Source organism: Chenopodium quinoa, unplaced genomic scaffold (genome assembly GCF_001683475.1).
Source record: "Chenopodium quinoa cultivar QQ74 unplaced genomic scaffold, ASM168347v1, whole genome shotgun sequence".
NCBI lineage: Eukaryota > Viridiplantae > Streptophyta > Magnoliopsida > Caryophyllales > Amaranthaceae > Chenopodium > Chenopodium quinoa.
The window spans coordinates 2547427-2690824 of record NW_018742987.1 but is presented as its reverse complement, the minus strand read 5'-3'; the positions used below and the strand labels follow the sequence as shown (position 1 = coordinate 2690824).

Genomic DNA, 143398 nt, shown 5'->3' with positions numbered 1-143398 from the left:
GAGAAATCAAGCTATTCTATTCTATTCTTTCTAATTTGTCAAAATTGCACACGTATCAGCATTCCAATGCTGGAAAGGAAAAGAGAAGCAAACAGGTTACGAATTGGCTCCACCTGCAATATACGATTTAAGAAACAAATACTGCTCAAAAAGGCTTCATGTACAAATATAGCTCAGAAGCAAACAATAAGTAACATAAATAGAAAATTATTTGAGCAGACAATTATTACAGAAGTTTCTACAATAGTGACTCTGACATTTTATCTGTTTTCAAAATTGACAACAGCAGAATTGAATACAAGCATTTTTTCTTTGTAATGTACTCCAACATAGGCAAGCTTATAAATGAACTACATCCGAATAAATGAATAATGGTTCATATAAAGAAGCATACCTGGTCCAAAGTGTGCTGTGCAAAGTTCGTTGTAGATATCATGACTGATTTGGGTATTTTATACACGTGTCACTAGAAGGGGCGCCCAAGTGGACCTTCCAGATGGTGACACTTGTCGCGCAGATATCGCCCCCTGGGAATGGCGGCCTTCAAGGCCCAAATCCCAAGGGGCCCGTAAAAAAACGGCGTGCCCTAATCCCTAGGTCATCAAACCCTAGGAAGGGCACACATCCCAAGGACCCTATAAATAGGGACATTCCCCTATTTATTGGGGCACGTTTTAATCATTACTGATCTGTCACTCTCAAGAAATAGACAACACCTGAGCTCGGAATCCGAGCAGATAACTTACTTTCCGTCCGTTTTACTCCGATTCCGTACTAACTTAATCTTCGGAGGCGAACCTCCGACCACTCGGAGTTCCGTTTGTTTTGCAGGTACAAGCGTCCTTGCTGAGACCAGTCTTTGAGTTGTAACTCCCAATGGACATAAAAACACCCGAAACATTTGGCGCCGTCTTTGGGGAGAGTACCTCTAAGATGGCTTCACAAGAATTACTTGTGTCGCCTCTAGAGACCAATCGCCCTCCAGAGACCAATCGGACTCTGGAGGACATAGTGGTCTAGACGAACCATGATTCTGGTGACGATAGAGACATCGAAACCTATACGGCCCGTGACGGGTCTCTCATCTCGAGGTGCATCCACCATTGAGACAAGCGGGAGCGCAATTCTAACCAGGCGGGTTCTAGCAGGCCCCCTGGACAATCAATTACGCCCTCAGGGCAGTCGGCTGATACAGCCCAGGTGGGTGGAACAGCCCCGGTCACCCGAGATGAACTCATGAAATTCATGAGCAGCTTCAAGGGTGAAATCAAAAGTTTGATCACCAAGCGGTCGACTACTCCAAGAAAGGAGCAGTCGGCCAAGAAACCAGCTCAGTCTGGAAAGCAGAAGTCGGTCAGGGACCATCAGCCGACTCCTCACCCCGCTTCAAAAGAGAAGGCTCGATCCCAGATCGACCCCTCAAGACTTCGTTTCCCAGAAACAATGACAAGAAAACCCATCATACACATACAGCCGGATGGTAGCAAGAAGACCTTTTCTGATGCTCGACATTACATCGAGCTAAAGAAAACCCAGCTACAGTCAAAGTCGGCATCCACGTCGACGTATCATGATAGTTTTCAGAATACCTTTGTGAGGCATTCGCAATCTGTACATGGGACCCCGTCTAGTGGCCCCCTCATCCAGAAGGGACCCCATGCAATCAACTCGGATCAGTACATGGCACAACCACCGTACCGATCGCCTGCTTTACCCTATATCCAGCTTGCCTTCTTCGGGGGACAAGCGACATATAATTATCAGCCTATGAACTGGCAGCTCCAGCTACAAAACCTTGGGGACCAGCCCTCGGCTTTATCCAGGGAAATAGCCGAGGCTGAACAGCCGGCCAAGGTTAAAAATGTGTTGGTTGGAACCTATGATGGGACCTCCAACCCTGAAGACCACCTTCTGACATACACCCACCTCATGTACTTGCAGGGGTTGGATGATGTCGCATGGTGTCATTGTTTCCCAGCTACCCTGAAAGGCATAACCTAACAGTGGTTTGGCAATTTTCCGGCTGGTTGTATTAATAGCTTCAAGACGCTTGCGTTTCTTGTTTGCTTCTAACTTCTCTATGAACATCCCTGGAAAGAAAACGAGCCTTGATTTAGACAATGTGCAGCAGGGAGATAGAGAAGGATTGAGTTTCTAAGTTAGGCGGTTCAATCTAGTGAGAATCCAAATCCATGGACTGTCTGATGAGGTCGCCTATACAAACTTTTTTAAAGGTATGAAGGACGGGTCAACTTTCAAGTATGAACTCGTCCGCAAGCAAATTTTCACCTTCCAAGGAGCTCTACGGGAGGCGGAAGCCCATATATAGGCGACCAAACTCTGCTCTTCCAACAAGCAGTCGGACTCAAATAAGTCTGACCGACAGAAGGAGAGTCGGCCTGCTCAGCCGTCTCCAAAGCCTGAAGTGTAACACCCTAGAAATTCCTTTCCTTTAAATACCTATCTTACTCTTTAAAATACGATTTAGGAATATCTAAGACATTACCGCCACCGTGAAAACGGCTAAGGCAATTATCAAAGATACACAGCGGAAGACTTAAAATCAAAGACCGTTCAAACAAGTCAACTTAAAAGTCAACCAAATGAAAGTAAAGTTTAAAACCAAAACAAACGAAGTCAAATAAAATTAAACTACAACTTGGAACCATCAAAGGCCTTTATTCAAAACCGGTCCAAAACCAACCCTTTGCGTTAGTCCATACAAAATATATCATAAATAAATAAAGCATAAAACACATCGTAAACTAATGGAAACTAGCATGATTCACTTTCCACTCATGCCCCGTCATGAATATGCTTCAATACCTGAAAAGTTTATCTCTACTTGTCCCCACTACTCTCCATTAAAAAGGGGTCATCATAGGGCCAAGATAAAGACATGGCCAAAACACACAAACACACACAATCAGCAAAGCTGAGTACATAAGCGTAACTAAACACACTAACATGCTTTCACCTATCAACATACACTTACCTCAATGCACCTGTGAACAAGCACACACAACATTCAATAAGACTCTTAAACTAGCCACTAAATAATTTATTTAGCGTTGATTACGCATCGAATGGGTTTCCAACTCTACCTCCCCCAAATAAATAGAGGTTAACTGACACGGGAGCTAACCATGCCAGCGACAAAACCACTCAAAGGTGGCGGAATTCCAGCGCATAATAATAATATAAAGGAATGTACAACGTCCTGTACTCCGTTAGAAGTTATGATTAAATATAAAGTCACATAACTCCCCCCATATGTTCACACTCAAGGTATATATGTTCCAAGAGTTTTGGTGTGTAATCTCTTTCAATTTACGTTATTTACATATTATTGGACTTGGTGATGACTCTCAAAGCATAATAAATCAATCAATAATAATTATTCAATCAGCCAAACATACCAATTTAATTCTTGAATAATTAGTGACCACATAATATTTAATGTTCAACCCTTTTTAAATCTACCTCAGTGTCAAAGACACCTTAAACGCATAAAGCGCCACAAATCCTATCCCTCGGTGTTAAAAACACCTTAAGTGCACAAGGCACCAACATACAATTTATTCCTCGTGTACATAGACACTTATATAGCTCCTTTCCGATGCTTAAAGCATCAATAAAAATTATATGAACCATAACAAAAATCCTTCTCAATATTCTAAACCAAATTAAACATATAGTTTAATTAAACATGCATTCTAACATGCCATAAATAAAAGTGTAGTCCATATAATCATGCAAAAAATATAATTTTCCAATCCATAAACCATCACAAATAATTCATGCTTCACAATTCAATCATCAACACCAATAATTCACAATTCCATAATAAACCTTAGCATGATACTACTTGTAATTGATTGAAAACAAGCCTGGCATGATACTACATCACCAAAATATGCTAAGTACGCGAACGTACCTTGAGTACGATCTTAAAATCGCCACGACTAATATAAAGTGCTTATTTCGAAGTCTCCTACACATTAAAATCATAATAGAGTATTAAAATCCACTCTAAACAAATTTCCAGCAATATATACTATTATAAAACCCCTCATAATTTAATTAAAATAAGTTGAAATTATATTTAAAACTTCATACTTAAGTCTCAATTAATGGGTAACTAAAATTCCTTCAAGAAACTTAATATTAAGTGCTCTACATAAAATTCCAACACTTTATTGTAATTAAAACTTGCTATAATTAAGCCTTAAAACACTTGAATCAAAGATCTAAACCAATATACATCATAATCCTTCAATAATTCATAAATCAAGAACCTAGGGTTTCAAAAATTGGGGCTTTTTAATAAAAAAACCAAATCTGAAAATTAATTAACATAATTATTATAATCAAACATCAAAATTAAATCCCAAAACTCATAAATTACAATTAGATTAAAGCATAGATTAAATTAGAGCAAGAAAGATTGGATTTTTAAAGTTTTTTTTTTCGAAGGAGGTGGCTGCCGACAGCAGAGGGCGCCACTGCCGGCTGCTGCCAGCGTTGGTGGTCGCCGCTGCTGCTGGCTGGGTGGCTGGTGATCGGCGGGTGGTGGTTGCCGGCGGCGGTGGTGGTCCGAAACAAAACAGGGAAGGGGAAGAAGGAAAAAAAGAAAGAAGAAAATAAGGAGAAAAGGGAGAGAAGTTTACCTTAAGTTTTCTCCACTCCGGGCAAAGTTGATTTTCCTCATAAGAGGGATATTTATACCCCTTCTCTACAACCCTTTTTCCCCTAAACTTTCCTCTTTTAATTTTCCTAATCCCTTTCCTAATAAAATTTGCTAAAACCATACTTTCTTAAAATAAAACCCCAACTTTTATAAAATAAAACAAAATAAATAAACTTTCCTTTTATAAAAAAATTTCCAACGTATATGGAATAAGTAGTTAAAATACCATAATTAAAATATTAAATTTATTTAAATACCTTTATAAAATACATATTTTAAATAAAATACGTATAAAAATAAGGGGTATTACATGAAGAGAGCAAAAAGAAAAAACAGATATGGGCAGTTGATAACTCCGATCAGCCGGCCCAGAAGAAGAAGAAAGAGTGGAAGTCGTACGTTCCAAAGTACGAGTTCCACAAGGGAAGCTACTCTATCCTCATGGAGATAAAGGAAAAGCTGACTCTCGAGAAGCCGACTCCTATGAAAGGTTCCGCTGAAAATCGGAACAAAAACAAGCACTGCCATTACCATGAGGATGTCGGCCATGACACCAACGACTGTTTCAGCCTCAAGCGGACGCTTGACCGTCTGGCCGACAAAGGGGCGCTGAAGTCCTATGTGACTTCCAAGGCGAATCCGGGGCAGTCTAGAAAAAAGACTCCCCAACCGACTGGTAGTTCCGAGACCAATGAGGATCCGGTCTACACAATAGCCGGAGGATTTGCCGGAGGTGGCCCGACCATTCGGGGCACCAAAGACCATCTGAGAAAGATGGTCAATTCTATTGAAGAGGGACATGCGGTAAGCACATCCGCCTTCCCCGAAGTCATCATCACCGAAAAGGACCGAGGCAAAGTCCGTCGGCCGCATGATGATCCTGTGGTCATTGATGCAAAGTGGCCAACCAATTGGTTGGTCGAATACTTATCGACACAGGAAGCTCCTCAGACCTCATCAGCCTCAAATGTCTATCCAACCTGAAATACAAGCCGGATAGCATGATGAAGGTCTCCCATACCCTTGTTGGGTTTGGGGGAGGACTTGTGCACCCAGTCGGACGGATTGACTTACCCGTTCGCCTGGGAGAGAAAGAAAGCGGTCGGCACATGACCATCCGTTTTCTAGTGGTTGAAGAGTTAACCGCCTACAATCTCATTCTTGGCCGACCCACTCTTAACGAGTGCAAGGCCATCATCATCTCCGCTCTCATGCTAGTCAAGTATGAGAAAGATGATGGAATTGTTGGTTCCCTAAACGGGGACAAGAAGACGGCCCGAGAGTGCTATCTCTCGGACGTAAAGCCCGCGGCAACTGCAGCCGGCCTGGGCAAAGAACCAATTGACCTTGATACAATCAAGGATGAACTTCCGGCCCCACCAGCCGCCAAGAAAAGAAAGATTGATCAGCTAGTGGTGGACAAAAAAGAAAAGCAATAACAATCACTGACCGGGAAACAATCAGACGACCTCCGTCCCCAGCCTACTGGAGAGCACATTGATATCCCTCTGGACGACGGTCGACCAGAGCGGACTGTTAAGGTGGGGACGGTTGCTTTTGCTAAGTTGGGGGCAAGCTTGCTCCAATTACTTAAAGAATTCAAAGACATTTTTGCCTTTGAAGTGGAAGAGATGACAGGCATCAGCCCGGATCTGCTGTCCAAAAACTCCCCGTGGATCCTAAAAAGAAGCCCATTCGACAAAAGAAAAGAAACCATGGCGAGGAAAGAAGTCAGGCGGCAGCCGCCGAGGTTAAAAAGTTGTTAGACGTTGGGTTCATTCGGCCATGTAACTTCCCTGATTGGGTTGCAAACGTTATGCTAGTAAAGAAGCCGAATGGTACCTGGCGCATGTGTGTTGACTACACTGACTTAAACATAGCATGTCCAAAGGATAATTATCCACTTCCAAAGATCGACAGTCAGGTCGATTCTACAGCCGGACATGCCCTGATGAGTTTTATGGATGCCTACTCAAGCTTTCATCAGATTCCCCTATGGAAAAAGGATCAAGAAAAGACGGCATTCGTCACTGATCAAGGTTTATTCTGTTATAACGAGATGGCGTTTGGCTTGAAGAACAATGCGCCTGCTACTTTCCAACGAATGATTAATACGTTCTTCATTAATCAGATTGGGAAGAACGTAGAGGCGTATATTGATGACATGATAGTCAAATCCAAGCAGCAGGCGGATCACCTTGCTGATCTCTGAGAAACATTCGCCACACTCAGGCGGCATAAAGTCATGCTCAATCCAAAAAAGTGTGTCTTTGGTGTTAAGTCTGGGAAGTTTCTCGGATTCCTGATTCACCAACGGGGGATAGAGGCAAACCCTAAAAAAATAAAGGCGGTAATCGACATGCATTCGCCTCGCACTGTCAAAGAAGTTCAAAAGCTAACAGGTTGCCTGGCAACTCTGGGAAGATTCCTCAGTCGGTCGGGCGACAAGTGTCTCGATTTCTTCCATGCGATCAGGAAGACAGGAAGAAGACTAACTTTGAATGGGGGGATGATGCTGAGGCGGCCTTCCAAAAGTTAAAAGCACATATGCACTCTCTGCCAAGGCTGGTTAGCCCTCTGCCTAAAGAGATGCTCTACATGTATCTAGCCGTTTCAGATCATTCCCTCAGCACTGTTCTCTTAGCTGAAAGAGACGGCATCCAGCTCCCGGTATATTTCATCAGCCATGTAGCCCATGTTCTTAGAAACGCAGAGCTTCGGTACCCCGTGGTTGAAAAATTTGGCCTCGCCCTTTACATGGCTGTCAAGAAGTTAAAACCTTACTTCTTGGCGCATGCGGTAGTGGTCTATACAGACCAACCGATCAAGTGGCCACTTACAACCCTAGAGTCTTCTGGACGAATGCTCAAATGGGCGATTGAAATGCAAGGATTGGAAATCACTTACGAACTGACAGGCTAAAGTCGTATCACTCAATTAAAAGTAATTCATAAAACCACTAAATAAATATAGATAGGGAAGTAGGGTCGAATCCACAGGGAAACAAGTATTTCTATTCCTAATTAATTAATATAATCTAAATTATTAAAGTAACCAAAATATTATATCGAAGGAAAAACTATACTACGAAGAGTAAAAGCAGGGAAGAGTAAGAATAAAGAAAGTCAATGAATAAAGACCTAGGGCATAGGTTCACCAATAAATAATACTTCAGTGTAAAACGTAACAATCAACAATTAACATTGCATAAATAACATAGATCTAACAGGCTCTCGCAATTTACTAGATCTAAGTTCCTATTGAAAATAGCCTTTAATATCAAATTAACATCTGCTCGATTCATCAATTCAATATCGCTATACTTTTACAAGCAAATCACATCTGCTCGATTCATAATTCGGTTGTAAAGCGTTAAAACAATTCAATAAGAAAATATCATGCAATATCAATAATCAATAATAGCCAATCATCAATGCATCAATTAACCAGATCATAAAAGGCTTTCGCTACGTATTACAATCACAGAATTAATCTATCGGAATTAAATCTCATCTCTCGAATCTCGACTTAACCATTTATAAATTAACCTGCCTATTGAAACTAAGCCTAAATATTAATTCTCATATCTCGAATCTCGAATCAATATTGCTAAACTCATACAAATAAAATCTTGCCGCATAGCATTAAATCAATCAATAGGAAATTAATCAAGCATTGACAATCAACAATAATAAATTACCCATTCATATAATTTATGGATCCCTATAACCCTAGAAAGAGAACTACTCACACATAATTAAATCAAAATTAAACAAAGCAATTAAACAAGTCATAGTGAAAGAAAGAAAATAAATAACTGAGATTAAAGGAGAAGAAATCGTTACCAAAGTTAAAGGAAACAAGAGATGGAATTAAACCAAGAGTTGTAGAGAGAGAAAATAATACTAAGGGTTTAAGAGGAGAGAGAAAGAGAAAAGTTAGAGAGAGAGAAATGCTAAACACACTTAACAAAAGCGTATAAATACTAAGCTAGAAACATGCGCCCGATCGGGCATGGCACCGCCCGATCGGGCCCGCCTTTTTTCTCGGGGACTAGATCGGGCGAAGGAATGTTGCGATATTAGTTCTGCCCTGCCCGGTCGGGCGCGCCTTCGGGCGATGACCCTTGCACCGAGCGGTGACACTTTGGGCGACTTGGACTTCTTGTTTGGGCTCGTAACTTCGGCCCAAACTAAATATCCTCCTTGGGGCTTTAATCACTCGGTCCAATGCCTCGTCTTCACATAAGTCGAGCCCTTAATCACCGGTTTGATGACTCTAACCGATCTTGGGCTACGAAAGATGGTCGTGCTCCTCCAATGCTCGTAGTCACTCCATAAAAACCAGGAAAAATGCTCCAAAAGTGCATTCCCTACAAAAGTCAACCAAAACTACGCAAACACTAGAAAACACCAATTAGTAATAAAAGTGGCTCTAAAGAGCCTAAAGCACTACTAATTATGACTAAGGGACGGAGGTAAAACACTATATAAAATAGACATATCACGAACCAAGGAAAGCAATAAAGGGGAAAGCATTCTCCGACTTTATTGTCGAAATGACAAGGCCGGCTGCGCCGGAAAACACTGATCAGGTTTGGAAAGTGTATGTGGATGGGAGCTCCACCACAAACGGCTGCGGTGCAGGGATTATCTGTCAATCTCCTGAAGGAGATAAGTACGAGTATGCACTGCGGTTCAAGTTCCAGGTCTCAAATAATGAGGCCGAATATGAAGCCCTGCTAGGCATCCGGTATTGCAAGGCGGCTGGGGCAACAAAAATTGACGCTTGCTCAGATTCACAGTTGGTCGTGCACCAATACAATGGCGACTATGAGGCCACTCATCCGGCCATGATTAAGTTCTTGTAGGTGGTCAAAGATGAAGCTGGGACACTTGAAGAATTTCACTTAAGTCAAGTGCCCAGGTCTTCCAACAATCAGGCGGATGCTCTATCCAAGCTGGCGTCATTCGCCTCCTATGAAACGCCTCGATCAGTCTTCTGGGAAGTTATGGAAAAGAGAAGTATTACTGAAGAAAATCCCATTGGAGTACTAGGCCGAAGCTCCACCTGGATAGACAGCATCCGGGCGTATCTTACAAACGGCACCCTCCATGATTCACCCAAGTGGCGGCTGTGCTGAAAAAAGCGAGCGGCAAGCTTCGAGATAAGACAAAGGATAGCTCTTCAAGGCAGGTTTTCTGAAACCCCTATTGAAGTGTGTTACCCCGTAAAAGGGGAAAGAAGTTCCACTACTAAAATTCGGCTAAATTGCAACCGTTTTTCTACGACCGTTTAAAAAACGGTCGCAAAATATGAAATTTGCGACCGTTTTTTATGCGGTCGCAATATTACAACTGCTTTGACAACGGTCGCAAATTTGTGACCGTTTTACGGCCGTTTTTAGCCTTTTAGACGGTCGCTAGGATGTTTGAACAATTAAATTATTTTCTGAATTAAAATTAATCGTTTGCGACCGTCAAAGACAGTCGTAATATTCATAATTTACGACCGTCAAAGAGACGGTCGTAAATGTCATAATCTGTGATCGTCAAAGACGATCGTAAATGTCATAATCTGTGACCATCACAGAGAAGGTCGTAAATGTCATAATCTGCGACCGTCAAAGACGGTCGCAAAAAGCTTTTTTTTTTATAAAAGAAATTCGGGTATAAAATGTCACCCATCTTGTTTTGGGTAAAATTACCCTTGCCACGTGGGCCAATCAATGGGCGACACGTGTCATACCCTCATTGGTCCCAATGGGGCCAATCATCACTGGACACGTGTCACCCCAAACCTTGGGAGAAAAATGACGGCCTTCAGGCCCAATTCCTGAGGCATCCGCAATGCGGCGCAGCCCATTAATGATTAGGGTAATGACCTAATCATTGGTGCGCTTTCCAATGACCCTATAAATAGGGAGATTTACCCCAACTTGGGGGCATCAAAAAATTATCCACAAATTATTCACAAATCACCTACTTTCTCGAAATCAGAGAAAACTCCTGATCTTCTCGGAATCCGAGACGATCTCACCTTAATTTCCGCACCTTTTTCCTTCCTGTTCAAGTACTAACTTGATCGTCGGAGGCGGAGCTCCACCCATCCGGAGTCTTCGTGGTTTTGCAGGTACAGGCGCGCATTCGAATCATACCTTGTGTTGTAACTCTCCCGAGGGACTAGAAAAACCCCAAAACATTTGGCGCCGTCTGTGGGGAGAGTACCTCAAGGATGGTTCAAGAGTCTGTACCACCTCCTAATCCTAATGATCTTCAACTGGTTATACATTCGGTAAACTCTGACGATCCTCAGACAATGGTCTACACCGATCATGAGGATGATGACCAGGTTCAGACGTATGTAACCAAAGATGGGTCACTTGTTTCACGATACATCCGTTCTAGGGAACAACTAGAACGGCGCGCAGATCAGGCGGGTCCTAGCAGGCCCCCTGAGCAGCCGGAAGGGGAAACCCAGACGGCCAGAGGATCAGCTCCCGTCACCAAAGACGAACTCATGAAATTCATGACTAGTTTCAAGGGTGAGATCAAGTACTTGATCAAAAAAAAACAAGGGTCAGTCGGCAAGAAAGACTCCTCAAGCTGAGAGGAGAAAGCCGGTCAAGGACAAGCAGCCGGTGCTTTTGATTGGTCAAAGATTCTTCTCCCAGAGAAGGGTCCCAGGAAACCCATCCGGCAGCAGCAGCCGGGTGGTAGTAAGAAGTCCATCCCCGACGCTCAGGAAATTATCGAGCGCCGGAAGAGCCATCAGCTGTCTGAGTCGGCGTCTACTTTGACCTTCCCAGACAACTTCCGGAATACATCTGCAAGGAATGATAAATCCTTGCATGAGAGCTACACAGGCGATAATACCGTCCTGTGTGGACCTCAGATGATAGGGAATGCCCCGTATGTACCCCCTATGGTATATGGGAAGTATTCTCCTCATTTCATGCAGCATGCCCTCTTCGGGAGTCAGGCGGCATACAACGTCCCTCCGTCGGACTGGCAGCTCCGTCTGCTCAAACTTGGTGAACATACTTCTGCGTTCACCAAGGAGATAACCAAGGCGGCACAACCGTCTAAGGTTAAGAATGTGTTGGTTGGTGCTTATGATGGTACCACCAACCCGGAGGATCACCTCATGGCTTACACCAACCTTATGCACATGCAGGGGTTGGAGGACGCCATGTGGTGTCGGTGCTTCCCGGCTACATTGAAGGGCATAGCCCAACAATGGTTTGGCAACTTGCCGGCTGGGTGCATTGACAGCTTCAGGAAGCTTGCCTTCCTGTTTGCCTCCAACTTCTCGATGAACATCCCTGCCAAAAAGACAATCTTAGACTTGAGCACCATCCGGCAGGGAGATAGAGAAGGGTTGCTCTCCTACGTCAGGCGGTTCAACCTGGTTAGAATTCAAATCCAGGGGCTGACTGACGAGGTCGCCTACACAGACTTCTTCAAGGGTCTGAAGGATGGGTCAAATTTCAAGTTCGACCTTGTCCGAAAGAGGGTGTTCACCCTTCAAGCGGCGTTGATGGAGGCAGAGAGCTTTATTCAAGCTACCGACCTCTGCTCGTCCAACCATCAGTCGGACTCAAAGAAGTCTAACAAGAAAGAGAGTCGGTCTTCTCAGCCGGCTAAAATATCTAGCGAGAGCAGTAAAAGAAAGGAAGTTTGGGCGGTTGAAGAATCTGACCAACCGTCCCAAAAGAAAAAGAAGGAATTCAAACCGTATGCCTCACGGTACAAATTCAACAAGGACTGTAGCACCATCTTTAAAGAGGTGAAGGACCGGCTGACCTTTGAGAAGCCGAATCCAATGAAAAAGTTTCGTCCAGTCCCGAAACAAGAACAAATTCTGCCATTTCCACAAGGAAGTGGGCCACGACACCAACGACTGTTATAGTCTCAAGCGGTCGTTGGACCGTCTAGCTGACAAAGGCTTGCTCAAGTCCTATGTCTCGAAGTCCAAAGCGGCTTCTAAGACGAATCCGGGACAGTCCTCTAAGACTGCCCAGCCGGCTAGTAGTTCGGAAACCGACAAGGATCCGGTCTACACCATAGCAGGCGGATTCGCATGCGGTGGCCCGACCATTCGGGGCACCAAGGGTCATCTCAAGAAGATGATCCACTCGGTTGATGATGAACAGGCATCCTCAAGCGGGGTATTCCCGAATTTCCTCATCACTGAGAAAGATCGGGGCAAGGTCCGCCGACCGCATGACGACCCAGTCGTCATCGAAAGCAAAGTGGCCAATCAGCTAGTTGGTCGCATTTTGATAGACACCGGTTGCTCTTCTGATCTCATCAGCTACAAGTGCCTATGTAGGCGGTCTCTCATCCTCTGGTTGGTTTTGGAGGGGGAGTCGTCCACCCAGTCGGTCAAATTGATTTACCCATCCGGCTGGGGCAGAAGGGCCAAGGGCGTCATATGGTCGTCCGGTTCTTGGTGGTTAAAGAGCTGACCGCCTATAACATAATTCTTGGCCGACCCACTCTAAACGAGTGCAAGGCCGTCATCATCCCGGCTCTAATGCTTTTGAAGTATGAAAGGGATGATGGCTCTGTTGGTTCTCTTTACGGAGATCAGAAGACGGCGAGGGAGTGTTACCTCTCGGACGTCAAACCGACTGTTGCTGCAGCCGGTCCTCCGAAGGAGCTAATAAACCTTGATGATGTCAAGGACCCTGACTCACCCCCACCAGCAGCCGGAAAGAAAAGAAAAGTTGATCAGCTGGTGGAGGTGAAGAAGGAGAAGAAATAGCAATCACTGACCGGGGAACGGTCGGATGATCTTCGTCCCCAGCCGGCTGGAGAGCACATTGATATTCCTCTGGATGATACCCATCTGGAGCGAACTGTTAGGGTGGGGACGACTGCTCTCAAAGAGTTGGGTGCAAATTTGCGCCTCCTGCTGAAAGAATTCAAAGACATTTTTACCTTTGAAGTGGAAGAGATGCTTGGCATCAGCCCGGATCTTGCTGTCCACAAACTCGCCGTAAATCCTAAAAAGAAGCCCATCCGGCAAAAGAAAAGAAATCACGGTGAGGAAAGAAGTCAGGCGGCAGCTTCCGAGGTTAAAAAGCTGTTAGACGCTGGGTTTATTCGCCATGTAACTTCCCGGATTGGGTTGCGAATGTTGTTCTTGTAAAGAAGCCGAATGGTACCTGGCGCATGTGTGTTGATTACACTGACTTGAACAAGGCATGTCCAAAGGACAATTACCCGCTTCCAAAGATCGACAGTCTGGTCGACTCTACAGCCGGTCATGCCTTGATGAGTTTCATGGACGCCTACTCAGGTTTCCATCAGATTCCCCTGTGGAAAAAAGATCAAGAGAAGACGGCCTTCGTCACTGATCAGGGGTTATTCTGTTATACGGTGATGCCGTTTGGTTTGAAGAATGCGCCTGCTACATTCCAACGGATGATTAATACAGTCTTCATTAATCAGATAGGAAGGAATATAGAGGCGTACATTGATGACATGATAGTCAAATCCAAGCTACAGGCGGATCACCTTGCTGATTGACAGGGTAAAGTCGTATCCCCTAATCAAAATAATTCCTAAGTCCTCTAACTAAAGTAGATAGGGAAGTAGGGTCGATCTCCACAGGGAAACAAGTCTTTTTAATTCTAATTAATTAATATAATCTAAATTATCTAAGTAACCAATATTTTAAATATGATTTCTATACTACGAAGGATGAGTTTAGGGAGAAAGAATCAATAATAAGGAAACCTAGGGTCACAGGTTCACCAATAATTAATATTCCGGGATAGAACGAAGTAATTAATAATTAACAATGCATAGATAACATGATTCACAGGCTCTCGCAATTTATTAACCAACATAGATCTAACAGGCTCTCGCAATTTATCAGACCTAAGTTCCTATTAAAAATAGCCTTTAATATTAAATCAACATCTGCTCGATTCATCAATTCAATATTGCTAAACATTCACAATCAAATTACATCTGCTCGATTCATAATCTAATTGCAAAGAATTAAAACAATTCAATAGGAAATTATCATGCAATATCAACAATCAATAATAACAAACTATCCCTTCATATTAATTATGGATCCCCATAAACCCTAGAATTAAACTACTCACTAATCATCATGACTAATCCAATCAAATAAACAATTAAAAACATAAACAAGAAAATATTTAAAATAGCTGAAATTAAATAGGGAAGAAATTGTACCAAAACAAATCTGGAATTAATGAAGGAATTAAGAACAAGAGTTTAGAGAAGATTCTAGAGAGAGAAAAATACTAAGTAGAGAGAGAAAGTCTAAGAGAAAGAAGTAATTAATTAACCGTACAAAACGAATATATATCTCTCCTAAAACACGAATTAAACAAAGCCTAATCAGATTCTAACAAAACACGCGCCCGATTGGGCGAAGGGGGCGCCCGATCGGGCCCGCCTTTTTTTCCTATGCCCATCTTTCAGTGCTGCGCCCGATCGAGCCTACGCTCACCCGATCGAGCGCGCCTCTCCTTGGCAGCTGACATGTGCGCAACTCGCCCGATCGAGCGTATGCTTGCCCGATCGGGCCCGACTTCATCTTGGAGGTTTGGACTTCGATTTGGGCTAGATTTCTCGGCCCAATCCATATTTCCTCTCGGGTCTTGAATACTTGGTCCAATTGCCTCGGGCTCCAAAAATGGTCGTGTTCCTCCAATGCTCGTAGTCGCTTCATAAAAATCCCGGGAAAATGCTCCAAAGGTGTAATTCCCTGCAAAACTTAACCAAAACTACGAAAACACTAGAAAACACATATTAGTAATAAAAGTGGCCCTAAAGGGCCAAAAACATTACTAATTATGACCAAGGGACGAAGGTAAAATACTATATAAATTAGACATATCAAACTCCCCCAAGCCAAACCTTTGCTTGTCCCTAAGCAAAGAGCTCATCAATGAACATATAAAACATACTTCACCCCAATCAACAAATCAAAAGCCAACGATTCAAGGTAAAATTAAACAAACATGCTTCAACGTCAATCAATCTTATTCATCTAATCACCCTTCCTCCCCAACAATTGTCAAGTAGAGCAAGCCACAAGAGCATATAGAATTCAAGACTAGTGCTCACACACTCGACTCTCATTTATGTGGCGAGTAAAGAATGTACTCGATCGCTCTCCACCCAATCCCTTTAATGTGAACAATGCCCTCCCAACTCACACTCTCGTGTGTATAAAAACATTGAACGCTCAATTCTACTAGTCGACTCGAAATATGCCAAGTCATAACTTGCATTGAAAAACAACACTTTCACATTTACATAACTTCTATGCACAAGGTCGGAAGGTCTTTTAAGCTTGTAATGTAAGGCTAGGGTAAAGGTTGGGTAAATTTGGGATCATGTGAGAGAAAAGCTATGCATTAAGGGAGCCAAATCCTAATAAACCCATGATCAAAAGTAATGATCATACACATCTCCAACACAACCAACTCCAAACAACAATCCACCAAATATACTCCAAACAACAAAACAATCCCAACACTTATAAATTCACTCATAAAAAATATGATAATGTAGAACAAGAGTGAATAACAAACTTTGAACTCAAAACTTGAAATATTTACATTGAAACTCAACTTTTTTTTCTTTTCTTTTGATTAACCTTCACTTAGAACATTTGAACATCAAACATTTTTTTTCTTTTTTTTTTCTTAGAAGTTCACTTTTTTTTTCATATTTCTCTTTTTTTTTTCTTGAACTTCTTTTTTCATCACACTTTTTTTTTCAAATATATACAACTTTCAAACTCATAAAAACAAAAATATGATCAAGAACAAATTACTTCTCAAAACCCACCCAAATTGTGCAAATAAAGTGCACACCACAAACTCCCTCACCTCACTCACTAATAGCTCCCTAAGCCAAGCTTGGGACTAGTAACCAATGGGGCAATTAAGGCTTGTAATGTGACTATAAACAATAAAAGGGCACAAGCAACAACATGGGTGACAAGAAGGGAACAAATGTATCTAAATATCTCTGAAGGCTACCTAAGGAATGAACGCCTTCGTCCTCCTCATGTGCATATTATAAAGTCATGAAACACTACTCATAGTTGCAAATCAATACTCAAATTCATTGACATACCAGGAATTATGGAACTATCACACATTTCCTAACCAAATCAACTAGTCAAGCACTATATTCACAAGTAGTTGGACAAAATTGACGCAAGTTAAGGAACCCAGACAATTAGACTTCAAATCATGACCAACAAATCCACAATATTCATCATCAAATACCAAGAATCAAAACAATTTTCTCAGGTATGGGGGCACAGGGAAGCATGATTTACAATTCATTGGAACGTATTTTTTATTTTTATTTTTTTTTCAATTTTTTTGTATTTTTCATATATAAGAAAGCAATAAAAAACTACACTAGGAAAGCAAATAAAAAACTAAACTAGGAAGGCAAATAAAGGGAGAGAAAGAAGAGAATTTCAAAGGTGAAAGAACACCCCCCAAGCCAAATCAAGCAATGCCCTCATTGACTTGGGAGAGTAGCCTACTCCTCATCCTCATCCATCCTAGAGTACCCCCCACCGTGGCTAGAGCCGGCCCCTCCATGGCTAGAGTCACCACCACCATACCCCGAACCACCGGCATAGTAGTAAGGGTCTACATTCCCACCCATACCCCCATATCCGTGGACCGAAGAGTAGTCCACATAAGTACCATAAGCACCGGGTGAGAATACCCGCCTTGGGGGTATTGGAACCAATCGGGAGGAAGGGAATCGGGAGGAATAGCCCCCCGACGGGCGTAATCATCATACATGGGGTAAAGGCCCCTCCCTAGGTTCCTCTCAATAAGACCTACCCGACCATCTAGGGTGCTTAACCTAGAATCTAGGTTTTGCATCATGCCCTCGACCCTCCCTTGCCCCGTCTCAATGCGATCTAGTTGGCTCCTAAAAGCCGAAAAGTCATAAGGGGCATTTGGGTCAACATTGTAATCGACCGAGGAAGTAGGCATTGTAGGCATGCCGTAGGTGAAAGGTGGGGGTGGTGTGAGGTGGGGTGAGTGGTGAATAGGGGATTGGTGAGGTTGTGGTGAGGGGTGAGGTGGTTGAACCTCACCTTGACCATCTAACTCGAAGGTATAAGAGGGCTTCCCCTCTCAAATTTGGTCAAGGCGGGGTTGGGTAAGGTAAAGGCTTGGTCCCTCCTACCCGATTGTCGGTGGACAGCCCACCAAGTATCACTCCCCACCGGTTGTACCCAATTCAAGCTCCCAAAATAAGGTAGGTCCATTAGGTTCGATCCCACAACTTTTCTATGGCCATCGGGGTTCCAACCTAAATGCTTCCTAGCTATATGGGTCACTAACCCCCCTAAGTAAATAGGCGCTCTAGACCTACTAGCTTCGGCCGCATTGGCCGCCCTTTGGAAATGGTTGGCTATCCTATGGGGTATATTTAATTTTTCAGCATTAGGAATTATATAGGAAGCCAACAATTCCAATTCATCCCTCCGTACATTTGCCGGTTCATGCCTCCCAAAAATAGTGAGGCCGGCAAATCTTTGCCAAAGTTTGGGGACGGGATGTTGAATCCACGTCCCTTTGGCATGTTGGAGGTTCACCAAATCCTCCCCTGTTAACCTCTTGTAGACCACAGCGGTGTGGTCTTGAGAGGGTTCAATAGGCTTGTCCGATTTCAAGTCAAACAATTTACCAAATTCTTTTAAAGTTAATCTCACATTATTGTTTAACAACCGAAATTGGACATGAGTGATAAGTGCATTCATTTTGATAACATTAAAACTTGATATAAATTCCAATGTTAAATAATCATAAGTGTCGTGGCACATTTGAAAAAAACCACTCATGCCTATGCCCTTAAACAATTTTTCAACATATTTGTCAAGACCTAACCTAGCTAAAGTAGGATGATGTATGAAATGGGTAGAAATTACCTGATGATCGATGAGGTTGATCATCCAAACCTGTTGCTCTTCCGAAACGATTAGAACTTCCTCCCATCCCGGAATTTGAAGGTCCGGGTTGATTGTTGGTTGTGCCGCACTAGAGCTCTCACCCCTTTGATTTCTTGAACGCTTGGAGGCCATTGTCTTTGAAAATAGTAGAAAATTTGAGGTTTCTCTCTCTTAGGGTTTGAGAAAAATGGAGGGAAAATTGGGAAAAATTAGTATAGAGTGTAGAGGAAGGTGAGGGGAGATGAAATATGTAAAAAATTTTGATTTTGGATGGAGGAATTGGAGGGGATCTTAGATTGAAGTGAAAGTTTAAGGTTTGAAAATGGAGGTTTTAGAGAGAGAAAGTGAAAGAAGAAGAAGAAATAAGGAGGAAATGAGGAAAGAAAGAAGAGAAAAGAAAATAAAGGGGGGTCGGCCTGATGACGCGCCCGATCGGGCGAAGGTGCGATTCTCCAAAACTCAAGTTGCGCGCCCGATCGGGCGAGCTCCGCCCGATCGGGCGCGAACGCGAACGATTTTTCGCCCTTTTTCTCGCCCGATCGGGCGAGCTTCGCCCTACATTTCTTTTTCTTTTACTCGATTTTCCAAAAATTTTGCCCGATCGGGCGAAAATAACCCCTGAATCCACTAAGCTTGCGCGCCCGATCGGGTTGTTTCGCCCGGTCGGGCGAAATTTGCTTCGATTTTTAACTCACTTACGCGCCCGATCGGGCGATATTGGCCCTGAATTCTGACTCACTTGCGCGCCCGATCGGGCCCGAGAGAGCCTTTTTTCCTCCGATTCCGTTTCTTCTTCAAAATTTCTCTAAGTCTTTATACCCTGTCGAATTCATACCTGTACAACAACACTTAAAACCGGTGAAATATCACTCTCCTTGCCTCTCTAAAAAAAATACAAAAATAAAAATAAAATAAGGAAAAATAAGGAAAAGGAAAACTAGCCTATAAAGCATGAAATACGGGTTGCCTCCCGCAAAGCGCTGGTTTATCTAGGTCCCGCACGACCTTCTCACCACCTTGAAACTCATGTTGGAAGTGGAGTTAGGAGAGTCTCCTCCACATCTCTAGTGGTAGCGCCTTCATGATACACTTTCGACCTTTGACCATTCACCTTGAATTCTTCACCTTTGTCATTCACCAACTCTACCGAACCAAATTTGTTTACCTTTGTGACAGTGAAGGGACCGGACCATCTAGGCTTCAACTTTCCTGGGAAAATCTTCAATCTAGAATTAAAGAGAAGAACCTTATCGCCCGGTGCAAACTCTCTTGGTAGGATCCTCTTGTCGTGCCACTTCTTGGTCTTCTCCTTGTAGATCCGCGCATTATCATATGCCAAAAATCTAAACTCATCCAACTCATTGAGTTGAAGAAGTCTCTTCTTACCCGCGGCCTTGGAATCCATGTTAAGTTCTTTGATCGCCCAAAAAGCTTTGTACTCCAATTCTACGGGAAGATGACATGCCTTACCATAAACCAATCTATAAGGTGAAGTACCAATCGGTGTTTTAAATGCAGTCCGGTATGCCCAAAGTGTGTCATCAAGCTTCATGCTCCAATCTTTTCTTGACTTGGCTACTACCTTTTCTAGGATCGCCTTGATTTCCCTATTAGAGACCTCAACTTGACCACTAGTTTGAGGGTGGTAACTAAGCCCTGTTCAGTGATATACGCCATACTTCTTGAGGAGGTTATCCAATTGTCTTTCATGGAAGTGGGTACCCCCATCACTGATAATAGCTCGTGGAACACCAAACCTAGGAAATATGATCTTCTTGAAGAGCTTAATGACTACCTTGGAATCATTTGTTGGTGAAGCTATGGCTTCAACCCACTTGGACACATAATCGACGGCTACAAGTATGTAACAACTCCCATTGGAAGATGGGAACGGCCCCATATAGTTGATACCCCAAACATAGAATATTTCAACTTCTAGAATGCCAGTTTGGGGCATCTCATGCCTCCGCGAAATGTTGCCAGTCCTCTGGCAAGAGTCACAAGCCTGCACAAAAGTGTTAGCATCTTTAAACATAGTAGGACAAAAGAAGCCTGACTCATTAATCTTGGCCACCGTTTTAGTGGGGCCATGGTGTCCACCATAGGGTGAAGTATGACAACTGGTAAGGACGCCATGAACCTCCCATTCGGGAACACATTCCATCTGCACACTCACGAAACAAAAAAGGGTCATCCCAAAAATAATGTTTAACATCAAAGAGGAATTTCTTTTTCTGTTGGTAGGACAAGTCAGGAGGTAGAGTACCACCCACTATATAATTAGCAAAATCGGTGTACCAAGGGTGATGCTCTACAACTGCATACAGGTTATCATCAGGGAAAGAATCATCTATAGGTAAAGAATCCTTACCCTCATCATACCTGATATGTGACAAGTGGTCTGCCACTACGTTCTCTGCTCCCTTTTTATCTTTTATTTCAATGTTGAAATCTTGGAGCAAGAGAACCCAACGGAGTAGCCTTGACTTTGATTCTGCCTTGGCTATCAAGTATTTCAATGCTGCATGATCAGTAAAAATAATAACTTTAGAACCAACTAGATATGATCTAAATTTTTCTAAAGCATAAATAACAGCAAGAAACTCCTTTTCTGTGGTGGCATAGTTGACTTGGGCTTCATCTAAGGTTTTGCTAACATAATAAATAGCATGCAAAACCTTATCCTTCCTCTGTCCGAGCACGGCTCCTAGTTCAAAGTCACTTGCATCACACATGATCTCGAAAGGGAGGTTCCAATCGGGAGCACATATGATGGGTGCCGATATCAAAGCCTGCTTAATCCTGTGAAAAGCCTCAAGACACTCATCAGTAAAAATAAATGGGGCATCCTTGAGCAAAAGTTGTGTCAGTGGTTTAGCAATTTTAGAAAAATCTTTGATAAAGCGGCGATAAAACCCCGCATGACCCAAGAAGCTTCTAACTCCCTTAACATTGACTGGGGGAGGTAATTGCTCAATCACTGATATTTTAGCTTTGTTTACTTGTATGCCCTTATCAGATATAATATGACCAAGGACTACTCCCTCTATCACCATAAAGTGACATTTCTCCCAATTGAGTACTAAGTTGCACTCCTCACATCTTTTCAAAATTTTAGCGAGATTAATTAAGCCTGAATCGAATGAGGAACCATATACGCTAAAATCATCCATAAAGACCTCCATAATAGACTCTATGAAATCATAAAAAATGCTCATTATGCAACGTTGAAAGGTAGCAGGTGCATTACATAAACCAAAGGGCATTCTACGATATGCAAAAATGCCATAAGGGCATGTAAAGGTGGTCTTTTCCTGATCTTCAGGGTGAATCGGAATTTAGAAAAATCCCTAATACCCGTCCAAATAGCAAAAGAATTTGTGATTAGCTAACCTCTCTAGCATTTGATCAATAAAGGGGAGGGGGAAGTGATCCTTTTTAGTGGCGATATTTAGTCTACGATAGTCTATGCACATACGCCACCCTGTTACAGTTCTAGTGGGAATTAATTCATTTTTATCATTAGTTATCACAGTCATCCCACCCTTCTTCGGTACTACCTGCACAGGACTTACCCACTTGGAGTCAGAAATAGGATAGATGATACCTGCATCAAGTAATTTCATCACCTCTTTCTTGACTACTTCCTGCATGTTTGGATTTAATCTTCTTTGGGGTTGAATGCAGGGCTTGAAATTTTCCTCTAGATGAATCCTGTGCATGCAAAAATCAAGGCTAATACCCTTGAGATCATCAATACTGTACCCTATAGCCTTCTTATGGGTTTTGAGGACCCCTAGAAGTTGGGAAGATTGTAGGTCAGTGAGTGCAGTACTAATGATCACGGGGTGTAGTTCCTGCTCATCTAGAAAAACATATTTTAAATGAGAAGGGAGAGGTTTTAGCTCAGGTTTCTTGACCTCTGCAGGTTTTGATTCCTGAACTAAATTTACTACCTTCATTGTCTCCTTGGGGCTTAACTCTTCTAAGGAAAGAGCCTTTTCAACATCCTGTATCTCATTACCCCAAATGCTTGCATTGTCGCTAGATAAATTCCCGCAGAGAACTTCCTCTAAGGGATCCTTCGCAAGAACCTGTGGCAAGCTATCAACACAAATATCGTCCATTATATCAATTGTATCAATATAACAACAATTTTCCTCTAACATAGGCCCTTTCAAAACCTTCCCTAAATTAAAGGTAACATTATCGTCACCTACAGAAAGGGTTAGTTTACCATTTTTCACATGTGTGTTGATTGGGTTGCGAATGTTGTTCTTGTAAAGAAGCCGAATGGTACCTGGCGCATGTGTGTTGATTACACTGACTTGAACAAGGCATGTCCAAAGGACAATTACCCGCTTCCAAAGATCGACAGTCTGGTCGACTCTACAGCCGGTCATGCCTTGATGAGTTTCATGGACGCCTACTCAGGTTTCCATCAGATTCCCCTGTGGAAAAAAGATCAAGAGAAGACGGCCTTCGTCACTGATCAGGGGTTATTCTGTTATACGGTGATGCCGTTTGGTTTGAAGAATGCGCCTGCTACATTCCAACGGATGATTAATACAGTCTTCATTAATCAGATAGGAAGGAATATAGAGGCGTACATTGATGACATGATAGTCAAATCCAAGCTACAGGCGGATCACCTTGCTGATTGACAGGGTAAAGTCGTATCCCCTAATCAAAATAATTCCTAAGTCCTCTAACTAAAGTAGATAGGGAAGTAGGGTCGATCTCCACAGGGAAACAAGTCTTTTTAATTCTAATTAATTAATATAATCTAAATTATCTAAGTAACCAATATTTTAAATATGATTTCTATACTACGAAGGATGAGTTTAGGGAGAAAGAATCAATAATAAGGAAACCTAGGGTCACAGGTTCACCAATAATTAATATTCCGGGATAGAACGAAGTAATTAATAATTAACAATGCATAGATAACATGATTCACAGGCTCTCGCAATTTATTAACCAACATAGATCTAACAGGCTCTCGCAATTTATCAGACCTAAGTTCCTATTAAAAATAGCCTTTAATATTAAATCAACATCTGCTCGATTCATCAATTCAATATTGCTAAACATTCACAATCAAATTACATCTGCTCGATTCATAATCTAATTGCAAAGAATTAAAACAATTCAATAGGAAATTATCATGCAATATCAACAATCAATAATAACAAACTATCCCTTCATATTAATTATGGATCCCCATAAACCCTAGAATTAAACTACTCACTAATCATCATGACTAATCCAATCAAATAAACAATTAAAAACATAAACAAGAAAATATTTAAAATAGCTGAAATTAAATAGGGAAGAAATTGTACCAAAACAAATCTGGAATTAATGAAGGAATTAAGAACAAGAGTTTAGAGAAGATTCTAGAGAGAGAAAAATACTAAGTAGAGAGAGAAAGTCTAAGAGAAAGAAGTAATTAATTAACCGTACAAAACGAATATATATCTCTCCTAAAACACGAATTAAACAAAGCCTAATCAGATTCTAACAAAACACGCGCCCGATTGGGCGAAGGGGGCGCCCGATCGGGCCCGCCTTTTTTCCTATGCCCATCTTTCAGTGCTGCGCCCGATCGAGCCTACGCTCACCCGATCGAGCGCGCCTCTCCTTGGCAGCTGACATGTGCGCAACTCGCCCGATCGGGCGTATGCTTGCCCGATCGGGCCCGGCTTCATCTTGGAGGTTTGGACTTCGATTTGGGCTAGATTTCTCGGCCCAATCCATATTTCCTCTCGGGTCTTGAATACTTGGTCCAATTGCCTCGGGCTCCAAAAATGGTCGTGTTCCTCCAATGCTCGTAGTCGCTTCATAAAAATCCCGGGAAAATGCTCCAAAGGTGTAATTCCCTGCAAAACTTAACCAAAACTACGAAAACACTAGAAAACACATATTAGTAATAAAAGTGGCCCTAAAGGGCCAAAAACATTACTAATTATGACCAAGGGACGAAGGTAAAATACTATATAAATTAGACATATCAAACTCCCCCAAGCCAAACCTTTGCTTGTCCCTAAGCAAAGAGCTCATCAATGAACATATAAAACATACTTCACCCCAATCAACAAATCAAAAGCCAACGATTCAAGGTAAAATTAAACAAACATGCTTCAACGTCAATCAATCTTATTCATCTAATCACCCTTCCTCCCCAACAATTGTCAAGTAGAGCAAGCCACAAGAGCATATAGAATTCAAGACTAGTGCTCACACACTCGACTCTCATTTATGTGGCGAGTAAAGAATGTACTCGATCGCTCTCCACCCAATCCCTTTAATGTGAACAATGCCCTCCCAACTCACACTCTCGTGTGTATAAAAACATTGAACGCTCAATTCTACTAGTCGACTCGAAATATGCCAAGTCATAACTTGCATTGAAAAACAACACTTTCACATTTACATAACTTCTATGCACAAGGTCGGAAGGTCTTTTAAGCTTGTAATGTAAGGCTAGGGTAAAGGTTGGGTAAATTTGGGATCATGTGAGAGAAAAGCTATGCATTAAGGGAGCCAAATCCTAATAAACCCATGATCAAAAGTAATGATCATACACATCTCCAACACAACCAACTCCAAACAACAATCCACCAAATATACTCCATTAACAACAAAACAATCCCAACACTTATAAATTCACTCATAAAAAATATGATAATGTAGAACAAGAGTGAATAACAAACTTTGAACTCAAAACTTGAAATATTTACATTGAAACTCAACTTTTTTTTCTTTTCTTTTGATTAACCTTCACTTAGAACATTTGAACATCAAACATTTTTTTTCTTTTTTTTTTTCTTAGAAGTTCACTTTTTTTTCATATTTCTCTTTTTTTTTTCTTGAACTTCTTTTTTCATCACACTTTTTTTTTCAAATATATACAACTTTCAAACTCATAAAAACAAAAATATGATCAAGAACAAATTACTTCTCAAAACCCACCCAAATTGTGCAAATAAAGTGCACACCACAAACTCCCTCACCTCACTCACTAATAGCTCCCCTAAGCCAAGCTTGGGACTAGTAACCAATGGGGCAATTAAGGCTTGTAATGTGACTATAAACAATAAAAGGGCACAAGCAACAACATGGGTGACAAGAAGGGAACAAATGTATCTAAATATCTCTGAAGGCTACCTAAGGAATGAACGCCTTCGTCCTCCTCATGTGCATATTATAAAGTCATGAAACACTACTCATAGTTGCAAATCAATACTCAAATTCATTGACATACCAGGAATTATGGAACTATCACACATTTCCTAACCAAATCAACTAGTCAAGCACTATATTCACAAGTAGTTGGACAAAATTGACGCAAGTTAAGGAACCCAGACAATTAGACTTCAAATCATGACCAACAAATCCACAATATTCATCATCAAATACCAAGAATCAAAACAATTTTCTCAGGTATGGGGGCACAGGGAAGCATGATTTACAATTCATTGGAACGTATTTTTTATTTTTATTTTTTTTTCAATTTTTTTGTATTTTTCATATATAAGAAAGCAATAAAAAACTACACTAGGAAAGCAAATAAAAAACTAAACTAGGAAGGCAAATAAAGGGAGAGAAAGAAGAGAATTTCAAAGGTGAAAGAACACCCCCCAAGCCAAATCAAGCAATGCCCTCATTGACTTGGGAGAGTAGCCTACTCCTCATCCTCATCCATCCTAGAGTACCCCCCACCGTGGCTAGAGCCGGCCCCTCCATGGCTAGAGTCACCACCACCATACCCCGAACCACCGGCAGCTGACATGTGCGCAACTCGCCCGATCGAGCGTATGCTTGCCCGATCGGGCCCGGCTTCATCTTGGAGGTTTGGACTTCGATTTGGGCTAGATTTCTCGGCCCAATCCATATTTCCTCTCGGGTCTTGAATACTTGGTCCAATTGCCTCGGGCTCCAAAAATGGTCGTGTTCCTCCAATGCTCGTAGTCGCTTCATAAAAATCCCGGGAAAATGCTCCAAAGGTGTAATTCCCTACAAAACTTAACCAAAACTACGAAAACACTAGAAAACACATATTAGTAATAAAAGTGGCCCTAAAGGGCCAAAAACATTACTAATTATGACCAAGGGACGGGGGTAAAATACTAAATAAATTAGACATATCACTGATCTCCGAGATACCTTCACCACACTCAGGCGGCATAAGGTCATGTTAAATCCTAAAAAATGCGTCTTTGGTGTTGAGTCTGGGAAGTTTCTCGGATTCTTGATTGATCAAAGGGGGATAGAGGCTAACCCTGAGAAGATACAGGCGGTAATTGACATGAGGTCACCCCGCTCTGTCAAGGAAGCCCAGAGACTTACCGGTTGCTTGGCTGCGCTTGGGAGATTCCTCAGCCGGTCAGGTGACAAGTGTCTATACTTCTTCCAAGCAATCCGGAAGAAGACTAGATTTGAATGGGGGGATGATGCTGAGGCGGCCTTTCAGAAATTGAAAGACCATTTGCACTCTTTGCCACGGCTGGTTAGCCCTCTGCCAAAGGAGACGCTTTACATGTATTTAGCCGTCTTAGATCATGCCCTAAGTGTCGTTCTCCTTGCTGAGAGAGACGGTGTTCAGCTCCCGGTATATTTCATTAGCCATGTTCTCAGAAATGCTGAACTCCAATACCCCATGGTTGAAAAATTTGGTCTCGCCCTTTACATGGTTGTTAAGAAGTTGAAACCATACTTCTTGGCACATCCGGTGGTGATCTACACAGATCAACCACTCAAGCGGCCAATGACAACCTTGGAGTCATTCGGTAGAATGCTCAAATGGGCTATTGAAATGCGAAGTCTTGAAATCGCCTACGAACCAAGGAAGGCGGTGAAGGGTCAGGCGTTTGCCGACTTCATTGTAAAAATGACAAGGCTGGATTCTCCGGATAACCTTGATCAGGTTTGGAGGGTGCATGTAGACGGGAGCTCTACTATGAACGGCTGTGGTGCAGGCATTATCTGTCAATCCCCGAAAGGTTATAAATATGAATATGCACTACGTTTCAAGTTCCAGGCCTCAAATAATGAGGCGGAATATGAGGCCCTGCTAGCCGGTATCCGTATGTGTAAGGCGGCAGGGGCAACTAAAATTGACGCTTGCTCGGATTCTCAGTTGGTGGTTAGCCAATACCATGGTGAGTATGAAGCCACCCATCCGGCTATGATCAAATATTTGCAGGCGGTCAAAACCGAGGCTGGGACACTTAAGGAATTTCATCTGAGTCAAGTGCCCAGGTCGGAGAACAATCAGGCGGACGCATGTCAAAGTTGGCATCCTCCGCCTCCTGTGATACGCCTCGGTCAGTCTTGTGGGAAGTTATGGAAAAAAGAAGCATATCTGACGAAGATCCCATTGAAGTGCTTGACCGAAGCTCTACCTGGATGGATCCCATCTGGGCATATTTGGCAGACGGTGCGCTTTCTGATTCACCACAGGAGGCGACCGTACTGAAGAAACGTGCTGCAAGCTTTGAGATAAGAAATGGAGAGCTCTTTAAGGCAGGGTTTCTCAGACCTCTATTGAAGTGTGTTACCCCAGAAAAGGGAAAAGAAATTCTCGAAGACTTGCACGCGGGGTACTGCGCCTCTCACTCAGGCGGCAGATCATTGGCCGTCAGAGCCAGGCGGCATTACTTCTGGCCCACTCTTGAGTCAGATGCTATGGAATTTGTGAAAAAATGTGACAAGTGCTAGAGGTTTGGCAAGCTAATCCATCGCCCGGCTACTGACCTGACGGCTATCCACAGCCCAGTCCCGTTTGCTAAATGGGGCATGGACATTTTATGTCCTTATACGCCTGCACCAGGCGGGAAACGCTACATCTTGGTGGCTGTGGATTATTTCACCAAGTGGGTGGAGGCAGAGGCGGTTAAAGGCATCAAGACAAAGGATGTCATCTCCTTCATCTGGAAGAACATCATCACCCGGTTTGGGGTACCTATGTCTATGGTGTTTGATAACGGCCCTCAGTTTGAGACGCCTCAGCTTAAGACTTGGTTGGGAGACCAAGGGGTCACACATTGTTTTGCATCAGTCAGCCGACCCCAAGCAAACGGCCAAGTTGAAGCCTTCAACAAACTCATCTTAGACAGTATAAAAAAGAAAATTGAAAGAGCCGGTGGTTTATGGGCTGAGGAATTAATCCATGTCCTATGGGCCATCCGGACAACTGAAAAAGTGGCAACCGGTGAAACTCCATTTCTCATGGTATACGGTGCTGAAGCCGTCTTGCCCATCGAGCATTACGAACCAACACTAAGAGTCATGCTTTACGATGAAAAGGCAAACTGGGAGGCCATGCGGCTTGCATTGGACTCACTCCCGGAGCGCAGGGGCAATGCCGCCTTGCGTCATGAGATTTACCGTCTACGTATGACTCGTGCCTACAACAAGAGAGTGCACAGACGTCCCATGAAAGTTGGGGACTTTGTGTTACGAAAAATGGAGGCAACCGGTAGGGCCAATGAGCAGGGAAAGTTGACTCCAAATTGGGAAGGCCCCTACCGGATCTATGATGTAGTAAGAAACGACACCTACCGCTTGGAAACCCCGGACGGCAGGCGGCTGCCTAAAACTTGGAATGTAGACAATATAAAAAAGTACTACTTCTGAGATTATGTAAATTTTGTAAATGAAAAGCTTATCAATGAAAGTTGCTTTTTGTTTCAATTTTGTTGCTATCTATACATACAGGCGTTAATCCTGTCTCAGCGTCTGCGTAAACTAAGTTAATAACTTAGTAATCTTTATTTCACCATCTGTGTAATACGCAGACGGCAAAACTAAGTTAAAAACTTAGTAATTCTAAATTCACCGTCTGCGTAATACACAGACGGGCAAACTAAGTTAAAAACTTAGTAATCTTTATTTCACCATCTGTGTAATTCACAGATGGCAAAACTAAGTTAATAACTTAGTAATTCTAAATTCACCGTCTGCGTAATACACAGACGGCAAAACTAAGTTAAAAACTTAGTAATTCTAAATTCACCGTCTGCGTAATACGCAGACGGGCAAACTAAGGTAATAACTTAGTAATCTTTATTTCACCATCTGTGTAATTCACAGACGGCAAAACTAAGTTAATAACTTAGTAATTCTCCGGATCTGGGCGGCAGACCGTCTGGGGGTCTTCTCATCAGACACCATAGTCAAAGCTTTTTCTGCAAAAGAAGCCACAAATATTAATCAGCAAATTTACAAGAAAGCAACACAGACGGAATGCAACCGGATGTGTAGCAAACGTACGCTTAGGAAACATGGTGCTCAGACCGCAGGCGGACAAGAACGCCTCGTCTCGAAACCATGCGCACATGGGAATCCAGCTCCTGGGGACCTTTAATATATCCCCGTTTGACAGGGTTTCAGCCCTAAGTTCAAAGAACTTGGTCTCCAAAATCTTGTCATATTCGTCCACCGGGATCCGGGGCAGGACGCACTTTTTGCCTAGAAGATCAGGCTTCTTATTATACTGTCTTAGTTCCCGGTTTTCTCTCTTTATGGGGGCAGACAGGAGATAGAACCGACTCTTCCAGCTGTCGTACTTTGACACTTTGTCAAGCGTCATTTGATATTGGGGAAGAGTGGTTAGGGTGTACCAGGCCCTCCAGCCGCCTGGGTTACGGCTAAGGTAATGCATATGAGCAAATACCTCCCAACCGGGGTTCAAGCTCTGCATATAACACCCCAATAATTCTCCCTTTTCCAAACCACTTACTTTAAATAAAAATAGAGGAGAACCATTGGCATGTTACCGCCACGTGTTAAAACGTTAAGGCTTTATCAAAGTATTGCAGCAGAAATCCAACTTAAATCTTAAAATAATATAATTTAGAAAACCAATAAGTCAAGGCTTACAAATTGGAACCATAAAGGCCCTTATTTAAAACCAAACAAATAATTAAAGTCCCAAAACATAATTAAAGTAGTAAAACATAAATAAGTTCAACACAAAGAACGAATACTCTCAATCACACCAATCCCTTGACAATGCGTATGTCAAATCCCCGAACTTCACATCATCAAGCTAACCTGTGCAATACTGCTCCCCAATAATACAAGTGTAATAATTGGATCATCACAGGGTCATTGAAAGGCGAAGGCCATGACCAAAAGAAACACACAAAAGCACGCAATCAGCAAAGCTGAGTACATACAAGCTACAACGTACCAAACCTAGCATGCTCAACTTATTAAAGTAAATAAACATACAACACGAATTCATTAATCAAGACTCCACACTTAAACAATTCAATCGACTCAACTTACTTGCTAATCAATTCCAAACACTTGACTCTTTATATTTAATTTAATTAATTTAATTTGGAGTAAGCAATAGACGAGGTTGTCCAATCCATCAAATCATTTTGGTCCCAAATGACCATTTAAAATAAAAGTTTAGCGCGATGCAAGAATGGGCGCGACTCCATTCTCACAAAGTTAGTCTAGGATCCCATCTAACTTTCATTATAAAATAAAAATGTAAATACCAAAAGAGAAGAGGACATGTTGATCAAACAAGCCTCGAAAAGCCACGGGCTACCACCGTGTACCCCAACCCATAATTGTCAATACTCCAGAAGTGCACGCTTTCCAGAGTTTTATTGCTCATCCATGTTTCACTTTACGTGATTACAATTTTAATTAATAGCCGACTCAATCAAGAAGACCATACATAACAATCATACATCAATTCACTTTTAATCTTATTTAGGACAATGGTGATCACATCACAAATTGACCTTTAATTTCATTAAACTTCCAAATTATCCAAATTGTTGAACATAGTCAACCCACCTAGCCATTTCGGCTTAATCCACTTTTACTCAATATACGAACGAGTCATGATTGAGTAATAAATAAAATAAATAACATCCTTGTGGAATAATTAATAAATTCATTCCACTTAAACCATTCAATTTCAATCCTTTAATAATCCAAATGTGGTTAACAAACCAATCCAATAAAATTATGCTTGTATCAACATTCCATACAAACAATTAATCCAATATAATTCAACATGTTTGCATCCATAATTCCATACAAACATAATCAATTCACCAAAACATGTCTCATAAACATAAGCACATGAATTAATTAAATGTATAACCAAACAATTTTCATCCAAGTGTTCTCTAATATGAAACTAAGTTCTTTTCTTTGGTACCTAAACATGATACTACTTACAACGAAGTAGACATGTATGTACCTCGTATAAACAATCCTTTGTGCCACTTTTAATCACTTAAAAGTCTCCTAAGAAATAATCACTTCCTAGAAAACAAGCAACAATAATAAATTAATACTTAACCAAATTTCCAGCAATATAATTTAGATTAAAACTCCTTAAAAATTCATTAAAAACATGTTTTTATGGTTACTTATGCATTAGAAATACAATAGGAACAAAAGCCCCAATTTAATTAGTCATAAGAACCCTAAAATCCCAATTTAAATAAATTGAAACCCTAGGTTTTTAAAATTATAAAATCTGAAAATTATAACAACAATTATAATCTGAAATTATTAGTTTAAAACATAAAAACATGATTTTGATACTAAAAATATAAATTTTATACTATAAAATCAAAACCCAAAACTAATCATAAACATTAAGCATAAAAAAAAAACTTCGTTAAAAATCAAAAACTGCCCGAAAATCATATTTAGAGGCTGAATTTGGCCACGAGAGGATGGTACTCAATACCAAAGGTAGTGAGTCTTTCTTAAAACATTATGGAAAACACTACTTTTTTGTCAAAATCGGATGAGTTCAGAACCTGATCGGGATTAAAACGGGATTAATATTAACGAACCAAAATCTAAACATTAAAACACGAATTTACGTGTTCAAAATAATCTGAAATTAAGTTAAACTAATTAGTAGTATAATCACCAAAATTTCAAAACACCATTACTATAAAAGCCCTAAATTGATTGTTCATAAAAACCCTAAAATCATGATTTTCAATGATTAAAAATCCTAGGTTATTAAATTTACAAAATCTGAAAATTATAACATTTATAAAATCTCAAATTATAAAGTTTAATCATCAAAATACAATTTGATACTAATTAAATTAATTTCAAACAATAAAATCAAAACCCATAATCAATAATTATAATTACACAAATTAATAAAACAAAGGAGAAAGAAAATAATACTAACCTTTGTGTGGGGAAATTTTTGGGGATGTATGGGGTATTTATAGGAGAGAGAGTAGTAGGGTAAGTAGGGATATTGGGCCTCATTAAATTAATGGGTCAATTAAGAAAGTAAACTGGGTTAGGTTTGTTTGTTGGACATAAATTATAGAAGGAAGGTTCATAAAAAGTTCTTTGTAATAAAATCGTTTATCAACCCCAAAAATAATTTGAAACTTTTAAAATTAAATTCCGAAAAAATACAAATAAATATTATAAATAATATATAATTTCATTTATAATATATTTAAAAATATGGGGGATTACACTGCATCTCGCAGGCGGCGACATATCCTAGAATGTTAGCCCATGAATTGGGGGTTAACTGTCAGACGCCTAGTCCATACCCCCTCAGTATAGCCTTCACCGCATGATGAAGCGGGAAGCGGACGCCGGCTAGAAAAGCCGCCTCATAACAGCCGAAATAGGAGTTGGTGTTCGGCTGGTCATCCTTCCAGGCAATGGTGCCCATCTCAGGCGGTACCCGAGCGGTGAATCCCTCACCTAAGGGCCGCTTTTTGAAAAAGTTGTCCATATTTTGAAGCATGTTCCGCCTGTCCTTGGCGAAGATGTGGATGTTGAATGGGTCATCCTTCTCATCCCACTTTTTCCTTTCCTCAGCCTCGCTATCCACAAGCGGGGAGAGGGGAGCATCACTATCCTCAGAGCTGGATTCTGAGGAAGATTCTCCGGATGACCCAGAGCATGAAGCAGCAGCTCCTTGAGCTCGTCTTTGTGAGACGGTTCCTGTAACACCCCAATAATTCTCTCTTTAAACCTGTGAGGACCCTGAACAATATTCAAGAGAATTACTGGCGTGCTACCGCCACGTGTTCAAACGTTAAGGCTTTATCAGAAAATAGCAGCGGAAAAATTAAATCAGTTATAAATAAGTTTCAAAACCAACGAATGAAACCAAATTAAGTCATACAACTTGGAACCATTAAGGCCCTTATTCAAAACCCAATAAAAGTAGTAAGTGATTAAATTCAATGTTCAAATGAATTCAAACCCAAAAGAAATAGTGTCGAATAAAATCGAATTAAAATAAATTCAAACTTGCAAAAGAAATAAAATGCAAACAACCAACCCTCTACTCAAGGTCCCAAAACCCTGATGAATGCTGCATGTGTAATAACCTGTGGTAATTCTGCTCCACAATATTACAAGTGTAAAAATTGGATCGTCACAGGGTCATTGAAAGGCGAAGGCCATGACCAAAGAAAGACACATAAAGCACGCAATCAGCAAAGCTGAGTACATACAAGCTGCAAAATAAATTAAGAAATCCATAACATGATACTAATAATCAGTCATCATGCATCATTAAATTATAGACTCAACACACGACTCAACTATTTATATTACTAAGACTCCATTAATTAATAATAGGTAAATCATTATTTTTATTCATTGGATTACGCAATAGACAAGGTTGTCCAACCCATGCTCCATTTGGAAAATCAATAAAAGAAAAACCCCATGCCTCCTTTCGGAAACATCAATAAACATCCAACGACCACGGGCGCGACTCCGTGACCGTAGTTAGTATGAGATCTCACCTAACTCCTAGTTTTGAAAAATATTTGAAATAAGAGACTCGTAGATCAGACGGCCTCGAGAAAAGTACACGACTAATACCCCATGTACCCCAACCCCTGATTGTCATTACTCCAGAAGTGCACCAATCCAGAGTTTTATTGCTCATCCATCTTGCACTTTACGTGATTTACAGGTTTAGACTTGATGATGACTCATATGCATAACAATACAAACATTCTAAACACAATTTAATCAAACAAGACAAGTTTCCAATTTCAATTCTTGATTTATTAGTGACAAACAACACTTATTATTTAATCCTTTACTACCTAGGTGTATAAACACCTTGAGTGCATAAGGCACCCCAAAACCTTAACCTCGTCTTATAAGACTTAAATCCTTCCTTTACTCATCCTGTTTGCATAATCATGAATGAGTAATAAATTAATCTTTTTACCAATCACATACCTTTGCCTCAAAACGCACCTAGCATAATTAGAGCACAAATAATACTTGCATTATAAAATAGTGCACATCATTTGAAATTCACAATGTATAACCAAACAATTTAACCCAGTCAATCCTATACATGATACTAAGTTCTCAATCCGTCCTTAAACATGCACCTAAAAGAAAGGTTTCATAACTCGTACGTACCTTGAGGAAACGAATTGGTATGCCACTTTACTAACTAGAAATCACCTTCAATAAACTCCTCTCCTAAGCCAAATAATAACATCTCAATCAATTCCCAATCAATCAAATTTACAGCAATATTAACTTACTTTAAAACCTTCAAAATCCAAATCAAACAACACTTTAAAACCTTCCCTTTAGTTAAAATTAAAGGCTTATATATAGTTCTTTAAATTTTTTTCATAAAAACCTTAAAATACACTCTTATACATGAAATTACAGCAAGTTCAAAGTCTAATAAAAATCTGAAAATTATATAAAACCCCATAAAAATCTCCCTTTTTAATGGGTGATTGAACCCTCTTTATAAAACATCAAAAGTAGTGTTTAGAAACTATTTTCAACACTTAAAACTTCAATAAAAACATATATTTATGCTTAATTAACTTTAATCATAATTAATTTTATTAATCAAACTCAAGGATAATATTTTAAGTATAAAAAAAAACTTCGTTAAAATCAAAAACTGCTCGAAACACATGGAAAACACTACTTTTTCATCAAAATAGGATGAGTTCAGAATCTGATCGGGATTAAAACGGGATTAATATTAACGAACGAAAATCTATTAATTAAAACACGAATCTATGTGTTCAAAATAATCTGGAATTAAGTTAAACTAATCAGTAGTTATAATCACCAAAATTTCAAAACATCATTACTATAAAAGCCCTAAAATCATGATTTTGAAACCCTAGTTTTATAATTCATAAAATATGAAATTTATAACATAAATATAATCTGAAATTTATAATCTTTATACCATTAAAATATAATTTGATACTAAAAATATAATCTTTATACTAAAATCAAAACCCAAAACAATTAAATTAACATTAAGCAAAATAATGAAACAAAAGAGGATGAAAATAAGACTAACCTTTTTGTGTGGGAAATTTTTTGGAGATTCATGGGGTATTTATAGGAAGGAATTATTGTAGGGTAAAAAGAAAGATTGGGCCTCATAAAAAAATAATGGGTCGATTAAGTAAACAAATGGGTTAGGCTTGTGTGATTGGACATAAATTGTAGAATAAAGGTGCATAAAATAATTTGTTCAAATAATTTTCGACCCAGATTAATAATTTGAAACTTTTGAAATTAAATTATGAAAAATAACAAATAAATATTATAAATAAAATAAATTTTCATTTATAAAATATTTAAAAATACGGGGGATTACAGTTCCTTCACTGTCTCTGTCCTCAACCTCGTCAAGGTTTGAGTCGTTGGGGTCCTAGGGATCCCAGACGGGGAAAACTCTCCCGTATCCTGGCTTATTCCTCCCTCCTCAACCGGAGCAGTTTCATTGGACGACAATTCCAATGTACCGTCTCGTCGACGCCGCATGTTAGCGTTCTGCTTAATTCTGGCCATTGTGTCTTGCATAGACACACAGATGGTCGATTGAGGAGGTGAATAAAATTGCTCCATGTACCCAGAGCCAGCACTCCCAGTCCTAGACTCAGCCGTACCTGGAGACCGGCTAACTACTGACCTAGGCTGTGCCGTGTGTGGTGGTGATGAGTCCATTTATTGAAAAGAAATGAAAATATAGAGTTGAAAGGGGTAGAGGCGGTACCTTACAATGAACTCTGAAGATTGACTTGCTTGAAGTGAAGATTGCTTGCTAGGGTCACAGACGGTGGAATGCCCTTCTGTGTATAGTTCTTCAAATTGAGGATTGCGTGCAAGGGTCACAGACGGTGGAATGCCCTTCTGTGTCTAGTTCTTCGAATTGAGGATTGCTTGCAAGGGGCACAGGCGGTTGATAACCGGATGTGATAGGCTCTCTAAGATTGAGATTGCTTGCTAAGGTGATAGGCGGTTGAAGACCGACTGTATCTGTTTTCTTTAAGGCTGGGATGGCTTGCTAAGGTGTCAGACGGAGAATTACCGGCTGTATCAGGCGAAAGTCAGACGTTCTCTCTCTAAAAATCTGTGAGCTTTATCTCTCTAGGAAGTTTATGTAAACGTCCGAATGAGATGGTTGACCCTCGTATTTATAGAAGGGTAAACTCAGGGGCAAATTTGTAATTTCCCTAGAATATGAAAAGTCATCTTTTCAAAAAAAAAATATATATATATATATATATATATATATATATATTGGGAAGAGTGACACATGTCACAGATGCCACGTGGCGCGCCACGTCACATCTGTGAGGGGCAAATGTTTTGGGTAAAGTTACCCTTGCCACGTGGGCCAATCAATGGGCGACACGTGTCATACCCTCATTGATCCCAATGGGGCCAATCATCACTGGACACGTGTCACCCCAAACCTTGGGAGAAAAATGACGGCCTTCAGGCCCAATTCCCGAGGCAGCCGCAATGCTGCGCAGCCCATTAATGATTAGGGCCATGACCTAATCATTGGTGCGCTTTCCAATGATCCTATAAATAGGGAGATTTACCCCAACTTGGGGGCATCAAAAAATTATCCACAAATTATTCACAAATCACCTACTTTCTCGAAATCAGAGAAAACTCCTAATCTTCTCGGAATCCGAGACGATCTCACCTTAATTTCCGCACCTTTTTCCTTCCTGTTCAAGTACTAACTTGATCGTCGGAGGCGGAGCTCCATCCACCCGGAGTCTTCGTGGTTTTGCAGGTACAGGCACGCATTCGGATCATACCTTGTGTTGTAACTCTCCCGAGGGACCAGAAAAACCCCAAAACACATCTCACCCCTACCCTAATTTACTAACCCTCACGCCGCTCCTCTTTCTCTTTCCTCTCCTCTCTTCTTTTTCTTTTCTCTATCCTCTGAATCTCTGATTTCTTTCCTCTCTTCTTTATCTTTCCTCTCCTTCCTTTCTCTTTCCTCATCCTCCATCTCTTTCCTAAGAATTGAAGAATCAGAAATTGATAAATTCGCTACTCGTGTGAAATATTTTTCCTCTACGCATCTCATTCAAGCTTTGGCTCAAATCGGAAGCTTCATTTGTGGTGTTGATGCCGACTCTTGCTCTCTCCTCCGCACTGCTCGTAACGACTGCACACTCGAGCCACCGTCACGACCTCCACCGTCACAAGAACGAACCTAAAACAAGTCAAGGTTTTCTAGATCTAATATTTAAATTAGGTAGATTGTAGATCTAGTTTTAATATTTCTAATTATTTCTAATTATGTATAATTGTTATATTGTAATTTTAGTTTATAAAATTTGAAAAAAATTCATTATTGTTTCATTTCGAATTTATGGGTAATATTTTGTATTTTGTATAATTGTTTAACTCGAATTTATGGGTAATCTGTATTTTGTATAATTGTTTTATTTCTGATTTTGTGGGTTTTGTTTTTCAATTTTTGATAATTTTGTGGTCGGTGGTGGTGGGTAAGGGTGGTTTTGGGTCAAAGGTGTTTGGTGGGTAAAGTTGGTTTCGGGTGAGAGGAAGTTGATGGTTGTGGGTTGAGGGTTTTTTGGGTGAGAGGCAGTTGGTGGTTGTGTGTTGAGGTTGTTTCATGTGAGAGCCGATGGGTTGAGGTGAAGTGGCGGTGGTGGCTGTTTGGGTGGGCGGCGATGTTGGGTCAGTGTTTTTTAGGGTGGTGGTGGTGGTTTGGGTGGGAAGTGATGGTGGTGGGTAGTAGTGTTGGGTACAGTTGGTTTGGGTGGTGGGAAAACTGGCTGCGGGGTACAGGATGTGGGTGGGTTTTTTTTCTTTTTTTTTCTGTTTTTTTAACTTTTTAGCGACCGCCTTTGGCCGTCGTTAATTCTCAAAATTGCGACTGCTTATAAAAACGGTCGTAAAATTTAATATTTGCGACCGTTTCCCTTGCGGTCGTTGAAAATATTAAAAACGGTCGCAATAAATTGCGACCGTTAAACGGTCGTAATAATTTTTTTTTTGCGACCAAGGAAATAACAACCACCCCTTTACGACCGTTTTTGCTATTTTCTGCAACCGTTAGAGGCGGTCGCAAAAACCTTAATTTTTAGTAGTGTTCTTGAAGAATTGCATGCGGGATACTGCGCCTCCCATATAGGCGGCAGGTCCTTGGCTGCCAGGGCCAGGCGGCACTATTTCTGGTCAACACTTGAGTCGGATGCTATGTAGATGGTCAAAATTGCAACAAGTGTCAAAAATTTGGCAAGCTAATCCATCGTCCGGCCACCGACCTGACGGTCATCCACAACCCAATACCCTTTGCTAAATGGGGGCATGGATATCTTGGGGCCTTATACAACCGCTCCAGGCGGCGAGCGCTACATCTTAGTGGATGTGGATTTCTTTACCAAATGGGTAGAGGCGGAGGCGGTCAAAAACATCAAGACAATAGACGTCATCTCCTTCATCTGGAAGAATATCATCACCCTTTTTGGGGTGCCTATGTCTATGGTTATTGACAATGGTCCTCAGTTTGAGACGCCTCAACTTAAAACTTGGTTGGGAGACCAAAGGGTCTTAAGCTATTCGCATCAGTCGGCCGACCCCAAACAAACGGCCAGGTCGAAGCCTTTAACAAGTTATCTCAGGCGGGATAAAAAAGAAAGTAGAGATAGTTGGCGGCCTATGGGCGGATGAATTACCACATGTCCTATGGGCCATCAAAACAACTGCCAAAGGGGCAACTGGAGAAACCCCATTCCTCATGGTGTATGGGGCAGAGGATGTCTTGCCCATTGAACACTATGAGTCGACACTCCGGATCATGTTGTATGACGAAGAGGCAAACTGGGAGGCCATGCGGCTGACATTGGACTCACTCCCAGAGCGCAGGGGCAATGCCGCCTTACGCCATGAGATCTACCGCTTGAGGATGACTCGGGCTTACAACAAAAGAGTACACAAGCGCCCTTTGCAAGTTGGGAACTTTGTGTTACGGAAGATGGAGCAGTCGGTAGGGCGAATAAGCAAGGGAAAATAACCCCAAATTGGGAAGGTCCCTACCAAATCTATGAAGAAGTAAGAAACGGCAGGCAGCTGCCCAGAACTTGGAATGTAGATAACTTAAAAAAGTACTACTTCTAAGAATTTCGTAAATTTCTCGATTTGTTAATGAGAACATGCCTTCATTTCCAAGCTTGTCTTTTAAATATTTTGTTAAAGCTTCGCTTGCCCAATGTACATGCGGCCCAAGCTCTAATTTTATTACAACACCGCCTGCACAATGTGCAGACGGCTTTACTGTTTTTAATAAAGGGAGCGTCTTCCCCAACAGCAGATGCCCTTAACCCATCTGAAGGTGTCGACTGCACCAAAGCAACCAACCCTACTTATTCAATTTTTACTAAGTTACAAAGACTTAACGACCATCTATTATTTCAAAGAGGCTAATGGCCGGATATCATTATTCAAAATACCGTCTGCTCCAACATGAGTCAGACAACCGGCGACGTCCATTCGGGCGAATTCGTCGAGGAGAAGCATCCCCCATTTGGGTGGCATATTGCTCTACGAACAAAACAAGCGGGCCTACCAAATGCGCTAAGGCAGTGCTCGCAGCCGTTTGATTTAATCTAACTTGAAATCTAAAAAGCGTTCAGTTTTTCGATTGTTCTAGTACAGGCGAAAAACGACTACTGTTTCATTTTAGAGGCTACTCAACCGCCTCTTTTTGTTTTGGGGCAAGACAGGCGGACGACAATTTTTTCATCAAATAGGCTAAGTCAAGAAACTTAGCAGCTTAACTATATTTAACGAGACCTTTGGCCGGATACATTCAAGAAATTGAAACCGCTTGCTCTGCATGGCCGTCTGTCGCTTGTTTTGGAGCAATCACCATAGTGATTGATTGACTTAGAAACCATACATACTTTTCGAAGCATCAATAATTTCTAAGTCAATCAATCCATTCAACCGAAACCAACCGGCATCCGTCCAGGGGCAAGGACATTCGCATGGTACAAATGATCCCAGTTCCAGACTAAGACCAAGCTTATCACTGCACGGGAAAGACCGTAAACAACATAAATGAGTACAACTGATATTCACTCATTCTATGTAAAAAAAAAAATACCGAACACTGAAACACCGACTGTTTTAATTACATCCAATTCGGTTTTCAAAAAAATAAAAATAAATTACATCCAATTCCAAACAGTAAAGCCTTCATGTTAAAATAGCAAAATATTATCCAATAGTAATCTCTCACTTAAAGGATACGCTGATACAACAAAACGAGTTTATTAACAATAAGTTTATAAATGTTGGCATTCGTTATGTTATGTTATGTTGGCATTCGTTATGTTGGCAATTCAGGCTCAGGATTTTTAACAACATCTTTTGTCCTTCTCCAAGTGTACACCAGTTCCACATCACGATGTGAGAACTCTGTGTCTGCGAGGAACAACCTCGGATCCGATCGACCATTGTCTGTGTTTTGATGGGGCTTGGCTTTGTCAGGATAACTGTGCTGGCACAGGCTGGGTTTTTCGAGAGATTGATTCGGATGTTGTCCTAGCTGGTGGTGCTCGGGCTAGTCGAGTCGTCTCTGCTTTTCAGGCAGAGTTGCAGGCTTGTTTGTGGGCCCTTCATATGGCTATCCGCCAAGGTTTTCTTCGCCTTCTCATTTACACGGACTGCGCTCAGTTAGTCTCCTTGCTTGAACGTCATAACTCCTCGGATATTTCTTGCCTCTGGTTGATTCAGGAGATTAAGGAGATTCTCCCTCGGTTCTCTGCATGTCGAATTCGTAAAGTCCCTCGTCAGTGGGTGGCTCCTGCGCATTGGTTGGCTGTTAGGGCTCGAGATCGTCGTTTACTTTTATGGTCTTTTGGTTAGGATTTGCTTTTGGTTTGTTAGTGTTCTTTGTCAAAAAAAAAAAAAAAAACTAAAGAGACTTGAACGATGATTCAAAATCGGTAAACATTAGTGTCAACTTGTTCGTACGATCAATTCCAATGATATGAAAAGAGATCAAATAAGTTCACGTAAGTCAGATATGGTTAACATTGGGCCCCACGAAAGCCCCGTTACAATTGCGTTACATTACTCTCCAGTGAGTGAATTAATATGAAATGTCATGAATAACCCTAAATGTACAAGTACAACAACAAGCGCATACTCAAGAGGTACTCGCCGCATCTCTGCCCTCTTCTCTTCCTCTTTCTTGTTCTTCCACAAATCCTCCCTAATTAATAATTATATCTCATCTTCCACAAATTCAATACCTCCAAAATTAGGGTTAGAACTCAACAATCATATTAGAATCACCATAAACACAATTCTCCCTTCATCCACCATTAATCTTCATAAAGCCCTAGAAATTAAGGTTTGCCCAATTTCGAGGTTCAAGGCTGGGCAATAGCCGAATCGATCATCGACAAGCGATTATTCTCACTACAAATCTGGTTTTGGAGGTCCTTCTGGCTATCACAAGGTAAAGTTCGAATCTTTGCTTCACCATTGGAGTAATTGAATTTTCCTTCAGGAGTTTGTGGATTGTTGGTTTTGATTCATGAATTTCATTGATAGTGTTTATTACAACAAGTGTTGTTGAGTATTACATATTGGACTATCTTATTGTTGTCAATCGTTTCGAGTTGACATTGTGGCTATTTGCTTGGTATATTGGTTTTGTGTGTTGATTTTTTTTGAAAATTGCTATTGTTGGTTGGAAACAATAGGGAAAAGTAAGAAACCAACGAATGTTGACAAAAAGAGAGCACTCAAAGTTGTCTAACTACACAGTAGAAGCTCATACTCATAAGTCATAACAATGATCATTATTATAATCATAACTACATTAATCATAGTCATATAAATGAGAATCCAATATCACCTCAAAGCCCACTGGACTCAATTGAGAGTAGAGCTGTTCAATGGACAGAGGGTCCATCAAAAGCCCTGACCCAGCCCAATTATAAACGGGTCAGGCCCGTCCAATAATTAAACAGGTCGGGTCCTTATAGCGTCAGCTAACCATGAATCCTTACAGGGCTGGGCTGGGCTCTTATAGGGTTTATAATTTTTTGGCTGGACTCTTATAGGGACTATTTTTTTTTTTACTCTTATTGGGTATATAATTACTAGTATTAAAATCAAAAATAAATTTCCAAAGAAATTTCCTCCTTTCTAACGTCAGTTTCAATAAAACAAAAAAAATTCCCTTTCAAAATCCCCTATTTCCCCCAAATGATGAACCCTAAAAAAATTCCCAATTCTAAATCTTCAATTTATCACCTTCTTGCTTGCCGCTCTCAATCGTTGATTCCGTCATATCATTTCAATTACCAAGGTATGTTGTTCGATTTCGCTCAATTCTTCTCGATCATATTCAAGTAGTACATTTTAATTTCTTTTTTCAATTATTTTGATTTGTTTCATCTGGAATTTGTATGTTTTTGTGATTTTCATTATTAATGAGAAGATTAATGTAGTTTCCTATGCAATTTGTATGTTTCTTCTATTGCTAATTTTGTCAATTTAGTTTAGTTTGAAATTAGGAGCTCTGTTTAATAGATCTGCAATGAAATTTGGTTGCGGCTGAATGATTATTTCACCTTTTTAAGATTCTTTTTGCTAAGTTGATGTTGTTCAATAATAGGTGGTTTTCAATAGTTTTTCTAGCTTTGCTTTTTATCCTAATGTGTTCGATAACATTATAAAATTGGAAACAAACTATTTGTTTGCTATTTTGAATGTTCCTTGTTGAATGATTTGCTGGTTTCGTGTAAACGAGTTGCCGAACCTACTGCGTAACATTGTTTTCGCCTTTTGATCATGAATTCATTAGATTTTTGTTCGGAATTCGTAATATTTTCGACCTTTTTAAATTTTAATCGTCAAGTTATAATTTTTGTTCAAAATCCTACTTGGGTTTTCCTTAACATGTAATTTGATTGTTCATATTTGTATTTTCTGGGTATTATATAATGTTTTTGGGTATTTTTTGCTCTCACTATTTTTGTTTGTCTTCAATTGCTGCTATTTAATTTTAATTTCGTCATTTCATTTTTGTTTTTGGGTATTTAACTTTGTTTCCTTGGCACAGCACTATGCAATTCAGCCTAACAAGAGATATTGCGAAGGAACTTAACATTCGAAAGTGACCAATGCCAACGCTGGCCTAGTATATAATTCCTCGGTCTTTGTGAATGAATTGAGTTTCTAGAGTTAGTTTTTGTGATCCAATTTTCCAGTTCAAGGCTCATCATTTGTTCGATGACACTGCTATTACTTGTTTTGATCTTGGTTTTGATGTAAAGGTGTATAGTTGATAGATTGGATGCCATTTGTTAGTATAAAAATGGTTAAAACTTGTGTATCTTGAATTACATTCAATCTGAAGTCAGGCTGCTTGAGCATGAATAGTGTTTTACTCTCTTCGTTTTTATTCAGGTGTCCCATGTTGAATTTTTGTAATACAAAATATTTATATAATCCACTTTGAAACACATTAGCATTTGTTATAGAATGGCATAAGCAGTTGACAAAATTACTTCAATTCACCTGTCTATTTTAAATGGGCCGGGCCGGTCTTAATGGCCCATGGACAATATTGGCCCATTTTGGATTAAACTTGGCCCGGCCCGGTCCATTTTAGATAAAGCCCTGTCCGGCCCAGCCCGGCCCATTGAACAGGTTTAATTGAGAGTCAAGAATCCAATATAAATGGCAATGCAAGACTATGGTGGTCTACTTCATGCCAAAACTGAGGGCACCCCACCTTATAAACAATGAAGTTATTAACATATTTTCACTATGCAATGTTTGTATATAAGTAAATTAATATCTATACAAATACATACATACATACCTATGATATCCTTCTGGTTGTTTCGTATTATTTGTGTTGTTGTTGTACTTTATTCCATTATGCAAAATATTTATAATTTTTTTTTAATGATCTAGGTGAGAATGATGCTGTGGATTGAAGGAGGAGGTGGAAAAAGTGGTGACCTTTCTGCTAGTACTTCTACTGGTACAAGTACTAGTTCTATATACACGCTGCGGTCTCGCAAGGTAATTAGGCAACATGTACCCTCTGGTTTCCCAAAACGGAAGCGAAGTCGTCCCGGCATTTTTAAACCCTCGAAAGCTCTTCTGCAAGAAATTCACAGACTTGTGGAGAAAAAGGAACTAAAACCATTTTGTTGCGACATCCTAAACTTGGTTACTGATGATTGCCACATGCTCTCCTCCAACTCTGACTCTGACTCTCGCTTGTAAGCAACCCACTAGGCCCCTAACCTACTACCTTCCGCGTTATTATCCATTATTTTTATACTCTACTCACTATTATATTATGTGTGTATATATCTTGTCTAATTGTATGTATGTATGTATGTTGTTTGTTTAATCCTATTGCAGTTCTGAGGACTTGTCTCCAGTTCAACTTGCTCAATTTCCATTGTCTACGGTTACTCATCGGTACGGTGGTATTATTTATTGCATTTTCTAACCCATGCACTTGATTATTCTAGCTTATTCATGCATGATTAGCTTTGCTTTTATATATATGGGGTTAGTTGGCCTGGCTAATTAATACTTTTTGTTGTTTCTTTGTTATTGTTATACTGTCTTATACAGCAGCACTCGCACTCCCAAAGTTGTTGACCGTTCTTGTAGTCGGCTTAAAGAGAATCTTCAAGCCAATCTTGAGTTATATGCTGCCATGGCAAAGTTAGCCCTAGAATACTACAATTTTAAGCAGGTACTCCATATTATGAATAACTAGTTTTTGGCTATTTGCATATGGATACGAATAAGACTACATATAGGACGACTAATACAAAAAAATATACACTAATAGATTAATCATGTTGAGACTCTTAAACAACATCTAGTTACCATGATCAATAATCATACATTATAGGTATAACATATGAAAAGCATAAAACTCAAATAAGAAGAAATTTAATGCAGTCTTTACCTGTACAAAAGGTCAATTACTTAACTGAATACTCTAAATAATTTCATTTTGAGTACAAGGTAGTTTATGATTTGTAGTCATATACACAAGCAGCTTATACATGATCGATTGTTGAAAATCATGTGAGAATTTAATTTTTGAAACCCTACACCAATCATATATGAAAAAGGCTAATATTTGAAAAAGTGGGATTTAGTGAAAAGTAAAGGTTACAAGAAAAGAGCGTAGACTTATGTAGCCATATAAGATGATAAGAAGTTGGATATACTAATTTTTGAGAGATGAGAGTTCCTCCTTAGCTTTTCCAGAAAGAGCCATGATCGTGAATAGTTAGCTACCATGTTTATATGCTCTGCTTATGACTTTTGTTTCATCTTTAGATCGAGTTTTCCAGCCAATTTGTGAAAAATTCTGTAACAATAATCATTCCTTTATAAGACTCTCCTCCTACTGATGTCTTTGAATAAGTGACATATCAAAATTCAGTAATATGTAATTGTCAAGTTTTATATGAATTTATTGGTTAAGTTAATTAGAGTTATCGTGTATTTGTGAGAGTTTTGCATTCTAGTACTTTCACCCTTTGTGTTAATTGGTTCAACTTATTTAAGGAATTGAAACAAAGTAAATTGAATTGAAATTGATTTATGAACTTTTTACACTTCCAATAATCTAAAATTACTAGGAATGAATCAAAGTATGAAGGGGAAAATCTCACTCCACCTGATATGCTAACATATCAAACATTACGCATATTGAACCATATTTTAACGTCCACTCTTGTAATAACACTATTAGGAAAATGGTTTTGCTTATAAGCTAACAAAACAATTATTGAAGTACCTTTGACTTGGGTAAAATATTGGCTTACTTAGTATTACTAAAATATCTAGGTAACTATTAATAAACAAAATAACATATCCAACACAAAAGGGAAAATAGAAACAGATTTACAATGAGTGACTAAAGCTATGATTGTACTTCAAGTTTTCCCTGCAAAAAAAACATGTGCAAAAGTTCATAATAATTAATTAGCAATGTAATTGATAGCAAAGCTTATTTTTTGGGTCTTTATTAAGTAGATCAAAACCCCCACATATTCGTATCATATTAAATTGTCAACTTAAGAAAGGAGAGAACATTTTCAAACATGCCTATTAAAATCATGTAGTAAAATTTTCAACTTAAGAAAGGAGAGAACATTAAGTCGCTGATCACTCCGAGCCAATCAAGTTGCTTCTAACACTACTAACTCAGTACCAAGCACATGTCTTTTCTTCTGCATGATCTAATAAATCAAATCTAAACCATTAAAAAATATGAACATAAAAAAATAGATAGGTTGCGTTGATAGTGAAGCTTCAAGGAGAGGAAAACAAAGAAAACATGCGTAAGAGGCTATGAATGCAATTGGGTCCACACGAGAAGGGAAAGCCAAAGAGGGGGTTACTTGGAGCAAAAATAAGTTACACATTGAAAGATTATTAATTAAGGAATAAGAAGATAAAAAGGAGAGGTGGCGATGTAAAAGTGCGACATGTGGCGTTCCAAAGTGGAATATAAGAGATGTGTCATTTTGGGTCTTTATTTTTATATACTAGGTAGTGAAGTGATTGATATACAATTGTTTCATCTTTCTTATCTTCTGCGTGTTGTTATTGCTTGCTTGGATCACCTGTTGTCTTTCTTCAATTTTTTTACTTTTGAGGTGTTTGTTTCCAGCATACCAATCTGAAATTTACGGAAGTTACTGCTGCATCAGAGGACTGGGATTCGGATACCGTAGAGAGAATTCATATTAACTTCATTGCTGCTTCCTCCGATGGTGATTTTCAGAGTCTAATTTTTGCTGAATTGATAAATGATCCCCTCCTGCATCCGGATTCGTCTGGATATTACGTGCAAGGGTGCTGTGTGATAGAGAAGGTTGATTCTGGTATGTATGTATGTATGCATATTTATTTAACAATATATTTATGCACTAGTTTGGGATTTTAGTAATGTCGAATTGAAATTAAACTAAATTAATTAAATTAAATTAATTAAACTAAATAAAATTAAACTAAATCAATTAAATACCTTGAAGCTCACTTCAACAAGCTTTGCCCTTCCCACGAAGTTCAGCATCCTGGCCGTCGCTATGGATATCGAATTATCTCAGGAGATGTGTTTAAGGGTTATAGCTTCTGGGATTATCATCCCGTTGCATATGAGAAGCGGCCTCATCCCAAGTTTAAGCCATTGCCAATGCCATCTGCAGAATTGGCAATATACGTTGCTTCTGCCAAGAAGGCATTACACTACTTCAATTCTAAGCAGCAGCAGCAGCAGGTCATCTTTTCTTTTGCCTTGATATCCCACTCTTTTAGTAAGTTGCAATAGCTAGTATATTTGGATCCTAAACAGATTATGAACTGGGTTTTATATGGAAGCTTTATCTATTGTCATGGATAATTGTCATTTATATATATATATATATATATGTGTGTGTGTGTGTGTGTGTGTGTGTGTGTGTGTATGTGTGTTTATATATATATATATATATATATATATATATATATATGTGTGTGTGTGTGTGTGTGTGTGTGTGTGTGTCATGTACACTGCATCATAATATCATGTTACTGCTTCTATATCATGTACATAGTTAGGTATACAACGCAAGTGTCCCTGCATATGAAATGTGAAACATTCACACGCTTCTGTTTATGTATTATGAATATGGTGTTGCATGTTTTGTCATCTGTCGGTATTGACCAACATATATTTATGCGTGATAACTAACCCAAGTCAAGGTATTGTTTCAGCTTACCACATTCAAGGACGCAGAAGCCACTGCAGGAGCTCATTATATGACAGAAGATGATGGAACGGTTGTTCACATCAACTTCATGGCTCAGTCGATGAGTGGATCTCAGCAAGGGTTGTTCTTCGCTATTTTGTCAATCCCACCGTTTGACGTTGAATGTGACTGGGACGATTGGAAAGAGCCCTTTGTCAATGTGGAAGGTTGTTGTCGATTGAACAAGGCTGATTCTGGTAATGATGCTTACATTTTCAAATTCGATCTTTTTCAATTTTAGACATTTCATGCATTTCCAACTTGAATTGACTATAAAATTCGACTCTCTAACGCATGAAAAGGAAATCCGTTTGGTAGAGATTGTAAGCTTTGCAGAATTTTCAATGTTGGAAGAGTTATTCATCCCAGTCCAAGAGATGGTTACATTGCTGCTGAGGGAGATGACTTTGCTGATTATGATTTTATGAATATGGGCAGTGGTATCTACTGATGAGTAGTGGTATCTACTGATGAGTTTGCACGGGTGGCTTTTATATTTATGTGTTGGGCAGGTGATATGATTTGCATGTGTAAAGCTTTTGGGATAATATTTATATTTTTTGTCTTAGGGAAAATGCCACTTTATTGCATTTTAAAAGGAATAGTTGATACTGATGCATGCTTTTTTATTTGTAAAATTATGTCTATTATGTGTTTCCATTATTACATTATGTCTTCTTAGGTTACATTCATGTTCATTATGTCTGGTTAGTTTTAATTATGTCAAGCTACATTATGTATTGTTAGTTTTCATTTCTTTCATTCATTTACAATTGCTCCATATTAAATATTGCACCAAAAAATGTCATCAAGTGAATGGGATGCCGCAAATTGAACAATTACTCCATTTAGTTAACAACTTAGGGACCAATTAGAAAGTATATCAATTACTCCAAAATAACTATAAGTATATGCCACAAATTCAACAACTATATTCAACAACTTAGGGATTAATTAGAATGTATATGACAGTTCTCCATATTATGTACAAGTTTTCACTTCAATTCCTACAACAAAATATAACGAACGATTAGGGTGATATCATTAATGATAATGATAATAAAAAAGTTGATAAAGATTATAGTAATGATGAGAATGGAAAAAAAAAATTACATTGATAATTACAATTGACAAGTTCATTGAAATCTACATGTACCCGGTTTGCATCTAGCTTGGTAATAATTTACCCAACCTAACACACTAGGGTGACATAAGGTTGAAGGCGATATAGGATGTATCGGGTAGGATTCTAGTTTGGTGTCATGTGGAGGTTGGGATTGAAGTTTAGTTGGTATTTGGGGTTGGTTTGTGTTGGATTTTGCTATATTTTTGCAGGTATGGTTTGCATGAAACACTTGTTTCAATGTATCAGGCTTACCCTAGTGCCTTAAGTGCTTGCATATGAAGTTGGTGTTGGATTTGAGTAATGTTGTTGGTAAATTAGAAGCTAGCTTGGTTTTGTTGCCTTGAGATCAGGTTAGCGTGGACATAGCTAGAAGAGGTATGTTATGGAGAGTGGCTAAGGGGTGAAGATTTTTGTGTGTTCGTTGTTTTGGTTCGCTTCTCTTTGATTTGACTTGAGGACGAGTAAGAATTTGAGTAGGGGGGAATTTGATATATGCTACTGTACTTTATAGTGCATGAACATGAGTTTTTATGGAGGCTGGATGCTGATTTAGTTCGATTTTCGTTGTTTGTGGTTAGTCCTCCTCATTTGCAATTTGTTGATGTGATTAGGGAGTATTAAGCAGTTATTTGGAGCTTGATTAAATAATGAACATTTGTTTGTTTCATGGTGAGGGTTTTGGTATAATTCTGGGAGTGAGGTGTGAAGATTTGGGCATTAACTAAAGGGAGGAAAGCAAAGGAAGGAGGAGGCAACAAACAGGCAGCTAGCCGCGGCTAGCTGCAGTAGGTTGCGACCTATACAGTTGTGAGAAGTCTGTGCGGCTGAAGCAGTTGGCCACTACAACGAGCAGCTGGGTGCGGATCTGGAGCAGCGGGGTGCAGCTTCTGGCGTGCACAACAAATATTTGGGTCGTTTTAGTTTATTTTGCCTTATAATCTACTACGTATTATTTATTTTTCTTTGGAGGATAGTATATAAGAACTCAATTAATTAGCTTTGAGGTTAAGGAGAAAGTAGAGGAAGACATCGTTGTTCATATTTTTGAGGAGTTCTCTCAACTTTCATGGAGAACTAAACCTTGTTCCTCTTGGATCAATTAAATTGAAGCTTTTTGATTAATATAGTTGTGAGATATCTCTTCTTTTATTCCTTCTTGAATATTAATTATTCCTGTACTCTTATTTATATGATTGATATTTATTATTTTCCGGATTGATCAACTAGCTAGAGATTTATATCGTTTGATTGCTAGCTAGATGTGATTGTTGAATCCGTAATTGTTCAAACTTTCTTATCAAAGTAGCAGCATTTAATTGTTTTTTTTTTTTTTTTTTTTTTTTTTTTTGGTGAAAAGCAGCTTTTAATTGTTAAATCTCGTTTCTCTTTATTAATAATAGAAGGAAAGAAATTGTTTGCAACCACTTGTGTTGAATTCATCATACTTTATTGGTTTTGTTATTCTTAATGTGGCTATTAAACTGAAATTGAGTGTGTTCTTGGTTTGTATGATAGTCAGGGTTATTGATGAATGTTTTTCTTTGTTAATAACTTGTGTTATTGAGAAATTGGGTATTTTGATTCCACAATAAAGTATTCAAGGGAGTTGAATTGAAGTGATTTATGTGATCGATATTAAATTGACCAACAATTGTTACTTTAAAATATTCAAGGGAGTTGAATTGAAGTGATTTCTGTGATCAATATTAAATTGACCAACAATTGTTACTTTAAAATATTCAAGGGAGTTTAATTGAAGTGATTTCTGTGATCGATATTAAATGGACCAACAATTGTTACTTTAAAATATTTAAGGGAGTTGAATTGAAATGATTTCCTAATTTTCATCACTCGATTGTTCATTATTTTTAGTTTAATTAGTTTACTTACTATTTGAACCCTATACCTTCCCCATTATTGTTACTTCAAACTTTTGATTCGTTAGGTGTTTCTTTCATTAACATACATTAGAAGATTCCTTTTTCCTTGTGAATACAAACTTTACTTCCCTAATTACCAGCATATTAGTGTCAAGTAGCGATTTAATCTGGTGCATACATGACTAAAGCTTACCATGGAGCTTTGTTATGAAGTCATTGCAGGGTTTATAAGTGATTAGAAATCTCACCATATTAGTAGATTTAATTGATGTACATGATACTTTCACCGGTTAATTTTGTCTTATCTATTTTGAGAGTATATTTATCTAAGCTTTTAATTGTTTCACTCGGGAGGAAAGTCTTCTAAATATTCTTGTGTTCATTTAATTTCTTATCTTAGTTCTTTTACCAACACATCCCAAGTCTAGTGGGAAAATTGTATGGCAATTAGATCACTTAATCACATGTTGCTTAACGGTGGACATATATTCCATATTTCATACACTCAATAGAATTAGAGTGTCCCTTGTATTAACTATTTCATACGACATTTTTCACTATAATTATTTATGCATAAAGTCTTCCTATGGATTTCCTTACTTTATAAAAAATAAAATAAAATAAAATAAATAAATAAATAAATAAAAAATAAATTGATGCAATTATTGCTCTCTCTGATAAGTGACAACAAATTGCTCCTGAAAATAAATTCACAGAAAAGAATTTGCATTGTATTCATTTATATTGAAGTTTAAATTAAGGTTACAATGAAAACTAGAATCTTATGGAGGAAACAAAACTTCCAATATACTTTGTACTACAAAAGCTCTACACTTCAAACTTTCCTGGTCTATCCCTAGGTCGTGTACAGTAACTAAGATCAATGATAATGACAATTTTTTTGCACTCGTTGAAGAATCGCCCAAGACCCACAAGCGCAGCGTGAGGAAACATATGTACACAATCCAAAATTTGTGTAACAATATATATACATCCATGTCCCAACTATCAGGTTCTGTCAAAGTTAACATGATGCAGGTTCATCACAAGCTTCACTCTGAATTTTACAGCCAAAGCCACTTCTTTTAGGCCATTAATATGCTTTGACAATGGTACAAATTGAAGGTCACAACATTCTATTGCGTGTATCGATCATTGGAGTTCTCTCCTGCAGCTAAGAGAACAAGGAAGAAAAATGCAAAATGAAATTAGCAATCAATTTAACTTTGGAAGATTCATTTAGTGAAGGGTATGATATAAACAGGTCCTCAGCCCAACTAAAGGTAACTCTCTAGACCTTGACTGGAGAGAGAGAGAGAGAGAGAGAGAGAGAGAGAGAGAGAGAGAGAGAGAACCTCAATCGGTATGCTGCTTTCAGAAGGGAACCAATGCATAAGAACTCCCAAATGTGTCAAAGCCGGCATCAATTTAAACAGGATAGGAGTGGTAACCTTCAGTAAAAACAAGATTTAGCTGCAGAACTAGGTTGTAAAAGCTAGACAAGCTTTTTAGGCACTGTAAATAATCATCAGGAAAAGTAACAGTAAATGTTATCAGAAAAAGCTTACCAAGCTAAGAGCAGTTGTTCCAAGAAGTAAAAGATACATTGTCCCCTATAAAAAAAAAAATAAAAAATCTGTAAGTCGCATTAAAAAATAACTATACAGGAGGAAAGTTGCTGCTAGCCACCTTTACTGAAATAAAAGAGAAAAAAACTGGAGTATTCCCAAGTGGAGGATGAAAAGGCACAGCCCCAAAAGAAATGAGTAGAAATAAACAAACTCATTTTGATGCATCCAGCTTTTAGCATTATTATCTCTACCAATGTAGCCTAGCAGAAACTACAAGTAGCACTCTAGGAAATACCACACCAAGCAAAAGAGGCAATGCAGCACTGAACAAATGCTATCAGAGTAATCAGACAAAACATGCACAAAATAGACTATTGCTGCAAGGGCTTGGGAAATTCATAATGTATACAACCTTAATCTTCACCATTCAAACTAACAAACAAGTTTACCACCAAAGAAAAACTTAATGATAAAAAAAGCAGGATCATTCATAAATTAAGAACAAACACAGGATAGAGCTCAATACTAGAAAGACCTTTCACAAATTTGGAATACTTCTAACCGTTCTTGGTGTCAGCATTGTACTAGAGATATCCACCACATTTCAAAAAGGAATATAAGGAAACAAATAGCACTGTGATAGTGTTGCAAAGCCCTTGATTTTTCCAAACAATCAAAGAAAACAGATACAGCGAAAGCGTTTTTTATTTATATAGAAAATAATATTGAAAAATGGAAAATATTTTGCAGAAAACAAGGAGTGCCCCAACCTTAACAAGAATAATTGTCTATCAACCACATTGGCAACATTTTAAATATACTCTAGATAAACACCAAATTTATGCAAGGGATTCTCAGAATAGAGAACAAAAAACAGATTAATCATCCATTACCAGTTTCCAGCCACACATGTCCCCAAAATAGCCAAGCAAGCTGATTTTCAAGATATGAATATACGATGCAAAAAAACAAACATTATGTTTTTTATAAAAAAGAGAATACCTCGATAAGGTGAAGATTTGAAGCACGGCTTAGAAGAACAAAAGCGAATTCTCCAATTTGAGCAAGTGACAATCCAACCTGTTTGTGTCATTTCAACATAAGTCAATTTTGTGCAAGCTCTCTACCTTTATAATAAAAAGAACTTCAGAAGCTATACTTACAAGAAGAGATGTCCTGATACTGTAACCAAAAGCCTTAGTTATCACAGCCGTAACAGATGTCTTAAACACCACAACCAAAATAACTGATGCAACCAATATATCCACATGAAGCCAAAGAAATTGCACACGTATCAGCATTCCAATGCTGGAAAGAAAAAGAGCAGCAAACAGGTTACGAATTGGCTCCACCTGCAATATACGATTTAAGAAACAAATACTGCTCAAAAAGGCTTCATGTACAAATATAGCTCAGAAGCAAACAGTAAGTAACATAAATAGCAAATTAGTTGAGCAGACAATTATTGCAGAAGCTTCTACAATAGTGACTCTGAAATTTTATCTGTTTTCAGAATTGACAACAGCTGAATTGAATACAGGCATTTTTCTTGGTAATGTAGCCCAACATAGGCAAGCTTATAAATGAACTACATCCGAATAAATGAATTCTGGTTCATATACAGAAACATACCTGGTCCAAAGTGTGCTGTGCAAAGTCCGTTGTAGAGATCATGACCCCAGCTACAAATGATCCCAGTTCTAGACTAAGACCAAGCTTATCACTGCACTGGAAAGACCGTAAACAGCATAAATGAGCACAACCGATATTCACTGATTCTATGTTAAAAAAAAAAAAAAAAAAAAAAAAAAAAAAAAAAAAAAAAAACCAAACACTGAAACACCGACTTTCAATTACATCCAACTCCAAAGAGTGAAACCTTCATGTTAAAATAGCAACATATTATCCAACAGTAATCTCTCACTTAAAGGATACGCTGATACAGTAAAACAAATTCCCACAAACAATTGTTCTTTACCCCAAACTCACTTAGGATCGATATGACAAAATATGAAATTTTACAGTATGTCACTAGTAGCCACCCACATAAGGACAAATAGTCCAAACAACCACAGGTATATCAAGTAACAGAGTAACTAAATTCGTGACATTGAACTAGTACATAAACTACAAAAAATTCTTCAGAATAACACTTGTCATAATTCTATATGTCATTACAACAGAGAGCTCAACTTTCAAACCAATTGTCCAAATGAATAGCATATTGGTGTTACATTAAAGACTTGAAATAAGATAATAATAAAAAATTTAATAAAATGGACACTATAAGATATCCCAAATTTGGTGATGCAATTGAAACATTAGCACACAAGCCATACACAAAATAAATATTTCAGAATTGACAACATTAAAAGCCAGCATAAATTGGATTCTATTAAAAGCCAGCATTTGTTTATGCATAGATGTACATGCACAAATTATTATTAATATTTAAACTAATTTGTCAGAAGTGGGAATTATTTCAGGCTGGAGCAAAAAAACACAAGAACAGATCTTATGGAAAAATGATTGTGTTGGTAGTACTCACCCAAGCAGACAGCAAGCAGAATGCCACCAAAGCAAGTTGATAAAGTTCATTTGTCTGAAAAAGGGAGAGAAATAAATGCCAATCGACATGTTTAATTGAAAGATGGTAAATTGGATAAATAAATTAGAAAAAAAAAAAGGCGAAATATAGTAATAAGAAAAAAAAAAGAGGGGGGGGGGGAGAGAGATGGTAAGATACAAGTTGATCATGTGTACTATATTTTGACAATTACTGAGCAAAAACCAAATAGAAAAGCATGTGAGTTAAGGACGGTAGACATCAACCACGGTAAAAAACAAATAAGGTTGATAATCATTGTTATAAGCCTATCAAAAGCCTCACATAACTGATATGTTTACACATATACAAACAAGTAAAATCCCAAAGTAAAACTATTCTTAATCGTCAAACTACTAGATACCTACACACATGCGAAATCCTTGAAATGTTATCAATGTTTCCTTTTGCAGATATATCTACATCTACCACCCAAGATCACACCTCCGTCCTTAGCCACTTTATTCAAAAAGTTAAAACAATTAAAGGGTTTGATTATACGATGCTCATGTTCAGACTTCAGATAAGAATATTTAGGGAAAAGGAAGGGGCGAGTAAATGAGGGATCCGTATTCCCATGTCTGGATATGCACGGGGCTAAAAGAAGGAAAGAAAATGGAATTATAGGGATCCATTTTCATTCCTGTTTATATAAAAAAAACATTTAATTGTTTGGAAATTTTGGAAAAAAAAATGAAAATCCTCTTATTATTTTTCCTCGCCCCTCCCCTCCCCTCCCTTTCCCTTACCTCTATTTATTTCTTTCCCCTCCCTTACCCCTACGTTGCAATCCAGATAATTGTTCAATTATTACCACCAAATGAAACTATGAAAGTATGACCAACTAAATAGTAAATGCTGAATTACTGATAAATATTAAAGCATCTGCCATGAGAATCAAACTCTCCAACATCACATAACAATCCTCAACATACTTGTGACTGTTTTGTTGTGAGAGAATTTCGATTAACATTTGGGCTCCTTGGTTCTCCCACAAAAGCCTCTTCAATGAAGAACATTTCAGGACTAATGTTTGAGGAAACCCACACAATATAATGCTTCTTAGCTACCAAATTTAGCCTTATGAATTTATGGTCCCTGTGACCCCATTAACTGCAATTGACCAACAATTTTTTTATTTAATGTGAATTCAATTATTAATCACGGCTAACTCAGGAAACTTACAAGTTTGATGTTTCAATAATTATTTTGACAGTGAACAAAATATGATCACTCACCTGAGATGACAGCTGTATCATCAGCTTTAGGAAACGAGGTATAAATGACCATGTTAATATAGATGCAGTTGCGAGGTAGAGAGACAAGATCAACAACCTGAAATTAGAAGTCACATAAATAGAATGATTAAAAAAAATGTAACCATCAAATGAAGTAAAAGTAGGGACAAAATATTTCGAGTTAGAATCATAGTTTTGGATGTGGAAGTTTGATAACAAAGTAATCTTGCAGACTGCATAAAAACTTACAATCTACCCATTGAGGCAATTCCCATCAGAAGGCCACTGTTACCACCCATAACTGGAAGCAATGCAAACAATAACCCCACAGCACAATCCTGAAATCTCTCAAAGCAGAATAATAAACAGATATGAAACAACTAACTCAAGATCCAACTTCAGCAAGAAATTCAATTTTAAATCACCTGAAAGATAAGTATCCCAATAGCAACTTGGCCATGTAGAGCATTGTTCTGGTTTCTTTCTATCAAAAATTTCACCACCTAGATAAAGATTTACAGTGGAAGATTGTCATGTGATGAATGCAGCCACATTATAAAAACATAATAAACCGTCAGGCTACAGCAAGAGTACACAAGGAAATACCACAGCTGTTGATGACATAGAGAGGAAAGAACCCACAAACACCCCCTCTGACAATTTTCCTCCACATATCTGCAGGGACGGTCATATATTATCACCATAACCACTTCAACATCAAATTTACGAGTAAATATTAGTTCAATAAAGTACAAGTTTGAATCCTGAGACTTTACCATAGCAGTTATGCCACACAAAAACATGAATACGATAATTTGAAGCATCCCACCAAGAGCAGATACAGGCCCTACTGCTCTGAGCTGCACCAAACTACAGTTAATACAGCTTCTACCATAGAGTATGAACACATTTGTGGTTTTAATTTATTTATGTTCATTTGTCAAAATGAACACATAAACTTATTGTAATGAAACTCTCCATCAACAAAGTCAAATTAACAGCAACAGCAAGAACACAGATAAAAAAGTAATCAGGAAAAAGAATTCTTGCCTTGGTCATGGAAAATTCCAATCCTAAAGCAAATAGAAGGAAAACAACACCAAACTGTGCAACAGTTTCAACCTATACAGAAGAAAACATGTAAAACAAATACAGAACGGTTAGATGGCTGAAGAAATAAGTTCCCAAAATGTGGTAAAGCTAAACACAGTTAAAAAGAGAAACTATCAGAGGCAAATGGATTAGAAGCTACATGAAAGAAAACATTCCGCTATACAAGTCTCTCTTCTCAAAAGGTCACATTTTACTGTCATACACAAAATATAGGAAAAAAGAAACGTTCTATGTTCACTGTTGTACAATAAACTATATATTTCCTCCCTACATGTTGTCTTTAAAATACTTCCGTGGATTTGATGAAAATGAAGTAAAATATGATATTAAAGCAACTGCAAAAGCTGAGGAAGAGCACGAAAAACTAAATATTTGCAAATCATACGAACAAAAGCTCACGACATATTATAACAGAGCATGGCAAGGAATTTCTAATATTTTCTCCGTTTCTTTTTAGTTGCTACACTTTCCTATTTTGGAAATTTTTAATTAGTTTCTCTCTCCTACCCACATGGGTCCCTCTTATTTTTCTCTCTATCTCTCACCTCTTAAAAAAATGCCTAGGAGACCGTGAAAATACGAGTGTAGAAACTAAAAAAAACGGAGGAAGTATATTTGTAAAGAAACAAGGCTGTCTGACTTCACCTGAACCATTTCACTGATACAATTCAGACCCCCTGGCCCAATCATTGATCCCGCAAGGAGGTAGCCAACAATAACCTGCATTCGGTTATGAAAGCGAAAGGCTTAATACGCATAAATGCAGACAAATAAAATCCATTATCTAGATTCTAGAATCAACATCTCCCCCCCCCCCCACCCCCCACCCAAGCAGGAGGTAAAAAAAAGTACCGGTTGTCCCAAACACGAAAAGATAATCCCTCCAACGGCAGCAGATACAATCAGTATAACCAAATCTGAGATTAACCTGTTACAAATGCAAAGCAAATACAATTTGTAAATCCAGCAAAATTGATATCCAAAAGAAAATACACCACATAAATACCTAGTTATGTTCGCATAATAATGAGTAGCTTCAGTTTATTTGAACTGAAGAACAAAAAATATAAGGACAAATATAGTTGACAGATGTAAAAGACAATTAATCACATACCTAAAATCTACTTGAAGAATTGGATATTTTGATTTCTTGTTAGACATCACAAACACATTATCCTGCAGGAGGACAATGTAATGAGAGTTGTCCAAAAAAAAAGTCCATAATAAACTGAATATATTATTTGCAAATTCAGAACAAGAATGCATCCAAGTTTGGACTTTGGAGCACCTTTTTATCAATCAATGTTGCCATGTCATCAGACTCTTCATTATCCAAAGAGAAAACATCTTGGATCTGAAAGGCCTTTGTTCCACTGCCACGGTAATGTTGGCAACACAGTAAAGAATAAGAATCAAAATACAAAAATAAACAAAGCAAACTACGCTACTTAACCTTTCTCGCAAGAATATATATATATATAAAAAAAAAAAAAACACTCTAGATTGAACCAGATCTGACAAATGCAATAACTACTGCATAATGCCTCCAGTTATTTTCTTACTTTGCTTCTCCTGTCTCATTTTTCTTGCCTTTTTCGTGAGAAATTTTAGCAACAGTCTCAAGCTCAGCCTATTGAGAAAGAATAAAATAATTAACATCATGCTTAGCCACAACTTCATATAACTTACAAGTGTATACTAACTATTTCATATGAGAGACATGACAGACATACATTTAGTTATAGAGCAGTAACAAAATGACATTCATAATTAAAAAATAAATAAATAATAAATAATAAATAAAAACTTTGCCCTATGATGTTAAAATAAAGTAATGAAGACAGATGTAACTATGCAATGGAGTGTATGAAGAAAGGGCATTACCATATCAATACCAATGGGACTATTAAAAGGGAGTGTGAAGAAAGAAATTAGGGGTCATTTGGTTCAACAAAATAGATTGGAATGGATTGGAAATTCCATATCATGTTTAATAAGTTTGGTTATAACTGGAATGGATTTGTATTTAATTAGAATTTGTATCTAGGGTGGTATGGATTTAGAATCTTAGGGGATGAGGTGGGGATGAGATTGTAAGGAGTTGGAATGGAGTTAAATACTAATATATAAGGTTCCATAGCATAAAATGTCCAACCCAAACCTAACATTGGAACGGATTTGAAGCCATTTCAACTCATTTCCCTAGTGGATGATCGGCCCCACCCAAAATGAGAAATGGTGCTTATAAATAGCACATAAGTTCTACGAGGAAATGGGAAGACTTTGTTTAGGGGCAGAGGAAGTAATTGCTTCATAAAAACTAGATACGCTATCATATTCCATTCAAGTTTACAGAGATCACTACATTGACATATGACAATAAAATTATGTAGATCATATGGCGCCAAATACATATTAGCAATTAAAAATTTTCAAAACCCTTACTATCTTCCTCTAATCCAGCTATCCACAGGATAACATGTCACCTTGCATATACTTTACAAGATAGACAACATTAAGTTTGAACATCGGACTGTAAATACATATGTTCTTCTATCGTTCATTAATGATCTAGAAAAGCTAAAAATTGCATGACGAAACTTATTTATTAATCAGAGAATAACAAGCCCATCTCGCTCTCCCCTGTCTACTACAGTCCTAAATGAAGTCACCTAGATGCCAGATGGCATGCCAAATGCATTATAAACAATCGGCTTACTGTTCATCATCATTGTGATCTTACATAAGACCCTAATAGTCTACCGACTACACTCAGCAGTTCATTAATAGACAAGGGGGAAAAGAACATCATGTGCAGAATACTTAAGATGTTAAAGCAGCCAGACCACATTGTACGATTTTAATTTAGATACTTTCACATTTCATGTAAGCAAATCCGTTCAAGCATAAAGCCTTGTAATAAATACTGAGTATCTAACAAGTTTAAAAATAACTATTATAAACTATTGAAATCAGAACCAAGAATATGGAGGCATTGTGGAATGTGGACCTACTTGCTTGTCAGCTACACTGGTGTTGAAACTACTTCCATCAGAGCCTGAAAAATACATCATAAAAGAATTTAAAATGACATCATCATCATAAAGTGATCAGGAAAACAACATCAACATCAATTAACTGCAGACCTTAAAAGTCATTAAAATTTTAAGTAAACATGGTTCTATAAATTCCTTGAAAAGAGGACCTTGTGGAAACTGAAAACATAATTTGGATGTTGAACAGTACCCACAGAAAAACAAATTGATAAGTTCCTAGACACAATCTAGAGATGAAGCAAGAGTAAATATTATTTATTTGACAATAAAAATCACCATATCCAGAGGTATTTGTGGTCTCAAGTGATTTCATGGACAAATTAGAGTAACAAGTTCCCACAATAAACCTATAAAAAAATAAAAATAAGTTTGGGAGGGGTTGGACTTTGGAGATTAAAGACACTTGAAGAGGAGTTTGCACAGATAAATTAGGACCTACATTAAATACGAATATATCAAACCATCATATATGAGGTTTGATATCAGCTAGTATCAGCTTAAATCTTAATTATAAGTCACAAAGCAATCACTTCCCTGAGTAAAAGGTGTTAACTCCAACAAAAACTTTAAAAAGAATTTTCAGAACTGAACTAAAAAAGCCAACTTTTCAGCTTTGGCTAATACAAATATTAATATTAAAAAATTGAAACAAGAGAAGAAGAATTCCTAAAACAAGGCCACAAGGGTCACAATATGCTGCACGGCTGAACCAGCACCAAAAATTGACCCTTCCATGATTTGTCATATTGTCTACACAAATCTTAGCATAAGGCAGGATCGCAATATAAAAAATAAATAAGATATACGGTTTGTTTGGATAGCAAAGTGGAATAGAAAGGGAAGAAACGGAAAAAGAAGGAAAGGGGAGGAATGGAGGGGGGGGGAGAAGGTAAGGTTACATTTTCCCTCCAAATCTTTCTAACATTGGAAGGATTTGGTTAATTAAGAGGGAAAGAAAATGAATCCTTTCATTTCCTTTCATTTCCTTTCCTTTCCCTTCCCCTCCTATCCAAAGAAGGGAGGATGAATACATTCATTTCTATTCTTTTCCTTTCCTTCCAATTTTCTCAATCCAAACAATGTGATAAAATCACCCCGTAATTGAGTAAAAGTCACCCTAAGATTCAATTTATATGTAAAAGTCTCTACATCAGCCCATCCATTGTTCAAATTCATCCTCACTCAGATAGATAAACATAACAATGTGATTATGAACATACATCGTCAAAGTTCGTCAAAAAGCAACACATCCAAACACAATCACAGGAACGGACCAAGGAATTCGCCACACTAGCCATATCAGCCAAATGCATCCGAATAAGCTCCCAATTAAATATACTCACTCTTAGTGTTCATTCTTGCACCGTGAAGTAGTAATCATGCTTAAATCAAATCATATTCCTAAAGTCAAAATTACCTGAGACATTACATACCAATGCAATCAAATGCAACACTAATTCAACTACAACTAAACTACTTCAACTCAAATTATAACACAATATCAGAGTAACAACCCAAACAAACACCAATTTTCTCAACTTTCATCAATGCTAACACTATAATTCAACATTCAATTAAATTATAACCTGAAATCCACAAAAACCCTAAAAACAAACCAAAAAAACCAAAAATCATCAAACCTTCAGGCTGATCATTCTCAGAAAACTCCTTCTCCAACACATGATCGATCATCTTGGCGATAGTACCCTCACCATCAGGCGGCGTAGAATTGAAGATATTATTGCCATAAAATCTCTCCCGCATTTCTTGGTCAGATCTCGCGCAATTACAGAAATTGACGCCGATTTCAGCAACCATTAAAATTGAAACAATACAAACCCAAAATCTGCTGAATCTCCAACTGAAAAAGGGTTCCACATTCGCCATTTTCGGAAGCAAGAAAGATGAAGGAGGGTTGAATTTTCTCTCTCCTGGAATCCGGCGGAAGAAGAAGGGAGGTTGGAATGAAAAGGGAGAAGAAAGAAGGAAGTTTGAGTTCGTTAAAAAAATGGAATTGGGAATTTCAAATAAAATTTAATTGGGATTTATGATGTTAGCGGGATCACCATTGGTTGCTTCAAATGGCAACGATGTGTGCCTTTTTCTTTTTTCCCTTTTTCCCTCTTGTGTGTTTTGACTTTTTTAGGTGCAAATCTAACTCTATTTCTTACATGGTTGTTAAAGCTACTCGGGTAATAATATTCTCCCATTTGGGTAAATAACTCTTTTAAATATGATAAGGGAACAGTGTTGTCTCTAATGATGACACATGCTGGTGCTGAGTTATTTTTTAGTGAACCGTCAAACTTGAGTTTAAAAGAGTTTGAGAGGGTGCTTCTCAAATAACCTAATGACGCGGAATGGAATGGTTTGGGATCTCTACATAGGTTAACACGAGCTTAAAAATGTATCTGTGAGAGTGCGACATTGTCACTCGTTGAACGCAAATTGCGCTTTGTGGAAAGTTCAAGGGATATGTAATGTTTTACTTCGAAAAATATAATAGAATTTTGTTCATTCCATATGCTCCATAATAAAAAGATAAACTTTGTAAGAGTTGAGTTGTTGTTTTTGAGGTTGTTTAGGATGGGTAGCAAGCCTCCATGATATGAGAAGTTACTACCTTTAAGGGCGTGTTCACTTCATCTTATTTTCAATTTAGTTTAGTTTTTTATTTTCTTATTTTATAAAATATACAGTTCAGGTCAATTTAGCTCAATTCAGTAAATGAGAACAAGTCCTAATTTAGTATAACTATTAATTTTATTACATATACTATATAATCATGACATTTTATTTTTAATAAAAACTTCTCGATCAACTGTACATTCTATAATTATTTTATTGTGTAATTTTACATAAAATATACTGATATTTACCCTTTATAAGCAGTGATCATGTGTAGAAGGACAATCTCATTCAATAGCTATCTGCCTCCATTAAATAATAATCGTTCAAGTTTCTATAACAACTATAGGAGATGAAGAAAAAAAAGGCAAAGCAAATGAGAACACAGGTTCAATTCAACATTATTCTCTCTCTACGTTTTTTGGTTTTAATTTACTTCGGGCCTGTTCTAATACTTTTATTTTCAGTTTAGTCCAGTTCAGCTCTCAATTTCTCTCTTATAAAATATTCATTTCAGTTCAATTCGGTTCAGCTCCTAATTTCCTTCTCTTATAAAACATTTATTTCAGTTCAATTCAACTCCTAATTTCTTTTTCTTACAAAATATTTATTTCAGTTCAGTTCAGCTCAGCTCAGCTCAGCTCAGCTCAGCTCAGTTCAATTCAGAGTTTAGTCTATGAAAACAGGCCCTTCTTTAATGATTTTTTTCCTCGTATTTATGTCATAATTTATTACTTTCTATGTTTCTGCTAAGTTGCTACGCTTTTCTATTTTGGAAATTTCTAATTAGTTACAACACTTCCATTTTTGACATTCTTTTCTCTCTATGTTTCTCCTACCCACATGAGTCCAATTTATTTTTCTCTCTATCTCTCTTCTTTTAAAAAACTGTTTAGTAAACCGTAAAAATAAAAGTGTATCAACTAAAAAAAAGATTGTGATTGCAACGTTACATTACATCAACTTTTTGTTTGTTCACGCTATAAATTATATAGGTATGTTTTGTCAATTGTTTTTAATACTACTAAATATTTATTGTTTATAGTAATTTTTAAATAGACCGTGAGTCCTAACTCCTAAAGTAGTAGAGTACTTGTATAGTTGTATGCTTGTATCTCTTAAAAACGAAGTTATCTATGCAACATGGGCTCTCTCAACCCAGCCCATAATAAAACAAATATTTGGAAACCCAAAGTTTAATACTTCCATAGCAGCAACTCAACCTGAGAGAATGAGAGAGAGTGAGAATGAGAGAGAGTGAGAATCAGACATTTGCAATGGCGGCAAAGCCTAAACTCAGGTTTGTTATCTCTCGATTGTACAGTAGTTCTTTTTATCAAGGGATTTGGTTGTGATGTTGAATTGGGTTTTGTTTTTTCAGAGCTAATATTATGATATTCACTTGATTTTCTAAAACTTTTCTACCAACAACTTGTGTGAGTTTGTTGTCTATAATTGGAATTTCATTGAAAATATTAAGAATATGGTTGCAGAAACTGAAGTCGTTAACTCTAATATTGCCGTCTCTTGCTTACAAGCTGTAAGTTTTTATTTTTTTACAATTATTTTTGGCCTTTTTGCTCCATGTCTTTATTTGTTGTTGATAATTATGTGATATTGTTCATTTAATTTTACATATCATCGTTAGATTGTATGATTGATGTTAATTTCCAGAGATTGAGAGTTGCAAAACGAGAATTGAGCTTGAAAGTTTAGGTGATGGAATTATTAATAAGATTGGCAGAACTGTTGTGTGTGAAACTCAAAATTCATGGGATTAAAACTTGAGCGTTTAAATTTTGATAGTTTATTGCATTCATAACCCCTTAAAGTTATTGAATAGACTAAGGGCCTATTCTCTTAGGTTAAAATTCAGTTGAGCTCAGCTCCTAATTTCCTTCTCTTATAAAATATTCAATTCAGTTCAGTCAATGAGAACAGGCCCTAATTATACATTATACTGCTTTAATCGATCGAGTAAATAACTTTGTACCCATCTCTGAGATTGGTTTATCATAACCCTAATTGAAATAATCTATATATATGGACTATCATACATGATAATTTGAATTGTCAATAGCAAATTTAGAATGTGTTAGTCTGTTTTTCAATGCTTGTAGAACTAGCTTAATTTTATTTCCTTCATCAAATCAATGAAGCATTTTAATTTTTTTAATTTTATTATTATTATTATTATTAGTTTTTAATTAAACTGCTTATGTTTTGATTCTGTTCTCATCAGAATTCTGAGTGCGTGATATCTTAATTAGATTGCCCACAATGTAGGGATTTGACTTGGAACATATGATCTGATATGTGTAGTTGCCTAGTTGGAGTTAGGAGTTGCTCTGAAATTGTTTATAATTTATTTATTCTAATTAATTTTAATAAGAAGAATCCTATCTTGTTTCAGGATAAAAAGACCCCATCTGATGTACTGCAGTTTGTACCAAATATTTGCTCAGGTAGCTCTGCTGATATCGGGCCACGTAAGCGTAGGGAGGATGAACATATAAGGATTGATGATCTTTCTCTGTACTTGGACTCAATGTTTAGTTGTCCCAAGCCAAGTGCTTTTTTTGGGGTTTTTGATGGTCATGGAGGTCCTGAAGCAGCAGCTTATGTCAGGAAAAATGTGAAAAGGTTCTTTTTTGAAGATGTGAAATTTCCCGAATACTCTGAATTGAACGACTTGTATCTTCAAGAAGTGGAGAATTGCCTCCGCAATGCCTTTCTTCTTGCAGATCTAGCTATTTTTGAAGATAGCAGCATCAGTTCTCGTACAGGAACAACTGCTCTTACAGCTTTGATTTTGGGAAGGTATTCTTTCTTTTAATTACAGTACATATGTCTCCTTGTTTTCGTGTTGTATTAGGTGCTGCTCGGTTTAGTTTAGTTTAGTTGAGTTTAAACTTTCAATGAAGCTGTATTTGATCATTCATCGTTGTCCTGGTTCTCTTTCAGGTTCTTGCTGGTTGCAAACGCTGGTGATTGTCGTGCTGTCCTATGTCGAAAAGGAGAAGCAATAGATATGTCGCATGACCACAAGCCTACATACCCATCAGAAAAGAGACGAGTTGAAGAGCTAGGTGGCTATGTAGATGAAGAGTATCTAAACGGTGTTATAGCAGTGACAAGGGCACTAGGGGACTGGGAAATGAAGCTTCCTAAGGGCTCAGCCGCACCCCTCATTGCCGAACCTGAACTAAGACAGACTATCTTGACTGAAGATGACGAGTTTCTTGTAATGGGGTGTGACGGAATCTGGGATGTCATATCAAGTCAACGAGCCATAGGCCTTGTGCGATATGGATTAAGGAAGCACAATGACCCACAACTATGTGCTGAGGAGCTACTCAGAGAGGCTTTGAGGCTCGAGACTTTTGATAATCTGACTGTCATAGTTATTTGTTTCTCTTCTTGTGATAATCAGAATAATAGTCGCTCGATGTTCAGGAGTCCGGGGTCTAAAGGTAGCCTCAAAGTGGAGTCCTTGTCAAAGCTGAAGAGCTTCATAACTCATTGATAAGTAGAGTGTTGCTAACATATTTGTTGAAAAACATGCTTGCATTTTTGTTAGGGGTACACATTAGAGTACTAGAGTGTTAATTTTTCCGAAATTCTTGCTCAATTGATTGTTTTTTTTTTCCTCAGTCTGTTTGACCGAAGTTAATTTTGGTAGTTTGGCCCAAGATTATGTCTTTTGGTGTTTAGAGAGCCACAAGTGTGATTGATGAGAATCGATCCCAAAATCTCTTGAAATAGGGAAGGGAGTTCTAACCACTTGAAATATCTCTCACTCTCGTACTCAATATAGTACTTTTTTCTAATACGCAATTCAAAATATATCGGGATTGAATCAATCAAAGCACGAAGCTTGTCTATCTGAACAAATATTTTTGGTCCACTGCCTCCAGAGCTCGAACCGTATTCTAGTGTATCATGAGGTCCTCAAGTTAAGATGCGTTGATGTCCTTAATGATTAAGACCCCTCATTTCTTAATCCTTATCTAAGGACACAAGAAAAGGGGTAGCAAAATCTTTAATTTGCCAAAAAGAATGACGTGGCGATGATTGATCCACTGATAACTCTTATACATGATCAACAACAAAGAGTGTGCTCTCCACACGTTCAAAATAAATACACTTCTTCCTTTTACTCATATAATAATTTATATCTTTCTTAACTATTTTGGCATCCTTTCTAAACAAAACAAACATTTTTTAATTCCTTTCAATAATTTTACCAAAGAAAATGGCTTCTTCTCTTAACATATTTAGCAATGTTAATGGGTTTGGGTGCACGAAACCATCAGTTGGTTCACAACAGAGAAGAAGGATGGTTGTGGTAAAGGCAGAAACAATTAACCCAGAAATCAGGAAAACTGAAGAGAAAGTTGTTGATTCTGTTGTTGTTACTGAGCTCTCCAAGAATATCACCCCCTATTGCAGGTTCTTATGCTAATTATTACTCTATTTCATTATAATTTCATACACTATATTCTTGACTATTTGTAGAAGATTTTTTCCCAATAAATGTGCTTCGGTTGTACATAAAATATTGTCTTGACTTTATCTAGCTTAATTTTTTAAAATTCTTATAACCTTTGTTGTTATAATTAAGTGTCTTTGGAAATTATCCATACAAAAGTAAAGAATTGTTAAATAGTTATTGGTTTATGGTATTTAAAATTGATGTTCAAAATTGCCAAATAATATTGTATGTGTTATTTGAACATGAGAAATTGTATCCTTATTTATTTAATAATAAGCCAATGACAATATAATAAGGATATAGATCTATTGGGCATTTCTAACTATTCTAAGGATACCGTGTGGTTACATCTATATATAATAGATACTTATACTGTATCTAACATCGTTCTCACTTTATATTATCAGTCACTTAAATATCAACGTAATTCCCTTCTTAAGTACTCAATATAGGGGTGACAATTGAGTTGTTAGGCTTGGATTAGTTTTAGCTATGATCATTCAATTACGGGTGTGAATCTTATCAAATATATTATCTCCGTTACAGGTTATGTGCAACGATTTGACATAAAACAGAGAAGAAAAATGTCTAATAGTTGCACATAACTTATAACGGAGGTAGTAACTGAAATGGGTTGTTTTCTTGGGCCAATTTTTGACAACTTTAGTTAGTAACAAGATAACCTCTATTACGTGAGCCCATGTGAGCATAACATTTGAAGCGGCCCAATAATAACAATATGATTTTGGACTTCTTTGAGCCCACTAACACATAGCTTACGTTGCAGGTGTTGGAGATCAGGGACATTTCCTTTGTGTGATGGGAGTCATATGAAGCACAACAAAGCTACTGGTGACAATGTTGGACCTTTGTTGTTAAAGAAGCAGTAATTCTGGTTCATATCGATCTAAGCTACTTTCATTCATTTTTTTAGGTTGCTTTTCTTCTTGTTTGGATTTTGATTATTGTCACCTAGCAACTTATGCCTAGAGTTGTTTCCTCTTCGAGTGGTTGAGATTAAATAAGCAACCATATTTTGACAGTGCATGCTAATGAGTTGTGAATCCTGTGATAAACTGTTTTGCGACAATGTTATTAGTTATTACCTGTTGTTGCTTCCTTCGTTCCAAAATTATATTCCGCCCGTAAGTCATATCTCATTCACATGATCTAATATAAGTAATAACATTCGGATGTAATTAGATTAAATTAAAGGAAGGTAATAAACTCATGACGGCCAGGCCACTATTGTATACTTCGTATAATAGATGATTAGATATCCATTGTCGTGTTCACCCTAATCGATAATTCGATATGATATGATGGTTCATGACTTGGTGTATAGATTCTCTCCAAATTAAGCTTGTTAATTTGCTATTATATTGTCGGTGGTGCCGAGCACCGTGCGATGTGCGTGAATTGTCTAAGTTATAAACGGTAGGTATGTAGTTGCGTTGAATTTAGCTGTTGATTTGCAGCCAAAACACAAGATTAAGCGAATAGAACAGAGTCTCAAAATTATTTTTGCAAGTTAATTGACATGCGCAAGTTTGTTTCGTGACCACCTACAACGGCATGTGCACTATAATTTACCAAGATTATATTATTTGACTCCAATTCCACCGACTAATATTAATTCATTCACAGCCTAAGATCATTGAATTGGTTGTTTTAGTCATTCAAAATTTAACAGAGTCGTTACAAAGATCTTTGGTAAATTTATTGTTGTAGATAGTTAGATAATCCATACTATTTATATGCATCTATATTTTATTTTAAAAAAAACTATGTGCTTAGATAAATTGACTTCTTTTGCATAATTACATCACTTTAATTATCAAGCTAGTACGATTACTATGAACATTAATATTACAACAACAAAAAAAAACCTTTATATGAAGTATCAAGAGATTGTACAATAAAACTGATCCAATAAACTACGAGTACAATTTACTTGATAACTTTTTTTTTATTTATTGTTTTTTCACTTTTTTTGTAACTCATAAAAAGTGTAAGTTAATCATTGTGAATCTTTTTTTTGGGTTTAGATTTAGTAAAATAGTAAACTTTGTACCAAGTATATGACTATTTATCAAAAAAATCAGGATTAAATTAACTTTTTTAAAAAAAAAAAATAAATAAATAAATCTCCTCGTAGTACTATACTACGATGAAATGTAAACTAAAATCTTCAAAAGATGTACGTGAAAGTCCCAAATAACAAGTGTCATTTGTAGGTCAAATTATGATGGAATCTTATTTGAATGCTAGCTATCCACCAATTCAAGAAAGGAGATTAGAATAGATCAATTAATGTTCGTAGCTTAGTTTGCTCTCTCAATCATGTAGAATTATATAATATTTAAAATCAAATAAAGCACATACTTTTAATTAGAAGCCGCAGAGGTGTTCTAATTTGCAGAGGTATGAACATTGAACAACCTAAGACGTGTTAATTGTGATTTTTTCAACTTTGATCAGCAGGCCAACTTGTACTAGTCATTATTTTCATGTGATTTTATTGTCGTATATCACATTAAAGATATAGTAATGCAGACTATATACTAATTATATATTAAAAAGTAACCAAATGATTATAGATAATTAGATATTGCCTTTCAAATACATGGTACAAGTTATGGACAAACTTAAATTGCGAAAGATACACTATACTTCATTACCGCTTATAATACGAAAAAATTACTTCAATTTTATACATGAAAAATAATTGCAAATTTAAATAGGTGTAAACGTGTAATAATAATAATCAACTATATTATGATAATATGATCAATAATAATACTCCATACTGGAAGGCTATGATGTATTTGCTAGAGAAAGGTTTCCAACCCAAAAACGATCATGGATCGAATTATTCGAATATGACAATTGGTGTATCAACATTGGTATGTACAACTATACAAGACACTCTCTGCACTACATACAAAATTAAAATTGGGAATTTATGACAAAATCACGCGTCGTTCGGTGTAATTAATGTTAATTTTACTCTAATATTTGCTCTTTAATTCTGTTATCTAACGCCCCGGGGGCGCTCATTAGTTTTTGCCTTATCATTATTATCAATTTAGCTTAGCAATATTGTTGTTCCTAACACGTCATACTCGATCATATGCTTGTACTCATAAATAGTGAAAATAATGGAGTAATTAATGACGAATATTTAGCGACAAAAACAGCATCTTAATTTTGTGATTATATAGTATTAAATGCATTAACTTCAACTTTGAGAAGCTACCGAAAAATTGAAGACACTAATCACGTTAGATTGACCGCACATTTGAGAAGCACTAAGTCATAATTACAAGGGAACCGACCATGTTTCTTGGCGCTCAAATCTCAAACATTATGCCTAACTCTAAAGTTTAAGGGTTGTGATTTGTGAAGCTAAATACGTACGTTTTGTTCTCCACCTAATAGTTTGATGACGAGTTGGTTATGTGCTTATGTCACCATTGGAGTATTGCAAAAAAAGAAGCCTAGGTCATCTCTCATAAATGACAATTTTCTTAGCTCAATTGTGTGAGATCGAATTTCTATCAAGTTCCTCAAATTAAGTGTGAGGTGTCTAATAAGGGTTTGTTATCTCAGCTTATATTCACTTCAGTCCAATTTATTTATCTCATAAAATATTCAGTTCACTTCAATTTAGTTTAACTCCAATTAGTTTAATTCAGCTCAATTCAGCAAATCAGAACAGACCCTAAGTGAGCATGAGAGCATTAATGTGCATCCTATCATTATTATTGTTAACTTGTTACACTAATAAGAAAAATGGCGATAAACTCAATTTATTTATTAAAAGAAAAAAAATGTATTAGAAACTAGAATTTGGATTCATGGAATGTAAAGCTAAGTAGAAAATATCTTGCATTATTTGTTAAACAATTAACATAAATAATACAAGATTATATCCTATCACATGGAGTCATGGACCAACATATATACATAGTATTTTGACATTTACGTTTTTTCGCGTACTAAACTCGCTTATATTACATTAAAAGGTAAAGTTAAATCGATATTGAAAGTGAGTTCAATAAAAACCACTTCTCTAGGGTAAAATCCATTTTTACCAACATAAATCATGTTTGATGTTTCAATGATGAGTAAATATAAAGCTAGTTAAAAGATATCGAAACTGCTAAAGCAGTTGAGCATCACCACTAAGTTTTTCCTCTCCACAATATAATTAATTGAATACGAGTTTATTTAACTTGGGTTGGGTTTAAACTGGAAAGTTTCAGGTTGTTTTTAAACCTCTTTACTAATCAATTGTATACGAGTTGATCTAAAACTTTTGAATTGCTCAAATAATTTTAATTTTCAAGGTCAGTAAATCTCATTTCAAATCCATCATCTTTGGGCCGTGGTAAGTCGACTTATTAAGCGATGACTCTCATATACAACAAGGAATATATTCTAATAATTTACTGCGTACTCCATTATTTGAGCTGATGATTGTTATATTCTCATAGCACGTTACTGTACACTTTTTGTTTCTACTACACAATCTATTTTCACGTTTAATCCCACCCTTTTGCACACAAACACCAAAACTGACTGAAAAAATCTGGAAGCAGCAGCAGTTTAATTTAGCCCACTCAATCAGCTCCCACGTGGCAATATCCCAACTCTCGTATTTCACCTGTCGGTAGCAGACTATTTCCCGGTACCACCCATTACACACGCGTCCATTCCAACATTTTTAAAACCATTTAATTATTAATTAATTAAATAAAAATATAAAATTAATAATTCTTCCTCTTCTTTCCATAAACCCTCACTTGTCACTCCACCAAATTTTCCGCATTTCTCTCTCCTTTATCCCCTCCACTCCACAACATTCAAACCCACTTTTCCGACCAACTTTCCGGCGATAACTCAACGGAAAACAACCATTAACAATCGGAATTTCCACCATTTCTCATGCTTCCTGTAACAGACACTTCATTGTCGTCTACTCAAGACCGGCCAACAAAAGGACCCAAAACCCCTCCTAAACAAATACCACCATTTTCATCTTCTCCAGAATTCTCAAAACCTTCTTACTTCACTTTCTCTCTCCTCTACCACCACCCTCGATCATGCCTCCTCATCTTCGTCCTTCTCCTTCAACTCCTCCTCCTCTCATACTCCGGCCACCGTCCTCCTCCTCTCTCCGCCGCCTCTTCCACCACTCTCTCCGTCGCCATTTCCAATTCCTCAACCTTAAACCCTAACCCTAATCCTAATCCCGAACATTGCGAATTAGGGAAATTCTTCGTTTACGATGATCTTCCACCAAAGTTCAACTCCGAAATCTACCAAAACTGCGACAAACTAAGCCCATGGGGGTCCCGGTGCGCCGCCCTCTCAAATGACGGATTCGGGAGAAAAGCGACGGGAATCAACAGAATCATGCCGGAAAATCTCGCCGACGCTTGGTATTTCACTGATCAATTTTCTTCAGAAATATTATTTCATAACCGATTACTCTCACATAAATGCCGTACATTAGACCCAGAATCTGCTGCAGCATACTACATCCCATTTTACGCCGGACTAGCCGTCGGTAAATATCTATGGTCAGATTACAGTCCAAAAGATAGAGATCAACATTGCGAAATGATGCTCAAATGGGTTCAAGAAGAACACCCCTATTTCAACCGATCCAACGGCTGGGATCATTTTCTTGTGATGGGTCGAATAACATGGGATTTCCGCCGTTCAAATGATCAAGATTGGGGTTCAAAGTGTATTTACTTACCATCAATGAGGAATATCACACGGTTGTTGATTGAGAAAAATCCTTGGGATTATTTTGATGTTGGTGTACCTTACCCTACTGGATTCCACCCTAGTAACCCCTCCGACGTCGTTTTATGGCAGGAGTTTGTCCGGTCACGTGAGCGGCATTCGTTGTTCTGTTTCGCGGGTGCTACTCGTGGTATGATCGCGAATGATTTCCGTGGGGTGTTGTTGAATCAATGTAGGAACTCGGCCGGGTCGTGTCGTGTCGTGGATTGTGGTGGTAATCGTTGTTCTAATGGTACGTCGGAGATTCTAGAGACGTTTCTTGATTCGGAGTTTTGTTTACAGCCTAGAGGTGATAGTTTTACTCGTCGGTCTATATTTGATTGTATGTTAGCCGGTTCGATACCGGTTTTCTTTTGGAGGCGGTCGGCTTATTATCAATACGAGTGGTTTTTGCCGGGTGAACCGGAGAGTTACTCGGTTTTTATCCACCGTGATGAGGTTAAAAATGGGACTTTGGTTAAAAGTGTGCTAGGAAAGTATAGTAAAGAGGATATTAAAAGGATGAGGGATAAGGTGGTGGAATTTATTCCTAAGTTTATCTATGCTAAATCCAATGAAGGGTTAGGGAGTATAAAAGATGCTGTCGATGTTGCCGTTGATGGGGTTTTAAAAAGAATGAAGGAACAACAAGAGTATGGTTTTAAATGGTAATTAGTTTAGAGTATGGGTTATTTTTCATTGTGTATATAACAATTGCTATTGTTACACGTAACTTTATTAAGTGTGATGGTCGCATACTATGGACCCGACAATCTTTTTATCCGAATTGAGGCCGTTTACGATTAGTCTTGGTGTATTGTAATACTCGTATATACAATACTGAGTAATTATTATACATAGCAATGTAGTATATTCTTTTGGGTGCTTATTAATAAATGGTTTTGAGCTTTGATATTGGCAAGGTGGTGTTAAAGTGTGATTTTGTGCAGTGTGAATAATGGAGGGTCATTTGGGTAGCTAATATTTTAGCATGTCACACCATAAATTGGACCCGCCTTTAATTGAATGAAAACGACGAGAAAGTGTTATGGGATCGTTATGTTTGATGAGGCAGGGCCATGCATGTTTGGTGTTTTTTCATGTAATGATGTGCTCTGGATATTTGATTTTCAAACATTTTCGAGATAGAATTGATCGTTAGTACGGAGTAACACTTTAAAAGAAACTATACAACTGTAAAATGCAATGTGGAGTGATACGGAGTACTTTGCACTAACTAATTACTCTTCTCCAAGAATCTACAATCTCTTGGAAAATATTTGCCTGAATTGAACTCCATAATTATATAGGGAAACAAGGGGGAAACTATATATGGCATCCACTATGTCACAAACTCAAGACAACCAACAATTCAGTACAATAAGTTTAAATGATCACAACATCTAACCACCAACCAATTCGATGAGTTAATAAGAAGATTAAATTTTAAATAGTATACATGAATTATACGTGAAAAATCCCTTTGATATGAAGAGTATAAGTCACAAATTATTTGAAGATTTTACCTTACTTCACTTATTGATAATTGAAAATAAAATAAATCCAATTTAATCTACAAAAGGTGTAGAAATAACAAAACATGAACAATTGAGGGATAAAAGGTGTAGAAATAACAAAACAAAAGTTCAGGCTTACTCATTCGGATAGTTGATTTTTCGACAATAGAAATATGTGAAAGTTATCTCAGAAAGTTTGAAAATGAAGAATCGAACCCTTGTTACTTTTTCCTCTGTATTTGTGTGAGAATTGTCTCAACTTTCAATCTTCACGCTCACTCACTTCTTTTTCTACAAGAATTAATGCCACCTAAGCTTACTAAACAAACCGTAGAATAAGCCCCAATACACTTAAACCAAACAAGTAAAATGTTAAGAAAATGGGCCATCCAAATTGGACAAAGATAAAACACACTTTACCCAAACTTGGGTTAGACGGCCCACAATAAATTATTCACAAATTAATAAATAAGAAAGCAAACAAAATCCTTTCTCAGTTTCTCTATTATATAGTTTTCGTTTCATTATCAGTTTATCATAATAAACCTTTCCTAGTTAAAGACTTTAAGAGGCAATAAAACAATATTGTTTGCCTACAAGCTAACTCATCTTTGTAATATAATGACTTCCATGAATGAATAAAAACCCCCTCTCCTTAGTTCCTTTCATTTTTTGACAAGATAGTTCCTTTCATTTAGATAAAAGAAAATAAATTAAATAAACTTTAATAATTGACCATATATATAAATTGTTCATAATCTGTGGCCTAAATAAAAGAAAATAAGGAGTAAGGACAACAAATTAAAAGCAGAGATAGAGCAAGAAGACGGGGCAGTGAAATCGCATACGGCATAACTCTTAGGCTCTTAGCACTACGAATCGAATGAATCAAATGATCTCTCTTTTCAAATTCATTAACTATGGATTATATACAGCTGCATTATTGAACAGAACTTCTTCATTGATAAACGAAAGGTGTTTTTTTTTTTTTCTTGAGATCTTTTGTGGGTTGAAGTGGAGTAGAGGAAGAAAGTGATATAAAATAAGGGCTATTATACAAGTGATATAACTATTTAAACAAATACGTACAAGTATTAATTAAATCATTTAAATTTTACAAAAGTGTTAAGATGAAGGGAAAGAAAAAATCAAGATTACAATATGGTTAATCAAATGATATCTAATACAGTATAGCGGAAGTATTGTTACAATATAGAGACTTATTTTAACAACAATACTTATTCAAAATCACAATTAGTGGTGCAAGCAAGCAATATAACAACTTACAAGTTTGCATAATTGTTGATTTTAAAATAATCTCAATTTATCGAAACAAGTCTTAAAATTAAATTTGACTTATTGTCTAGCTTTTAACATTATATTACTACCAAAATATCAATTGCAATGTTATCAAAAAAAAATATCAATTGCAATTGGCTCTCGTCACATGTTCTCATTTATTATTTGGAATTAACCAATTTTGAATATGAAATTAACTTATTTTAACGATAAGGCTCAAATGTCTTGTGTTTAATTTGTTATTGACTTTTACAATACCGATCATATATCATAAGATTTAATTATTACCTTGACAAAAATTATAGATTAATTTAGACTAGTTGGTGGCATAATTGTTGAATGATTAATAAAATTATCAAGTTGCAATAATTCATAGACATTAATCAATGTTTATATTCATTTAGTTGAATTTTAATTATGTACAACTTCTTTGCATATACAGAGTATTTGACCTCTCATAAGAAGAAATACAACACACCTTTACAACTCCCAACAGCTTTTCCCGCAATATTTCTCCCGCCTCCACCACCAAATTAACAACCTTAAACCACCACAATTTCCGACGAAATTCCCGACCACCGGTGAATTCTCACCGGAAAATCTTTTCTCATGCCTTCTAAATCAGAAACGTTATCGTATCCTTCTAACCGCCAACCGCCCAATCCACAACCACCGCCACCACCATCGTCGCCGACCGATTTCTTCTTCTCTCTCTTCCACCACCACCCTCGCTTATGTCTCCTCTCCCTTTTCCTCCTCCTCCAACTCCTCTTCCTCATCTCCTTCTCCGACCACCGCATGCCATTTCTCACCGCCGCCCCCTCCGCCTCCATCTCCGCCGTCAACTCCACCACCCCTCCTCCGGATCAATGCGAAAACGGCAAAATCTTCGTCTACGATCTCCCATCACAATTCAACTCCGATCTGTACCAAAATTGCGACAAATCAAGTGCTTGGGGTAACTGGTGTGGGGCCCTCTCAAACGACGGGTTTGGCCGTAAAGTGACAGAAAACAATCATTTAATGCCGGAAAATCTCGCCAGCGCTTGGTACTCAACTGATCAATTCTCATCCGAGGTTCTTTTTCACAACCGTTTACTTTTTCACAAATGTCGTACATTAGACCCGGAATCTGCGACGGCGTATTACATCCCATTTTACGCTGGAATTGCAGTCGGTAAATACATGATGGATGAATTTAGTCCTAAAGACAGAGATCAACATTGTGAGAAAATGCTTGAGTGGGTCCAAAAGAATTACCCGTATTTTAAAAAGTCAAATGGTTGGGATCATTTTCTTGTAATGGGGAGAATTACGTGGGATTTCCGACGATATGGTGATCAAGGTTGGGGGTCTAGGTGTATCACCATGCCGTCGATGACAAATGTCACTCGATTATTGATCGAGAAAAACCCGTGGGATTATTTCGACGTTGGCGTGCCTTATCCTACTGGATTCCACCCTAGTAACCCCTCCGACGTCGTTTCATGGCAGGAGTTTGTCCGGTCACGTGAAAGGCGTTCTTTATTTTGTTTTGCCGGTGGTACCCGAGGTTGGGTTGAAAATGATTTCCGAGGGTTGTTGTTGAGTCAATGTCGGAACTCGTCTAAGTCGTGTAGACTAGTGGATTGCAGTGGTGGTCAAGGGTGTGGGACGTCTGTAATCCTCGAATCGTTTCTTGATTCGGAGTTTTGTTTGCAGCCTAGGGGTGATAGTTTTACCCGCCGGTCTATATTTGATTGTATGTTGGCTGGTTCGATACCGGTTTTCTTTTGGAGACGGTCGGCTTATCTTCAGTATGAGTGGTTTTTGCCTGGAGAGTCCGAGAGTTACTCGGTTTTTATTCACCGTGATGAGGTGAGAAATGGTACTTTGATAAAAGCCGTGTTGGAGAAGTATGGTAAAGAGGAGATAAAAAGGATGAGGGAAAAAGTGGTGGAAACTATTCCTAAATTAATATACGCAAAACCTAATGAAGGGTTAGGGAGTATGAAAGATGCCATTGATATTGCTGTTGATGGTGTTCTAAAGAGAATTAAGGACAGAAAAAATGAGGAAATTAATTTAGGGTGAGTATATAGATCTTATGTGCGCCATTGTTGCATATACGGAGTACCACCTTATGGCACCGTCCAATTGTTAATTGTGACAAGGTTCAATCTTATTAGTTGAACAATTTTGAGTCGAAGTGGCAATCACACATAAATCAACGTGTTGCAATAGTTACATTGTATGGATACTGGCCAAAGGTAAATTGTTTTTATTCACTATGCAAATTGTTATGCTTTTGGGTAACAAATTGTTGCCGAGCTCACAACATGAGATGAGGCACCTTTCAATGCAAATTAAAGATGGGAGAAACTACTCTGTATATAATTATATACAACATGACCATACATGTACGGTATTAATCTATAAAGCAGTGAATTGGATCGCTCATCGCTATCTACACAGTAGGCACTCACTTTCTTAGAGCTGTAATTAATGGCAGCATTGTATGGGATAGCTGTGAATGATAGTTCAGTTTGGCACTCCCTTATTTCAACTCTTGTTTGATTACTTCGGCTAATCTTTGATTATTGATTTATTGATTAACATTATTGAAGATTGATGCTTACATATTAAATCAAATCGAATTATAATCATTTTACGTAAAAACAAAAGTTTTATATTGATCAGGACAAAATTTTTAGTAACTGTGAATTATTTATCTTAGATAAGTTAACAACATGCCAGCCTAAACAATTGGAAAGTTATGGGACATGCGTTGTTGCCACAAACCAGGCAACAGGCTGAACAAAATGGCGACATATTTAATAATTGATACTACTCTAACTGGAACGTGGGAATTAATTTGAGTATTTAGAAATAAGAATTAATTAAATTGGACCACAACAACTTGAATTGGAGATTAATAAAGTGGCAACATGGAGTCATAGAGTCATATATGGACCATTCACACATTCATGGTGGTGAATGGTGAGTCATTTTATATTTATTTTTCAAGAAATGAAGTCAATCTTTACGAATTTTATTTCGACAATTCTGGGCAGGCATTTAGCTATCACCTTTTAACATTTTTGTTTAGTAAAATTAAATGTCTAAATCTTAAAAATGTGAGGTACTCGTAAAAATCTTACGGAATACAGGTGAATAAGTAGTGAGTCAAGTTTTACTTTAGTCTTTTACATGAAATGTTTGTTTTGTTTGTTTGTTTTTGTTTTTTTTTCTTACAACTTTATGTTTTTTTTTATGAAAGCAATTTGTATTGGATGAAGTATGATGTAATTATACAAATAATGAAAGAAGCAATAGAACATTATAAGGAGTAATTATTTGTAAAGAAGGCCAAGGTACATGAATTTTATTTTATTCTTTGCCTCGTGATTATGTTTGACTTCCTTTTTGTCTATATTTCAAATTTATTAATAATTGTTAAATGTAGAGTAATCGATAACTAATATGCCACTTGCATTAATCTGTATTACTTTATATAGGGAGTACTTAAATTACAATCAAAGCATTTCATACTCCTATTTCATTTACATATACATTATATAAGTTTTAAATCAAGTTTCGTCAAAAGTAGAAGTATTGTAGTTTGAGTGAGGAAAACAATTACTACGTATAAAATCGAACCTTCTTCCTTTTTTTATTTATTTATTTATTTATTTATTTTTATTTGTAGAAGGCGTTTAGTAATAGTTTAATTGCTCATATTAAGATGGGAAAGCAGTAAAGTATTGCGAATGGAATCTTTCAAACTCTAAAAATCATGACAAGGTTCTACATTAGCCCCATCACATAATCTTTTTTGGTCCTGTGAATAATTGAATACTAGCCCGTGTGATGTACGGGTCGATCTATTTTTAAAAAAAATATTTTTCATATTTATGTGATTACATTTGTTATTTTATTAATTGTACGTAATATATTATTTTCTCCGTATTTATTTTAAAATATTAGATAAAATTCCTAATCTCAAAAGATAGTATTTCGTATTTAATCAATGTAAATATTAAAATCTCATTGGTCAATTATGCTTATGTGGCACTTGAATTATTTATTGGAAATAACTATAATTTATAATCCTACGCGGCACGTTAACTAATTTTAGGTGGCATAATCCTATTGTAGCGTTTTAAAAATATTAATCCAATGTGGCGCTCTAATAATTTTTTAAAAATAAAAATCCTACATGGCGATCTAAAATCTCGGGAAAAAACTCCCCTTTATATATATATACTAGATGTAAGCCCGTGCGATGCACGGTTCTAGTAATCATTTTATTTAATTTTAAATTGTGTATATTTATGAAGACCATTCATTAAATATATGGATAAAATTCATAATATCATAAGATAATTTTTTAATTTTAACACTAAAGTTATCTTTTGTTGTTTTATTTATTTTATGTGACGCTTGAATTTAAAATCTCAAACCTTATTTATAAAATATACTCGTTAAAAAATATTTATAAATTTTTTTTGCCTTTGCGTTTATTTAATATACTCGTTGTTTTTAAAATGTTAGTCACATTTTTAATAGTTTAACTATAAAATATTATGGGAAATTAGTCATATGAGATTTAGTTTTATTCGTCTCGATGAGATTATTAAAATCAAACTTTTACAATATTTTCTAGTGAGAGATTAAAGATATTTGTGATTAAAAATTTGCATCCATATATATAATAAAGATAATTATTGCTTTTTTTTGTTTCGTTTTTTTGAGAAGATAATTGTTGGTTTTTAAAAATTATTTAGATTTTAATTATTCTCTATTCGTTGTTTTTACCTATGTGTCAAATTAGGTGATTACGTTCATTACCTAGATGTAAGCCCGTGCGATGCATGGTTCTAATAAATTATTTTATTTTGTTTAAAATTTTGTATATTTATGAATATCATTCATTAAATATATGGATAAAATTTCTTATATCATAAGATAATTTTTTAATTTTAACACTAAAGTTATCTTTTGTTGTTTTATTAATTTTATGTGACGCTTGAATTTAAAATCTCAAAACTTATTAACTAATTTTGCTTATGTGACAATTTAAATTTTTAATTCATAAAATAAATGACAAATCTAGTTTTTTTTATTGATCAAAATAAGTCTTTTGCCTATGTGTTTATGTAATATACTCGTTCTGTTTAAAATGGTAGTCTCATTTATAATTGTTTAACTATTAAAAATGATGAGAAATTAGTCATTTGAGATTTAGTTTTATTCGTCTTAGTCTTTTGCCTATGCATTTATTTAATATACTCGTTCTGTTTAAAATGTTAGTCTCATTTATAATCATTTAACTATTAAAAATTATGGAAAATTAGTCATATGAGATTTTAGTTTCATTCGTCTCGATGAGTACGTTATTAAAATCAAACTTTTATATTATTTGCTAGGAAAAGATTAAAAATCTTTGCGATAAAAAATTTGCATCCATATAGATAATTATTACTTAGTTTTTTTTTTGTTTTTTTTTAAGAGAAGATAATTATTAGTTTTTTAAAATAATTTAAATTTTAATTATTCTTTATTCGTTGTTTTTACGTATGTGTCAAAATTCTTAAATATTATTCGTCACTTTTGCTTAGGTGGCGAGTAAATTTTTTAATTCTAAAATAAATTATTAATCTAATTTTTCATTGGACAAAATAATACCTTTTCTTATGTGGCGCGCCAAATGATCCCGAAAAATGCCTACTTTATTTATATATATTAGATTAGATTAGATTGTGTATAATTATAGTTAGGATATACGGAGTAGTTAGGTGGGAAAGAGAGATTAGTGGATTGGACCCAACTACACATTAGACTAACACTGAACCGAGAGATATTAGTGGACTGGACTGAAGCATTAGAACTAACTGTACATGTTTGGTTTAATTTGCGGACATAGTCCAGTGGATCCGTCAATCTTTAGTATCAAATCCAAGACCCAAAACATCCTCTTAATTTATTGTTTTTCATGGCCCAACAATAGGGGGTCAATCTTTTCTTGAAAGAAATGGGTCAATCTTAATTACTCGTAGTTTACAACTATAAAGTACAAGTACTAATTATTTCACAATCTGATTTAGAGAACACCTAATATGAACAAGGGCTTGTTCACATTTACTTAGGGTTTGTTCACATTTACTTAATTTCAGTTCAATTCAGTTTAGTTAAGCTCTAATTAGGTCAGTTTAATTTAGTTTAGCTCCAAACAGTTCAGTTCAATTCTGCTCTTAAATTCTCTCTCATAAAATATTTATTTCAGTTCAGTTCAGCTCAATTCAGTAAATGTGAACAAACCCTTAATTTCAGTTCAGTTCAGCTATAATCAGTTCGGTTCAGTTCAGCTCCAATCAGTTCAGTTCAGTTCAGCTCCTAATTTCCTTCTCTCGTAAAATATTCATTTCAGCTCAATTCAGTTCGGTTCAGCTCCAATCAGTTCAATTCAGTTCAGTTCAGCTCCAATTAATTCAGTTCAGTTCAATTCAGCTCCTAATTTCCTTCTCTCATAAATATTCATTTTAGCTCAGTTCAGTTCAGCTCAAATTGATTCAGTTCAGTTCAATTCAGATCCTAATTTCCTTCTCTCATAAATATTCATTTCAACTGAGCTCAGTTCAGTAAATGTGAACAGGCCCTAACTTAAACAAATTACTAACTAGCAATCGCTTTACACCTGATTAGAGTGAAATTTGGTTTAGAAAAGTCATGCTCGAACCTTCTAATTTGGGATAAATAACTTAGGAAAAAATGAGGTTGTAGGAATGACTGGATTAGGTTGGTATTTGACATAAAAACATTTTAACTCATAGCCTTTTTTTTTTATCAACTTGTATAGCTTTATCTTAAATTACGATCTATCATATAATAAAATCCTCAAACTATCCTTTGCCACATAGAGTTTGAAATGTCCTTAGCATGACACTCTAAAAGCTCCTCCCTTTTTGAGTATGTATAGTCTTTCAATCGATCAAAGATAAAAGGGATATAATCTTAATATTATTGACAGATTGAGCACACTGCTACTCATTAGAAGAGGGTTGATTGTATTTTTAGAAGAAGAGGGAAACCAAGCTAAGGCTAGATTGAAATCTTAAGTAGTGAACTAGTTATACCATGTTAGAATATGATAATATATACACTAAAAAAAGGACTTATATGACAATAATTAAATATATGTACACAATTAAGATTGCACATTTAACATTTACAAGAATATAGTAAAAGAACCTTACAATAACCACAATTTCAAGGTGATTTTCTTACCGTTTGCTGAATACATTAAATTAAACACCACAATTAAACGTATGAGTAAGTTATAAAACCATATCAATTCTAGCATCTTTGTCCATTTCAAAGTATTTTTTTCAACCTAAAAAACATTCATCATATTTACCTCATTGCTTTTCTTGTGGCCATGACTCAAAAGTATAAAACACATTTACTGAACTAAGCTGAACTGAAATGATTGGAGCTGAACTGAACTAATTGGAGCTGAACTGAATTGAACTGAAATGAATATTTTATGAGAAAGGGAAATAAAGAGCTGAACTAAACTGAACTGATTGAAACTGAACTGAAATGAAATTAAGTAAATATGAACAGACCCTAAAACCCCAAAATATAAAGATATTTTTTTACTTTGGTTGTGAAAAGTATTTCCAAAATCAAAGCATATACTTTATGCTAATTCCAATTATACCCCTTAAAAAAAAAAAATCTAACGGCAACATATTCAGTAGAATAGGGTTTCATAATCGGACGGCTAAAATCACCCCGCCTCCAAAATCTAACAAACATACAAAACCACCTTAAACCCTATCCGTCTTTTCCCTCTTTCCCTCCTTCTGCCATTCAGAAAGAGGAATTTCGTCGCCATTAAACCTTCAATCTCTCTCCTCCATTTTTGTATCTCCTTCATTTTCTCTTTCCTCCAATTTTAATGCCTTCATTACCAATGATGATCGATTCCGTTACCCCAGAAACCCTAAAAAAGGAGAAGAAGATAAAGTCTGAAACCCTAGATTCCGACACTACCAAGAAGGAGAAGAGCAGCAGTAAGAAGGAGAAGAGTAGCAGCAAGAAGGAGAAGAGTAGCAGTAAGAAGGATAAAGATGAGAAGAAGAAGAAACGTAAAGCTGTTGATTTAGATGATTTATCTGATAAAAGTGATACTAGCTCTGAATTAGTTCAGGCGGTTGATTTAAACCCTAAAAAAGCTAAAATAATGGAGGTTGTTGATGATGATGAAATTGAAAACCCTTATTCTCTTTCGAATTTTCGGCTTTCGAAACCGTTGAAGGATGCTTTGATTTCGAAAGGGATTAAGGCGTTGTTTCCCATTCAAGCTATGACATTCAATGATGTTTTTGATGGGTGTGATTTGGTCGGTCGTGCTCGTACTGGTCAGGTGTGTATTCATCTTTTGATTTTTCGAGCTTTGATTCTTAGTTTTTTAAAGTTTTTTAATTTTTTTTAATGATTTATGAATTTGATTTTGGTTGTATTATTATGGTGTTTGTATGAAAATTTATTCTTGAGCTTGATTATAGTGTATTACTGGTTTGTATGAAGAATTTTTACTGAACAAAGTTGTATGATTTTATTGGTTTCATGATTATTTATCACCAAGTTTAATTTTAGTGCTTTTATGATATGATTCATATGAAGTACTCCGTATGTTATTAGGATTAGTATGGGAAGCAGAGTTGTGGAATTCAAAGTTTGAATTTTTATGTGATTGGCATTGTGTTATAGGTTCATCTTATAATCTGTTTTGGGAATTTGTGAAATTCAATGACTGACTTTATGAAGAAAAGGATGAATGAATGTATTTTAATTTATTTTGCTGCTTAGATAGGCAAGCTAATTGGTTAATACACACTATATAGCTTTTGCTAAGTATTTTAATTCAATTTTGATATGTATGTAGTAGAAGATAGTAGACTCTGTCGTATTTGATGGTTTGAAGACTTTTAACCTATTTTGTGAGGAGGATTTGGTATTAGAAAAATCCTATATTTCTTGACTATGGATGTGTAGTGTGTTTGTCATTGAAAAATGAAGATAATTAACTATTATTATGAGGTTTTACTGTTTTAGTGAGATAATGTTCTGAAACTACAGGGTCTTGAGCTCATTACTTGCCTTATTCTTATGTTGCGAATCATTGTTGTATGTGTGTAGTTGACCAAAATTTCTTATGGGCTTTTTATTTGTTTACTGCCGAAACAATTAACTCACCGTCAATATACAGGGTAAGACACTTGCTTTTGTATTGCCAATAGTAGAGTCTTTAGTGAATGGGCGCACCAAAGCTTTAAGGAAAACTGGCCATGGAAGGCTACCAAGCGTCTTGGTTCTCCTACCTACCAGGGAATTGGCAACTCAGGTACGGTGCAGAAGATGCACTTCAAATAAATTTTTGCCCCTATGTCCCTAATGTCCACAAGATTGATTAACATTTAAAATCTAATTTAGTTCATTTGTTTATTTCTACTTTGTGTGAAGGTGCTAGCTGATTTTCAAGTTTATGGAGGCGCCGTAGGGCTCTCGGCTTGCAGTGTATACGGGGGAGCACCCTTTCATTCTCAGATTAGCAGCTTAAATAGAGGTGTTGATATTGTTGTGGGGACACCTGGTCGTGTAAAGGTATTGTTTTTCTGTATGATGTATCATGCAAACCTGATATTGTTTAATGTTTAGCTCTTGCCTTAATTGATTCTTGCACTTGTGTCTCTATTTCTTATCTTGTTTGTGAATGTCTTTATAGGATCTTTTAGAGAAGGGTGTTCTTAAACTTGGTTCACTGCTATTCCGTGTCCTTGACGAGGCTGATGAGATGTTGAAAATGGGTTTCATGGATGATGTTAAACTAATATTGGGTAACCCACATCTAATTATATCCATTTAAAACTTATTGCTGTCTGCCTATAAGTTTCTATATTATCCCTTGCTAAGTTTGTACTTTGTAGTACCTCCAATCCCATCCATCTTTTGTCAAAATTTTAATTACCATTTTTCTACATTTTTTTGACAACCTATCTACTGCTTTTTCAGAAAAAGTTGATGACTTTAACAAAGTTCAGACACTTCTTTTTAGTGCTACCTTACCCAACTGGGTCAAAGAGGTTTGTATTTCCCTTAACATTTTAATTGATTAGAAACTTTTTATGCAATGAAAGTTTAGCCTAGTTATTTTATGTGTAAAATATTGTTGTGTACTGATTTGCGGTATAAAATCAATGTTTTGCCTTCAATAGAATTTGGTGATAAATATCTATTTTGTGTTCTAAACAAAGCTGTTGTCTTGTCAAGATTTCTCGAACATTTCTCAAGCCTGCTAAGAAAACCATAGATCTGGTAAGTGATCAGAAAATGAAGGCCAGCACCAGTGTTAGGCACATTGTTATACCATGCTCTTCCTCTGCAATGGCTGATCTCATCCCAGATATAATACGGTGCTATGCTAGGTTGGTTTGTTGTTTCATTCAGTTAATTCTACGCAGAAGCTCCTTGGCTCCTTACTAGCTAGCAACTTATATCTTTATCCTGTATATTCAGTGGAGGTCGTTCAATTGTTTTTACGGAGACAAAAGAATTTGCTTCTCGACTTTCCGGGTTGTTGACTGGAGCGCGGCCTTTGCATGGAGATATACAACAAACACAACGAGAGGTATATCAATGAAGTGACTTTATACAATAGTTCTTGTTGATGCGATGTGGAAATTTAACTAACCTGGGATTTGCTAATTTTAGGTCACCCTTAAAGGATTCAGATCAGGAAAATTTATGACACTTGTAGCAACAAATGTAGCAGCAAGAGGTCTTGATATTAATGATGTGCAGCTAATCATCCAAGTGAGTATAGTGTTCTTGTACTAATCATCCAAATGATTACCGTAAACTTTTCTTTGTTATATTTGGGTTTGTGTGAACCACCACCCCAAATCAATTGGGACTAAGGCTTTGATGTTGTTGCAGTGTGAACCTCCACGCGATGTTGAAGCCTACATCCATCGTTCTGGCCGGACAGGCAGGGCTGGTATGTGATCTTGATGGATGCTTTTTAAGTCTGTTTGAGCCGCTGTCATTGTGGACACTTATCTAAGTGATGATGTTAATTTCAGGTAATACGGGGATTGCTGTGATGCTTTATGATCCAAAGAAAGCCAGTGTCAATAAAATAGAAAGAGATTCTGGTGTTAAATTTGAGCATTTATCTGCCCCCCAGCCTGCTGATGTTGCCAAAGCAGTTGGTGTTGAGACAGCAGAGGCTATCACCCAAATATCCAACAGGTAGTACATTTTTTATAACTCTTCATTTACCTATATATGACGCCTAAACTGCAGTCATCTTATAAAGATGTACCCTTTTTTCTGCGTTCAGTGTTATTCCTTCTTTCAAGGATGCTGCCGAGGAGCTTTTGAGTACATCTGGTCTATCTGCTGTGGAAATAATTGCAAAAGCACTTGCCAAGGCGGCTGTAAGCTTCTTTATCTGATCTTTGCATTGATGCTGTGTTGGTTGAGATTTCTCTTAAATTAAATTTGATGAGGTATGCATCTTTGGACAGGGTTACTCGGATATAAAGGAAAGATCACTTCTTACAGGCATGGAGGGTTGTGTAACTTTACTTCTTGAAGTAGGTGGGAAAGAGATTTATAATCCAACGTAAGTTTTGATATTACTGACATTTGGACAGGATTTGCTGTTGAACCTTGCCTTTTGTTTTTGATTGGTTACTTTTAGCAACAAGATGCTCCCCTACCTAGTTATATATACATTGTGTTTGTTCGAGTTGACTTTTCTAACAGGTTCAGATAAATAGAAATGGAAAGTTACTGTCTTTTATAGCAGTTTGAAACAAACCAAATTAGAAAGTAAGATACTAAAAACAATGAGAATGCAACAGAGAGATGCCGTATTATTTGCTGACTAGTGCTTTCAGCAATTGCTACTTGTGAACTGGTTCTTACAATGCTGGTTTTAACTTTTTACTCTATCCAGCTTTGTCTATACTATGTTGAAGAGGTTCTTGCCCGAGCAGAAAGCAAACGAAGTGATGGGTGTGGCCCTCACTGCTGATAAGCGAGGGGCTGTTTTTGATGTCCAAGCTGATGATTTGGAAACTTTTCTTGTTGGTAAGTAGATCTTAGACATTTCTGTCAACTAAGATTCTTTCTTTTGCTGAGTTAAGATGCTCTTGAGAGCTATTTGAATTTGCTCTAACACTGGTTACTATCCAGGCTCAGAAAGTGCTACAGGGGTGAGCTTGGATGTGGTTAAAACCTTGCCTCCATTGGAGGAAAGAGATATGTTTAGAGGAAGACAAGGCTATGGAGGTGGTTCTAGATTCGGTGGAAGAGGTGGCCGTGGCGGCGGATATTCAGATAGAAGGTACAGCTCTAATGGGTATGGTGGTGGAAGAGGGAGAGGTCGTCGTTAAGTGTAGAATACAAAAATATCAAGAGAGGATTCTCATCTCATCGTGCACAAAGGTGCAAAAAGTTTTGATGACGAAAAGCATGTGTTGTATTTTTTTTTTCTTTTCTATTTTCATTTTGAATTTATTAATATTCTTAATTTTTCTTTTTGAGATCTCATTTTTGGGGTGATAAAAATACATAACCTGATTAATTGGAAACTCTAGTTAAGCAATGCATTTACATGGGTCAATACCTAAATACACAATTAATCGCAAATTTTATTGTATCATCTTTAGATTAATGTAAGTTGTTTTCGTTCACGGTAGCTATCATCTTACTGTACTCCGTAATTGACTACTAGTTAATAAAATGGAACGTGTTCATGTCAAAGTGTTGTCCAATAGTCTAACAGGGGAATAAAAACATAGTCAATAGGAGGATGATCTACAATCTGACTGAAAAGCATGTATAAAAGAAAATCATGTTAGATTGCAAAAACTTGTGTGTTCTTATACTACAATCCAAATAAAAATATCCATTTTTGTTAGGGTTCTTCTAAACAAGAGAAATGTACTTGAGCATTCAATTTAGAATCAATTCCTTGTCGTCAACCAAATATTTTTCGAGCAGTTAAGCTGTTACTGTTAGTAGTTTTTCAATGATGCTGTTGACAGTCGCTTGACACCGATTACCATCTGCAGCAATAAAAATAAAACCAGATTATGCCAATTATACGAACCTAATTCTCATGATAATATGAGTAATTACATTGCAATCAAAATTCTCACTTGTTTTTGCTATTCTAAACTTTATTTTATACGGGGGACTTAAAGCATTATCGTGTAATCAATATATTTAATGTAATGTAAAATAAGATTGGCAAGAAAAGCCCTCATATAATCAAATTGAATAAATGGAGTAATATAAACCTGAAAACTGTTATCATTGAAATTCAAAGCAAATGTAAAATTGTCAACCAAAAACCATGAATTGGAAAGTAGAAAAACGATTGAGTATGAAAATACGTCGACTCAATGCGTCAGACTCACAAGAGTAGATCTCTTATTGGTTGTTCTTGTTGCATTTGATTCTTGACAGTACTGCAGCTCTAATCACTTCTGCTATGCTTCGTCCTATTTTGTCACCATTTTCTCCAGAAAATCAGATTTTCAATGAATTTGTGATTGAAACTGGGAGGTTTTACAATCAGATTGAATAATGGGAGATTTTTTTAATTTTAATATTAGAGATGTATATAGAAATAATTTGATTTACATGGATAAAATTACAGTTATTAGTTTTAACTAATGTTTGTTCAATGAGTCCAGTCGATAAAACTGGTTTCCATTGAAAGGCACATCCAAAATTGTGGGCGAAAACGCAAATCACATTGGAGTCCCGAATGGAAAAACTTGAACAGATGAATTCCATAAAAGATTCAAGAGTTATTTTGAAAACCACAAAACAGGCCAAGTTGCTGGAGATACAGATGTTTATGGTTACAGAAAACCTTCAATTGCATGCCCTGCAGCAACTTCACGGTATATATTCACTGCTTCCTCCATTATATGAGCTCGAACTAATAGCTGTGCTCTTGTTTTCCCAGACGGATGGGTTGAAAGATAATCCCTTAGTCCGGATTCACCAGAGATCTTTCCAAGCTTCTCATATACCCGGGGTGCAGCTCGTGGGTCGTATCCAGCAGAAGCCATCAGAAGAAGTCCAATGTAATCTGCTTCTATTTCCATCCTACACGATAGACACAAAAAATAGATGCCAAAAAAGCCTAAGCAATTTTGAAATTTGTAGCAGCAAGTTCCATCTTGACAAATAAGAACCAGAACGATACAAAAACATTTGATTACTAAACAATGACTAGATAGAAATTGTCAAATGAAGGGCAACAAATTACATTAAGAACACATGCTAAATATGGACTTCTCTTCTTAATAGCACCATTGTATAAAAACTACAACAGAGAGGGGAGAGGGATGTGAAATAGGAGAGAACAATGGCCTTGCCAAAAACCCAAGATTATTAAGAATATGCAAGGTAGTCAGAAAGGTTTAGAACAAAACGATTATGGAGGAATAAAATTGTTGATACGATCACTAAATGTTGGAGTAATAGTATTGAGTATTGACAATAAACAGGAAGATTAACACCTGTGGCATACAAGTGATGAGCTATAATGATCGCAATGAATTTAAAAATGCCTTACGGTCCATAATTATAATTGGGTTAAAACTTAAAAGCATGATCAAAGGCACAGGACGAACACAACTAATTATATCCAAGAAATGCCCTTTGCTGGAAACACAGTTTGATTGAGGAAAGAAAAACAACATTAACTTTCAAGTGGCATGAAAGCTTTAAAGAAGAGGAATAAATAAAATCCGAAAAGGAAGAGCTTATGAGTCATTAAGTCAGACACTTCTAACCAAGTCAAGATCAACAGATAGAAACATGAGTATAATTGGAAAATATAATTGGAAAACATATCAAAATATTTCCTGGAATTTCCAACTTTAACAGGTTGCAATCCCTGTCTCAGGTAACTAGACATAACATGTATACAAAGGTGAAAGCTATTTTTCGCTATCTATAATCTGAGGTTCCACCACTAAAAGGGCACCAGAGAGTCTGAGAGTGGATGTCAAGATTGATAATAACGTCTGATGAAACAAGTTAAATGTTACAAAGTATGTGCAGTAACAGTGTGACATAAAAGCAGCTAGATGGCCTAGACGACTAACTTCAATTAATTAAAGATCTAAGGCCTAATATGAAATGACGAAGAATTATTATACCATATGACCAGTTGTGCATAGTCACTAATATTTGAACACAATCCTCTCCAGTAAGTCCAGTCAGTCAGTCACCTTACTACTCTCCAGCTAGGTTGCACAAAAACGGGTACGGATACCATCCCTATGCCTCCCACGAGTCCCACCCCAATTTAAATCAGTAAATGGTAATTCAAAGTTCACTAGGAAACCATCCCTCTTTAATTATCTTCTCTTTTATTCAGTTCTCAGAAAACAAAAAGACAATCAAGAAATTAAAATACTATGACAGAATTCACCAAAACCATCAGAGTCTAGTAATTTTTGCTCAATTTCTCCTTCTTTGTGAAGCTTATGATATGCCCTCAGGTGTACGAAGGATTCTGATAATACTTATATGTACAACGTAGCAGTATGAGAAGACAATTCAACTCAGTTATTATTTTATTGTAGGACAGGACCTTATGTTTTAAGGAAATTTATAAATAGAGGTTGAAAATAGAAGAAACTGAAAATTATGTCATGCAAAGGGATTTTTACTCCATAAAGAACATGCTATAGGAAATTATCAAAATAACATATTAAGAGTAACAGACTTACTTTCGAGAAAAAGGAAGCCTCAGTAAAAGATTTGACATTGCATTGGCAAAATCAGGCGCGATGAATTGAACAAGGATCAGTTGTAAGATTGCAAGCCACAAGTTCTTTGTAATCTGTTCTGCAGAATGTCTAGCCACAGCATGCCCAACCTGACAAAAAAGACACCCACATAAAATTGACATCCACCATGGAAGAGACCTGACATATCAACACTAATGATCAAACAATTCTTTCAAAACACAAGAAAGAACAACATAACAATTTCGCAAACCAAAGTAATTGTATACCTCATGTCCAATGATTGTAGCTACTTCAACATCCGAGTTAAAATGCTTGAGCAATCCAGTAAAAACAACAATCTTCCCACCGGGCAAACAAAAGGCATTGACAACCGGTTCATCAACCACCAAAACTTCCCAATTCATCCCTTCCAAATGCTCAGTATTTGCCTTAGCATTATGCTCCCTCCCCTTCTTCCTACTATCCTTAACCCAATTATCATCAAGCACCTCCTCCTCCTTACGCCAACTCTCAACTGCATTCTCTTCCAGCTTATCAGTTAACACCTTCTGGGTTTCGTGTCCATTAGCCTCGTTATAGCTACCGCCTTCCACGGCATAGCCTGGATCACTCCACACTTGCTCATGGCTAATCCCTCTCTGCAATGACTCAATGATTTCTTTAGATATCAACCTAACCCTCACACTATCAGGGTGTATTGCAGGCAAAATTTTCCCCTTATATTGTTTCTTCAACTTTTCAAATTCACTTTCCCCAATTTGCCTCTCTAGGGTTTTTGACAAAAGGACCAAATGCTTCCTCTTTGTATAGGGCACAATCTCAGAATTCCCAAAATAAACAGTAATCACAACACCAGAACCAATCACAATTACAATGAACAAATGCCTAGGATTCTGAAACCATGATTTAAAACCTCTTGGCTTAAAATGATACATTTGGTTTCTGTCAACATAGTAATTTCTCCTAGTAATACCAGAAATCAAGCTACTTTGATTATTCTTTAACCCATTAAAATTCCCAAATTTTGAAGAAATTGAAGGTGACCCAAATAACCCAGAAGACTTAAATCGATTGCAAAATAAAGAAGATGAACTGGAATCAACTCTTGGGGCAGGAGATTGAACTGGGGTTTTAGGCAATAATCTAGAACTAAAGCATCTGAAAGTACTGTAAACAAACCTTGATCTTCTGTACCATGACGCCATGATTTTAGGGGAAGAAAATGTGCTTATCTTTGATCAAAATTCTTCAATTTCTGGATCATTTATGAACTGGGTTTCAAGAAAAACGATTGATTTTTCGTATATTGAATTTGTTACAAGATTAACGATTCTGGAGGAAATTTAAGTTTTTTTGTTTGAAGAAAACTTTGTTTCTTGAATGGCAAGAAGGGCGTGAATTATATTGAAGATTTAAAGCTAAAATAAGGGTGGTGATGTAGAAGAATCTGGAAGTTTGAAGCCATTGTCTGTGAATTTTGGGAACCTTGGAGGTGATTACTGATTGTTTAAATTGGTTTTACCCGGAAAAGGTGACAAGCTTTTCTTTCTTCAAAAGAAACTCCGAATAATTTGTCAAAAATGGAAACGGGTCAATTATTTGATAGGCAATCAAATTTAATTGAACTAAGAGTAGAACTATACAAGCTATAATGCTATATGCCTATAGTAGTACAAAATATTAATACTCGTATAATAGAGGTAGTGGATTATTTGATCGTAGTTTTAAACTAGGATATTTGATCGTAGAAGAATCAAGGATATTTGATCGTAGTTTCAAATTTTCAAATGCACGGTCATAATTAAATTTTACAATAAATAAATATGGTGTTAATTCAATAATAATTTTTCCAAAAAATTTATTTGTAACAAAATAACTTAAATTAAATATAAAGATTATTGAATTGGATTGTATAAAAAAATATATAGTAATAGAAACTTAGAAGATTTAACGTTTTATATAAGAAAATTAAATTATTAGCTTAGGTAATTAGGTTAGTATCTATATACGAACTCATATACATTTGTCCTTAAATTTTTGACACACTTTAATGGGCATAATATGAAATTTTATTTGAGTTTATTTTACTTTAGGATAATTAGTATTCCGTAATCAACTTTTTAAATATATTTTAGTTTGCTAATAATTAGAACAATTAGATTTAATTTTCCAATATATGTTATGTATGAAGTATACTATAACAAAATTATGTTGTTCTTATAAACGTTATGTATAGTTTTAAGATTAATACTCCGTAAAAAGTATGCTACCAATATGATTTTTTCTTTATTATTGATATTGATAATATTATAATAATCTTGGAAAACAATATATTCCAATAGCTTATTTTTTTTAAAGCTATGTTAGTATTTTTGTAATTAAAATTTTCCTAGTATATATGTAAAAATTTTAATTGAGTAATATTGGATTAAATATGTTGTCAAAATGGAAATGACTATTATTATAAGTTATAAAATATATAGATGTCATTAAAATATGGCAAAAAAATTAAAAAGAAAAGGAAAAAAAAAAAGGTGGGAAAATTTTTAACCAGGAAATGACAAGTGTCATTCCTGGTTTCGCCTTTAGTATAAGTTATTGATTGATGATTGATTGGATTAAATATGTTGTCAAAATGGAAATGACTATTATTATAAGTTATAAAATATATAGATGTCATTAAAATATGGCAAAAAAATTAAAAAGGAAAGGAAAAAAAAAAGGCGGGAAAATTTTTAACCTGAAAATGACAAGTGTCATTCCTAGTTTCGCCTTTAGTATAACTTATTGATGAATGATATAAATTGAAGTTGATTGTTTTCGTCTTGATTTGAATTCAAATAGACATATATAGCTAATTCCCTACAATTCCTATTCCATATAATATGTTTATGGACAAAAATAGGAAGGGTCTGTTCACATTTACTTAATTTCAGTTAAGCTCCAATCAGTTCACTTCAGTTAAGCTTTAATAAGTTCACTTCTGTTTAGTTCAGCTCCTAATTTCCCCAAAAATATTCATTTCAGCTCAGTTCAGTTTAGTTCAGCTCCAATCAATTCAGCTCAATTCAGTAAATGTGAACAGGCCCGAAGTCAAGAAAGTTGCTCAATCCATTAAATACAATTTGACACAACTGATTTGATTGTCGCTTTTACAATCTTATACTATGAGTAAAGTATTCAACTTATATAAAGATAAATCGTTAAATCTCGTTGAACAACCTGTCAAACTAAATTACATCAGGTTAGGGTGGTTTCACTTGCTTAACACCATGACTAAAGTTATTAAAACTATTTTTTTTAGAAATTGAAAAAACTATGTAAGCTACCCTTGATATATAATTCACTATAGAAAAAAAAAAGTTCCATATAACCAAAGAGGATGTTACTTAAATTTTTGCCCAAATTTGGCTAAAGGGCACTATTTGATTTTCCTAGCAACAATAAAAATTTGCGCTATTAGTTTGAATAAAAAAGAAAACTTTGACCAATATTATTGTTGGGTAAAATTTAACATTATGTTATTTATAAATTATAATTGTGTTAGATTTTCTTACTAATAATTTAACTAGTATAAATGATTAAAAAATGCGGGTTAAATTGAAGTGAGCTAAATTAAATCGAACTTAAGAAATCGAAACTTAATTGAAAAAAAAAACTTAATTATCCTATAGGGTTTAATTCTTGGTTCTCATTACAAAATGTGAACTTGATATTGACATTTACAAATAATCTCATCACAAATGTAGAATTTGGAATCTTTAGCTTTCACTAATTTTACAGTTTATAACGACTCTTTGAATACTAATGTAACCGCGCAAAAGTTCTGCGAAATCTGCAACAATGATAGAACCCATTACTTCATGGTTCAAAATCTCAATTTCCCGGTTATTAAATCAATGCAAAAGCATGAAACAGCTCAAAAGGATTCATGCCCAAATTCTTAAAACCCCTAAAATTTCAGAATCAGACCGTTATTTTCTCACTACTCGTCTACTCTTCTTTTGCGCCATTTCTGAAGCAGGTTCCCTTTCTTATGCTAACAAAGTTTTTACTCATTTGGAAAGACCAAATCTTTATGTTTATAATGCTTTAATTAGAGCTTATTCTAGTAAATTATATTCTGGGCAGTTCATTGATTCTTACCCCTCTTTAAATCTGTATATTCAAATGCTAAGAAATGGGATTTACCCTGATAATCTTACTTTCACATTTATCTTAAAGGAGTGTAGTAGAAGGGTTGATGGGTCAATGGGTTTGGCTGTTTATTCACAAGTTGTGAGATTTGGGTTTAATTATGATTTATATGTTGAAAATTGTATGATTAGTTTGTTGTGTGAATGTGGGTTTTTGAGTTGTGCACAGAAGCTGTTTGATGAAATGCCTGAGAGAGATGTTGTTTCGTGGAATTCGATGATTGTTGGGCGTTTGAAAAATGGGGAGCTTGGTTTAGCATTGAGTATGTTTAGGAAAATGGAGGAACGGAATATTTTTACCTGGAATTCTATGATATCGGGTTTTGTTCAAGCTGGCAAGCCAAAGGTTGCTTTGGAGTTGTTTCAAGAAATGCAGCTGATGAGGGATGGTGTAATTTGGCCTGATAAGATGACGTTTGCTAGTGTTATTTCGGCTTGTGCATCTCTTGGCGCAATTCACTATGGTGATTGGGTGTATGATTATCTTCAGAAGAGTGGGTTGGAGATTGATATGGTGACTGCAACAGCATTGATTGACATGTATGGTAAATGTGGTCGTGTGGATAAAGCAGTCAAAACCTTCAGAGATATGCCTAAGAAAGATGTTATGGCTTGGACTGCCATGATCTCAGCCTATGCTCTTCATGGGTTTGGGAAAGAAGCTTTGGATCTTCTAAATCAGATGGAAAAGCTTAGAGTAAAGCCTAATCATGTTACTTTTGTTGGAATTTTGTCAGCATGTGCTCATGCTGGCTTAGTAGAGGAGGGCCGCCTGTGCTTTGACATGATGACACATGTTTACTCTATTGAACCCCGTGCTTATCACTATGCTTGTATGGTTGATATGCTTAGTCGAGCCTCGCTCTTTGATGAGGCAGAAAAGCTTATCAATGGCATGCCAATGGACCCAGATGCCTATGTTTGGGGTGCTTTGCTCGGTGGTTGCCAAATGCACAAGAATGTAGAGCTAGGGGAGAAGGTTGCTTTGAGATTGATTGAATTGGATCCCCTGAATCATGCTTTCTACATCAACCTTTGTGATATATATGCTAAAGCTGGTAGATTTGATGATGTAAAGAATATAAGAAACTTCATGCAAGAGAAGGGAATCATGAAGGCTATGCCAGGCTCCAGCATGATTGAAATTGATGGTGTTGCTCATGAATTTTCTGTTAGAGGATCACCTGAACTTGTGATGGATGAACTAGTTTTTTTATTGAGTAGACTTAATTAGAAGATGAAGATAGGCTCTCACGGAAATGATCTGGATGAATTTAGTCAATAATTGTGAATGTTTATTGATATTATGGGATATTGGGATGTGAATGTTTTCAGTAGCTTGAATTAAACAACTGCGCCCTAGTTGATAAACTGAGAATCACCCCTATTGCTTTCTTTACTTCCAAAAAAAATAGGGGAAAGCATTGCAAGCATGCCAATGAGAATGATCATCATTCCAAACCTCTATTGCCAAATGTCAAGGAGCCTTGCGCTGCTTTCAGAAAAGTTACTCTCTCAGAATTCAGAAGCACGTCAAGACCAGAACTTCTTGTATCATTATAAAGGTAACATCTTTTTCCATACATGAAAAGGATGTAACTTGTCATGTTATCATATTCTTGACAGCTCCTGATTATAGTTCAAGTTAAAGAATTTCAGATCAAAGGATACTGTGTAGCTCCATAATAGAGTACTTTTCTTGGTCTGAGTAGTACACTGCTTGACTGCTTCTTTGACACGAATTTCATGCTTAAAACATCTTCAATGAAGCTATCTTGGACTTGGACAGGTTTCTAAATCATGAATGAGAATGCATCGTCCACATCTACAGCTCTAATCTAGATGAGAACCAGCTGTTGCTTTCACAATAAACAGTCTGTGCTAGTGTTGCTAGATGCTATTTCAATTTCTAAACAGAAGATGGAAGTGTTAGACGATTAAAATTGTAAGTGCTGGGATTGGTCATTTAAGCAAAATATTTGCCGTTCCTTGTTTCGGGCTCAAAAGTATTGTTTCTAGTTAGCATCACTTTTTAGCTTGTAAATTAGATGACTTGATCTTTAGTTTGATAACACTGCTACACAATTAGCATGTTTTGCAATTGCTTTCATGTAGAAGTTGCTGAGAGGTGGATGCAACAAGCAAATGTTTTGTGCCTGTTTGACATATAATGATGATCTGACTTTCTTGTTATTTATAGATTTGCTCTGATAACTGAATCAATTCTGATGCAGCCTCCAAATTTCACAGAATATGACCTCATTCAAGATTATGAGATTATCTACTGTACAGTTATTGCCCTCTGCACACAGAAGCATGCCAAACATATTATCAGGGTATGAAATGTTGACATTTTGCTTTGATTCAGAGTAGCGTAGCAAACTTGGTTGATATTTGCAAGTTTAGTGCTCTCTGCACGTAGAAGCATGCGAGACAGTGTAATAGACCGACTTTAGGGGGTAATTAAGTAAAAGACAAATTTAATTAAGAAGAAGAGAAGGAAAGAAAGCAATCAGCTTTTTGTATGTTTTATTATGGTTTTTCCATTTTTGTTAAGTAGTCACATGTAAGCTTTAAGGTCAACCTTAGTATAAGTAAGTTAGTATGTGCAACATAGAAGGTAGGCAGAAATTGAGTGAACCTCTTGAGAGACTTGTAGCCTCAAGCTACTAGAGAGATTTGTAGCCTAAAGCTACTGAGAGATTCATAACCTCAAGTTATGACTATCCTTATGTAATCCAACCTTCAATCAATCAAATGTTCAAGCTTTTAGCCTTAAATTAATATTCTTTGTGTTAATCTTGGGGTCAGAAACCTGGTCTATAACAGACAGCTAATTGGTGCGTGAAGCTGATTGTTGTCTAGCAAAGCATGGTATTATTGGTATCGAGTTGTTTGTTGTATGTTTGACAGTCTTTCAGCTTTTTTCTCGCTCTTTTAAGAGTTACAACTTATCCTCATCTTGATCTTATCTTATGGTTCTGTTTTTTTTGGTGTTAGTTGAGAGAGTTTAGGATGCTCTAATTGTTTGGAGTAGAAATTGGCTCCTTTCCAGTGAAGGCAAGTTAAAGCTGTAAAAGTGTGACAAATTAAACCTCCAAAGTTCTCACAAGCTTGAATCTGGAGGATATAGTTGAAAGAAACTATGTGAGACCTAGGTGCAAAGGAAGTTGTCCTGATCACTTTTCAAGTAAGTATGTTTGAATTTCAGTTCCTGAATCTTTTCTGATGAAAGGTCATGCCCTTAATCCTTTTAAAATATATGGTTGAACCATCTTGCAAGTATAATGGTTTTTAAGTTCATGAATTTCATCTGAAATTTGTGACAGATGTAAAATATTCACTATATGAAGTGCATGTCATTATTGGCTCCCCTGCCCTGGGATGGAGGTAGACCATGGTTGTTTTCATAATGGTAGCACGATTAACATTTGCATTGCCTTCATGATAGAAAAGTGAAGTGAAAGGTAAATAAAAGGAAAAGAGAAAATAAAGAGCTAAACTCTTTATACCTAAATGTTAGGCGCTAAATAAAATAAAGTACGATCTTTATCTTTTAAGAGTGAAAAAAGTTAGAAATATTGAGGAAAAGTATGACCTTCTTGTTCTGAGTCTACCCCTGTTTAATGGCTACAATTAACCAATAGTCTTACTCTATTATATGATTAGAATGTCAAACAACAAAATGTAACTAGCTATAAGCATAAGACAGTGACCTTCAAAATGCCAAAAAAATATACTTCCTCCGTTCTTTTATTATTGCACCACTTGCCATTTTTGGAAGTTTCACAAATATTGCACCATTTCCTCTTTAGGAAAAAAATTATTTGTGTTCACACTACAAATACCCAACATACCCTTGCTTTTCCACATTTACTTTTTAGTTTATTAATATGTCACATGGGCAATTTTGTATTTTTACCTTTCTCTCTCTTACTTTTTTCCACTACCAAACTATTTGTACCCAACCCCTATGGTGCAATAATAAATAAACGGAGGAAGTAGAAGAAATGTATAGTACAATGTAGAGATCATGAACCTATTTTGGGAATGAGAGTAAACATATGCCACTTGAAAGAAAAAGGTGAAAGTATATGATAATATGATTGTAATGTGACTAATTTAAAGCACTCTTTTTATCACACATTGACTAAGCAAATAAAATGCTGTTTGATATGGATTTCTCTATACCTCATTTATAGCAAATTCAATAATACTCTGTAAATGGTTTTCTGTGAGCGTGTCATTACTATATTGCTACATTCCCCTTTGTCTCAAATTGATTGTTCCATTGCCTTTTTACACCATTCGTTAGGAAGGTTAAAACCTGCTCATGCTTCGCACATAATTTGTTCTTCCTATTCTTCTTCTTTTGAGTACATCTTCTTTATTGAAATAACAGTTCATTTTATTTTTTTATCTCTGCACTTTTTATCTTCTAGAGCCTTTTCTACGGATTACCTAATCATAATCTTCATTCATGGGAATCTTATAAAGTCAAGTGTGATACTGATTAGTGATTACTGACAGTTACACTCACACACCGACAGTATAGCATGATCCTAACAACTCCACGTGTGTTTCACTAATTCTGTAGACTTCTGCTACACATTTCATTGCTTTTTTGAGTAGTACTTTTTTAGTGTTATTGTTCACCTTAATTATAGAAGAGTTTACTGTAAAATGTAAAAAGTGCTGGATTTCATTTAACTCTCATTGAGTTATTGGGATGCTTACACTATATTCCATATTAGAGTTAAAAATAAGTACTCCCGTGACTCCATTATAGGAAAAATAAAATTTAAGCATGAAGAATAAGTACTTTGTAGTTTGTAGTATGGATTGAGTTAGGAACTAACAAGTGCACGCGCCCACACTTTACATGCGCGAGTGCATGTAATGGCCGGATGATATGGGGGCCTTGCGCATGTAGATAATGTCCACTTCTAGCCAAGTTTATTGTAGGAGTGCTTCAAATACCACTTGGAAAACCAACACAGGTAAACCTTGTGAAGTTTCCTTGCACTTCCTAAATCTTTTTTGGGAGTTTGGATATACAGATAGACAAAGACAGGAATATTGAGTAAAACAAAGCTCCCATTAATTTTGTGTACGTCTGTGAAACATTTTGTTGCCTTATGTTGTCATTATTCACCTAAATCAATGAAGAAAGCACATAATTCTTGTTTTCACTCAAATCTCATTGGGATGATTATAAGGGTCGAGAAACAATCCAACAGAAGAGATCAAAGGCAAGTCCCGTGACTTTACTACCCTGATCTTCACCCTCTTGGCATGCACACCCCCAACTCCCAACCAATGAAGCCTTTTATACCCTACGGTTGTCCCTTTTGCAACCTGCTTTCCGTCTACGTATATCTCATGCTGTTGGATCCTCTGACCTAGCCCGATTGCCTCTTGGATCATGATTACATTGAATCTAAGCCCTTGATTATCCGCCCTTATCTCAATCCATTTGTCTTCCTTGTCATCTTCACTAGGTGCCCAATAAGTCCATAAGTGGTCCTGATCGAGCACATTTTCTGGTCCAAAACTACTTCCTTTTCCCCCCTTTGGCTACTTGATTTAACTAAGCACTTCTGCGCTAAATTCTGAGAGAAAATTGTGTTGATTGCATTTCGGAACTCTGTCAGCCGTCTGATGTCAATTTCGGAGATGAGACCACTGGAGTTTGGTGGTACATTTAGTAGTAGTACACAGTTTCTTCCTACAGAATTGTAGTATATTTCTAGGAGCTCACTTAGCTTCTTTGGTTCTTCAGATTTATGCCAAAACCACCCTGGTCGAATCGATACGTCACATTCTGGTGGTAACCAGTCTGTTCCTTCAGAATCTCCAGTGCTAAGATAGCTGCACTTGTAACAGAAATCAGTTGTTGATGACACAAACATCACATAAACCATATTTGCATGATACAAAATTATAAACTCAAAATAAACCAGAAAAATAAACATTCTTTTTTTGATATACTAGCATTCCTGTAAGACAGTATATTTGCTGCATCTGGAGAAGTGGAAAATGATTGGGATGGTTTGAAGCCATTCAATCAAATTTCTACTATGAGTAATAAACCATACTACTTTTGTTTTACCATTTATGCATAAGGAATACTCACTCAACAATACTGGCATTGCCGATTGACAACCATGTCCTTTTAATTGTAGACCAGCATGTGTTCCCAGCAAATCCTTTTTCATTTCCCACCCATCTGACGTCTGGACCGGCATCAGAAAATATGTTGATTGAACTCTGGAGCTCCTTAACCATTGCAAACCAATCCCAAAAATAGTAGGACATGTTTGGTGCATTAGAACCTTTGGCTCCATCAAACCAAATTTCTTTGATACCTCCATATCTGTGATGACAGAACAACTCACATTAATTAGTCTGATGAGTTTCCGAGTCCAAGTAACATAGCTACCTAGTGAGTAATTTCAATAGTGGACTTAGTTACCTGGTTAGAAGCTCTTGTAATTGAGCAAGGTAGTACTCATTATACGCCTTCTCGTTGCCATATCTCTTATCATGTCTATCCCATGGGGAAAGGTACAGCCCTGCATCAATTCCATGAGCCTTGGCTGCAGTAACAAACTCCTGAACAACATCCCCATGACCCTGTTTCCAAGGGCTCTGGGCAACAGAATGGTCAGTGTACTTAGAAGGCCATAAACAGAACCCATCGTGGTGCTTAGCTGTAAGAATGGCCAATGATATCCCTGCCTCAGCTGCAACCCTGAACCATTGGTCAGGGTTCAGTCGAGTCGGGTTGAAAACGGCTGGTGATTCATGGCCGGTGCCCCATTCGGAGTCAGTGAAGGTGTTGACACCGAAGTGGAAGAACATTATTATCTCTCTTTGTTGCCATTTTAGTTGGGAGTATGAAGGGAGTGGTAGGATTGGCAAAGGTGGTGGTATTGCTGGTTTTTGTAGGGAAGTTGTAGGAATAATAAAACCAAATAGGTGTATGAGGAGGAGCAGAAAGTATAAAGGAATACAGACATTAGCCATTTGTACTTTTTGCTCTTCTTTTAAAAACATTAGGCCATACATACACATGTTATATAGATGTGGAACAGTGGAAGTCTACCTGTTGCTTCACGGCTTATCTATTAATAAAGTTTGAATAACATTTTTTTTGAAATTAATATTACTTTCTCTATATAAACCTGAAAACTAACTCTTAAATTGAAAAACTGTGAAGGGAACTGATAGGTTGAGCTCCAGAAAATTTTGCTAATCCCCGATCACCACCACTAGAGGCGTGTTCGAAGTACCGCCACAGTCCACGGCTATCCAAGGTATTGTCAAAGTTAATAACCACGATAATATTTGAATGGTTACCATACATATCTATGACTAGCGTAAATATGAGATTGAATTGTTTTGTTGGTCTTTAAGATTAACTAGTAGTTACTCACTTCGGTATCTAGTACTATAGTGAGTACAGTCTACAATAGTAGAAAGCTTATAGAATCAATAGATTGATTAAAAACCATGATGCATTCTAGCTTGCTTTTTTATGCCTTTCCTGATTCAAAATCTAAATTTCACATTCAACCACCTTTGTTACTTATTGTGACACACTAATTTCTTCATTTCTATAATATGAACTTTTTATGAGGTTGTGTATGGTAGTATAACTTGAATACAAAGAGGATTTTTGCTATATTATCCCCAATAATTTACATTTAAATTTGAATTTAAGATGTTGTACACAGCCAAAACCTCATACTTTGGTGTTAATACTAATTAGTTGGTCAAAACTTTCAAGTTCTGGTTAGTTTTTGTTAAGTTTGTGAAATAGGGATTGTAATGATGTGATAAGGAAAGCTAAAGACAACGGATAAGACATATAAAGAGACATGGTACCAAACAGAAATTAAGAAAGCAATAGAAAAAAGATCATTTCTCCTGTTTGTATCCATCCTTCCATTATTTCTTTGTTTCTTCACCCTGCCCAAAGACTAAATGGTTCACAAGTGAGCACTATTACATATAGCCATATAAGGTCACTTTGTATATTGTTTGGTGTATTGGCGATCCATTTCTTTTAAAGCAGAGTGAATAGGCTTGGCGAAAATTATAGGATACATGTATGAATAATTTGATTTATATGAAGAATTAGTTTTGGGATGAAACTTTGTTGTCCACTCATCCTTGTAAGATCGTTGGTTTTACTTTTTGGTTGAATTTTTGTTTATTTTAATAGTAGACGTTCATTTACAAGGCTTAAAAAGAGTGTTACTAGATAAAGTTTTTATGTGCAACATGTTACAACAATTCAAAATTACAGTACACATACATTCTTCTATAAGTATTCAGTACTGCACATTTTAAATAGAGCATATTATAATACTGATATATTGATGTCTGAAGAGATTATTCTCAAATCTCAACTATTAAATGCTAATGCTGGATACTTATATATGGATCCAGCCCATGGGCCCTTCTTGGACTCACCAATAATGGGCTTAATACATTCTAATACAATACTAGTACACTTAGGCCCACTTCCCATCCCAAGCATCCAAACTCTATCTCCTTTTTTCACTCTCTCCTTAGCTTCAATGTAGGCCAATTCATACAACAAAGAAGAAGAAGACTGGTTCCCAAACCTATGCAATGTAGCCAAAGCTGCCTCCGTTTCTCTATCCCCCAATCTCAGCCCTTTCCCTATCTCCCTTATCACTGGCTTTCCGGATACCGGCAAGCAAAAATGTTGGATGATCGTTTTGAAATTTGGCACATAAATCTCAGCTGATTTCTTCCAATATTTCTTCTTAGCAATAGATGTAACAAACTTTAACTTCTCCCAAGTAGGCAACATAAAGGATCCGAGAGCGATTAGTTGGGCCCGGATCATATCCGAAGCAGCTTCTAAGATGTCCTTATTAAGAGTAACCCCAGTAAGCCCATTAGAATCCTCTTCTCGAAATGCTGACTTATAGGCCCAATCATTGATGGCTTGTTGGGCCCTTGAAGTCCAAATAACTTGGTATTTGGACTTCTTCCGGGCCAGTTTTCGATTTGACAACAAAATGGCCGCCCCACCCATTCGGAAGAGGCAGTTTATTACCAATTTGGGCCGTTCATTACCCGAATACCAACCCGTAGTTAGGATCTCAGTACTCAAAACAACCGCATTCGACTCTTGATGGACCAAGAGCAAGTTATGGGCCAGGCCCAAAGCAATCATACTAGCACTACAGCCCATTCCAGAGATATTAAAGCTCTTAACATTGGGCCTTAGTTTGAACTTGTTAACAACTAATGATGTTAAACTAGGAGAAGGGCAAAGCCCACTACAATTAACAATGAGAATGTCAATGTCAAGAGAAGAGAGATTGGACTTTAGTAGAAGATCCTCCATCATGGGGAAAATGACCATTTTAGCCTCTTCGATGGCGTCGTAATGGGCGGGCTTAGGAGGAATGTAATGCAAAGGTGGTGGGAGATAAGTCTCTGGGCCTTGGCCCGAAGAATTGAGGATCTTGGACATAAATTCCGCACTTTCTTTGTTAAAGTAGTTGATTAGATGAACATGTTCTATAAATGAAGAAAGTGGGATTCTACAATAATTTGGAGGTTTATAACATGAAAAATCTACTAGGTATATGTTAGGAGGTTTTGAATGAAAATAATAAGCTATAATGTATGAAATTATGCATACAGTTAGAATAATAATATGGAAAAATATATCATATTCTAGGAGAATTAGAAATGATTTAAATGAAGCAAAGACTAAAGTTGCTAAGAACTTGAGATGTTCTAATATTGGTAAGTTGTGAAAATTTTGTAGGATTGAAAGTAACTCCATAGAAGAGAAAAATAAAATGAAGGGGAAAATAAGGGGTTATTTTTCTTATTTGATGAGAATGAGTAAAAGTTAAGAAGTATATATATATATAACTCTGAATATGATGGAACACAGAAAATTTTATGAAAAAAATTCTAGTACTAGCAATTAAAAAAAGTGGTATGTTAAATTTATTGGACATGCTTTCATAAATAAACTAGTAGGTGGTCGCATTTACTATGAGGTAATTAGGTAAAAACAAGAGTCAAATTGCAGTAATTGGAAGGCATACCTAGTAAACTGTAAACGTGTATGCCTTCTGCAAATCTGCACCAATTCATATGGTGAAAATTTGTTACTGTAGTACCTTTGAATCTTTCTGCTAGGTTTTGATTTGTTTAATTTACTGTATTATTGTTGTGTTGTTTCTTTAATTACTATAGGTTGTTTCTAGTTTGGAAGAAGGTGGGTAAAAGTTACAAGTAAAACTTATTAGAAATTTAGAATTCAAGATTTCTTAATGTAATGAAGTTTATTTATCTTACACTTTACTTTCGGTCAAAGTAGTGTATATAGTTGCTGGAATGGGAAACCCTATAGGTTGAATGAAGATATAAAAAAAGGCATGCCTAGGACATTGAGGTAAACAAGATTCAATCCCATGTGTTGCGTATCACCTTAGTATGTTAGCTAGTTTACATTTACTAACTATATGCATTATGAGCATATATGCATATTATAGATAGTGGTGTTAATTTGGTGAGGTTCAGTCAGGTTATGTCGAACCTATTTTAAAGTTGAATCATGCTATATTAGTAATTTAGTATGTCTATACGTATCGATATATGAACTGCGTTTTTTCGGGTCGGGTCGGATCGAGCCAGTTTTTGACACTAGTTTTGGAAAACTTTTTTTTTTTTTTTTAATAAAAATCCTAACTAGTTGAAATTAAAGATAGACTACAGTTTAATATCCTCCATCTCAAAACAAGGTTTACTTTCTAAATTTAGATTGTTCCTAAAATATTAATATATGAGAGGGTAAATGAGATGAATGATACAAAATATTGTGTAATCGTTTGATCAATTATATGCTTCTTAAGAAATTCATTTCTATAAAATTTACGGAGTACTTATTACTTTTGAATTTAGATCGTTTTGAAATACGTAGTAATAAGATATGAGAGGGTAGATGAGATAATTGATACAAAGTACTTTGTTATGTAATCGTTTGATCAATTATATGCTTCATAAGAAATTGACTTCAAAAAAATGTCATATTTTCGTGCAAAATATTTATATAAATTAGAAGCGACAAACCAAACACAAGAGTCGATATGTCCGAGTGGTTAAGGAGACAGACTTGAAATCTGTTGGGCTTCGCCCGCGCAGGTTCGAACCCTGCTGTCGACGATTTTTTTATTTCCAATTTTTTTTTTTTTTTTTTAATTTTTAATTTTTTTTTTCGTGGAAGACCGTAAAGGAATTACAAAAATAATTGGAAGCCCAATAAAGGAGATCGTGGAGGTTCAGGCCCATATCATTTTATATGATCATGAGCCCAAACCCAATGATAATCTGCTAAAGAATTATCAATGTGATTTTTGTTTTTTTTAACTCGTGATTTTTCACTTATAGTACTTCCACCGTTTTTTTTTTAAATATTGCACCACTTGCTTTTTAAGGAAGTATTACAAATATTGCACCATTTTTATGTTAGGAAAAGAAGTACTTTTGTACACACTACAAATACCAAATATACCCTTACTTTTCAACACATGATTATTTAGTTTATGAATACCATTACATGGACAATCTTGTATTTTTACCTTTCTCTCTCATCTTATTTTCCACTACCAAAAATCTTGTGCCAACCTCCAATGGTACAATAAAAAAAGAACGGAGGAAGTATAAAATTTAAAATTACAAATTACGGACGTAAACTAGTTTAATTGTATATATAATCCAATATTATAATTTCATTTCAAATTGGCTAACTTATGAAATTGTTGAGCTTAGAAGATTATTACAAATATTGCACCATTTTTATGTTAGAAAAAGAAGTACTTTTGTACACACTACAAATACCAAATATACCCTTACTTTTCAACACTTTCATAAAGTTAGCCGATTTGTCATTGGCAAGAACCCAGAGGTGGCAGGCGGTCCTCAGATGAGGTCATTAACTCAATTCCTACATGCAAGTTGCGAGCCACAGTAGGGACCAATCTTACTTTTAATGAAATCATCTTTCCACCAATCCACCATAAATCCATATTGCTAGATATTTTCCTGAATTCCCTCTTTCATTTTTTCATCACGTACCAAAAATCAATGTTTTCTTCATTTACTATAACATAATTTTGTAAGAATGCTCGTTTAAAAAAAAAAATGGTACGTATACACTACTACGAGAGTATCATACAGTAATAATTTACACAAGGTGGAAAAACAAAAAACACGTAACGACAATGTTATCCATTAATGCGTATAACCAACCTTTAAAACTCGATTATTCAAACCCGAAGTTACATTAAATTTACTGTCACTCTCTAATACTCCATAATTCAATCTAGCTAGAGATAGGACCTCTGTTTATCAAACATTGAAATAAAAATAATTCCTGTCTAGATGAAACACTCTATCCTAGACAGAAAAATCAGTGTCTCTTCTATTACATGAAAAAAAATGAAACATAAAAATAAAAAAGACCATATCATATATCAAATGCCATGTTGCATTACATTACATTGTCATCCCAAATTAATTTTCACCACCATCTTCTGTACTACCCTATTTTACTCTGCATTCATGGCATCACCCACCTCCTTTAATACATTCACATAATTACGACACTTATATTTGCCCACTCTTCATTTCCCACTTCACATTTTTATTTTTCTCTCTCCTCTTTTTTTGAGAGAAAATTAACAAGAAGAAAAAAAAAAATGTTTAAGGAATCAAAATTTTTGGTAGTATGTTTTTTGTTATTTTTATTATGTTTTAATTTTGTTGTTGCTTCAACAACAAAGAAGACATATATTATTCAAATGGATAATTCAGCTATGCCATTGGTTTTTACTAATCATTTTGATTGGTATTCTTCTAAAATTGGCTCAATTGTTGCAGATGAAGATAGCAGGATTATCTACAATTATCAGAATGCTTTTCACGGGCTTGCGGCCCGACTCACTGAAGAAGAGGCTTCTAGATTGGGCCGAGATCATGGGGTTGTGGCTTTGTTTCCGGAGACAATGTACCAACTGCATACTACTAGAAGCCCAATGTTTTTGGGCTTGGATAAAGAGGAAGTGGTTATTGATAAGGCCCGAGCCCAAGGTAATTACGACGTCGTTGTGGGGGTGTTGGACACCGGGATCTGGCCTGAAAGCCCGAGTTTTAATGACTCGGGCTATGGCCCAATCCCGGCCCGATGGAAGGGTTCATGCGAGCGGGGTCGGGCTTTTGACCCGGCTCGGCATTGTAATAAGAAGATTGTTGGTGCAAGGGTGTTTTACAAGGGGTATGAGTCTGCCACGGGGAAAATAAATGAGGAGATGGAGTATAAGTCTCCTAGGGACCAAGACGGCCACGGGTCCCACACTGCTGGGACCGTGGCCGGGTCCCCAGTGCATGGTGCGAGCCTACTTGGCTACGCACAAGGCACGGCCCGAGGGATGTACCATCGGGCCAGGATCGCTGCCTACAAGGTGTGCTGGACTGGGGGGTGCTTCAGTTCAGACATCTTGTCGGCGGTTGATCAAGCAGTGTCAGATGGAGTGGACGTACTCTCTATCTCTCTAGGAGGTGGAGTGTCGTCCTACTTTCGGGATAGCTTGTCAGTGGCTACATTTGGAGCTATGGAGAAGGGAGTATTTGTTTCGTGCTCGGCGGGTAATGCTGGGCCTGAACCGGTTAGTCTTACCAACGTCGCCCCGTGGGTTGCCACCGTCGGGGCGAGCACATTGGATAGGAATTTCCCTAGTACTGTTAGGCTTGGGAGTGGGAAATCATTTAATGGGGTGTCTATCTATAAAGGGAGAATGCATTTGTCACCTGAGAAGCTTTACCCGGTTGTGTATTTGGGGAGTAACTCAACTAGTCCGGATCCGAATTCCTTGTGCTTGGAAGGTATGCATAACAATACTTGCTACTTCTTGAAGAACCTTACATTTTTATAAGTCATGTTAGTCGACCCCAAATTATTTCAGAACTAAGCCTGTTGTTGTATTAGAATGTTAATGGAGTATATTTCACATTGCTACTGTAGTAATTTATGCATTAGAATGAATTGCTGAATTGAATTGAATTGAATTGAATTGAATTGGTGTTATTGGTGCAATTATGAATACACAATCTCAATTATAGTTAGATAAGTATTGTGAGAGTTAATTAATTATTGTGTAGGTGTAATGAGAATTATGATGCACTGTAGTGTTAGATGAAAATTTTAATGTCCTGCAGTTGTTAGAAGTTATGGGGGTACTCCGTAGTCCGTACTAGTCAATTAGCTATGACACTTCACATGCAAGGTTGATAGTTGATTAAATGTAAAAGTTGACGCGTTACTAATGTTGTGCAGTTTTTGTTTTATACTCCATTCAATCCTACGTCCTAATATTTTGTTGATCGTGTTTGATTGGTGGAAAGTTTAACTTACTAAATTTAGAGAGTGACATTAAGTTTAGACGGTGTGAGATGAAAACATGGCCTACAATTAATTTGTCTGAAATCACCATTTGTATAAGGTTGTCACTCAATATAGCATGATACATGAAAATGACAAATTTTTATTAAGTGTAGTACTCTACTAGCCAAAATAAGAATATTCTAAAATGACTAAGAATGCATTTGATGCAGTGTAGACTGTAGAATATAGAATAGCAATGTTTGTACACTTGTTAACTTGTTTACTCATTTCATTGTTCAATAGGTACTCTTGATCGACGAAAAGTGCAGGGAAAGATTGTGATTTGTGACCGTGGAATCAGCCCTCGAGTTCAGAAGGGTCAAGTAGTGAAACAAGCTGGAGGAATAGGCATGATCCTAGCCAATACTGCAGCTAATGGTGAGGAGTTAGTAGCTGATTGTCACCTGCTCCCGGCAGTTGCAGTGGGAGAAAAGGAAGGCAACATCATAAAGCGTTATGCATCGCGTGCAAATGCCACAGCAACTATATCTTTCCTTGGCACTAAAGTAGGCATCAGACCATCACCTGTGGTTGCAGCATTTTCCTCCAGAGGACCCAACATCCTATCTTTGGAAGTCCTGAAGCCGGATATGGTAGCCCCTGGCGTGAACATCCTTGCAGCGTGGACTGGCAGCACAGGCCCCTCAGGCGTGTCTGCTGATACAAGAAGAGTCAAGTTCAATGTACTGTCGGGTACATCAATGTCGTGCCCTCATGTTAGTGGGGTGGCCGCCTTGATCAAGGCTAGGCACCCAACTTGGAGTCCTGCTGCCATAAAATCTGCTTTAATGACTACAGCATATATCCATGGTAATAGTAGGAGACCGCTAATTGATGCAGCAACTGAGACACCCTCAAGCCCTTTTGATCACGGGGCTGGTCATATAAACCCGGTGAGAGCTCTCAACCCTGGTTTGGTCTACGACATTACCCCTCAAGACTACTTCGAGTTCCTCTGTGCCCAAAATCCAACTCCCACACAGCTCAAGATTTTCTCAAGAGGTGGTAAATTGGCTTGCCATAACAAACTTTCCAAGGCAGCAGGGGACTTGAACTACCCTGCTTTATCAGTTGTCTTTACATCAAATGCGAGCATCTCTAGTATAACTGTTCAAAGGACAGTCACAAATGTCGGTCAACCTGTATCGAGTTACCGTGCTAGAGTCACCCCGTTTAAGGGTGCTAAAGTGGTTGTTGAACCAAAGGTCCTGCACTTTACCAAGCTGTATCAGAAGCTGTCTTACAAGGTTACATTTAAGACGGTTTCGAGGCAGCCAGCACCAGAAGTTGGGTACTTAATGTGGAAGGATGCAACTCACAAAGTAAGAAGTCCTGTAGTGATGATGTGGTTACCACCGTCCAATTAGAATCATTGAGGATAAAGACACTTCATTAGTTTGAATTGGGACAGTAGTAGGTTCAAGTTATTTACCATGTACTTGGTTTTTTTTTTTTTTTTTTTTTTTTTTGTTACTGTAATGGAAAAGGACTTCAATTTATCTCTGAATAAGACTAAGGGCTGGACCTTTTTTTTTTTTTTTTTTTTTTTTTTTACAGGAAGAGGAAATTGTATTATGATATGGTATGAATTAATGAATGCAATATTACAGTAGAGTTTTTTTAAAAAAATTGGGAAGAAACAGCTTTTTGATTAATTTAATTTGTGGTAAGAGTACATATATTTGGACCTTCTCAAACTTTATTTTGAAGATATTCCCTCCGTCCCTAAATTATATTCCTCTACTATGTGAGCAATAAATGCTAGATGTAGGAATATAATTTAGGGACAGAGGGAGTATTATTAAATTGGATTAGTATTATTTGTGATAAACCAGTTAAAATTAAAGTCTATTATGACTTGCCTGTCAAAAAAAAAAAAAAAAAAGGAAAAAAAAGTCTATTATGATTTATGACTAGGTTATTGAAGTTGACTGTCAAAATTGATTAATGTGGCAAGTTAATTGTTAAAAAAAAATAATTAAAAAAAAAAAGATTAGACAAGCTATTAAAAGGATGAGGGGCGAGTGTTAATGAGCTTAGGTAATACCGTAACACATTAACACATATGTAGTTAAGTTATAACATTAAACTTCAAATTTTTTAAATCAACTTCAAATTTATGATAATTCGAACTTGACATATTTAGGGCCTGTTCTCTTACGTTGAAATTCAGTTCAGTTCAGCTCAGCTCAGTTTAGTTCAGCTCCTAATTTTCTTCTCTTATAAAATATTCAGTTCAGCTCAGCTCTGTTCAGTTCGGTTCGGTTCGGTTCAGCTCCGTTTAGTTCAGTTCAGCTCAATTCAGTTCAGTTCAGTTTAGTTAAGTTCAGCTGAGTTCAGTCAATGAGAACATGCCCTTAGTAGGTTCCAAGTTAAAATTAAAGTATATAGACGATTTTAATCAACCATGCTCACTCAAATATCATACGGTCATGCCTATACGTATACAAACACTAGAAAAGTAGAAACTTGGTAAGAGTATAAAAAATCTTCAAGTCCATAAACATATGACCAAAAAAAAAAAACCCAATTTCTTCCTCCCAAAATCACCTACACAAACTGTCAATTTTTGCTCTTAAAAGCCCAACTGTACAACAAATGTTTTTTTTTTTTTTTGGTGTTTAGAGAGCCACAATGCCCACAAGGGCCGAGGCGAGAATCGATCTCAAAATCTCCTGAAACAGGAGAGAAGCTCTAACAACTTGAGCTATCCCTCACTCTCACGGTACAACAAATGTCAGTGACATAGTTATATACTAATTATACTTATATATATCAACAATTCAACACTAATTTGCATAGGAAAAAAAAAAAAAAAATAGAAAAAAAATAAAATTACAGCGTGCCATTAGAATTTTCATAACGAATTAAATTCAACTACCAGATCGAACTATCCAACACCCTTAAAACAATTCTTTGCCGGAGTTTCGCCGGAAAATGACGACACTTAACCTAATCGCCATTAGAGACGGCGAAAATAACGGCGGATTTTACTCTCCGGCGAAAGAAAAAGCTGCCATTAGAGGTCCTTACCATCAACGCTTCCAAATTTTCCGGCGTCTCAGTCATATAGCTAAGCTTAAGCTTCTCCTTCTCATTTTATTTGCGTTTTGCGGCGTCGTTTTTTTCTCCTCCCGAATTTCCTCTTCATTTGGCTGGAATCTTCACTCCTCTTCTTCTTCTTTTTCTCCTTCTAGGTATTTTTATTTCTTTTATTTGTTCTTTTCTGCAATTATTATAATTTTCTGTTTATGTTTTGTTGATTTTAACATTTGAGTATTGAATTGTGATTATATATATAATTATTATATTTGGGAATTAAGATCTTGGTTTAATTGGGATTGCTATGAAATTAATGTCACTAGTGAGTTCATAAAATGGAAAATTTTAATAGAGATAAACATAAAGCATATGAAACTCCAATTACTATGATTGTTAAATTGATTGGATATGGGATTTCTTTGAACTAGGCGTGTAATTTATGAAAGCAGTCTACTTTAGCTTTTGAGTGATCTGGGTTTTAGATTGTGTGTTCTTAGAGTCTTAGGCATATAGCAAGAATTATGTAGTGAACTCGGGTGTGTTGGCGAATTGATGTACTACCTCCATTTCATTTTATTTGCAATTTTGGGTATTATTTGTGAGATATTAAATATTCTAAAGTTGCAAATAATATGAAACGGAGGTAGTAAATTCTAATGATTTGAAGTTTACTAACTGTTTTGGGGTTAATCTAGAAGGCTAGAATGATATAAGTATATGTTTGTGAAAAATTGTTATTTTGTTGATAAAATTGGACTTGGGAAATGATAAATTATGAAAGAGTGGTTGATCATGGATGGTATAGTGCAATTTAAAACTAGTTCATTAGACCTCTATTAGGGAAGGTGTCACTCTTTTGGCTAGTAGGGTGGGTTGATTCCTTCCATTTCCTAATGTTTTAGATTATTATCTCGGCACTTGGTGGATGATCAATCAAATTTCTGGATCAAAGTAGTTTTGGATGCTTGAATAGAGACATAAAGAAGTAATAGAAGGAGATCTAAGGGAAGAGTCTAGACTCTAGATCAACTTTTTACTTACGGGAATTATATTGTGCCTCTTACTTCCTAATGACTTGGGTGATTGCCGTTTTGGTATTCCTGTAGCTGGTAATAAATACAATTAACTGAATTTGATGGGAGAGTAGAATATTATAGAAACATGATAAATATAGCTTTTAGCTCTTTTTGACAAATCTTTTGTAATGCAAATCAGTATTGAAATTTTAATAGATTAGTCTAAGCATTGTAATATTTTTTTGTTTGTTTGTTTGTTTTGCCTCTGATAAGGTAAGCAACATAGAGGTGCTAATGTGATATTTAATGGGGACTAGCTTGTATGGCTGTTACAGCTGTTACACTGAAGTAATGATGGAATGATGATGTATGAGTTTGTTGAGTTCAGGGAAATCATATCCCTTTGTATGCAGTGCTTAATACTCCATACTCTAGTATCATCAATACAAATTTATTATTTTGTTTTCTATGCTTGCTTAAAATTTTGTGTAATATTTAAGTGGCTCAATTTATTGGATGACTGTATTGCAAAGGGAAAGGAGATTTTGATCTAAATCTAATGGTAGATAGATTTATATATTTTGGAATGTATACGAAAGTTATAAGTGTATAATTATGTGGAATTTCAAAACTATCGGGATCTATAGTAATCTCTCTGATAAATTGATTAGTTGTGTTTTATTGCCTCTTACTATAAATATTTTTGCACTTGCTTTCATTTCATATTTAGGTTATATGCTGTATACTCCTGAATATACTTCCTTTATATGTGTGTGCATGTGCAGGGGTGTGGAAGCATGCACTGTAATTGCATTTCTGCGTGTGCATGTGTGTACAAAGCTAGTATTCTTAAGTGTTTAGGGTCCTTAGTAGAACTTTATCATATAGCATGTTCTTTGTTTGGAAAGAAATTGAAGGTGCTAGAGTAAACTAGTTCTCTACTGATTTGTTTCCTATATAATTTTTTCCTCCTTCACAGAGGTGGATATACTGTACTCATGAATACATGGAAGCGCAATTCTCTTTTAAAGCAGTCGGTTGCTCATTATGCTTCATGTCATGGTACCGATGCAATACATGTGGTATGGAGTGAGAGTGATCGTCCCTCAAGTAAATTAAAAAACTATCTTAACAAGATTGTGATAGCGAAGTCCCGTACAGCTAGGAAACCCAACTTTAGGTTTAATGTGAATGAGGAAGATAATCTCAACAACAGATTCAAACCAATTAAGGACCTGAGGACTGATGCAATCTTCTCTGTTGATGATGATGTCATTGTACCTTGTGATGCACTAGACTTTGCTTTTACCGTGTGGCAAACTGCTCCATCAACGATGGTTGGATTTGTTCCTCGCATGCACTGGCTGGGTGAAAAGGTAGACCTATCGATAAGTTATATGTCCATTTCTTCCCTCCCCCGAAACTAGTTTTAGGGTATCATATCCTAATTACTGTAGATATGAAAGATGATGAGTGACAACTTCACTGAAGCTGAGTTTTGCCACCATGTGGTTCATAAGTATCAAAGTAACAGTCTGTCTTAAGATGGTGGAGAGTCTATTTAGAGAAGTGACATTATTAGCTCGAACATCATTCATGCATGTTTTTTTTAACCATCAATCAATTTCATTAGTAAGATTTTTACTGGCCAGTCAAAAAAGTATGCTTCACCCTTCACCTTGCTTGTGAACATTGCTGGAGCTGGCTACAGAGTCCTTCCAGACAATTGTTGCATTAGGGTTTTCATTTTTGAAGGGATATGGGAAGGAATAGCTTCATCAATCCCCAATAGAAAGCTTCTCTCAAAAACAATAGCCACATTATTAAGATCTTAATTTTGTTTCTCTAAAGGTCTTCATGGGTTTTGAAATTGAAGAAACAGCTAAAGCACGACTTATGCATTGCTGAAAACCATTCAATAGACACGGGTAATAAGGTATGATAGGATTGAATAGATGATTTGTGTGAACAGTGGTGCAGAGGATTTTAACTTTACTTTTGTAAGGAGATAGAATATTGAATTGAGATGATGTATTTATCAGACTATCAAAATATTATGCTTTTGGTTCTTACACACCCACTCTTTTTCTGTATGGCAGAAGAATAGCCATGCGTATTATGATTATGGAGGATGGTGGTCTGTTTGGTGGACGGGTACTTACAGTATGGTTTTGTCAAAGGCAGCATTCTTCCATCGGAACTATCTTGATATGTATACCAATCAGATGCCAGCATCCATCCGTGACTATGTAACAAGAGAGAGGTTTGGGCAATTTCTTACTTTGAATCATTTCTCTTTCCAAGGTTAATTCCACCTTTTCACGTTCCTGGTTTGTTAATTACATCACAGGAACTGTGAAGATATCGCGATGTCCTTGCTTGTCGCCAATGCCACAGCTGCTCCTCCCATTTGGGTCAAGGGTAAGTGCTACTTTATTTCAAAGATGTTATGATCTGCCCCAAGACCATGTTTCCCTTATTACTCAGTTTTTTTTTTTTTTTTTAATTATTATTATTTTTTTATTTAATAAATAAACTAAGAGCTCAAGATTAGAGCTGTCAATTCGGGTAAACGGGTCAGGTAAGAGTGGGTTGGGTCAACTTGGGTTGGGTCAATTCAGATTAATTTCATAACCTATGCGGGTCGGGTTTGGGTTGGGTCATGCTTGAGTCGGGTCACGTCGGGTCATACTTCTTATCGGGTTTAGGCTGGGTTTAGGTCGGGTTAATAACAGGTCGGGTTACATTTGGGTTGGGTGAACAATAGGGTCGGGTTTAATTCTGGTTTTCACGGGTTACAACGGGTTAGGGTAATTCTCGGGTTCGAGTCGGGTTCGGTTCAACTCAATAATTTGCGGGTTAAAATCAGGTTGGGTCATTCTTGGGTTTGAGTCGAGTTCGATTCAAGTCAATAATTTGCGGATTATAATCAGGTCAGGTCATTTTCAAGTCCGGTCATTCTCGGGTTCAAGTCGGGTTCGGTTCAAGTCAATAATTTGGGGTTTATAATCAGGTTGGGTCATTTCCAAGTCGGGTCATTCTCGAATTCAAGTCGAGTTATGTTCAAGTCAATAATTTGCAGGTTACAATCAGGTCGGGTCATTTCCAACTCAGGTTATATTCGGGTTCAGCTAATTATAAACAGATAATTATCATTTTTATCAAGCTAATTATTTCCTTTGACTATAATATATATGGCAATATACTAGGAAACTATATTCCATAATTTAGGAAGATAATTATCTCCTTTGACCATAAAACAAATATATATTATATTTAACTCTTAAATTTGAGGATGATGTTCCTTTCTGGACCGACTTGGGCTCTCTAGACAAAATGCTTTGATCAACAATAATAATGTGGTCTAAATTGCATTTAAGGTGATTTGAAATCGAGTCAGGAAAAATTGGGTTGAATTTAGGTCGGATCAATAACAAGTCGTGTTAATTTCGAGTCGGGTTAATAACACATCGGGTTGAATTTTTTGGTTGGGTAAGTAATAGGTATGGTAAAATTCGGGTTGAGTCAATAACAAGTCGGGTTGAATTTGAGTCAGCTCAATAACATGTCAGGTTGATTTCGGGTCGGGTTTGTAACAGGTGGGGTTAAGTTCGGGCTGTTGGGAACAGATCGGGTTGAATTCACGTCAGGTTAGTAACAAATTAGGTTTAATTCAGGTTTTGACAGGTTAAAACGGGTTTGGGTAAATTTCAGTTCAAGTCGGGTTCGGTGCAAGTTAATTAAATTGGCCGTTGTAAACCGGTAAATCGGTGCAAGTTGTAAACCGGTAAATTTGCCTTTTAAAAGCAGATTGCCTTTCAAAAGCAAATTGAATGGATCCACACACCCAATTGGATTCCCGAAGGATATTAGGGATCATGGTTAACATTTCGGCAATTTTTATTTTCGGACTAAAAAAAGTCTAAAAATTCCAAAATTGAAGGTTAATATCCACATTTTTTGAGAAATTTTGGAGGTTTCGTGGCCAGGCATCAAAAAGTCTTGAAATTTTATGGGATTCATCCCGGGGTCATATAATGCCGTTTGGAATTATATATTATCATTATTTGTTGTCATAAATGTTCATAGTAGGCTTGAATTAATTAATTAAATTGTGCAAGTTATAAACCGGTAAGTTGGTTGTTTAAAGGCAAATTGGATGGTTCCACCCACCCAATTGGGACTCCGAAGGATATTAGGGACCATGGTAAACATTTCGGCAATTTTTATTTCCGGGCAAAAAAAAATCAAAAGTTTTAAAATTGCACGCTTAATATCCACGCTTTTTGAGAAATTTTGGAGGTTTCGGGACCCGGTGTATAATAGTATTAATATTTTAGGGGATACATCTGGGGATCATATAATGCCGTTTGGAATCATATATGATCATTATATGTTGTCATAAATTTCCGAGTAGGCTTGAGTTAATGAAATCGGTACAAATTGTAAACCGGTAATTAAATTGGCCGTTTAAAGACAAATTGGATGGTTCCACCAACCCAATTGGACTCTCAAAGGGTATTAGGGACCATGGTAAACATTTCGGCAATTTTTATTTCCGAGCGAAAAAAGTCCAAAAATTCCAAAATTGAAGACTAATATCCACGCTTTTTGAGAAATTTTGTAGGATTCGGGGCCCGGTGTCGAAAAGTCTTGAAATTTTAGGGGATACATCTCGGGGTTATATAATGCTGTTTGGAACCATATATGATAAATATTTGTTGTTATAAATGTTTGTGGTAGGCTTGAGTTAATGAAATCGATGCAAGTCTGATGGTTCCAACCACCCAATAGGACTCCTGGATGGTATTAGGGACCATGGTAAACATTTCGGCAATTTTTATTTTCGAGCGAAAAAAGTCAAAAAATTTCAAAATTAAAGGCTAATATCCACACTTTTTGAGAAATTTTGGAGAATTCGGGACCAGGTGTCGTAAAGTCTTGAAATTTTAGAGATTACTTCTCGTGGTCATTTAATGTCGTTTGGAACCATATATGATCATTATTTGTTATCACAAATGTTCGTGGTAGGCTTGATTTAATGATATCAGTGGAAGTTATAAATCGGTAAATAGGCCGTGTTTAGACAAATTATATGGTTTCACCCACCCAATTGTACTCCCGAAGTGTATTAGGGACCATGGTAAACATTTCGGCAATTATTATTTCCGGGCGAAAAAAAGTTAAAAATTTCCAAAATTAAAGATATCCACGTTTTTTGAGAAATATTAAAGGTTTCGAGGTCCGGTATTGAAAAGCCTTGAGATTTTAGGGAATACATCTCAGGGTCTTATAATGTCGATTGGAACCATATATGATCACAATTTGTTGTCATAAATGTTCGTGGTAGGCTTGAGTTAATGAAATCGGTGCAAGTTGTAAACCTGTAAATTGACCGTTTAAAGACAATTTGGATGTTCCATCTACCTAATTGGACTATTGAAGGGTATTATGGATCTTGGTAAACATTTCGGCAATTTTTATTTTCTGGCGAATAAAAGTAAAAAATTTCACAAATTGAAGGCTAATGTCCATGCTTTTTGAAAATTTTTGGAGGTTTCGGGGCACGATGTCGCAAATTCTTGAGAATTTAGGGAATACATCTAGGGGTCATATAATGCCGTTTGGAACCATATATGGTCATTATATGTTGTCATAGATGTTAGTTGTAGGTTTGAGTAAATGAAATCAGTGCAATCATGGTAAACATTTCGGCAATTTTTATTTTCGAGGAAAAAAAGTCCAAAAATTCCAAAATTGAATGCTTTTTGAGAAATTTTGGAGGTTTCGAGGCCCGGAGTCGAAAAGCCTTGAAATTTTAGGTGATACTTCTCGGGGTCATATAATGCCGTTTGAAACCATATATGATCATTAGATGTTATCATAAATGTTCGTAGTAGGCTTGAGTTAATGAAATCAGTGCAAGTTGTAAATTGGTAAATTGGTCGTTTAAAATCAAATTGGGTAGTTCCAGCCACCCAATTGGACGCCCGGAGGGTATTAGGGACCATGGTAAACATTTCGGAATTTTTTTATTTTCGCGCGAAAATAAGTAAAAAAAATTCCAAAATTGAAGGCTAATATCCACGCTTTTTGAGTAATTTTAGAGTTTTCGGGGCCTGGTGTCGAAAAGCCTTAAGAATTAGGGGATACATCTCGGGGTCTTATAATGCCGTTTGGAATCGTATATGATCATTATATGTTGTTATAAATGTTCTTGGTAGGCTTGAGTTAATGAAATCGGTGCAAGTTGTAAACCAATAAATTGGCCGTTTAAAGGCAAATTGGATGGTTCTACCCATCCAATTTGCCTTCCAAAAGGTATTAGGGACCATGGTAAACATTTCGTCCATTTTTATTTTTGTGCGAAAAAAAGTTAAAAAATTCAAAATTAAAGTCTAAGATCCATGCTTGTTGAGAAATTTTGGAGATTTCGAGGCTCGGTGTCGAAAAGCCTTGAAATTTTATGATTACATCTCGAGATCATTAAATGTCGTTTGGAACCATATATGATCATTGTATGTTTTCATAAATGTTCGTGGAAAGCTTGAGTTAATGAAATCGGTGCAAGTTGTAAACCGGTAAATAGGTCGTTTAAAGGCAAAAAGGATGGTTCCACCCACACAATTGGACTCCCCGAGAGTATTAGTGACCATGGTAAACATTTTGACAATTTTTATTTATGGGGGAAAAAAAGTTAAAAAATTCAAAAATTGAAGGCTAATATCCACGCTTTTCGAGTAATTTTGGAGTCTTCGGGGCTCGGTGTCTAAAAGTCTCGAAATTGTAGAGAAGACATCTCAGGGAAATTTAATGTCGTTTGGAATTATTAGTGATCATTATTTGTTGTCATAAATGTTTGTTGTAGGCTTGAGTTAATGAAATCGGTACAAATTGTAAACCAGTAAATTGCTTGTGTAAAAACAAATTGAATAGTTCCACCCATCTAATTGGACTAAGGGTATTAGGGAACATGGTAAACATTTCAGCAATTTATATTTCCGAGCAAAAAACATCAAAATCCACGCTTTTTGAGAAATTCCGAAGGTTTTGGGGAGGTGTCGAAAAGAAATGAGATTTTATTAGATACATCTTGGGGTCATATAATGACGTTTGAAATCATAAATGATCATTATATGTTGTCATAAATGTTCTTTGTAGGCTTGAGTTAATGAAATAAGTGCAAAATGTAAACCGGTAATTGGCCGTTTAAATGCAATTTGGATGATTCTCTCCTAATTGGACTACCAGACGGTATTAGGAAAATTGGTAAATATTTCGGCAATTTTTATTTTCGGGAGAAAAAAAGTCAAAAAAATTCCAAAATTGAAGGGTATGCACGCTTTTTGAGAAATTTTTGAGGTTTCAGAGGCTCGGTGTTGAAAATCTTTGAAATTTTAGGGGATACATTTCGGGGTCATATAATGCCGTTTGGAACCATAAATGGTCGTCATATGTTGTCATAAATGTTCGTGGTAAGCTTGAAATAATGAAATCGATGCAAGTTGTAAACCGGTAAATTCACCATTTAAAGGCAAATTGGATTGTTCCACTCACCTAATTGGTTTCTCGTAGGGTATTAGGGACAATGGTAAACATTTCGACAATTTTTATTTATATTAAAAAAAAAGTCAAAAAATTTCAAAATTTAAGGCTAATATCCATGCTTTTTGAGAAATTTTGGAGGTTTCAAGGCCCAGTGTCGAAAATCCTTTAGATTTTAAGGGATACATCTCGAGGTCATATAATGCCAATTTGAAACCATAAATGATCATTATATGTTGTCATAAATGTTCGTGGTAGGCTTGAGTTAATGAAATTAGTGCAAGTTGTGAACCGGTAAGTTGGTCGTTTGAAGGAAAATTGGATTGTCCACCCACCTAATTGGACTGCCGGAGGGTATTAGGGACCATTGTAAACATTTCGGCAATTTTTATTTACGGGCAAATAAAAGTAAAAAAATTCCAAAATTGAAATCCACGCTTTTTGAGAAATTAAGGTTGTTTCGAGGCGTGGTGTTGAAAAGTTTTGAGATTTAAGGGGATACATCTCGGGGTCATATAATGTCGTTTAGAACCATATATGATCATTATATGTTGTCATAAATGTTCGTAGTAGGCTTGAGTTATTTTAATCGGTGCAAGTTGTAAACCGGTAAATTGGTCGTTTAATGGCAAATATGATGGTTTCTCAAAACCAATTGGACTCCCGGAGAGTATTAGGGACCATAGTAAAAATTTCGGCAATTTTTATTTTCGGGCGAAGAAAAGTAATAAAATTCCAAAATTGAAGGCTAATATCCACGCTTTTTGAGAAATTTTGGGGGTTTCGAGGCCAGTTGGCGAAAAGACTTGAAATTTTAGGAGATTCATTTCGGAGTCATATAATATCATTTGGACCATAAATGATCATTATATGTTGTCATAAATGTTCGTGGTATACTTGAGTTAATGAAATCGGTGTAAGTTTTAAACCGATAAATTGGCCGTTTTAAGGCAAATTGGTTGGTTCCACCCACCCAATTGAACTCTCGAAGGGTATTAAGGACCATTGTATACATTTCGGCAATTTTATTTATGGGCGAAATAAAGTCAAAAAATTCCAAAATTGAAATCCATGCTTTTTGAGAAATTTGGGATGTTTGGAGACCCGATGTCGAAAAGTTTTGAGATTTAAGTGGATACATCTCGCGGTCATATAATGTCGTTTGGAACCATATATGATCATTATATGTTGTCATAAATGTTCGTAGTAGGATTGAGTTATTTTAATCGTTGCAAGTTGTAAACCGGTAAATTGACCGTTTAAAGACAAATAGGATGGTTCCACCCTCCCAATTGGACTCCCGGAGGGTATTAGGAACCATGGTAAACATTTCGGCAATTTTTATTTCCGAGCGAAGAAAAGTAAAAAATTTTCAAAATTGAAGGCATTCGCTTTTTCAGAAATTTTAGAGGTTTCGAGGCCCGTTGTCGAAAAACCTTTAGATTTTAGGGGATACATTTCGGGGTCATAAAATGTCGTTTGAAACCTTATATGATCATTTTATGTTGTCATAAATGTTTGTGGTAGGCTTGAGTTAATGAAATCAATACAATTAGAAATTGGTAAATTAGCCGTTTAAAGGCAAATTGGATGGTTCCACCCACCCAATTGGACACCCGAAAGGTATTAGAGACTATGGTAAACATTTCGGCAATTTTAATTACTGGGCGAAAAAAAGTCGAAAAAATTAAAAAACTGAAGGCTATCCATGCTTTTTGAGAATTTTTGGAGCCTTCGCGCCCGGGGTCGAAAAGTCTTGAAATTCTAGGGAATACATATCGGGTTCATATAATGTCGTTTGGAACCATATATGATCATTATCTGTTGTCATAAATGTTCGTGGTAGGCTTGAATTAATGAAATAGGTGTAAGTTGTAAACTTTAAAGGCAAATAGGATGGTTCCACCCACCTAATTCGACTCCCGGATGATATTTGGGACCATGGTAAACATTTCGGCAATTTTTATATCCGAGCGAAAAAGTCAAATTATTCCAAAATTGAAGGCTAATATCCACGGTTTTTTAGAAATTTCGAATATTTCGGGACCTGATATCGAAAAGCATTTAGATTTTAGGGGATACATCTCGGGGTCGTATAATGCCGTTTGTGTCCATATATGATCATTATATGTTGTCATAAATGTTCGTGGTAAGCTTGAGTTAAAGAAATCGGTGCAAGTTGTAAATCGGTAAATTGGTTGTTTATGGCAAATTGGATGGTTCCTCCTAGCCAATTTGACTCCCACAGGGTATTAGAGATCATGGTAAACATTTTGGCAATTTTTATTTCCGGGTGAAAAAAAGACAAAAAATTCCAAAATTGAAGGCTAATATCCACGCTATTTGAGAAATTTTGGAGGTTTCAGGTAGAGCTTTTAATTCGGGTAAATGGGCAGGTTTGGGTCGGTAAGACTGGGTCGGGTCAACCCGGATTAATTCCATAACCTATGCGGGTCGGGTTTGGGTTGGGTCATGCTTGAGTCGGGTCACGTCGGGTTATACTTCTTATCGGGTTTGGGTTGGGTTTATGTCGGGTTAATAAAGGTCGGGTGAACAATAGGTCGGGTTTAATTCGGGTTTTGACGGGTTAAAACGGGTTAGGGTAATTCTTGAGTTCGAGTCGGGTTTGGTTCAAGACAATAATTTGCGGGTTAGATTCAGGTTGGGTCATTCTCGTGTTTGAGTCGGGTTCGGTTCAAGTCAATAATTTGCGGGTTATAATCAGGTCGGGTCATTTTCAAATCGGGTCATTCTCGGATTCAAGTCGGGTTTGTTTCAAGTCATTAATTTGCGGGCAATAATCAGGTTGGGTCATTTACAAGTCGGGTCATTCTCGGAGTCAAGTCGGGTTATGTTCAAGTCAATAATTTGTAGGTTACAATCAGGTCGAATCATTTCCAAGTCAGGTCGTATTCGGGTTCAACTAACTGTAAATAGATAATTATCATTTTTATCAAGCTAATTATTTCCTTTGAATATAATATATATGGCAATATACTAGGGAACTATGGTTTATAATTTAGGAAGATAAATATCTCCTTTGACCATACAACAAATATATACTATATATAACTCTTAAATTTGAGGATGATACTCCTTTCTTTTGCTCCCTGGACCGACTTGGTCTCCCTAGACAAAATGTTTTGATCAACGATAATAAGGTGATCTAAATTGCATTTAAGGTGATTTGAAATCAGGTCAGGAACAATTTGGGTTGAATTTAGGTAGGGCTAAAAAAATGTGTGATGATTTCGAGTCGGGTTAGTAACAAATCGGGTTGAATTTTTGGGTCGGGTTAGTTATAGGTCTGTTAAAATTCGAGTCGGGTCAATAACAAGTCGGGTTGAATTTTGGTTAGGTCAATAACAAGTCGGATTGATTTCGGGTCGGGTTTGTACCAGGTCGGGTTAGAAACGGGTCGGGTTGAATTCAGGTTAGGTTAGTAACAAGTCGGGTAAAATTCGGGTTTTGACGGGTTAAAACGGGTTTGGGTCAATTTCAGTTCAAGTCGGGTTCGGTTCAGGTCAATAATTTACGGGTTACATTTGGGTCGGGTCATCTCCAGGTTAGTTTATGTTCGGGTTCGGGTCTCACATACTCGGGTCAACACGAGTCTAGGGTTGGTTTCAGGTCGGGTTTGGGTCACCATTTTTTTGGGTTCAGATGGGTTGGTTAATAATTGGGTTTGAGTCGGTATTTCGGGTCAGGTTAACTTTTGACAGCTCTACTCAAGATAGTGTCTGTATAGCTGTGTACTTGTCAAAGCTATGTATCATATTAGTCATGAGACTACAACAAGGTTCTATGGGTTTACCTCAAACTCTCAAAGTCTCGCAAGAACTTGAACCTTGCTTTAATTTTGATTAGGAGCATTATAGCATGTGTGATTACAATTTACACTACTCCCTCTATCTCACAATGACTGTCCTGAGATTTTAACCAATGCTAGCATAATGGGAACAAGCAAAGATGATAAGCCATACCAATAGAGAGTACCATGGCCTTATGACGGAGTGAGTTTCTTTTGTTTTTTCTTAGTTTCATATACTCATAGAATCTGAGGAAATTATGGGAGGCACTGTTTGCATTCCTGTTGGGGGCAGACTTTGTAGACTAAATATTCGTTGCAGTTTGGTGCTGCTTAGTAGCATACCCTCCTTTGAAATTTTAGCCTTCTGCATTTTCTTCTGTTAGTCACCTCCATGAGTTTCAATAGAATACACTGTGTATATGAATATTAAAATTTAATCTTTAACATGAGCTTGGAAACTTTATTCTGTGGGCTATCAGTGTCCGAAAGTGGGTTAGCAGAATTTTGACCTTTTTTTAATGGGGTGTGTGTGCGTGTATTGGAACAAGCCTAGAATTGTGAAACTAAGAGAGGGTGGGTTTGGGGGTGGGGGTGGGGGGGTGCAAGGGAAGGGAACTCCTCACGCCCCCTGGCAGGATTCTAACATTGTCTGTGTGGTAATTGGTAAACACACCCATGATATACCCAATTGTAATGTCTATCAGTGTAACGCTGCATTGTCCCTATTAAGTGACATCACTTGGAGAATGAAATTAGTGTCGTATATGTCTATCAGTGGATCCACTGAAGTTGTTTTCTGTAATACTATTATACTGTTAGTGATTAGCCAGAGGAACGATTCTTGGGACTTCAGCTGTCAAAGCCAGTCAAGTAATTGTGGGCATTGTGGCAGCCAATTGAAAAGCTAGTCATAAATCAATTGGACTCAGTAGTGGTAAATTTTTGGTTGGATTCAGGAGACTTTTAGCTTATTTTGTGCAGGATTATCAAAATTCTAAATAAAGAAAAGTCAAGACTTTGCTCTCTTATTGTACATGCAGAAAAACTTTAAAGTCACTAAAATTTTGTTGCGTCAACTAAAAATTCTTTATTTTGCAGGGAAAATACATGAGCTTGGCGCATATGGCATTAGTAATTTGAAAGATCACAGTAGCAAGAGACGCAAATGCCTGAACGATTTCATTTCCCTCTATGGTGCTCTTCCTCTTGTATCAACTAATGTAAAAGCTTTGGATTCAAGAAACGTATGGTTCTGGTAGCTGTTTTTATGTTCTTAATCCTAAGTTCAATTCATCTGACCTCGATGTTTTGCTCATAGGTTGTTGTTACAAGTTCAGTTACCATTGTTGGTTTCCTTGATCATGCGAAGTCTGCATGGCAGGTCCTAATCGTACTGTATAATACAGCTGTGTATATCTGTAATGTGATCGTAATTATGCTAGTTATTAATCAATCGGAAGTAGTTTTGTACGACACCAGCTCAGTATGATTTCGTCATTGGTAGCATATTGCGTCTGTCTCGCAATCCCGAGTTATGTAGCCCCAAGGAAAAGAAATCCAACTGTCTACTTTTCTATACTTCATTGATTTTCTTCCAGTCTTATCAGTGCATCACTATCTTCCGCTGATAATGGTTGTTAAATTATTGAAGCCAAAAGCATTATTGGGAGTGGACATGAATTATCACGGACATAGATACTGACATTTGGTGCATAATTGTTTGCAAATTTATTATAATTTATTAATTCAACTAATGGCCTTTATTCTCAGGTAAGTGACAAGTTTGCAATTAGATTTTGCAAAATTTACTCGTGCTTGATTTAAATTACTTGATTCCAACTCGAGGTGTAATTGATATTAAATCACCAAAATTTGATCACACTAAGAGTCTGTTCTCTTCAGCTTAATTTTAATTCAGTTTAGTTTAGTTTTTAGTTTTCTTCGCTTATAAATAGTTCAGTTCAGTGAATCAAAACAAGCCCTGAATAACAACTCGAAATAAATTGACCTATCTAAAAAGTAGATAATGTATTACACTCCATATTGAAGTAATTAATTATACTACACTTCGTATATGAATATGACCCGATTTGAATAGTCTATGAATAGATGAGTAAAGACTAAATACGGTCCCTGAACTTTCGTATTACGCTCACTTTTAGTCCCTCAAAAACTATTTGTGCCCTTTTAGTCCCTCAACCACCTTCTTTGGTGTTTGTCAGCCAAAAGTTGAGGGACTTTGATGACTAAGCAAGAGTTTAGGGACCATGACTCATTTTATTTTTTGTTTCTTTTTCTTAAGAATTTATTAAAAAATAAATCTTTTAATTATTTGTTTAAAAAATATTAATAAAAAACCAGGCACCCTTAAAAAGGCCAGCCACCTTTCCCCTCCCGCTGCCGACAGCCAGCGCCGGCGACGGCGACCAACACCACCAGCCACACCCACCACACGCACCACCAGCACCATAAAAATTCAACAAACTCCACAAATCAATCGATCATACAAATCAAAACCCCTAATTTATCACAAAATCATGAATTCTACACAAATTATTCAACAAATTGGGCAAAATCATACTTCCTCTGCTTCTAAATCATAATAATTAAATAGTTAAATAAATTAATCAAACATTATCAGTTGCCAAACACTTTTCAATCACGATAAACTTCACAGACCACCATCACCGTCGATCCTGCTGCCCTCATCTCAACTACCCCTCGACACTCGTTGTCGTCGCCACATCTAGACCACCGTCGTTGCTGCCATCCCCATCTAAACCACCACCGTACCCGCCCTCTTCTAAACCACCCCCGCTGCTACTCGACTCTCTTCTAAATTAAACTACCACCCCGCTGCCATCGTCCAAACCACCACCACCACTGTACCACCCATATTTATTCCTTAAAAAATGGCTTGAATTTTTGAGATCTGAGGAAAGAAAATCAAGAAATCCCCACCCTAACCCTAACCCTAAACCCGCCTAAGCCTACAGCCACCACAAACCCAGCCTAAGCCACGCACCACCACCAGCACCACATGCACCACCACCAGCACCATCACACAGCCACACCCACCACACGCACCACCAGCACCATCACTACCCAAAAAATTAAAAAAAAATTCCTCAACGTACCTTATGAAATTTTCAACGTTTGGTTTATATGGTTAAATTCGACCATGAAAACCTTAAATCTGGAATTTTCATGGTCGAATTCGACCTAAAAAACCATTAATTGATAGTGGCCGAATCCGATCAAAAGCCCTGGGGGTGGGTGGCGCTGGACTTCAAAAACCAAGGACAGAGAATGAGAAGGGAGGGGGGAGGCGGATATGATAGAGAAAGTGGGAGGAGGGACGAGGGAGGCGGAGATCAGAGAGAAAGAAACTGAGGAGATGGAGAGGAGAGAGAATGAGAAGAGGAGGCTGGGTTTAAAAACATATTAAAAAATTAATTTTTTAATAAATTCTTAAGAAAAAAAAATGAGTCATGACATGGTCCCTAAACTCTTGCTTAGTCATCAAAATCCTTCAACTTTTGGCTGACAAACACCAAAGAAGGTGGTTGAGGGACTAAAAGGGCACAAATAGTTTTTGAGGGACTAAAAGTGAGTGTAATACGAAAGTTCAGGGACCGTATTTAGTCTTTACTCATGAATAGATCCGAGTAGTAGATTAGATTATTAATTAATATTCTTATTCTGTGCCGTGCTAAATACTCTGTGAATAATGCAAATTGATTGATGGGATTAAACCCACCTTAAAAGTAATGGCACGAAGCTTGAAGAGAGTGTCTAATCTCAGAAGAGATGAGCCAAAGATCATACATTTTAATCGTTGAAAATTTCATAAAGTTTATGCACCTTTTTGCCTTTTGTCTTTCTCAACCTTGAATTTCAGAGATGTGAGTTACATTCTTTGATTACTTACCAAGGCTATAATAGCAACTTTATGTCCCACAAAATTTTTAATTGCTATCCCTTTTTTTTCCATACTTGTACGACAATATTGACAAGGCTAGAAAGAAACATATTCATTACTAGACAAACTTTACGTGGGAAGTTTTCCTTGCGTGTTTGAGACGGGGTACGCTACTAACTTCTTTTATATGTAAGAAGTAGAACATTTTAGACAGCGTAATTTTCTGTGTTTTTGTCAATGTAATTACTCTACGTGTTACGGTCTTACTATATAATTATATTAATCAAATGATAATGGATTGTGTTCAATCTTCCCTATTCAAGCATACAGCTATACTTCCATGTCTTTGTGATATGATCATATCATATCTAATGTGAGCTGTAACAATGACTTATTTGATCATTTCTACCCATGCAAATGTTGAAAAATCCTTGATTAATCTCGCAAAAAATGACATGGTTGACTAAGTCTAAAAGTGTATATATTTCATACAAAAATTATATGGTAGGAAAAGAATTTCACAAATTTGACTTGTATATAAAGTGAGTATTTTTTCTATAGTAATAGTCGGCAAAATTGATTATAGAACTGTGCTTCTAAAAAGGTGGGGTATTAACAATTAAAATGAAGTAAAAAGTTGACATAATGGTGAAGAATTGTCAAACCAATACAAGGAAAAAAAAAAAAGATAAAAGGTTGGGTGTTTTTTTCTGGTTTGTTTGCTTACTTTAGGTGAATATTACAATTTGTTGATTTAAGTATTAAAGCTTAAAAATTGAGACTAATGAAGAAGCAAACAAGAAATAAAACCAACCCTATATCTAACCTCATAAAATTAGATTTTTTGCATCAAAACAAATCTCACACGTGGATAGCTTGCTTGCTTGGACCCTTTGTTTAATTAAGTTAGACTTAAAGAGTACTATTTGACTCTAGTATCTTAGATTTTCATATTAAGTCTTTATAGAAGCCAAAAACATTTAAACCAACCATTCAACATATTAGAGATGAGTGATACGTGTAAAATTTGTTCAATTAAATTAATACAAGAACAATTTTATGAGTTTGTAATAAATTAGTGACATGTTCTTAGATTGATTGAAATAATAAATTGATAAGTTCATACATAAGTATGATAAAAACGAAGAGTTATTTCCTAAAAACATTTTCTACCTACTTTTAGCCAAATAAAGTGGATATCACATGCTATACTCATTGTTTAAGCTAGAGCCTTAAGCCTTAACAAAAAGTACAATTTATTCTTAATCTTCTTTCAATTAATCTCCAATGAAGCATATAGGAATCTAACTAATATAGATAAATAGCCAAGTCAATCTCTCCAAATATAAGTTGATGGTAATTTTTCTTCTTAAACATCAAACACTACAAGTAATACGCATCAATTAACTCGGAACAACTTCCTTACAACCTATAGCCGGGATAAACAACGTGGTCCATGGATAAAACTCATAAAACAGCTCAAAATCCAAATCTCGTCCAAAAAAGAAACAAAAAGAAAAAGAAAAAGAAGGCAGGTAAGAGTACAGAAAACGAGGGAGAAAGAGAAAGAAAATATACTCTTCTTTCTCTCTCCTCGAGTAACAGAAGCAGCTCCTCTGTCTTAATTCCTAAATTAGTACTTTCTCTTTCCTACTTTTCTTCTTCTCCAACGGCCATTTTCACAATACCATGACTCTTTCACTCTATCAATTTCCCAGATTTATCAAAACCCCTTAATCATCATCTTCTTCTTCAACCTTCAAGCAATCATCAATGGCGTCTTCACCATCTTCAAACCCCAACTTTCTCTCTCCTCCTTCACCTCACCTTCACCACCACCATCATCACATCACTGCTTCTCGTCTCCTCCCACCTCTCCTCGGTGCTACCCTCACTTTCTCTCTCCTCTTCCTCTTCGCCTCCTTCTTCCGCCGTTTCTTCCACCGCCTTAAACGCTCCCCTTCTCTCTCCTCTTCTTCACCCACCCTTCCTCGCCGTTTCTCCTTCTCTACTCTCCGACGCGCCACCGCTAACTTCTCCGCTTCCCGCCGGCTCGGTCAAGGTGGGTTTGGGTCCGTCTTCTCCGCCACCATCTCTGTTTCTCGCACCCGGAAGCTAGCCGTTGCGGTTAAGTTGCTCGATTGTGGGTCCCTTCAGGGTGAGCGTGAGTTTCAGAACGAGTTGATGATTGCGAATAAGCTGGTTGAGTCGGATCGAGTTGTGAAACTTCTGGGTTTTGCTTCGTCTCGGAAACGACGTCGTATGTGTCTGGTTTATGAGCTTATGGTGAATGGTAATTTGCAGGATTGTTTGCTGCATAGGAAATGCGAAGAGTTGATGGAGTGGTCTAACAGGTTTCGGATTGCTGTTGAAGTTGCTCAAGGTTTGGCATTTTTGCATCATTGTTGTGATCCTCCTGTAATTCATGGTGATGTTAAACCTAGTAATATTTTGTTGGATGATTGTTTTAGGGCTAAGATTGCTGATTTTGGACTTGCTAGGTTAAAATTGGGGGAAATTAATGATGGGGTTGTTGTTAATATTGCTGGGGATAATCAGGGGATTAAAGGGGGTTTTAATGCTAGTGTTGATAATGTTGTTAATAATGCTAATGTTGGTATTGATTGCAATAATAATAATAATAATAATAATAATAATAATAATAATAATAATAATAATAATAATAATAATAATAATAATAATAATAATGTTGATGTTGGGGTTGAGGATACTGGGTCAGTGATGGAAACTGAGAGTGTGACTACTACGGTGGGGTTTGAGGAGGGGAGTGTTGGGATTGATCTGTCTCCGATGAGGATAGAGACCTCGCCGGAGATGGTGACTGCGAAGACGTCTCCTTCAGAGTTTAATGATAAGGGGTTTGATTTAGAGGGTCAGTTTAATAGGATGGATTTGGAAGAAGTTGGGAAAGAGGTGGGGAAAGCGCGGAGTTTGAATGTCAGTGGAGGGGGGGCTGGGAGGGTGAAGGATTATGTGATGGAGTGGATGGGAATGGAGGTTGGGAGGGAGGGTTTAGGTAATGATTGTAATAATGGGGGAGCTTCTTCGAGCTCTGTAGTGCCCAAGAAAGGTGGGAAGGCGAAAGGGAAGATGAAGACGTTGGATTGGTGGGTGTCGATGGAAGAAGGGTGGAGTTCGAAGAAGGAGAAAAGGAGGCCGGCGAGGGAATGGTGGAAGGAGGAGTATGGTGAGGAACTTGCAAGGAAGAAAAAAAAGAAGAAAAAGAAAAAAAAGAATCAAGAGTCCAAGAGTGATAATGAGGAGAATTGGTGGCCTAGGGATGATGAGGTGTATGCTGATAAGAAGAACAAGATGTATAGTAGGAGTAGGAGGAGCAGCCGGAGTAGTGTTGATTGGTGGTTGGATGGTTTTAGTGGAGATCTTAGGAAGGCCCGTCACACGAGCTATGATTCAATGAGTGGGGATATCCCCAAGAGTGGTGGGATTAGTAGCACCCCTAGTATGAGGGGGACTGTGTGCTACATTGCTCCTGAGTATGGTAGTGGTGGTGATCTCTCTGAGATGTGTGATGTGTACAGCTTCGGTGTGTTGCTTTTGGTTCTTGTTGCTGGGAGGCGGCCTCTGCAAGTGACTGGCTCACCCATGTCTGAATTCCACAAAGCAAATCTTGTTTCATGGGTACGTCAACTTGCTCGTTCTGGAAAGCTCCTTGATTTGGTTGACAAGAGAGTTCGTTGTTTGAACAGAGAAGAAGCTCAACTCTGTATCATAGTTGCTCTCATGTGCCTGCAGAAGTCACCAGCTCGTCGGCCTTCTATGAAAGAAGTTGTAGGGATGCTCTCTGGTGAATTAGCTCCTCCTCAGCTTCCAAAGGAGTATTCTCAATATCCTTTCAGGTCCCGGAAAAAGAATTTCCGGTGAGGTTTTGTTCAAAATGCTGCAAATTATGGTTCAACACTATACCTATTATAGGGTTACTTGTTAGCACCTAGCCTTGCTGATTTTTTAGTAATTTTTTATCTGGTGAGGGATTGCATATTCTTATTCTATTGAGAGTTCTTGTACAATAACTGTAACTCCTAAAACCTCAATGTTGAGTTTACCTTCTTGTACAGCTATAAGTTATACTTGAATGAAAAGAAAACAATACACGTGCTTTGCAAATCTTTTGTCAATTAGGATTAGATTAGCTATTATTTCCTTGAATTCTGGCTGTTTGAAATCATTCATGGAATCATGGTACTAGCCATCAAGCAATCTTAACCTGTGAGCTGTGACCATGTGAGAATCTATGTATTGGATATTTCTGGTGTGGTTACAGACCACAGGTCTTAGTAAATCTTTCTGGCTTTTGCCTTTCTGTTGTACTGATTCTTTCCTGGGCAGTAGGGAAGGAGAATATATCTTCATTTTTTTTTTTTTTTTTTTTATTTTTGCAAATTCAACACTCCTTTCTGATTTCTGTTATCTATCAATCTTGTTGTCAAGCCTAGGCTTTGTCTTCTGTTAAGTGATATTGACACTCGGTTAAATTGCTGATGCATAGGAATAGAACATTGGCACACCAAACACACATGAAGATGAATTATATAGATTTATGACCAATTTTTGGACCTAGCTTTGCATTTTTGTTCCCTCTTTTTGTCTTTGATTTTGGTAGATCTGCTACCTGGCTTAGATGCTTGCTTTATTATGGATCGCCCTGTATATTGCTTAGTCTGGTACAATTTTTTTACACTGACTTCTGCTTCCTTGCTGAATCTGGTATTGATGCTTACCTTTTATTTTCTTTTACCCTGTTATTTGTTTCTCTACTGAGTCTGGTATTGATGCTTGGTTTATTCAATTCTATATTCTGCATCAACATTTCCCACAGTATCTTCATTTGTCTGTCAGTATATAGTGAAGTCCCTGCTCTTGAGCTGGATTTTTCTGGATTTATATTATTGACTTCTTATTGCTGTTGTATCATTGTCGTAGAGTAATTATACGGATATCTCATAGTTAGGCTCCTATTCCAAGGAAGATCAATTTTCATTGTTCTCACTGCAGCATATGTTCCATGTATTATGTATGCTTCTTAATATATGGATATCATTCTGGGTTTTTTTTAGGAACGTAGTTTTTAGTGGGGAGGACTATTGGAAGCTGATTTTGAGCTTCTACTTGAACTATGGTGACATGTTTGATGCAAAAGTTATTTATTCAGTTATATGTAGCTGGCTTTGAGATTGTTTTGGTTTCTAGAACTGCTGTATCCCCAGACTGTTTAATCAAGGCGCAAGGGACTGCAGGATTGTGCTGCAGCTCTATGAAAGTGTAAAGGTGCTGAATCTTTGTTCTGGGGCTCTCTCTTTAATCCTTTGTGTTAAGTCATGTGTATGATCTGAATACTGATCATTTGGTTCTAGTTTCCTGTACTGTTTAGCCTAATATTTCATCTACTACTATTCTGAATCAGGTTTCCAGGCACGATATGAGCACCACTGGCTGGGTATAATGTGACCTTCCAAACCGCTAAAAAAATGCAGGTCTGACCCATTCATTGGCATTTTTCTGTATTTTCCAGGTTTCTCCATTTTATAGAGGGGTTAAGCGGTTGCTAATTGCTATCACAAAGATTCTGGCTTCTGCATTAAGATGTAAAAGCTGCCTTCTAGAGTATGCTGGTTTTACATCATTCCCGTCATTCATGTGGATAATTTCTTCTGACTTTGTAGAATCTTTATAGATAGTAGTTATTGAGTTTGTGTTTCTACACTTTGGAATAATTTGAGACCTTTTCTACGTGCAACCAGTGCCGAGTCTGGTACCACTTTAGATCTTAGATGGTCTGATGTGTGATGACAATAGGATAAATTGAGGTCTCTTAAGTGCAACATGGAGTTTATGCCACATTCCAGGCCGCAAAAAGTCAGTCCAAATCCAGTAATGTTGTGTCGTGCCTGATCAGAATGAATCGCAAATTGAGCCAGGCCACCATGAACAACTCTAAACGTACTGTCATACTTCATGTACAGTTGGAATTCATTGCCGAGGCCATGAAGGGCTAATGGCAGTGTTACTAATAGCTACTGAAGTGGGCTTCTCAGCAGCTATTTCGTGAATCGTGACTGATGATAGCTGATTCTTGGAGGTTGGCCTCTAGAAGTTCTTTCCTTTGGACATTGAAATGTCAAATATCTCACTATTTTTATGCCATGATGATGTTGTCACTCTTTCTTGACTTGTTGGTGTACATTGGTGATGCCATGATGATTGTGCCTCTTATTAGAACTGTCAATTCGGGTAAACAGCTCGGGTAAGAGTGGGTCGGGTCAACTCAGGTTGGGTCAATTCAGATTAATTCCATAACCTATGCGGGTCGGGTTTGGGTTAGGTCATGTTTGAGTCGGGACACGTTGGGTCATACTTCTTATCGGGTTTGGGTCAGTTTAGGTCGAAATAATAACAGGTCGGGTTACATTCGGGTCGGGTGAACAATAGGTAGGGTTTAATTCGGGTTTTCACGAGTTAAAACGGGTTAGGGTAATTCTCGGGTTAGAGTCGGGTTCGGTTCAAGTCAATGATTTGCAGGTTAGAATCAGGTCGGGTCATTCTCGGGTTTGAGTCGGGTTCGGTTCAAGTCAATAATTTGCGGATTATAATCAGGTCGGGTCATTTTCAAGTCGGGTTATTCTCGGGTTCAAGCCAGGTTCGGTTCACGTCAATAATTTGCGGGTTATAATCAAGTTGGGTCATTCTCGGATTCAAGTCGAGTTATGTTCAAGTCAATAATTTGTAGGTTACAATCAAGTCAGGTCATATTTGGGTTCAACTAAATATAAATTGATAATTATCATTTTTATCAAACTAAATATTTCCTTTGACTATAATATATATGTCAGTATACCAGGGAATTATAGTTTATAATTCAGGAAGATAATTATCTCCTTTGACCATACAACAAATATATACTATATTTAACTCTTAAATTTGAGGATGATGCTCCTTTCTTTTGCTGGCCTGGACCGACTTGGTCTCCCAACACAAAATGCTTTGATCGACAATAATAAAGTGGTCTAAATTGCATTTAAGGTGATTTGAAATCGGGTCCGGACCAATTTGGGTTGAATTTAGGTCGAGTCAATAACAAGTAGTATTAACTTTGAGTCGGGTTAGTAACTGATCATGTTGAATTTTTGGTTTGGGTAAGTAATGGGCATGGTAAAATTCGAGTCGGGTTGAATTTGGGTCGGGTCAATAACAAGTCGGGTTTGATTTCGAATCGGGTTTGTAACAGGTCGGGTGAAAATCGGGTCGGGTTAGGAACGGGTCGGATTGAATTCAGGTCAAGTTAGTAACAAGTCCGGTTAAATTCGGGTTTTGACGGGGGTTTTGGGTCAATTTCGGTTCAAGTCGGGTTCGGTGCAAGTTAAATAAATTGGTCGTTGTAAACTAGTAAATTGGTCGTTTAAAGGCAAATTGGATGGTTCCACCAACCCAATTGGACTCCCGGGGGCTACAATGGACCATGATAAACATTTCGGCAATTTTTATTTCCGGGCGAAAAAAGTCAAAAAATTACAAAATTGATGGCTAATATCCACGCTTTTTGAGAAATTTCGGACGTTTCGGGGCCCGATTTCGAAAAGTCTTGAAATTATATGAGATACATCTCGTGGTCATATAATGCCGTTTGGAACCATATATGATCATTATTTGTTGTCATAAATGTTCGTGGTATGCTTGTATTAATGAAATCGATGCAAGTTGTAAACCGGTAAATTGGTCGTTTAAAAGCAAATTGGATGGTTCCACCAACCCAATTGAACTCCCGGAGGGTATTAGGGACCATGGTAAACATTTCTGCAATTTTTATTTCCGGGCGAAAAAACAAAGTTAAAAAATTCCAAAATTAAAGGCTAATATCCGCGCTTTTTGAGAAATTTTGGAGGTTTCGGGGCCCAATGTCGAAAATTCTTGAAATTCTATGGGATACATTTCAGGGTCAGATAATGCCTTTTTAAACCATATATGATCATTATTTGTTGTCATAAATGTTCGTGGTAGGCTTGTATTAATGAAATCGATGCAAGTTGTAAACCGGTAAATTAGTCGTTTAAAGGCAAATTGGTTAGTTCCACCAACACAATTGAAATCCCATAGGGTATTAGGGACCATGGTAAACATTTCGGCAATTTTTATTTCCGAGCGAAAAAAAATCAAAAAATTTCAAAAATTCCAAAAATTGAAGACTAATATCCACGCTTTTTTGAGAAATTTTGGAGGTTTCAGAGCACAATGTCGAAAAGAAAGGAAATTTTTGGGGATACATCTCGAGGTCATATAATGTCGTTTGGAACCATATATTATCATTATTTGTTGTCATAAATGTTCGTGGTAGGCTTGAATTAATGAAATCGATGCAAGTTGTAAACCGGTAAATTGGTCGTTTGAAGGCAAATTGGATGGTTCTACCCACCCAATTGAACTCCCGGAGGGTATTAGGGACCATGATAAACATTTCGGCAATTTTTATTTCCGAGCGAAAAAAGTCAAAATTCCAAAATTTAATGCTAATATCCACGTTATTGAGAAATTTTGGACGTTTTGGTGCCCGATGTCGAAAAGTTTTGAAATTCTATGGTTTACATCTCGGGGTCATATAATGTTGTTTGGAACCATATAAGATCTTTTTGTTGTTGTCATAAATGTTCGTGGTAGGCTTGAATTAATGAAATTGATGCAAGTTGTAAACCGGTAAATTGGGTGTTTAAAGGCAAATTGAATGGTTCCACCCACCCAATTGAACTCCCGGAGGATATTAGGGACCATGGTAAACATTGCGGCAATTTTTATTTCGGAGTGAAAAAAGTAAAAAAAATTCATAAATTGAAGGCTAATATCCACGCTTTTTGAGAAATTTTGGACATTTCGAGGCCCAATGTCGAAAAGTCTTGAAATTCTATGGGATACATCTTGGGGTCATACAATGCCATTTGGAACCATATATGATCATTTTTTGTTGTTATAAATGTTCGTGGCAGACTTGAATTAATGAAATCAATGTAAGTTGTAAACCGGTAAATTGGTCGTTTAAAGGCAAATTGGATGGTTCCACCCACCCTATTGAACTTCCGAAGGGTATTAGGGACCATGGTAAACATTTCGGCAATTTTTATTTTTGGGCGAAAAAAAATAAAGAAATTTCAAAATTGAAGGCTAATATCCACGCTTTTTAGAAATTTTGGAAGTTTCGGGGCTCGGTTTCGAAAAGTCTTGAAATTTTAGAGGATACATCTCGGGGTCATATAATTCCGTTTGGAACCATATATGATCATTATTTGTTGTCATAAATGTTCGTGGTAGGCTTGTATTAATGAAATCGATGCAAGTTGTAAACCGGTAAATTGGTCGTTTAATGGCAAATTGGATGGTTCCACCTACCCAATTGAACTTCCGGAGGGTATTAGGGACCATGGTAAACATTTCGGCAATTTTTATTTCCGGGCTAAAAAAAAAGTCAAAAAATTCCAAAATTGAAGGCTAATATCCATGCTTTTTGAGAAATTTGGACGTTTCGGGGCCTAATGTCGAAAAGTCTTGAAATTCTATGCGATACATTTCGGGGTTATATAATGCCGTTTGGAACTATATATGATCATTTTTGTTGTCATAAATGTTCGTGGTAGGCTTGAATTAATGAAATCGATGTAAGTTGTAAATCGGTAAATTGGTCGTTTAAAGGCAAATTGGATGGTTCCATGATATGTCCATTTTATATAGTGTTTTATCCCCATCCCTTGGTCGTTATTAGTAGTGTTTTTGGCTCTTTCGGGCCACTTTTATTACTAATTTGTGTGTTCTAGTGTTTTCGTAGTTCTAGTTGTATTTTACAGGAAATTGCACTCTTGGAGCATTTTTCCGGGCTTTATGGATCGACTACGGAAGCTAGAAGGACACGACCACTCTTGAAGCCCAGGATCGGTGAGAGCCGGTGATTAAGGGCTCGGTATGTGATACCGGGGCTATTGGATCAATTAATCAAGACCCGATGAGGAAATCCAGATTGGGCCGAGGAATCGAGCCCAATCGAAATCCAAGCCTCAGATAAGAAGCCGGGCCCGATCGGGCAAGCATACGCCCGATCGGGCGAGTGCACGCAAAAGCAAGCCTCAGGAAGAAGCGCACCCGATCGGGTGAGCGTAGGCTCGATCGGGCGCAGCATACCAAGCAAGGGCATAGTAAAAAGGCGGGCCCGATTGGGCGGCCCTTCGCCCGATCGGGCGCGTGTTTTTCTTAGTAGCTGATTAGTTTAGTTTTAATTCTTGTTTTAGGAAAGGTTTAAATACGATTATGTACGGAATTATTAGCTTACCTTCTTTCTTAGACTTTCTCTCTCTACTTAGTATTTTTCTCTCTCTTAAATTCTCTCTAAACTTTTGTTCTTAATACTTCCTTTAATTCCAGATTTGATTTTTGGTACAATTTCTTCCCTTTTAATTTCAGCTATTTTAATTGTTTTCTTGATTATGCTTTTAATTATTTACTTGATTGGCTTAGTTATGATGATTAGTGAGTAGTTTCATTCTAGGGTTTATGGGGATCCATAATTAATATGAAGGGATAGTTTGTTATTATTGATTATTGATATTGCATGATAATTTCCTATTGAATTGTTTTAATTCTTTGTAATTAGATTATGAATCAAGCAGATGTAATTTGATTGTGAATGTTTAGCAATATTGAATTGATGAATCGAGCAGATGTTGATTTAATATTAAAGGCTAATTTTAATAGGAACTTAGGTCTAGTAAATTGCGAGAGCCTGTTAGATCTATGTTGATTAGTAAATTGCGAGAGCCTGTTAATCATGTTATCAGTGCATTGTTAATTATTAATTACTTCGTTCTATCCCGGAATATTAATTATAGGTGAACCTGTGACCCTAGGCTTCCTTATTATTATTTCTTTTCTCCCTAAACTTATTCTTCGTAGTATAGAATTCATACCTAAAACTATTGGTTACTTAGATAATTTGGATTATAATAATTAATTAGAATTAAAAAGACCTGTTTCCCTGTGGAGTTCGACCCTACTTCCCTACCTACTTTAGTTAGAGATTTAGGTAATTATTTTTTATTAGGGGATACGACTTTACCTTGTCAAAATTTGGCGCCGTTGCCGGGGAAACGGTTTTATTTTTGTTTTCTGATTATATTTTTGTAGTCTAGATTATCCCCTTTTTTGCCTCAGAGAACATTAGTTCTTTGAGGCAATTCTCATATTTGTCTTTAGTTCTTTGTTTATGCCCAGGTGTTCCAGATCAGGTTACATCCCTTTTGATCCTGAGATCGAGTGTTCTTTTCATAGGCAAAGGAGACTCTATAGACAAATTCTGGCGGGTTCTGAGGAGGACAATGATCGAAGAGATCCTCCCCCTGATTCTAGTGACACAGATATTCCTTCAGATTAAGAATCAGAGATGACGGCTCAGAAGAAACTCAGTGACTATTTGCAATCGAAGCTCACATATTTCCCGCACCTTACTCCTACTCCGGATCTAGATGGAGTTCAATTTGAGATCAAGCCCCAATTTATCACTATGATAGAGAGGAAGCAGTTCAGCGGAGCTAAGGGTGAAAATCCCAATCTTCACATCGCAGATTTCTGCCAATATTGTAATACCATTAGACAAGCCGGGGTCACGCAAGACCAAATCAGGGAGATTCTTTTTCCCTTTTCATTATGTGGCAAAGCAAAATTATGGTTTAATGGTTTGAATAGAACTACACTTGGTATTACTGACTGGGAAACTCTTGCTTTGAATTTCTATAATAAATATTATCCTGTAGAGAGAACAGCGGTGCTAAGGAGTGCTATTCAGAACTTCGCTCAAGAGGCCGACGAAACATTATATGAGGCTTGGGAGAGGTTCAAGGATCTACAGAGAGAGTGCCCCCACCACAATCTAGCACAATTTGGCAATTGATCCAAGCATTTTATAATGGACTTGGAAATTCTTCTAATCAGTACTAGATTCGGCAGCTAGTGGGAGGTTTATGAATTTAAATGTGGATGATGCAGGACAGGTTATCGAAGACATGGCAATACACAATTCCCAATATGGGAATCTGATAACTTGTTATTTGGCATGATTTTAGGGTACTTTTGAACCTTGTTTTCGTTATTAATCGACATCAAAGTTCATTTTTTATCCTATTTTTAAGCAAATTTTGTACCATCCATGCTTCACCGGTTGTTTGTGTTTTTGATGTAATGTAGCTATTTTTAGCACTATGGACATGATCAAGCATGAGTGATCAAGGATAAGGGCAAGCTTGGTTGATAGAGCCATGGAGGAAGAAGGAGGAATGCCTTAAAGGGAAATGAAAAGCTTTTGGAGAACCTTGAAAG

The 143398-nt window shown here is 36.9% G+C and overlaps 13 protein-coding genes, 1 non-coding gene and 1 pseudogene across 18 annotated transcripts; 11 read left to right on the top strand and 4 right to left on the bottom strand.

Annotated features, from left to right (window-relative positions):
- The first annotated feature begins 43011 nt into the window (after positions 1–43011).
- LOC110729768 lies at positions 43012–49534 on the top strand. 5 transcript variants are annotated; one of them, XM_021909551.1, is made up of 9 exons: positions 43014–43337; positions 44094–44214; positions 44954–45267; positions 45413–45472; positions 45632–45755; positions 47697–47910; positions 48061–48305; positions 48782–49013; positions 49119–49534. In XM_021909551.1, the coding sequence occupies exons 3-9, from the start codon at positions 44960–44962 to the stop codon at positions 49265–49267; spliced, it is 1332 nt and encodes a 443-aa protein (XP_021765243.1). In that variant the 5' UTR covers positions 43014–43337; positions 44094–44214; positions 44954–44959; the 3' UTR covers positions 49268–49534. The 5 variants fall into 5 exon arrangements, with proteins under 5 accessions (XP_021765245.1, XP_021765243.1, XP_021765244.1 ...); XM_021909553.1 differs by having other exon boundaries at positions 43012–44214; positions 45635–45755; XM_021909552.1 differs by lacking the exon at positions 44094–44214.
- A 2993-nt stretch (positions 49535–52527) lies between these two features.
- LOC110729766 (K(+) efflux antiporter 5-like) lies at positions 52528–63580 on the bottom strand. The gene is made up of 20 exons (XM_021909549.1): positions 63046–63580; positions 61364–61407; positions 59912–59979; positions 59638–59722; positions 59464–59525; positions 59202–59277; positions 58995–59069; positions 58287–58358; positions 58013–58096; positions 57843–57911; positions 57662–57739; positions 57486–57574; positions 57237–57333; positions 55942–55995; positions 55026–55121; positions 54557–54745; positions 54396–54473; positions 53391–53435; positions 53178–53273; positions 52528–52996 (listed from the first exon to the last, which is right to left on the bottom strand). Exons 1-20 carry the CDS (start codon positions 63290–63292, stop codon positions 52949–52951), a joined length of 1752 nt encoding a protein of 583 aa, XP_021765241.1. The 5' UTR covers positions 63293–63580; the 3' UTR covers positions 52528–52948.
- A 1610-nt stretch (positions 63581–65190) lies between these two features.
- LOC110729765 (probable protein phosphatase 2C 47) lies at positions 65191–67686 on the top strand. Its single transcript, XM_021909548.1, has 3 exons — positions 65191–65573; positions 66447–66853; positions 66998–67686. Exons 1-3 carry the CDS (start codon positions 65517–65519, stop codon positions 67557–67559), a joined length of 1026 nt encoding a protein of 341 aa, XP_021765240.1. The 5' UTR covers positions 65191–65516; the 3' UTR covers positions 67560–67686.
- A 470-nt stretch (positions 67687–68156) lies between these two features.
- LOC110729764 (CDGSH iron-sulfur domain-containing protein NEET-like) lies at positions 68157–69630 on the top strand. Its single transcript, XM_021909547.1, has 2 exons — positions 68157–68485; positions 69316–69630. Exons 1-2 carry the CDS (start codon positions 68289–68291, stop codon positions 69416–69418), a joined length of 300 nt encoding a protein of 99 aa, XP_021765239.1. The 5' UTR covers positions 68157–68288; the 3' UTR covers positions 69419–69630.
- Positions 69631–73003: 3373 nt separating this feature from the next.
- LOC110729763 (xyloglucan galactosyltransferase XLT2-like) lies at positions 73004–75249 on the top strand. The gene has a single exon (XM_021909546.1). The coding sequence runs from the start codon at positions 73479–73481 to the stop codon at positions 74997–74999; it is 1521 nt and encodes a 506-aa protein (XP_021765238.1). The 5' UTR covers positions 73004–73478; the 3' UTR covers positions 75000–75249.
- A 2303-nt stretch (positions 75250–77552) lies between these two features.
- LOC110729762 (xyloglucan galactosyltransferase XLT2-like) lies at positions 77553–79750 on the top strand. The gene has a single exon (XM_021909545.1). It carries the CDS (start codon positions 77753–77755, stop codon positions 79214–79216), a length of 1464 nt encoding a protein of 487 aa, XP_021765237.1. The 5' UTR covers positions 77553–77752; the 3' UTR covers positions 79217–79750.
- Positions 79751–84912: 5162 nt separating this feature from the next.
- On the top strand, positions 84913–89861 carry LOC110729761 (DEAD-box ATP-dependent RNA helicase 7-like). Its single transcript, XM_021909544.1, has 14 exons — positions 84913–85553; positions 86400–86534; positions 86654–86794; positions 86916–87027; positions 87203–87273; positions 87461–87615; positions 87707–87818; positions 87902–88003; positions 88127–88187; positions 88273–88441; positions 88533–88629; positions 88720–88817; positions 89154–89287; positions 89393–89861. The coding sequence occupies exons 1-14, from the start codon at positions 85086–85088 to the stop codon at positions 89590–89592; spliced, it is 2055 nt and encodes a 684-aa protein (XP_021765236.1). The 5' UTR covers positions 84913–85085; the 3' UTR covers positions 89593–89861.
- A 967-nt stretch (positions 89862–90828) lies between these two features.
- On the bottom strand, positions 90829–94581 carry LOC110729760. The gene is made up of 3 exons (XM_021909543.1): positions 93246–94581; positions 92959–93107; positions 90829–91321 (listed from the first exon to the last, which is right to left on the bottom strand). The coding sequence occupies exons 1-3, from the start codon at positions 94182–94184 to the stop codon at positions 91072–91074; spliced, it is 1338 nt and encodes a 445-aa protein (XP_021765235.1). The 5' UTR covers positions 94185–94581; the 3' UTR covers positions 90829–91071.
- A 2130-nt stretch (positions 94582–96711) lies between these two features.
- On the top strand, positions 96712–104831 carry LOC110729758 (pentatricopeptide repeat-containing protein At5g66520-like). The gene is made up of 5 exons (XM_021909541.1): positions 96712–98740; positions 98965–99120; positions 99410–99511; positions 100176–100365; positions 104398–104831. The coding sequence occupies exon 1, from the start codon at positions 96823–96825 to the stop codon at positions 98407–98409; it is 1587 nt and encodes a 528-aa protein (XP_021765233.1). The 5' UTR covers positions 96712–96822; the 3' UTR covers positions 98410–98740; positions 98965–99120; positions 99410–99511; positions 100176–100365; positions 104398–104831.
- LOC110729759 lies at positions 102255–104377 on the bottom strand (annotated as a pseudogene).
- A 720-nt stretch (positions 104832–105551) lies between the features above and the next one.
- On the bottom strand, positions 105552–107070 carry LOC110729460 (3-ketoacyl-CoA synthase 5-like). Its single transcript, XM_021909193.1, has one exon. The coding sequence runs from the start codon at positions 107011–107013 to the stop codon at positions 105589–105591; it is 1425 nt and encodes a 474-aa protein (XP_021764885.1). The 5' UTR covers positions 107014–107070; the 3' UTR covers positions 105552–105588.
- A 1252-nt stretch (positions 107071–108322) lies between these two features.
- TRNAS-UGA lies at positions 108323–108404 on the top strand. Its single transcript has one exon. It is a non-coding gene; the product is annotated as a tRNA-Ser (tRNA).
- A 980-nt stretch (positions 108405–109384) lies between these two features.
- Positions 109385–113303, top strand: LOC110729757 (subtilisin-like protease SBT1.3). Its single transcript, XM_021909540.1, has 2 exons — positions 109385–111122; positions 111925–113303. The coding sequence occupies exons 1-2, from the start codon at positions 109940–109942 to the stop codon at positions 113046–113048; spliced, it is 2307 nt and encodes a 768-aa protein (XP_021765232.1). The 5' UTR covers positions 109385–109939; the 3' UTR covers positions 113049–113303.
- Positions 113304–114381: 1078 nt separating this feature from the next.
- Positions 114382–128692, top strand: LOC110729755 (glycosyltransferase family 64 protein C4-like). Its single transcript, XM_021909539.1, has 5 exons — positions 114382–114878; positions 116719–117115; positions 117839–118002; positions 118090–118160; positions 128194–128692. The coding sequence occupies exons 1-5, from the start codon at positions 114619–114621 to the stop codon at positions 128352–128354; spliced, it is 1053 nt and encodes a 350-aa protein (XP_021765231.1). The 5' UTR covers positions 114382–114618; the 3' UTR covers positions 128355–128692.
- Positions 128693–132188: 3496 nt separating this feature from the next.
- Positions 132189–135163, top strand: LOC110729754 (receptor-like serine/threonine-protein kinase At2g45590). Its single transcript, XM_021909538.1, has one exon. The coding sequence runs from the start codon at positions 132791–132793 to the stop codon at positions 134918–134920; it is 2130 nt and encodes a 709-aa protein (XP_021765230.1). The 5' UTR covers positions 132189–132790; the 3' UTR covers positions 134921–135163.
- The last annotated feature ends 8235 nt before the right edge of the window (positions 135164–143398 follow it).

Coding starts and splice junctions, on each gene's coding strand:
- LOC110729768 (XM_021909552.1), top strand. CDS start 44,960: ATGATGCTGTGGATTGAAGGAGGAGGTGGAAAAAGTGGTGACCTTTCT. Junction 45,268..45,412: donor TCTGACTCTGACTCTCGCTT/GTAAGCAACCCA, acceptor ATCCTATTGCAG/TTCTGAGGACTTGTCTCCAG. Junction 49,014..49,118: donor ATTGAACAAGGCTGATTCTG/GTAATGATGCTT, acceptor ACGCATGAAAAG/GAAATCCGTTTGGTAGAGAT.
- LOC110729766 (XM_021909549.1), bottom strand. CDS start 63,292: ATGGCGAATGTGGAACCCTTTTTCAGTTGGAGATTCAGCAGATTTTGG. Junction 57,740..57,842: donor CTATGTCATCAACAGCTGTG/GTATTTCCTTGT, acceptor ATCTTTATCTAG/GTGGTGAAATTTTTGATAGA. Junction 52,997..53,177: donor AAAGCAGCATACCGATTGAG/GTTCTCTCTCTC, acceptor TTGTTCTCTTAG/CTGCAGGAGAGAACTCCAAT.
- LOC110729765 (XM_021909548.1), top strand. CDS start 65,517: ATGGTTGCAGAAACTGAAGTCGTTAACTCTAATATTGCCGTCTCTTGC. Junction 65,574..66,446: donor CCGTCTCTTGCTTACAAGCT/GTAAGTTTTTAT, acceptor ATCTTGTTTCAG/GATAAAAAGACCCCATCTGA. Junction 66,854..66,997: donor ACAGCTTTGATTTTGGGAAG/GTATTCTTTCTT, acceptor GTTCTCTTTCAG/GTTCTTGCTGGTTGCAAACG.
- LOC110729764 (XM_021909547.1), top strand. CDS start 68,289: ATGGCTTCTTCTCTTAACATATTTAGCAATGTTAATGGGTTTGGGTGC. Junction 68,486..69,315: donor AATATCACCCCCTATTGCAG/GTTCTTATGCTA, acceptor CTTACGTTGCAG/GTGTTGGAGATCAGGGACAT.
- LOC110729763 (XM_021909546.1), top strand. CDS start 73,479: ATGCTTCCTGTAACAGACACTTCATTGTCGTCTACTCAAGACCGGCCA.
- LOC110729762 (XM_021909545.1), top strand. CDS start 77,753: ATGCCTTCTAAATCAGAAACGTTATCGTATCCTTCTAACCGCCAACCG.
- LOC110729761 (XM_021909544.1), top strand. CDS start 85,086: ATGCCTTCATTACCAATGATGATCGATTCCGTTACCCCAGAAACCCTA. Junction 86,795..86,915: donor GGACACCTGGTCGTGTAAAG/GTATTGTTTTTC, acceptor ATGTCTTTATAG/GATCTTTTAGAGAAGGGTGT. Junction 87,028..87,202: donor TGATGTTAAACTAATATTGG/GTAACCCACATC, acceptor CTGCTTTTTCAG/AAAAAGTTGATGACTTTAAC.
- LOC110729760 (XM_021909543.1), bottom strand. CDS start 94,184: ATGGCGTCATGGTACAGAAGATCAAGGTTTGTTTACAGTACTTTCAGA. Junction 93,108..93,245: donor CTACAATCATTGGACATGAG/GTATACAATTAC, acceptor CTTTTTTGTCAG/GTTGGGCATGCTGTGGCTAG. Junction 91,322..92,958: donor AGGCTTCCTTTTTCTCGAAA/GTAAGTCTGTTA, acceptor TCTATCGTGTAG/GATGGAAATAGAAGCAGATT.
- LOC110729758 (XM_021909541.1), top strand. CDS start 96,823: ATGATAGAACCCATTACTTCATGGTTCAAAATCTCAATTTCCCGGTTA.
- LOC110729460 (XM_021909193.1), bottom strand. CDS start 107,013: ATGGAGTTACTTTCAATCCTACAAAATTTTCACAACTTACCAATATTA.
- LOC110729757 (XM_021909540.1), top strand. CDS start 109,940: ATGTTTAAGGAATCAAAATTTTTGGTAGTATGTTTTTTGTTATTTTTA. Junction 111,123..111,924: donor GAATTCCTTGTGCTTGGAAG/GTATGCATAACA, acceptor ATTGTTCAATAG/GTACTCTTGATCGACGAAAA.
- LOC110729755 (XM_021909539.1), top strand. CDS start 114,619: ATGACGACACTTAACCTAATCGCCATTAGAGACGGCGAAAATAACGGC. Junction 114,879..116,718: donor TCTTCTTTTTCTCCTTCTAG/GTATTTTTATTT, acceptor CCTCCTTCACAG/AGGTGGATATACTGTACTCA. Junction 117,116..117,838: donor TGCACTGGCTGGGTGAAAAG/GTAGACCTATCG, acceptor TCTGTATGGCAG/AAGAATAGCCATGCGTATTA.
- LOC110729754 (XM_021909538.1), top strand. CDS start 132,791: ATGGCGTCTTCACCATCTTCAAACCCCAACTTTCTCTCTCCTCCTTCA.